At 37.8% G+C, this 131,470-nt stretch overlaps 20 protein-coding genes and 1 long non-coding RNA gene across 40 annotated transcripts; 10 read left to right on the plus strand and 11 right to left on the minus strand.

The window, feature by feature from the left end:
* Positions 1–5,821: 5,821 nt before the first annotated feature.
* Positions 5,822–6,961, minus strand: LOC103440077 (zinc finger protein ZAT9-like). The gene has a single exon (XM_008378759.4). The coding sequence runs from the start codon at positions 6,904–6,906 to the stop codon at positions 5,953–5,955; it is 954 nt and encodes a 317-aa protein (XP_008376981.1). The 5' UTR covers positions 6,907–6,961; the 3' UTR covers positions 5,822–5,952.
* A 1,541-nt stretch (positions 6,962–8,502) lies between these two features.
* On the minus strand, positions 8,503–9,317 carry LOC108173759 (uncharacterized). The gene is made up of 2 exons (XR_001790463.3): positions 9,078–9,317; positions 8,503–8,724 (listed from the first exon to the last, which is right to left on the minus strand). It is a non-coding gene; the product is annotated as an uncharacterized lncRNA (long non-coding RNA).
* A 2,299-nt stretch (positions 9,318–11,616) lies between these two features.
* LOC103439624 (structural maintenance of chromosomes protein 6B-like) lies at positions 11,617–21,862 on the plus strand. Its single transcript, XM_008378188.4, has 28 exons — positions 11,617–12,093; positions 12,267–12,372; positions 12,801–12,934; positions 13,660–13,715; positions 14,007–14,093; positions 14,170–14,490; positions 14,693–14,812; positions 15,361–15,495; positions 16,256–16,332; positions 16,424–16,499; positions 16,662–16,736; positions 16,922–17,026; positions 17,274–17,443; positions 17,531–17,633; positions 17,746–17,858; positions 18,152–18,356; positions 18,560–18,685; positions 18,788–18,902; positions 18,991–19,076; positions 19,187–19,282; positions 19,793–19,929; positions 20,024–20,126; positions 20,610–20,689; positions 20,773–20,851; positions 20,942–20,999; positions 21,141–21,238; positions 21,357–21,451; positions 21,612–21,862. The coding sequence occupies exons 1-28, from the start codon at positions 11,952–11,954 to the stop codon at positions 21,667–21,669; spliced, it is 3,156 nt and encodes a 1,051-aa protein (XP_008376410.3). The 5' UTR covers positions 11,617–11,951; the 3' UTR covers positions 21,670–21,862.
* Positions 21,863–22,822: 960 nt separating this feature from the next.
* Positions 22,823–25,173, plus strand: LOC103439622 (F-box protein At5g07670-like). The gene is made up of 2 exons (XM_008378187.4): positions 22,823–24,323; positions 24,644–25,173. Exons 1-2 carry the CDS (start codon positions 23,101–23,103, stop codon positions 24,966–24,968), a joined length of 1,548 nt encoding a protein of 515 aa, XP_008376409.1. The 5' UTR covers positions 22,823–23,100; the 3' UTR covers positions 24,969–25,173.
* Positions 25,174–25,776: 603 nt separating this feature from the next.
* LOC103439621 (P-loop NTPase domain-containing protein LPA1 homolog 1-like) lies at positions 25,777–30,665 on the plus strand. 2 transcript variants are annotated; one of them, XM_008378186.4, is made up of 16 exons: positions 25,777–26,108; positions 26,211–26,294; positions 26,410–26,483; positions 26,589–26,622; positions 26,712–26,770; positions 26,894–27,008; positions 27,133–27,170; positions 27,347–27,444; positions 27,573–27,628; positions 28,305–28,575; positions 28,723–28,838; positions 29,256–29,312; positions 29,460–29,525; positions 29,648–29,722; positions 29,872–29,962; positions 30,179–30,665. In XM_008378186.4, exons 1-15 carry the CDS (start codon positions 25,893–25,895, stop codon positions 29,932–29,934), a joined length of 1,422 nt encoding a protein of 473 aa, XP_008376408.1. In that variant the 5' UTR covers positions 25,777–25,892; the 3' UTR covers positions 29,935–29,962; positions 30,179–30,665. The 2 variants fall into 2 exon arrangements, 1 of the variants encoding a protein (XP_008376408.1); XR_011582912.1 differs by having other exon boundaries at positions 25,830–26,108; positions 29,460–29,553.
* Positions 30,666–30,866: 201 nt separating this feature from the next.
* On the plus strand, positions 30,867–34,131 carry LOC103439620 (P-loop NTPase domain-containing protein LPA1 homolog 1-like). Its single transcript, XM_008378185.3, has 15 exons — positions 30,867–31,112; positions 31,195–31,278; positions 31,389–31,462; positions 31,562–31,595; positions 31,684–31,742; positions 31,829–31,981; positions 32,100–32,197; positions 32,300–32,355; positions 32,449–32,638; positions 32,736–32,851; positions 32,960–33,013; positions 33,148–33,213; positions 33,294–33,368; positions 33,534–33,620; positions 33,720–34,131. Exons 1-14 carry the CDS (start codon positions 31,065–31,067, stop codon positions 33,594–33,596), a joined length of 1,170 nt encoding a protein of 389 aa, XP_008376407.1. The 5' UTR covers positions 30,867–31,064; the 3' UTR covers positions 33,597–33,620; positions 33,720–34,131.
* LOC103439619 (NADPH-dependent aldo-keto reductase, chloroplastic) lies at positions 33,948–36,678 on the minus strand. The gene is made up of 5 exons (XM_008378184.4): positions 36,544–36,678; positions 36,119–36,294; positions 35,295–35,538; positions 34,790–34,969; positions 33,948–34,347 (listed from the first exon to the last, which is right to left on the minus strand). The coding sequence occupies exons 1-5, from the start codon at positions 36,661–36,663 to the stop codon at positions 34,120–34,122; spliced, it is 948 nt and encodes a 315-aa protein (XP_008376406.1). The 5' UTR covers positions 36,664–36,678; the 3' UTR covers positions 33,948–34,119.
* A 1,729-nt stretch (positions 36,679–38,407) lies between these two features.
* Positions 38,408–45,172, minus strand: LOC103439618 (structural maintenance of chromosomes protein 2-1). Its single transcript, XM_008378183.4, has 21 exons — positions 44,706–45,172; positions 43,578–44,258; positions 43,307–43,450; positions 42,887–43,177; positions 42,620–42,805; positions 42,377–42,541; positions 42,223–42,282; positions 41,927–41,989; positions 41,656–41,747; positions 41,340–41,436; positions 41,055–41,171; positions 40,723–40,941; positions 40,470–40,610; positions 40,231–40,398; positions 39,972–40,156; positions 39,725–39,818; positions 39,564–39,652; positions 39,222–39,447; positions 39,018–39,092; positions 38,653–38,815; positions 38,408–38,531 (listed from the first exon to the last, which is right to left on the minus strand). Exons 1-20 carry the CDS (start codon positions 45,021–45,023, stop codon positions 38,699–38,701), a joined length of 3,528 nt encoding a protein of 1,175 aa, XP_008376405.1. The 5' UTR covers positions 45,024–45,172; the 3' UTR covers positions 38,408–38,531; positions 38,653–38,698.
* Positions 45,173–45,473: 301 nt separating this feature from the next.
* On the minus strand, positions 45,474–49,058 carry LOC103439617 (NO-associated protein 1, chloroplastic/mitochondrial). 3 transcript variants are annotated; one of them, XM_029106082.2, is made up of 13 exons: positions 48,616–49,058; positions 48,234–48,419; positions 48,062–48,148; positions 47,917–47,996; positions 47,609–47,690; positions 47,437–47,457; positions 47,140–47,185; positions 46,878–46,996; positions 46,694–46,807; positions 46,478–46,582; positions 46,285–46,374; positions 46,012–46,121; positions 45,474–45,900 (listed from the first exon to the last, which is right to left on the minus strand). In XM_029106082.2, the coding sequence occupies exons 1-13, from the start codon at positions 49,024–49,026 to the stop codon at positions 45,651–45,653; spliced, it is 1,701 nt and encodes a 566-aa protein (XP_028961915.1). In that variant the 5' UTR covers positions 49,027–49,058; the 3' UTR covers positions 45,474–45,650. The 3 variants fall into 3 exon arrangements, with proteins under 3 accessions (XP_028961915.1, XP_028961914.1, XP_028961913.1); XM_029106081.2 differs by having other exon boundaries at positions 46,478–46,585; XM_029106080.2 differs by having other exon boundaries at positions 46,478–46,585; positions 46,673–46,807.
* A 1,496-nt stretch (positions 49,059–50,554) lies between these two features.
* Positions 50,555–52,062, minus strand: LOC103439616 (probable aquaporin TIP5-1). Its single transcript, XM_008378181.4, has 3 exons — positions 51,826–52,062; positions 51,256–51,506; positions 50,555–51,089 (listed from the first exon to the last, which is right to left on the minus strand). The coding sequence occupies exons 1-3, from the start codon at positions 51,968–51,970 to the stop codon at positions 50,715–50,717; spliced, it is 771 nt and encodes a 256-aa protein (XP_008376403.3). The 5' UTR covers positions 51,971–52,062; the 3' UTR covers positions 50,555–50,714.
* Positions 52,063–57,466: 5,404 nt separating this feature from the next.
* Positions 57,467–60,742, minus strand: LOC103439627 (cell number regulator 6-like). 2 transcript variants are annotated; one of them, XM_008378193.4, is made up of 5 exons: positions 60,311–60,742; positions 59,865–60,184; positions 59,000–59,114; positions 58,149–58,426; positions 57,467–58,084 (listed from the first exon to the last, which is right to left on the minus strand). In XM_008378193.4, exons 2-5 carry the CDS (start codon positions 59,970–59,972, stop codon positions 57,854–57,856), a joined length of 732 nt encoding a protein of 243 aa, XP_008376415.1. In that variant the 5' UTR covers positions 59,973–60,184; positions 60,311–60,742; the 3' UTR covers positions 57,467–57,853. The 2 variants fall into 2 exon arrangements, with proteins under 2 accessions (XP_008376415.1, XP_028961916.1); XM_029106083.2 differs by lacking the exon at positions 60,311–60,742 and having other exon boundaries at positions 58,149–58,303; positions 59,865–60,231.
* A 790-nt stretch (positions 60,743–61,532) lies between these two features.
* LOC103439628 (cell number regulator 6-like) lies at positions 61,533–63,966 on the minus strand. The gene is made up of 4 exons (XM_008378196.4): positions 63,599–63,966; positions 62,906–63,020; positions 62,061–62,326; positions 61,533–61,966 (listed from the first exon to the last, which is right to left on the minus strand). Exons 1-4 carry the CDS (start codon positions 63,704–63,706, stop codon positions 61,736–61,738), a joined length of 720 nt encoding a protein of 239 aa, XP_008376418.1. The 5' UTR covers positions 63,707–63,966; the 3' UTR covers positions 61,533–61,735.
* An 8,744-nt stretch (positions 63,967–72,710) lies between these two features.
* LOC103439626 (peroxisomal membrane protein 11B) lies at positions 72,711–73,634 on the minus strand. The gene is given in 2 exon segments (XM_008378190.4): positions 72,711–72,963; positions 72,966–73,634. Coding segments are annotated over 2 exon segments (681 nt in total). The 5' UTR covers positions 73,497–73,634; the 3' UTR covers positions 72,711–72,813.
* A 12,477-nt stretch (positions 73,635–86,111) lies between these two features.
* On the plus strand, positions 86,112–90,420 carry LOC103439630 (uncharacterized). Of its 9 annotated transcripts, none has more exons than XR_011583154.1 (11): positions 86,112–86,358; positions 86,536–86,664; positions 86,849–86,888; positions 87,911–87,986; positions 88,073–88,273; positions 88,518–88,727; positions 88,816–89,220; positions 89,296–89,372; positions 89,481–89,553; positions 89,682–89,766; positions 89,887–90,420. XR_011583154.1 is itself a non-coding variant. In XM_017333389.3 (7 exons), the coding sequence occupies exons 1-7, from the start codon at positions 86,316–86,318 to the stop codon at positions 89,149–89,151; spliced, it is 1,035 nt and encodes a 344-aa protein (XP_017188878.1). In that variant the 5' UTR covers positions 86,112–86,315; the 3' UTR covers positions 89,152–89,436. The 9 variants fall into 9 exon arrangements, 1 of the variants encoding a protein (XP_017188878.1); XR_011583153.1 differs by having other exon boundaries at positions 89,314–89,372; XR_011583155.1 differs by having other exon boundaries at positions 89,314–89,372; positions 90,002–90,420.
* Positions 90,421–90,740: 320 nt separating this feature from the next.
* On the minus strand, positions 90,741–93,748 carry LOC103439632 (conserved oligomeric Golgi complex subunit 7). The gene is given in 7 exon segments (XM_008378203.4): positions 90,741–91,141; positions 91,256–91,588; positions 91,684–92,359; positions 92,506–92,762; positions 92,765–92,875; positions 93,008–93,217; positions 93,342–93,748. Coding segments are annotated over 7 exon segments (1,947 nt in total). The 5' UTR covers positions 93,609–93,748; the 3' UTR covers positions 90,741–91,048.
* A 25-nt stretch (positions 93,749–93,773) lies between these two features.
* On the plus strand, positions 93,774–94,988 carry LOC103439629 (23.6 kDa heat shock protein, mitochondrial-like). Its single transcript, XM_008378197.4, has one exon. It carries the CDS (start codon positions 94,114–94,116, stop codon positions 94,771–94,773), a length of 660 nt encoding a protein of 219 aa, XP_008376419.1. The 5' UTR covers positions 93,774–94,113; the 3' UTR covers positions 94,774–94,988.
* A 7,177-nt stretch (positions 94,989–102,165) lies between these two features.
* On the plus strand, positions 102,166–105,094 carry LOC103410269 (putative glycerol-3-phosphate transporter 1). Its single transcript, XM_008348998.4, has 3 exons — positions 102,166–102,391; positions 103,090–104,144; positions 104,270–105,094. The coding sequence occupies exons 2-3, from the start codon at positions 103,142–103,144 to the stop codon at positions 104,830–104,832; spliced, it is 1,566 nt and encodes a 521-aa protein (XP_008347220.1). The 5' UTR covers positions 102,166–102,391; positions 103,090–103,141; the 3' UTR covers positions 104,833–105,094.
* A 3,116-nt stretch (positions 105,095–108,210) lies between these two features.
* On the minus strand, positions 108,211–108,750 carry LOC103410268 (uncharacterized). Its single transcript, XM_008348997.4, has one exon. It carries the CDS (start codon positions 108,615–108,617, stop codon positions 108,447–108,449), a length of 171 nt encoding a protein of 56 aa, XP_008347219.1. The 5' UTR covers positions 108,618–108,750; the 3' UTR covers positions 108,211–108,446.
* Positions 108,751–111,030: 2,280 nt separating this feature from the next.
* On the plus strand, positions 111,031–116,351 carry LOC103439637 (E3 ubiquitin protein ligase RIN2). Of its 6 annotated transcripts, none has more exons than XM_070825455.1 (14): positions 111,121–111,235; positions 111,403–111,462; positions 111,687–112,127; positions 112,487–112,564; positions 112,740–112,826; positions 112,925–113,046; positions 113,480–113,576; positions 113,680–113,785; positions 113,970–114,127; positions 114,238–114,375; positions 114,457–114,524; positions 114,631–114,861; positions 115,499–115,880; positions 115,972–116,351. In XM_070825455.1, exons 3-14 carry the CDS (start codon positions 111,888–111,890, stop codon positions 116,026–116,028), a joined length of 1,764 nt encoding a protein of 587 aa, XP_070681556.1. In that variant the 5' UTR covers positions 111,121–111,235; positions 111,403–111,462; positions 111,687–111,887; the 3' UTR covers positions 116,029–116,351. The 6 variants fall into 6 exon arrangements, with proteins under 6 accessions (XP_008376431.3, XP_017188917.3, XP_070681556.1 ...); XM_017333429.3 differs by having other exon boundaries at positions 111,133–111,235; positions 111,377–111,462; positions 113,970–114,139; XM_070825454.1 differs by having other exon boundaries at positions 111,133–111,235; positions 111,377–111,462.
* Positions 116,352–118,755: 2,404 nt separating this feature from the next.
* Positions 118,756–120,809, plus strand: LOC103439636 (uncharacterized). 3 transcript variants are annotated; one of them, XM_070824921.1, is made up of 5 exons: positions 118,756–119,094; positions 119,407–119,569; positions 119,911–119,960; positions 120,059–120,222; positions 120,461–120,809. In XM_070824921.1, the coding sequence occupies exons 1-4, from the start codon at positions 118,969–118,971 to the stop codon at positions 120,191–120,193; spliced, it is 474 nt and encodes a 157-aa protein (XP_070681022.1). In that variant the 5' UTR covers positions 118,756–118,968; the 3' UTR covers positions 120,194–120,222; positions 120,461–120,809. The 3 variants fall into 3 exon arrangements, 2 of the variants coding, with proteins under 2 accessions (XP_070681022.1, XP_028961917.1); XR_003775043.2 differs by having other exon boundaries at positions 118,765–119,094; positions 120,055–120,222; XM_029106084.2 differs by lacking the exon at positions 120,059–120,222 and having other exon boundaries at positions 118,797–119,094; positions 119,911–119,999.
* A 7,528-nt stretch (positions 120,810–128,337) lies between these two features.
* On the plus strand, positions 128,338–131,202 carry LOC139197610 (BAG family molecular chaperone regulator 7-like). Its single transcript, XM_070825456.1, has 3 exons — positions 128,338–129,289; positions 129,701–129,991; positions 130,716–131,202. Exons 1-3 carry the CDS (start codon positions 128,615–128,617, stop codon positions 130,938–130,940), a joined length of 1,191 nt encoding a protein of 396 aa, XP_070681557.1. The 5' UTR covers positions 128,338–128,614; the 3' UTR covers positions 130,941–131,202.
* The last annotated feature ends 268 nt before the right edge of the window (positions 131,203–131,470 follow it).

Genomic DNA, 131,470 nt, shown 5'->3' on the forward strand with positions numbered 1-131,470 from the left:
TTATTCGAAGATGTGACCCTTATAAACTAGAAATATACCAACTGATGGATTGCTTTATGAAAAATTGGTAGAAGGAGACATAAAGATAAAGCCATCTAACTTGTAAGGCAACTTTCTTGACATAGTATTTTACGTCAATATATAATTTTGAACCTCATGGGAACTCTATATGGTACTGAGTCACTAATGTATCTTATCATGCAATGTATAAAGTGTAAAATATTGTACTAAATCATTATATATAAATGATTATGGTGTGTTTAAACTTATTTCATTAATTACTACATATTTTCTACACTCACAATGTTTGCCAGCTCACTATATAATCAACTTAAATAAGTTAAATTCATCATGCAATGCATTTCCTTCTAATTTTTTGTGATAAACTAATAGATAATTGACTAAATAAACATCCTGCAAAGTTTCAATAAAAATTTCCAAGTTTTTCTTACAATTTCCGTGATTTCCATGTAATTTTTATCGATATCGATATTATCCCGATATTTCCATCGATATTACCGATATTACCGATATTTAATACCTTTGTCAACGCTTTAGAAAAAAATAAATATATATAACAACTATGCATGATTCTATCGTTTGACCAAAAAATAACAACTATGCATGTATGGATGTGCATGGAAATTTTCAATTAATCTTGAATTTATGATTACGAATTTACAATTGGGTAACAAGGGGATTTTTACAATGTGATATCCACACTTATTTTTACCTTCCACACACTGCTCATTAATTTTTGTTCTTTAATTTTTCTTAAATTTATTCGATTATATGGCCAGAAATTAAGAGGATTGTGTGGGACGTAAAAATGTGTGTGTGAATAGAACCACCCAAAAATAAAAACTATGCATTATAATGAACTTTGCACAAAATTGTAAAATCAACTAAAAATCGTGTGTGTTAACATAATTTTTAGGAAAAATGCAATTTTTTATTTTCACGAAATATTTTTCGTATAAGTTAAGGAAAATTTTATAAGGCACTTGGAATTGGTTTTACCATTTATTGAGCCTCAAATGTATTTTTAATAGAATATTTAAGACGAAAACTAAACAATAAGCGGAATAAATAGTAGCCAGGTCCAAAACATTGCCAAAATAAGGTTGACTCATTTTGGAAGGGCAAGGGTGATAAGAACATTCTTTAGACGTTACCAAACACGTAGGACCCTCACTTCGTCAATGGCGTTAAACATTCTCACCACAGTGGAAGGTTCACGGCGGTGTGCTGAAGTAGAAAGAGGCAAAGTAAGCGCCGAAGCAGATATGTGGTGGGTAACGTGGGTTATGTGCACGTAAAACGAAGTAGGCTCTGCCCATAAAAAATGAGGTGGGCGCCATCACAAAAAACAAGGCAGAATAAAGTTGTGCACAAAACGAGGTGGGCGACGTGTGGAAAATGAGGCAGGCAAAAAGAGGCAGGCTCGGAGCACTGGTCAACTATGGTTGGTCGAACGAAGCATTGGTACTGGGGTGGGGCATTTATAAGTCGCTATCAACCATGATAGAATTCACAGTAAAGTCCCCACTTTTAACATTGTAACTTCTTCATTAAAAAAAAATTTATCCGCCGCGCCATGGCAAAGAAAAAAAATTTGAGTGCGCTAGACACTAAATCGCACCGAACTCATAATGTTATTTTTATGGCCCACTACTATTCACACGCTCCTAAACTCTAAAACATCAATTTTATTTATTTTATGTTTTTTTTTAATTTTTGTTAAAATTTTTCTTTTTTCCCTTACCATAATACCAAACTATCATCTTCATGTTTTACAAAATGTATTTTTAGTGAACTTTTTTTAATAATCCATGTGAGAACACTCAAAAAACAAGAATATAAATATAAATCTAAAGTTATTTGATTCTAAATAAAGTAACATAGGAAGAAAAAAAATATTTGATGGGAAAAGAAAAAAGTACAAAATAAATCAATAAAATATAAAATGTTACGATCGGTACTTCGTTACCGCTTTTAAATGGTGAATGTCGCTAGTGTAGTAGTTACAATTCAGCACAACAATCGCTAAATTCATACCGATTCTTCCCTTTTAATTTTTTTTTTGTTTTTTATTAATTTGTTTTTTATTGCTTTTACTATTATAACAAATTACCACATTCATGTTCTTCAAAATATACTTTTCTGTACAAAATCTGTTATATTCATATTTAAAAACTTGAAACCAATGATTTAAAATATAAATTTAAAGATATTTCAATTTAATAGCGGTTACTCAAATAAAGTAACGTATGAAGAAAAAACAAAAAAGCAAAATAAATAGATAAATTGGAATAGGGAAAGATCTTTACCACGCTATTGATCCTCGTCCAGTCGTCCGGGGCGACATCTGGTGGTGGCGGGCATCAACTACCGGCTTGTCATTTCCATCTTACATGAATTCTCAAAATCTCACGATGCAGCGAAGGTGAAAGCAAATGGATATTATGATGAACTTTGGACAAAATTGTAAAACCAACTAAAAACTGTAGAGTTAACACACACGCTTTTTTTGGGAAAAATTGAAATTATTTATTTTCATGAAATATTTTGCTATAGCATTAAAGGACACTTTATAAGACACTTGGAATTGGTTTTAACGTTTACGGAGTCTCAAATGTATTTTTAATAGAATATTTAAGTCGAAAACTAAACAATAAGTAGAATAAATAATAGCGATGCCCATCACACTCGAGAATATCAATGAAAAGTCTTACATGAATTCTCAGAACCTCATGGCGAAGAGGAGATGAAAAGCAAATGGATTTTATAACGAACTTTGTACAAAATTGTAAAATCAACTAAAAACCATGAGTGTACATGAAAATGGTTAATTATAATCTTAAATTTGTGATTACGTATTTACAAGGGATTGGTTTTGAATTTCATATTTAATGGAAGCAGATCCACATGAATCGTTCAAATATAAGCATATTGAGATGAAGATCCACCGAATCTACATTTTTTATCGGCGAGATTGAATCTGATTCACGTATTGTTATATGAGTAAATGTCACACGAAAAAGTGACTTTGCGTACTCCAACTGAGGGAAGAAATTCACCAAGAATCTTCAACCTCGTAGTTAAGTTTGCCACTTAATTATAAATTTACAAGCATCCTATGGGTAATTTAACCACTAAGCTGTCATCTGTTTCAGGAATACAAACTTAGCAATTTACGATCGAGTTCTTTTTTTGTTTGGTCAAATTCTACAACGAAGTTCATGACCTTTTGATTCAATGAATGTACACCAATTTACACTGAAACTCCAACAATTAATCTCTACTGTAGTATCCACGTTAAGGGGTAAAATAGTGAGCTAAGTCTCACAATGGACTAGCATGTGGTTCAAATTCGTTTTTGGGGAAAATCAAACATAAGACCTCTCACTTACAAGTGAAGATGAATATCACTAGGAACGAAATAGGAGAAAGTATACAGAAAATACAGTTCTTTTCTATTTTCATTAGTATTAGATCAGCATCTACTAAAATTTAACCATAGTCAATATTTTATTATCATACGAAATCCCTAACAAATAGAGAACAACTTACATACATCCTCTGGGACGCTAATGGGGTGGCATCACATGCCAAACAAAATGTCATGTGTTAACTAGAGAAACAGATAAAAATGGAGTATGATTCTCTCTTCTCCAAATTATTGTTTCCTTATGTTCCCTCTTATTTGAGTGGTTGCGATTAAGTTATATCAACATGTTGTGTTGACTTGTTTATAAAGAGAAAAAGAAGAAGAAAGTGAGAGAGAAGAGGAGGGCAAGGAAGGAAATTTGGAGGTAAGAGAATGCTAACATAAAAATAACATGGAACATCTAGGTGAGCAAAAGCTTCTCTGTCAAGTTTCAACTAACCTCTCCGCAGCAAAACAGGCTTTCTGATTGGGATGCTTGTCATCTTCCAACCCACTTTTATCAAGCAAACATGTGTGAAGTTAAAACAAGAAAAAAAATTTCAGTCCAGTATTCTTCTGTGACCCCTTGCTTCTTTGAGTAGAATTGTTCATTGGCATTTCGCTTCCTTGAACTTGTATTTTTGTGAATTTAAAGTTATGATTAATTACTATATTTGATATGACAGTTTCAATTTTTGGCCACGACATTCTTGTAAGGATGATAATTAATGGTCAATATTTTTCTCTACTATATCCTATTTTTCAATTCGAGAATGACTTATATGTAACAAGTTTACAGTCATAGTAGCATACGTCTGTTCTAATAAATCAATAACATGTGTACATTTTTCAACACATGACGTTGTATTATTAAATCTAAACACATAACTCGTTTCATGTAAATTGTTCTCCTCCAATTTGTACATTCATCTTGATAATTCTTTTAAATCATAAAAAACATGAAAATGTATATAAAACAATATAAATATATAATAACAATGAGATTTGAGATTCTAAAGATTCAAAACTAGGAGTGTTTATAAGAGTAAACAAGTTAAGAATGGGAGGAACAACACGGATAATGTTCTAGCACATTAGAGGCAACAAGACCTAATTTGACAAAAGTTAAAAATAAAAAATGCCATCTCTATTTTAAAGTGCCATAAGGTGTTGGGTTAGGCCATGCAGAGAGTGCAACCCTCGAGTTGAGTTGTCGTTGAGTTTAGAATTCTGAACAGGTTGTCGGTGCTTAACCAAAGGAAGCTAAAGATGACATCACGTCATCATGCCCCTTGTGCCTTAGGTTATGTCGGAACTAACTTAAATTCTGCTAGTAGACACGACATTTATCAATTGAAGTAGAAGTGACACCGTGAGTTAACTCTTGCAACTAATTTTTTATACATACTGATTTATCCAACTTAGCTACAGTCGAGAAGGTATAAAACCCTTATTTAATTAAATGCAAAATGGCATTATTTGACTGGTTATGTCATACTTTTCACCTCATAAAATTACCACATTACACCAGAAATAAAAGAAGAATCCAGAAGAAGATAAGAAGGGGGAGAGAGAGAGAGGTTCAGCTGCATGAGTGGGCTCTTTCTCTCTCTTGACTTGTTCACCAACTGTGCAAACTATGAAGGAGGAGATGACAGGTAGAAACTTAAATCATTTTACATTCAAAAAATAAAGCACAAACTTTTTTGCATTTTTGGACTTTAATTCTCTCTCCAAACTTATATTTTTGTCCTCATCTTATTCAAAATTTTAATTAATTTGTTTTCCTAAAGAGAAAAATGAGGGAAACAGTTTCGATCGATAAGCCTTTTAAAAACAAGTGGCTGCACAAGCAAAAACAAGGGCAGCTTCATGCAACTTCTTAATTTTTTTGGAATGAGGATCCTCTCTGGATTCTCAAATCGTGTCTGTTTATCGTATATCGTACGGTTGGTTTTTATTAAGTACTGTTTATGTTTAATTTTAAATAAAAATATTTAAAATAATTTATGACTGCATTATAAACGATGAACGGACATGATTTGAGAATTCCCAAAATCCTTACAAAGAGGATTCGAAAATCGAGTTTAGCAATTTTGACACTCCCGGTTTAACTTCTGAATACCAAAATCGAGTTTAGCCATTTTGACCCTCGTAATTTAGCTTAAGAGAGCCAAAGTCGAGTTTAACTTCTAATGACAAGAAGCTATATACTGATACTGCCAAAATCGCTACCTTAATTCGTTCCATGCAGTACAAAGTGTAAACTATTAAAATATTCAAAAAAAAAAAAAAACTCCATTAAAATATCCAAAAAAAACCACTGTATAACATCCTCAACAGAGAAATGAGAAATTTCTAGTTCATGTTCATCAGTATATACACAGAAAGAAAACCATGTTTGGAAAACAAAACAACAGGATGAACACTTTTTAACTTTTACCTCTCCAACTTGTCAATGATCAAAGATTTCAACTTTCAAATAAGCACTTGTAGTTCAAAAGCACTGTTTTTTTACTGCATTAATCGGAAACTGTTGAGAATTCAACCTGGCTAACCTCCTCTTCTTCCTCCTCTGGTGCAGGGAGATTGAGGTCAATGACCAAATTGTCCACAAAATTAGTAGAAGACGATGGCAAATTAACATTCCTAGTAGGGGCATTGGTGGTCAAATTGTTGTAGTAGTGTACTTTTTTGTGCCCACCAAGTGCTTGACCAGAATCGAACTGTTTGAAACAAACAGAGCACTCAAATGTCCTGTGATTCTCCACCACCGCCAAATTACCATTCTGCCCATCATCTTCCTCAAAATCTTCATCTTCTTCCTCTTCATAGTCATCAAACACTTGGGTTTTCAGGATTTTCTTGTGACTCGCTCTGTGCCCTCCGAGCGCTTGATAAGATATAAACACTTTGTCACAAGTCTCACACTTGTACTTCCCCCGAGTCCGAACCCGAGCATGTGACCGAAAACCAAAACCGCCTCGGTCGTCGGATTCATCCTCTTCCTCCTCATCCGCGGATTCATCCACCCCATTTTTTACTTTTACTTTTTCCCATTTATCCATCGAGAGCATGATAAGACACATAGCCACATCTTCAGTTGAAAAAGCATCGGTAACAGAACTCACCTGCTCTGCCTCGAACGGCATTGTCAGCGACGATTTCCCAATCACTTTGCGGCGCCGCTTGGATCTTCTATGAGTTGGGTTTCGCGGGTGGGACTCGCTGTCGCTGTCTCCGCCATCGTGGACCACGGCTGAATCCAGAGAAGAATGCATGGCCCTGTTCGAAGTCGAAAATGGAGGGGACGACGACTCGGGCGAGTCACTGAGTTGCTGATGCTGCTGCTGCGGCGGCGACTGCGGCTTTGGAGGGAGAGGAAGCTTGGCGAGGTGGGATCTCATGTGACCCCCCATCGCTTTTCCATTGGAGAACCGCTTGTTGCAGATCTTGCAGATTCTCTGCTTCTCCATGGAAGATGAAGAGCACCAAATCTCTGTTTTCTCTCTCTAAAAACTGTGCGTTTGATGTGGGGAGAGAGAGAGAGAGGGGAGAGTGTGAAACTTAATAGGGCACTTAATATGGTGAGTAGGTGACAAGCATTTCTTTACGCAAAAGGAACAAAACCAGAAATATATGTCCTTCGGAGGCCGTGGCCATATGGGACATGGTACTTTGTATTTTTTGGTTAGTGCTTGAGCGCTCCTGTTATATATGTTTTCGGTTTTTTTTCTTTGTATATATGGTGCAATTATGATAGTATCCGACTCGCATCGGTGTAAATCTGAACGCATTAAGTAGTAAATTCAAATGCATTCTCAAAAGAAAAATAAAAGTTCATTTTTTTCTGGACGTGGTTTGTATTTTCATATGTTTTTGCTCCTTTTTGGGTTGAATGTGCCTTTATTTTAGTGCTTATTTTCTGGTCAAATAATCTCCCAATGTGGATTACTTGCCTTTTATTCATAAATGATGAAATATGAAGTTTTATCTTGATTATAAGTGACCTTTAGGTTTCAAAATTATCCAAATGTGACTTTAGGTGACTGGTGATCAGTTATAAATAAAATCAAATGACACAAAACAACTTTCCTAATTTGAAGGATATACTTATAATAATAGCTTTTACAAACGATAGTATTCGTAGGTTAAATTGTTGGAGGAGGAGATTGGTGGAGATCGAACCCGCACCAAATTGCATATGCATCGTTACTTTCTGCCACTGCGACAAAGTGGCATTTGCTACATATTACTAACTATTATGTGAACGTTTTTAAGCATGGCCAAGTTTTATACATAATCACAATACGCCGTGTCAGTTGTAATGTGTCACGTAGACTATAGAATTACACGTCAATACTTGAATTTAAGTGACACATGAACGACATTTCTAAGCACTTCCAAGTTTTATACATCGATCACAGTACGCCGCGTTAGTTTTAACGTACTACGTAAACTGCATAACTCCACGTCAATAACTGTGTTTAAGAGACTTGTGAACACGATTTTCTACTTATTTTTTCTTTGGGAGGTACTATTTACCTAGTTAGGCTAGTTTAAACCATATTTTTTTACATTGACAGGAAAAGAAAAAAAAAATTGTGTGTTAAAAGAACACACAACCCTACATGCACATATAATATTACCGGTAATTTGTGTAAAATAATTCTATAAATGTTGGAATCTGAATCTTGATAATCTAGAATTATGCAAAACAACGGCTGTAAATTGGATTTAATCTCTGATTAGTTTGCATGGATTGGAAACAGTCTTCGAGAAAGGAAGCTAATTTGGATTCCTTAAATTACGAGGTGGAGTTTAAGTTGGACTGAATCACGACAGGAGTTGGGTAGGGCTGTCTTGGTACGATATGGGGCCGCGTGACTCGAAAAGTGTGTTTTGCTAAGCAAGTTGGACCCTAATTCGGGTCCAGGTGCGGTGCAAATAAAGCCTCGTATATGATAACGAGTCATGTTGGGATTTACCCATTAGTGTAAACTAGTAAATTTTACCCGCACGTTGTTGCAGGAGCGAAAATATAATTATAGACTATATTTTTAACATATAAATAACCAAAGACTAAGATAAACATGTAGAAAATGGAGCAAATATTTTTACAAAGTTGTCTAAGTTTATATGACTTACAGAAAAGACATTGTCAAATGCCTTGTCATTGATATACAAAAATAGCTAGTCAAGTATTCCTCATTGACAGTCATCCCAGTGCTTCATTTGTATAATTACTTGAACATGGAATATCTCATAAGAGCACATTTTCCTTTAAGCGTTCACTGCAAATAAAACAATTTGGATCATCCGGAGGAAAAAAAAAAAGTTACAACTGAAACAAAATGTTAATACAGTTGTAATTAATTAGCAGTAATACTTTTACATGAAGGAATCGGACAGATGATGGCAAACTACGATATCAATAAATGAAAAAAATTTCAACAGCCATCATTCATTTATATATAGGAATAATAAAATCCATTTGCATTAGCTCTGGATCAAGTTCAACTCAAGGCTACAAAAATTTTAAACCCAAGATTCAGATAGCATTATTCAACCCCAAAAACCAAATAGTACATTTAACCGACTTAACATGATTGAAGGCATAAATCAAATCTAGGAAATTATACTCAACCTGCAATGCAGAAACGAACACTGTAGCTTATATACATTTTCAATGTCCTCAGCAAGTCCTCTCTCCAATGGCTCTGCAATCTACAAAAGGTTTTTAGAAGATTATAATTTAAAAACTGAATAACATAAAATTTCTGAAATTAGGTTGCTTCTTATCATAGTTATTTTATTCTTCTTATTGGATGTTTCAACAAAGCATTTGATTGACAAAGGCTACACTGTTTCACAAAATGAAACAACATGATCAACCTACAAACAAAAGCATATCCATCAAGAAAAGAAGAACATAAAATTTTACTTTAAAAAGAAAAAACGTGAAGATCACGAAGATTGTTGGAGACCGATTCCAAAAACAAATACAAACCTAGTAAAATTCAGCTCAAATTCGTGCAATATAATATAAGCCAAACAACCCCAATTTTCTTAGGAAACCAAGAAAACCCAAGAAAAAAAAAACGAAAATGTGAATTCCAAGATCTAATTAAAAGCACAGTGCAAAGATAAATTATATACCTAGCCCATAAAGGGTTTGCAAACCCCCACAACAAAACCCTAAAGTTGGAAGATAAACGTTTCCTGCAACCAAAAACAAAATCAAATAAAAGATCCACACGCAAAATAGGAAAAAATAAAAAAAACACTTAGTAGGAATCGAATTTTACAACAATCAATTAAAAAAATTTCTTACCAACCAAGCACAGAATAACGGCACACAACAACCAACGCACCCAAATCGTTGTGATTCCTCTGCGGAAAACAACGGGAAAAAACAGATCAACCACCCTTCTAAACGATCGGATCGTGATAAAAACAGCGAGTCACACACAGAGAAACGCAAAGAGAGATGGAAAAACAGAGAGAAGAAAAGAAAAGGAAATGAAAAAGTGGAAGATGCTGGAAGTGGAAGTAAATGTGTAATGCTCTTCCAGTATCTTTCCTACAAAACGCAACGTGGCCAAAGCTCAACCAAAAACACCAAAAAGCACCTTTCAAACGGGAGCAACAGGCTGCAAACAAAAATGAAAGAGGGGTAAAACCGGATGGGCACGGTTAATGAACAGTACCCATCTGCTGAGCTTTAGTATATATAGAATAGAATATCATTTTTTATCCTTTTTGTGCCACAATCCTGTGGTCGGGTTGAATATCTGATATTTTTTAATCAGTTTTTCGTCCTACAACCGATTTTTTTATCATTTGTTTATCTTTTTCTGTACCACATATCATGTGTGTGGGTTTAAAAAACCAAGAACAGGTTAAAAGAAAAAAAAAACTTATGAAAAGACCTTGAAAACTTTGAGTTTTAATGATAAGGACAAAATAAAGGTAAAGTGAATATTATCAAGTTTGACTTTTTAATGTAAAAATGTGATTTTTTTGTTAAAGTGAACAGTACTGTGAGTTTTTCGTTAAACTTTCCAAAAAAGGAAAGGCTTCACGATCACGGATGGTGGACACGTGGTGTAGAAGAGCACCAAACCGGCCTCACCATTTTTAATCATTTTCTTTCCCTGCTCTAATTTTTTTTATAAATTTTTATAGTTTGTCCTGCCACACAACATGTGGCCGGATTTAATTCACATTTTTTAATATATTTTTTGCCTGCCATCAGTTGCTTTAAACACGATGACAGAAGAATGGCCTAGGAGGGCAAGGAAGTCATTTTACTGTAGAAAAGATGGCAAAAAAGTGGCTTAACAAAGGAATTGAGGGGCATTTTGGTCCGCGCACTGTCCGTGAACAGTACAACGTCGTTGGGGTTTTAGTATAGGTATAATGTGTATCCGTGTTAACTCATGATTTGGAACAATATTTATAATAAACAAAATTTTAAAAGACGTTTACGTAGAGTTTTTTCTTGAAAAAAGATATGTACGTCTCTTGTTTCATTAATATGTTCTCATATGAGAATAGGAACTTATCAAGAGTTTTAGTGTATCTGCCACAATTTAAAAGGGCGACATTAAGTTAATAAAGCTCCTTGTTTTGTGATGGCCGGGGGAATAACGTCTATTGTACACAACCTTACCCTTATTTTACAAATAAGTTGTTCCCACAACATGAACTTGTGATATTTTGGTCAAAAAGGAGCAACCTTCCCATTGCGCCAAAGCTAATCGTTTGCAACAATTTTAAGTGAAAAATCAGCTTAGACACTCTTGTCGATTTTGGGTTGGAACATGGATCCCCAATGGATACTTATCAGCCCTCACGATATCAGGTAATGTTTTACGAAAGATTATGTTCCGATTTTCGGACTTACTGCAACAATTCCTCGAAAACGTCAGATAAACAAAGCAATGCCAGAAGCTGGTAATGCTTGATCATGTGGGGGATTATATAGAATGTTTTAGGCTATTGCGAAAATTGTAATGTGCTCGGATGTTTTTTACATGTCAGAGAATACTACAAAGTCCTAAACTCTTTGATTAGTTGTTGGTGGGCACTCCAAAGCTTCGTTTGTTATGTTTTCTTAGGAGAGACTGTTTTAGCTGGGATTACAATCCTATATTTAATGTTGTCTGAACTAACAAATAAATGTGATCAAATTGTGCACTCTTAAGTACATTTTCATGTTTATGACGAGAATTGAACTTAAAAGTATCTTATTTACGAACCCAAAAAAAAAAAAAAAAAAAACCCCGGACTCCACTTCCAACTTCCCCTAGAACGTCAAAGCCCGTCAAATTTCTCCTCTTTGAGGGAAAAAGAACGCGTCACTCCCACGCCCTACTTCTCTCTTCCCGCCTAAATCCTCCAGAGTCCCATCAATCAAGTCCCACCCTCTCTACCTTCCCGAAATACTCCGTCAATCTAGTCTCCTAGGGTTTTGTCTCCGACCTTCGCGAGAACGCCATCGCACTCCGACGCAGCCATGGGTGACCCTATCTCCGGCCTCCGCCAGCGTTCCGGGTCCGGCATCGTCCAGAGAGTCAGATTGGAGAACTTCATGTGCCACAGTAGCTTGCAGATTGAGCTCGGCGACTGGGTCAATTTCATCACCGGCCAAAATGGAAGTAAGCCCTCCTCTCTCTCTCTCTCTCTACCTCTGTCTACTCTCTCTCTATAAATGCGTCTGTTTGAATTGGGTTTATGAATTGTATGTGAAATTGATCGAATTTATGATTTTTTTGGTAAATTGGGGGTTTGAAATTGTGTATATATGAGTTGATTGTTTGTGTTTCTGTAGGTGGTAAAAGTGCAATACTGACAGCTCTGTGTGTGGCCTTTGGGTCTCGAGCTAAAGGCACTCAAAGGGCGTCGACATTGAAGGATTTCATAAAAACTGGTTGCAGGTTCGTGCCTTCTGCCCTTTTTCCAGTTTTCCTTTTTTCTTAGGTATGTGTGGCATGTTTTGGTTTGTGTGTGCACGGTATGGCAAATCATTGAATTTTGAAAGTGATATGTTATAGAAAAGAACTGTTTGCGTAGAGGGTTGTTCCACATTTGGTTCCAACTCATGTGAATAGTAACAGATAGAGGGTCGTGGTCTACATTTGATTTCAAGTGAAAATCCAAAGATTAAACACCTGGGACTTTCAAAAGCTTTCTTCTTTCTCTTAAGAAAATTTCACCGTAAAATTTTCTGGTGGTTGAGTTTCACTTCCAAATCCTAATGCATGATGGAACGCCTTAAGTGGTTTTGACTTCTCCTGTTTTTAAGTATCTGTTCTTAAACTGCTTTTTGGTGTCTCACATTTTTATGTGCTGTGTTATATTGCAGTAATGCTGTTGTCCAAGTGGAACTCAAAAATCAAGGGGAGGATGCTTTTAAGCCTGAAATATATGGGGACATCATAACGGTAGAGCGCAGGATTTCTGGAACCACAAGCGCCACTGTTTTGAAGGATAAACAAGGTTTAAACTTTAAATTCCTTTGCTTATGTAATTTTGTTTTGCTCTCTCTGATGAGTCAGGAACGTAGTTACGTAAACACGGAGTATATAGAGTTGATTCAAATTTTATGGTATTGACTTTGAGGTATCGAGTGAATAATTTTCTTACAGTATTGCTTGTTTGTATTTCTACCTACATAAAACGTTGATTAAACTATTGACTTTAAACTTTTAAACTGATATTAATATACTTTCACATCTTGTTTGTACTTGTTTTTGGTGAATCAGCTAGAAATATTGTTGGTTGGCATATTTGTCCTTATGGCAGTTTCATTCTTTTGTCCCATGTTAAAGGTTGGCATGCACCACAAGGTTGCCTATGTATTAAAAATCTTTACAAAACATGGTTGTTACATTTTTCTTTATCCATCTTTCTTTTACTAAACATTTGTAAACTTGTTATAGGAAAACCGTTTCTTCTCCAAAAAAAAAAAAAAAAATATTTTAGGAAAACTTCTTCTGACATGTATCAATCTTTTGCTTCAATTTTGTTTTCCATCCTTATATCATTGAAATAATGAAAGACCTGTGAGATGGAACTGTTGTTCATTATGTTTTTCTTTTCTAATAATATTGATATGATTTTTTCCCTTCATAATCTTTTCTGCTGTACTATAGTGCCAGATCATTGATTCATGACGTTGTAGTTTTCATTTGACCATGTTCTCCATCTGAGGAGTTTGGCAGGAAGAAGGGTTGCTGCTCGAAAAGAGGATCTTCGAGAGCTAGTAGAACATTTTAATGTGAGTGTTTTTCCTAGTACCAGCTTAATCTGCTTTGCATCAATTATTTTTTAGAAATTATCTGTTTGCATTAAGTTAGCATGGTAGACTAAGACTAACAAGATTGTTCACTGCTATTTTGTTGTTTCATGAAGATGATATGTTTAAATTGAGTGATAATTTATATTTGACCGCATTTAGTAATGTTTAATTGTTAGAGGTTTGTATCATGTCATGTGCATTTCAACACTTACCTTCATCAAAGTTAGACTCCTGCAAAGGATATTCATGATTCAATGTTTTACACTGCAGATTGATGTGGAGAATCCTTGTGTTGTCATGAGTCAAGACAAAAGCAGAGAGTTTTTGCATTCTGGGAATGACAAAGATAAATTCAAGGTGATTATTTATGTTGCGTGTTATCTGAGAAGAACAGAGTTCAATGGTTGTGCTGTACTGACACATGATTGTTCAGTTCTTTTACAAGGCCACACTTCTTCAGCAAGTTGAAGATCTTTTGCAAAACATTGAAAAACAGTTGGAGAAGGCAGGTGTTGTTGTTGATGAATTAGAGGGCTCAATAAGACCTATTGAAAGGGAACTTAATGAGTTGCAAGAAAAGATTAAAAGCATGGAGCATGTTGAAGAAATATCTCAAAAAGCAAAACAGTTAAAAAAGAAGCTTGCTTGGTCATGGGTATATGATGTGGACAAGCAACTCCAGGAACAGAATTTGAGAATTGTCAAGCTGAAAGATCGTGTGCCTCGATGTCAAGCTAAAATTGATGAAAAAATAGTGAGTTGACAGAGATATCTTTCTATATTTTCCTCATCGACTGTTGTCTTTCCGATTTCTTAAGAAATATTAAGTGGAAGTAAGTCTTCAGCTTTGAAAAGAATCCAGAGAATACAAACAGAAGAGATTCTTGAAGGAAAAATAGTTGTGTTTGTTTTATCTATTGTACAGGGTTCTGATAAAAAATATATCTATTTTACAGGGTCAAGTGGTGAAACTGAGAGAATGCTTCACCTTGAAGAAATCTGAAATTGATCAGATGATGGCAAAGACATCAGAAATTAGGAGAATGAAGGACGAATTACAGCAGACACTAACATTGGTACGTTGAAAGCTTGTTCTTTTTAGAAGTATCCTGAGTGAAGGATACATATTTTCTTGGGAGGTGATTTTCACACTCTTAAGCTTCTCACATACACCCTCTTATTTGTAGCCATTGGATTGAATTAATCAAATGAAACAATGGACATGATTAAACAGGGGTGCGAGAGAGGCTAAAAAGGGTGTGTGTTTATCATTTGACTTCCCCTTCCTCAGTTTCTTTATCCTAAAATAAAAAAATAAAAAAGAATGCAAGTAACTTCTGCAAATGTTTTTTTCACCAGCAAGTCATCTCAAAAGAAACTGCTGTTTAGTGATACATACTTCATTTTTATTTACAATTGAATTCTGAAAAAATTGTAACGTTGAAATTGCTAAGTATGTGTTACCTTTCTGAATATGCTTGCCTATTTGGTAATTAGCTGTTGAATTCCTTTTTCTTTGTATCTCTGTTAATTAGTTCTTGTATGGTCATCTGTTAATTAGTTCTTGTATGGTCATGAAAATGTTACATCCTTTCAAGATAATGGGTGCCAAATCCTTTTTTAGGCCACGAAAGAGAAGATTGGGATTGGAGAAGAATATAGCCGCAAAGCTAACCATATCCAGAAGTTGATGAATGCTGTTAGGTCTCTTCAGCAACAGATTGAGGATACACAGGAGCAACATGCCAAACATACACAGGTTTTTTCTGTTTCCTGTTGTGTACAACCATATATCAGCATTACTTCTTTGAGAGCATGCTAGTTTGTTCCTTCTTCATTTTGTTTTTCCTTCACAGAACTTACTGTGAATACTATTCTCATTGAAGGGATGCTTTTGTTGATGTAAAGATTAGATGGTTTGCATGAAAATCTCAAGTAGTGGTTCAATATGGTTTCAGGTGATTAGTTCAATCAATAGGCCATGGAAATAGTAGGGGTTATTAGTGGCTACTGAAATAGTACAGGCTTCGAACTTGCCCTTGTAATATGTGAGGCTGAGCTGCTGAAGTTAGGATTACCTGGTTTTTAATAGTTGCAATTATAGAGAAAAGGGCCTGGGGTTCTAAGGAATACTGAAAAAAAAAGTTTGGGTGATACCTTGGTGGTTAAAAGATCCCATAAATTTGTTAACCTGTAATTGCAAATTCTGGCTCACAGTTTCTTGAAGTATTGAAAGTTGTATACAACTTTGGCTTTATACTCAAAGTCAACATTCCATCATCAAATTTAATATCTTTAGTTATAATGAAAACAAAATATTAACTCTTGGTTGTAATATCTCAAATCAGAAATGTATTCTTCCTTTGCTTAATTCCAATAAAGGATTTATAATGAAAAATAGCCAGGGAATACAAAAATTGATTTTGTGCCTAATTAGATTACATGCAAATGGATGGGTTAATCTTCTTAAGCATCTTTAAAATATCAGCTTTTACACCACTAATTTGATATTGTTGCAGGCAGAAGAATCTGCAATAGAGGAAAAGCTGAAAGAACTCCAAAATGAGGTTTCTACTGTTGAATCAATGCTTACCAGGTTGAAAGTCATAAATTTTGTCAATTTATGTTTTGCGTTGCAGTCAAGGAAGATTTAACCAAATCCCAGTTGCATCTAATGATATTTTCAGGTTGAAGGAAGAGGAGAGTGCCTTATCAGAATGCATACAACAGATAAATAATGAAATCAGAGAGATAAATCAAATGGTATGAAATGTTTGGCTTGATTTAATAACTTGAAATTGTTTATCGCAAATTTTTGCACATTTTGTGTAGTTAATTTCATAACTTGAAAATGCATAATTTGTTTGTCAAACTTAGATAGCTGTGATTCTTGAATGTATATATTATGACATGTTGATCTTTCAGATTCAAAATATTGACAAGAATCGCCGAGAGATCTCAAGTGTTATTCGTGAGCTTCGTCAAAACCAAACCAACAAGGTGAGGCTCTCTCTATATTGTGGTCTTAGAAGCATGTGAAATCACTAGTCTTTTCTATGTGGGATATTTCAAACGAAGTCCATTTGTACCCATCCCTTCTAAAATGCATATGCAATAGTTCACGTGCTGGCATTTTACTTGAAATAACTGTAATGCTCAGTAGGAAAAATGTTATTGTTATACAGGTGACAGCATTTGGTGGACAGCAGGTGATATACCTCCTACAATCGATTGAGAGACATCATCAAAGATTCACAAGTCCTCCTATTGGTCCAATTGGTGCCCACCTGGTAAGTGTGGAACAACTGTATTACATTCTACATAATTTGGACTTCTGTATTTCACCATACCAAATTAAATGTTTTGAATAAGAATTGTTTTTTCTGTGATGCACTTCATAATTTCTACTGAACTTACACAGTTAATACTTAGTGTTACTTTACTCTTCAATTTACTTGTTCTTTCTAGCAAGATTCTTTTTTTACTGCCGCTTGCAACTACATGCTAAGTGATGCATCTTTATGGTTGTTTCTGCAGACTTTGAATAATGGAGATGTCTGGGGCCCTGCTGTTGAACATGCCATTGGAAGGTTGCTCAATGCTTTCATTGTAACGAATCATAAAGACTCTCTTCTTCTGAGAGCATGTGCAAAAGAAGCGAAGTACAACAACGTTCAGATTATCATATATGACTTTTCATTACCAAGGTAGATATTAATTCTCAGTTTGCTGTCTCATACAGTGCATGTTTTCTTTCTGTGATTGCATAATTCCCCTCTTTTTTTCTGGACTAGGTTGCATATACCTCCTCACATGCTTCCACAAACAGAGCACCCAACTACTCTTTCCCGTGTTCATTCTGAAAATCATACTGTTCTAAATGTTTTGGTAGATAGGGTAAGTTACAGGCTTCTTTTGCTCATACCATGATTTATGGTATATTATGTTACGTGTTGATCTTGCTAGACATGACATTTACTTTATTATTTTCTGAACTAATCTCTTCCAGGGAGATATTGAAAGGCAAGTTCTTGTACGAGATTATGACGTGGGAAAAACAGTTGCTTTTGACCAGAGGATCTCAAATTTAAAGGAGGTTGTCACTTTAGATGGTAGTAGGATGTAAGCAAAAGATAGATCTGATTCCTGTTACATATTCTTCAATTTTCACATTTACATCTGGATTGGAAAGTTTGTTTTGCTTTTAATGTCATAAATCTATGTACTGAAGTTTTGTCTAACCTTCTAGTATAATTTTCTATTCCTCATAAAATTTGATTTTTACTGAGCAAGGTTCTATACTGTTGATGGCGAGTTTGGAAACTGATTATTGTCTCTCAATCTTCTACCACATTCATCGGGTTCAGACGCAGTTTTGGTTTACAAATAAGCTCATATTTCTGTCTTATTTCTAGGTTTTCTCGTGGCTCTGTCCAGACAGTACTCCCTCCCAATAAGAGAGTTAGAACTGGTCGTCTTTGTAGTTCTTACGATGATCAAATTAGTGATCTTGAAAGGCAAGCGAAAAGTGTAGAAGAAGAAGATAAGCAGTGCATGAGGAGAAAAAGAAATGCAGAGCAAAACCTTCAGGATCTTCAAGAGAAGCTCCGAAATGTGAAGGTTATATTTGTTTACCTTCTCTTCTTTGATTATGAGCCTATGCTTTTGAATGCAAAATTAATATAGTTGTCCTATTGTATTTTAGTTTGAAATGTGACACTAAACTTAAGATCTCCTCGTCTAATTCATTGCTATTGATTAGTGGTCTAAATATTTCATTCACGCTGTTTGCTAATCATACTTTGGTTCTTTCCTTTGTGTAGAGGAGGCGTGCGCATGCGGACCGTGATTTGGCATCTAAGAGAATAGCGCTTCAAGACAGTGCGTATGCTGCCGAAGCTAGTACATCACCTGCATCAACTGTTGATGAGCTTCACCAAGAAATCTCAGTCTGTTGCATGATACTTTATGTTTTGATTTACTCCATTATGTGTATCTTTTAAGATAAAGTTTTCTTATTTTGATGAGCTTTATCAACTGTTGATTATCAGAAAATGCAAGAGGAGATTCAAGAAAAGAAAATGTTGCTGCAAAAGTTTCGAGAGAGAACTGATGAAGCTGAAGCAAAGACCCATGATCTTAAAGTATCATATGAGAAACTATGTGGTATGGTAACTCATTTTAAGTATTAAGTATTTGGTTCCATACACGTTCTTCCCATCTTACTTTTTCTTTGTGTTCAATAAACCAATAGAGTCAGCAAAAGGAGATATTGATGCCTTTGAGAAAGCAGAGAGAGAACTGATGGAGACTGAAGAAAATCTGGCTTCTGCAGAAGATGTCTCCTCTGCTTTCCTTAAACTTACACGCACACATATACGTGTTTTTTCAATGCCTTGTAACTCTTGTTGTTCTCTTTCTGTAAATCTAACAATTCAACGTTATCTCAGGAGAAAGCTCATTATGAAGGTGTAATGAGGAACAAGGTACTTCGCGATATCCAAGAAGCAGAAAAAGAATTTCAGCAGCTTGAGCATCATCGTGAGGTATTATCATCTACAGCCTATGGTTTCATTATGTCTTAATTCCTGGCAAGCAACAGCTTCATGTACTTTGCTGATTTTGTGTGTACCTTTGACACTCCTGCTTTTGTTTTATTTTTTATTAATTTGTAAATTTCCAGGTATGTGATTGTGCAAAGATAATATAGCGTACATTGGAATTCAATTTTCTCTGCCCTTTATTTTAGGGTTGATGTCTGTACTTGTGTCTCTGAATTGTTCTTGAGAATTTGAATATTTGTGTACGAAAGATATTGTTTTAGGCCTCATTCGGAAAGTGCTTTTAAAATGACTGAAAATGCTTTCTGCAAGAAGTGCCGGTTATGTGCTTCTTGTAGGAAGCACTTCAAGTTCTTTTCCATGATTCACTTACAGTTTTACTAAGGATTGGTTTCAAAACGCACTTTCATCAAAAGTGTTTTCAGTCATTCTAAAAACACATCCAAACAAGTAGTATCAACTAGTTGCTGAAGTTATCCACTGGCTGAACTGCAGGAGAATTGTAGAAAGGCTTCTATCCTTTGTCCTGAGAGTGAAATTATAGCTATGGGTGATTGGGATGGTAGCACCCCGGAACAGCTCAGTGCCCTATTAACCAGGCTGAATCAGAGGCTTGAGCGAGAGAGCCAGAGGTATGTAAATTATTCTCTTTATTGCTTCTGTTGGACAACAATTCCAAACTAAAGCTTGTAAATAAGATCTTTTTTCTTATTTGATCTGTTGCAGATTCACTGAATCCATTGATGACCTTCGATTGTCATATAAGAAAAAAGAACGTAAGATATTAGAAAGACAGAAAAAGTACAGAGCTTACCGAGAAAAGTTACATGTAAGGTCCTGCATGTGTAATGCTATCTTGGTGCTCTAACTGCAAATTTTGGATAATTATATAGCCTCCAGTTTTGCTTTCTATCTCTGCCTTCTACAGAAATTGCATATGCTTTGTAAACTTCTATGTGGAGAAATAATTTCTTTGATTTTGATTGAAACTATGTACTCAATTAATACCTGTGAGCATGTGGAGTTTGTGGATGTGGATTATTGAAGGCATATGGCCTGGGTTATCCCTTGCTTAAAGTTGCCTTCTTAATTAGGCATTGCCCATGAAATGTTACTGCACAGCAGTGATTTTGGAGAAACGATGTTTTATGGTAGTTTATATGTCTAAGATGTGCCCTTTGTTCCCTGTATTCGATATGGTCTGATAACCGTCTATTCTATATCTTCTGTGGAGCGCGGTCCCCAAATGGATGAATCTTGCTGCTCAGAGTCGAATTGATGTATTTTTCCTTGTCCAATCATTTAATTGCAGGCATGCCAGAAAGCCCTAAATTTGCGACGTAGCAAGTTTGAAAGAAACGCAAATCTTTTAAAGCGCCAGTTGACATGGCAGTATGTTGTCTCTTCTCAATAACAAATCACACCGCTTTACTTTTTCAATTCTAGGTACCTTCTAATTTTTATTCTGTTCTTAGTTTTAATACCCATCTGGGAAGGAAAGGGATGAGTGGGAAAATTAAGATAGATGACAGGGAGAGGACCCTTGCTATTGAGGTAAGCTTGGTATTTCTGGACGGCTTGGTATTTCTTTTGCTAATCCTATTTTTCCTTCCAAAACTTGATGCCATGTACTCCTTTGCTCAGGTAAAGATGCCCCAGGATGCATCAAGCAGCACTGTTCGCGACACTAGAGGGCTTTCAGGTTTCCTTCTTAAATACTCTGACTGGTTGTCCATTTATTTCTGTTTTCGTGAAATCTTAGCTCAACGATTTCATTGTTTGCAGTCTGTAATATAAGTACCTAAAAAGAAATAACGTTTATGTTAATTTGATTGTTAATCAGGTGGAGAGCGCTCCTTTTCAACATTGTGCTTTACATTGTCTCTTCATGAAATGACGGAAGCCCCGTTTAGAGCAATGGACGAGTTTGATGTTTTCATGGTATGGTTTAAGTATTCCCTTTACGCCAGGAATGACGATTGTGTTCATACTTTATGTTTTGTTAAGCGTGAAAGAATGATTTCATCAACTATGTTTCTGGAATTCATTTGATCTCCAGGATGCCGTAAGCCGGAAAATCAGCCTAGACACTCTTGTCGATTTTGCATTGGTGCAAGGATCCCAATGGATACTCATCACCCCTCACGATATCAGGTAATGCCGTAAGAAAGATTATGATCTCGAGTTTCAGACGTTTTGCAATTGAATTTTCTTTCCGTGGATATCAGTCTGCAAATCCTTTTTTTCCTTGACCAAATCCAAACATTGCGCTTGATCATGACATGATTCTCTGAATCCGGTTCTTTCGATGCAGTATGGTGAAGAACGGGGAGAGGATAAAGAAGCAGCAAATGGCAGCTCCTCGCTCTTGAATTGTTTCCCTGTCTAGTTTTAATTATTTAGTCATAATAATTACCCGGTAATGCTTGATTAGATGATGGTAGATATGTATTTATCAACTGACCTTTATTATCTTAATTAACTGAGTGGGAGATTATATGGAATGATTGTAATTAATTATACCCATGGGTTTTTTTTATACATATTTTCAACACTTTTGGGACATTTTTATTCGCTCATTTTTCTGCATTTTTATTCCCAGGCAAGTTTTAACCAAATTAAATCGTCTTGTGCGTTAAAAATATAATCTACCGTTCATTTTTTTAATAAACAATAAGATTAGTACAACGGAGCTTATGGTGCACTTATAAAAAAGGAAAAGTAATGAAAATGGTTTAAAATTTTTGAATTTTAACAAAATGACAAAATAAATGGTAAAGTGAATAGGATTGATTTTTTAGTGTAAAAATATGGTTTTTCGTTAAAATGAACTGTATCGGGAGTTTTTCGTTAAAGTTCTTCTTATAAGAAAGCTACGTTATCAAGATTAGTCATAACCGCGTTTCGAGCATATCAGAAATATAAGACTTGTTTGGATGTCTTTTTGAAATGATTAAAAGCGTTTCTAACTAAAATATTTTTTAAGTGTTTTTTTGCAAGAAACATCAGTTATATGCTTCTTTCAGGAAAAACTATAAGTGTTAAGGATTGGTTCCAAAAACATTTTCACCAAAAACGTTTTTAGTCATTTTAAAAGCAATTCCAAACAAGCCCATATGGTGTGTTTGACAATTGCTTTTTATGGAAGCGTGTTTTTTGTGAAAATGCTTTTGGAATCAGTTCCTAGTAAAATGCAAGTGAATTATGAAAAAACATTTGACGTGTTTTATGCAAAAGCATATAACTTGTGCTTTTTCTAAAAAACATTTTTTTTCACTTAAAAGTGATTTACTAAAAACTCTTTCAATTATTTTAGAAACCAAAAAATATTTTTTTTTATCAAAAACATTTTAAATTATTTTAAAAATATTTTCAAATGAATTCATATATCGTTTTTGTCGTTCACAAGAGACCACCTCTAAACAAGCAGACACAGATTACAATTTTACCAAATATTAGTATGCGAAAAATATCAAACGATAAAAAGAAGAGTAGAAAGTCAATCATTATCGTTTGTTTTTTCTCCCTTTTTCTGGGTCCTGCATCTGAAAAGAAATTTGAATTATAACGGCTATCTAACGATCATATTTGATGAGTGGACATTGTTTGTTGTGTTTCTGGTCTAATCACATCACCAAATGAAATGGCTTTGTAATTTGTTTGGATGTGTGAAAACAAAAAGCGCCGCACACCCAGCCCTTTCATTCAAAACTCGCAAGAAGTTTAGAGAGAGAAAATCTAGCGGTTGATAGAATACTGAGAAAATCTAGAGAGAGAGAGCTGAAACAAGAAGAAAGACAAAAATGGGATACAGAGAAACAGCAGAAGAAGACGACCATGAAACGATGTCGTTGCGGTGCGAGAAACCAAACCCAAAGACCAGCCCTTTACCGCCATCGAAGCGGCGGACGGCGAGGTGGTCAGACATCTGGCTCAAGAACACCACCCCTCTCAAGAACATGATATTCGCTATGCAGCTGGCCTCGCCCAATCCGAAGTCCACCCACAGAACCCTGATCCCCAATTGGGCAAACATTGACCGGACTTCCGTATTGTCCGACGAAATCCTCCTCAAGATCCTCGCCAAGCTCCCGGAATCGCAGCGGAAGCCTAGCTCCGTCGTCTGCAAGCGGTGGCTCAACCTCCACGGCCGCCTTGTACGGTCAATCAAGATCTTGGACTGGAACTTTCTCCAATCGGGTCGGTTAATTTCGCGGTTCCCCAACCTGAATCAGGTGGATCTTCTATCTGGGTCGTTGATTCCGGACCAAAATTCGGGCATTTCGTTGAGTTGTAGGATGTTATCGGTGCACACCGGCTCCGGGTTTTCGCCGAATCAGCGAGTTTTGGAATCGAATTTGCTTCCAGCTGAAGTTGTTGACAGGGGGCTTGATGGGCTGGCGAGTGGATGCCCCAACTTGCGGAAGCTTGTGGTGATTGGCGCTAGTGAATTGGGCCTGCTGAGTGTGGCGGAGGAGTGCCCCACATTGCAAGAACTGGAACTGCACAAGTGCAGTGACAATGTGCTGCGTGGGATTGCGGCGTGTGAGAATTTGCAGGTGCTGAAGCTGGTTGCAAATGTGGATGTACTTTACAGTTCAGTGGTTTCGGATATTGGGTTGACGATTTTAGCTCAAGGATGTACTAGACTGGTAAAGCTTGAGCTTTGGGGATGTGAGGGAAGCTATGATGGGATTAAGGCAATTGGGCAGTGTTGCCAAATGTTGGAGGAGCTGACTTTCTGTGATCACAGGATGGATGGTGGCTGGCTGGCCGCGCTTCCCTATTGCGAAAATTTGAAGACTTTGAGGTTTCAGTCGTGTAAGAGGATTGAAACTGTTCCAGTGCCAGACGAGTACTTGAGTGCTTGTCCGGCTCTGGAAAGGTTGCATTTGGAGAAATGTCAGCTGAGGGACAAGAAGATTGTGAGAGCTTTGTTTATGGTGTGTAGACCTGCGAAGGAGATTGTTTTTAAGAACTGTTGGGGATTGGAGAATGATATGTTCAGGCTAGCAAGCACTTGCAGGTACATTGGTTCTTTTCTCTATGTTATGCCTTCCGTTGCCTGAGATTTATGTTGGCACGTTATACGCCGATTAGTTATCTGGTATCAATCTACGAATGCTCTTAACGTTACGAGTAGGTTTGCTAGAACAAAAGCCACAAACTTTTCGAAGATTATTGACGATGTACTGTTGGATTTGTTATATTGCAATTGTAATGAACTGTAGATACTTCGATTTGCTTGAATTGTCGAAAGTTCACAGCTTTTACTGGTTGAGTTGCTAAGATTTTTGGTCACTGAATTCTACTTGGGAATTTTATGGGTGTTTGGTGTTGTCGCAGGAGAGTGAAATTGCTATCACTAGAGGGATGCTCAGTGCTAACAACAGAGGGTCTGGAGTCTGTAATTCTTGCCTGGAAGGGGCTCGAATGTCTTCGAGTTGCATCGTGCAAGAACTTAAAGGACAAGGAGATATCTCCTGCACTCTCAACCTTGTTTTCTACTCTCAAAGAGCTGCAATGGAGGCCGGATACCAAATCTCTTCTCCCATCGAGAATTAATGGAACCACCATAGGAAAGAAAGGCAGTAGATTTTTCAGGAAGACGCGCGATTTGAAGATGCTGTTCGATGATCAGAATCCGCTCCTTGAATTTATCCACAGATGAGATGATCATCAATGATCTCTTGTATGAAGAATGTACGAGGATACAGAGGAAGATTGTTGTTAGTTTTAATCTTCCACAATGAGGAAACAGCCCAGATTGTACAATTATATTACAGTTTGCCCAACCCACCTCTCCCCTAGTGAATGTTGGGCAAACCCTTTTCTCCATAACCTTAATTTTATGGTACAAATGTTTTACTTCTTCATTCTTGATGGTAATTTTGTCAGTTGCTCCGTTAAATTTAGGGTAACTTTTATCCATCCATAGGACATTGCAAATAAAATAGGGACATGTAACAAAAATTTACATGTTTTTCTCATTGAATCGAAACGTCACAGTAACAATGTATTAGTGTCATATAACTTTTTTTTTTCTTCTATCATCGACAAGAATAACGTGGCAGAAACATAGAGGTTAGAGAAAAGAAAAGGAAAAAAGAGCAGTAATTTTTTTTTGGTCAAACTATAGAAGAGCATTGTATGCATAGGGTAATGCTCCGTAAATTAAATGATATGTCACTAATAAGAAATAAGTACGTTAATCAACATTCAATTAATAATTCAATCATCAATAACCACACCATTTGGTTTAAAAATTTGATCTCCTTACCATTACCAATACGTACAACATTTTTGACATAGCTGTTGACACTTGGAAAAGTTGTCTTTTTTTAATATGTGCAGAACACAAATGAAACACCATATGTATCATTATTTAATAAAAAAAGACACTAACAAATATTTTTTGTTTTTTTACTAAATAATAAATTTTGTTAGATTATATATTAAATTAACTAGCGACAAAGTTCGAACCTATCCCTCATGGAGGGCTTTAACACTTCTTCTAATTTTATATAATAAAATGTGACGTGGCGTGACACGCCATGTCCCGGCGCACTGAAAGATCTCACCCTCTGCAGCAACAATGGGATTCCACCCGGACACACAGACGATGAACAACAAAGGCAAAGCAGTCGCCGTCTCAAGCCCCAACATCAACGACATCGACGACGACAACGTTAACATCGGCGTAGACGACTTGGATTTGGACGACGACAACAACCACAGAAGTAGTGGCGTCTCTTCGACTTCCATCAGATTCTCGTCCCGCAACACTTCCTCCAAATACGACTTTGTCAAGGTTCTTCATTTTCCATTTTTTTCGATTTTTTCTCTCGATTTTCTGTTTGGGTCCCAAGAAAATGAATCAGAAATCGAATATCATTTCTGTTTTGCTCATCAGGTGAAGGTCTGGCTGGGTGATAATGCAGATCACTACTATGTTCTTTCCAGATTTTTGCTCAGTCGAATGTTGACTGTCACTAAGGTATCGATTTCGTCGACCCAATTCAGTATTTTGATTCAACTGTTCGTTTGTTTTGGTAAATTGTAATGATTTGATCATGTTATTTAGTGTGAATTTTTGGTCTGGTGATTTGCAGATCCCGAATTATGTAGCGATTAAAATCGCGCTGGAGCTCAAGAAGCTGCTGATTGACAACAGCCTGCTAGATGTGTATGCTGTCTCCACATTGATTCTTTTTTGTTATTCTGATTTTTCTTGTTGTTGTTTGGATTTGTATAAATGGTTTCGCTTTTGGGTTCACCTGATGCGTTGCAGTTCGCAGTCCGATTTGGAAGTGAATTTGTTTAAGGTAATGTCATATGCTTGTGTAGTAGTTGGATAAGTAGTGCACTTTGCAAACTTTCTAGATGCTGATTTGGGTTCATTCTGTATTTGTAGCTTATGGAACGAAGGGGTTATGGGGAAGAGTACATAAATCGGTACAAGATGATGACCAGGTCAGTCTAAAATCTATATACTCTTAGGAAGTGCCTTGAAACCGAATAAACAAAAGATGGTAAAATTTTACTGAATTCTATGGTAATACCAGTTTTTTTCTTTGTTGAGACAAATTTGTACAGATTTCACCATCAACGAGTACCATTGGTTATTCTTGTATGTGGAACTGCCTGTGTTGGAAAGTCGACCATTGCTACCCAACTTGCACAAAGACTAAATTTGCCTAATGTCTTGCAGGTTCTAATATTTGTCATCTGTCATGCTCTCTCTCTCTCTCTCTCTCCCTCCCTCCCTCTCCCTACTGTTTTCAAGGTGCATAGAGATGTCTTTGACATTTATTTTTCCTGTGTAATTGTTACAGACAGATATGGTATATGAATTGTTGCGCACGTCAACAGAGTATGTCCCAATTTCATACATTTCCTTTGTTTTTCATTTGAATGTGCACTAAAACATAGTTTGCAAAAGACTAGTGTGTCCTATGTTAAGCTGATTAGTTAGTGTTGCGTGTGTTGAAGTCCTTTGTTTTGATGAACAATATTGGAATGCTTATTCTCTCCTTTTATCCAATTCAGTGCACCATTGACATCTACTCCTGTATGGGAACGAGACTTCAGCTCCTCCGAGGAGTTAATTACTGAATTTTGTAGGGAATGCAGGATTGTCCGTAAAGGTAATATCTTTATTAATCCATCTGCTGAGATGTGTCAGATGACTACTTTTGAATTTATAACCTTGAGAAATCAGAAATCTCTTTTTGGCTAGTATATTGATCAAAGTTCTGAAACATGTGTTTATCAGGATTGGCTGGTGATTTGAAGAAAGCTATGAAAGATGGAAAGCCAATAATAATAGAGGTGTGTTTATTTATGAAATCTGTGGATGTCAATCACATTGTGACAAACTTTTGTCCTTTCAAAGTTTTTCCTCTTTCTATCTGTTCCTTTTCATTTCTTTTTTATTATGGAAAGGAGCTGTTTCAAATATTAAGCTTGAAAAAGCTCATATAGATTCACTACAATATTTTTGTTCCCTCCGTGCTTAGTTTTCTGGAGATTCTGCTCAAGTCTCAATTATCTGGTTATGTACCTGAACCTTGTCTTGAAGTGAGAACCAAACAGATGAACTTTTATTGCTCTATTTGCTTAGGTTGGTAATTTTATATTGACTACTTTTAACAAAGGATTGGGTGTGTGTGTTATATCGTATGGCTTAAGAATCTTTCCTCAAGATGTTCCAGTTTGGGTGCTAAGTTCGTGCTTATGTTAAAAAATCCATGATGTTCGCTGCAATACATTTTACGGATGTGACTTTCTAGTTTCCTGGAGGGAGAGAGAGAGAGAGAGAGAATGCTTACCACGGCACTGCATGGACTATTGAGTTTTTTAATGCAGAAAAATAAAAAGGGACTTTTTTTAAGGTCGTATATGTGAATTATTTGGATGAACAATTTATCGATGACAATGTCATAAGCATTAGCATGCTTCTGTTCACTTAGTTTGGATGATTTCATTTGTTTGATGATAATGGCAGGGAATACATTTGGATCCAAGCATTTATTTAATGGAAGATGATAATAAAACACAAGCACAAGAGAAAACTCAGGAGGCAGACCCAGTTGCAGTAGATGGTACCAAAACACAGATGGAAAACAGTTCTCCAATTATAAGCGGAAGTTCTTCTGAAGTTTTCAACAGTGCTGCACATGTCAGCTGCGAAGAAGGGACACCAACTAACAAGGTGGACAAAGTCTTGGACCACCTGGAAGCTATTGACCTAGCCGGAAATGTTTCTGAGGAAAAAGGTTGATCCCCACTGTGGATAATTCTCAGATTGTTTATGTTCTGTTCCAACACACTTAATTTTGGTCAGAAACATAATTAATCAGAAGGCACAGGGCAGACTTGAACATTTAAGATGTCAGTTCTCTGACTACTTTTGTGCGATCCAGGTGAAAGTGTTACTGATCCAGAGTTGAGTAAACGTACTTCTGTTAAGAAAGAGAAGTCTGGTACCGAACCAATTATTATACCTCTAGTTTTGAAGATGGCTGAGTTTGATCATAAGGTGCGGTCACATTCTCTTTCACTTATATAGTTTATTTTAGTACAAACTCTTTTTCCCACTGTCCTTGTTTTCTGTGTGAGTACAGTTGGCCTTGATTGGTTTTGGTTTTCTTTCACAATTAACTCGGCATTTATGCCCAGAAGTAGTTGTGACTGCTGTTTTTGTGCATACATATTTATTAGTGCCGTCCCCGCTCTCCTCTCTTAATCATAGGCCTCTAAATCCTGAATTGGTATCATTTAGAAAACGTATAGTTCTCGTAGAAAAATGAATACAGATTCTCATGCTTTTATTCTTGGCTCTTGGTAAAGAATTTCTTGAGTTTTCATGTTGGTGATGTGAGTTTTTCGTTGTTTCTGTTCTTCTCTGAATCTTTCCCTTGTTTTGTAATTTGTGTACCTGTACTTCTCATTGCAGGCATTACTAGAAGAGGTGATCTCGACTCGTACATTTAGTGATAAATCTATAATCCAGGTATCAAATATTTTTTGTTATCCATGAAGAATGCTTAAATGTTTGTTAAATGAAGAGTTTCCAATCGGATTTTCATTTTTCACTTTTTTTCAAGATAGCTTATAAGTTGGAAAAATCCCCTCAAACCTTCGTATTTATCATTTCCAGGATAAAGATAAGCTAATACGCAACTTAAAGACCATCCAGGATTATCTTTGTTCATTCAATTCGCAGGTAAGTTGTTGTTGTATTCAATTCGCAGGTAAGTTCTTTCATGTGTTGTAACTCCTTTAATCTTTGATTTGGCCGATTGTTTATTATTGGTTGTCTTATTCTATCATCCTTGATTCAAACAGGGATTGACAGTCGTCAATATATCATCAACCACATTTCCGCAAACACTGGATTGGCTGCATGGGTATCTTCTTGAGGTACTTATGGTGAACTCTTTTAAATTTGTGCTGCCCTGGCCTCTTTAATGCTGCTGAAACCTGGAAATTTTGGATGTTTAATGCCTAACTGGTGGCCCCAAATGAATATGAGAAAGATACATTAACTGGTTCCTTGTTTCTTTATACAGTGTATAGAGCATGGTATTTCATCAGTGTCCAATGGAAATAGTAGGCGGCCTGCGGAAAGTTAGACTGCATTCCGATGTTAGCTGAAGGCTGGTATGATTTGGACTTCCATTGTTTTGATCTATTTTTCTCTCTATATCCGTATGGTACATGGATTAAGTATTTTTTAAACAAAATAATTACATGGTAAGTTCAAATGAAAAGGGGAAGGTAAAACAAACACGAAAAATATTATGCTCATGACCAGCTTTACATTCATTCCCTTGAGCTAAAATTCATTCCTTGGTATCTGTTTTGTGGTTCACGTAGAGCTGGGGAAAAGAACCAGTAACGGTTATGAAACAGTGATCGGCTGGACGATAAAGATCAGCCGATAAAGATCAAATGTCGGGAAACAAAACGGAGAACAAATACTTATAAGCACCTTTGCAGCAGCAGCAGCTTGCAGAGCAAATTTCTACTTGCATTACTTGTTCTTTGATACGAGACGCCAGATTTCAACCAAATGCAGCCTCTTTAATGCATCCAAGACTTCACCAAAATTCAATTTTTCGATACGAGATACCAAGTTTCGGATAAGTTGTTGTCTTCGTATTGTACGTATGTAAAATCAGTCATTAAGTTGTTGTCTTAGTAGTGTTCGTATGTATAACTTAAGGGATACTGTATTTAACATGATGTTCTTAACCACTTTTTCGACGATCGACCTTTGGACAGCGACAGTTATATGTGCATCTTCTTCGCCTTTTCTGTGTATATATCAACAAAGAGACGCAATAAATTGTCCATCGAGTAATGCTAGGGTTACCATATATTTATAGCACATTTTGATACCGCGTGACGTGGCATGATGTATTCAAAGGAATGCTAAAGGTCACCTCGTATTTATACCACATGATATGGTATGTGATATATTCAAATCAATATCCCGTGACTCGATCGACGTGACTATACATTCCATCTCACGAGCAATTTTTCGGTGCACTCTCTTCTATAACACATGAAATGAAATATCATCGGTGTTATCATCTCAAAATCAATATCAACAAAAACCATTAAGTTGGTTACATCCAAAAATAAAATAAAAAAATCAACCAGCTGCATGGATCATCAAAATCTTAGGACGCAACGGCATTAAATCCAAGAATCCAAAGTACATGCAATCTGCATTCTGTAATTTACTAATCTGCAGGAGATGGGTCCTAGAACCATAACTGCTTCCTCCAAATACGACTTTGTCAAGGTTAGTTTTCTTTTCCTTGATCATTCTTTCTGTTTGGTTCCTGAGAAAATTGGAGTGGTAATGTTTGTTGTTTCGCAACCAGGTGAAGGTGTGGTTGGGTGATCATGCCGAGCACTACTACGTGTTTTCGAGGTTTTTGCTCAGCCAAATGTTAACCGTCACCAAGGTGGAATCCAATCTGCATTTCCTTCGTCATGCTTCGTTTGGCTGGTCACAATTCGATCATTTATTTCTTCCTGCGAAATCTGATGACGAAATTATAATTCTGTTTATTAGATCCCAAATCATGCAGCTATCAGAATCGCTCTTGAGCTCAAGAAGCTGCTTGTGGACAACAGCCTTCTAGATGTGTATGTCGCGTCGCGTCCTTCATCCACATTGCTTTGTTCATTTCTTGTTTAGATTTCCACAAATGGCTTAGCTTTGTGCATTTTGTTGTTGTATCGCAGGTCGCAGTCCGATTTGGAAGCTAATATGTTCAAGGTAATGGCCACACAAGTTGAAGTTGTGAACTTTGCGAAATTTCAACATGTCGAATTTGATCAGCTTCACAGTTCTATATAATTTGCAGCTTATGGAGCAGAGGGGCTATGGGGAAGAGTACGCAAATCGTTACAAGATGATGACGAGGTCAGTCCATGGAAAAAATTTCGCTGCGTTATATGGCGGTTCATGATTTTGAAGAAACAATTTGGTGGGGGTTACGTTTCTTTCAGATTTCACCATCAAAGAGTACCATTGATCATTCTTTTATGCGGAACTGCCTGCGTTGGAAAGTCGACGATTGCAACACAAATTTCACAGAGGTTGAATTTGCCTAATGTCATGCAGACAGATGTGGTGTACGAATTGCTGCGCACATCAACGGAGTAGGTCCTGATTTTATTTAGTTTCTTACATTTGAAGAGAGGAATGTTTCTTGTTTCTCAAGTTAAAGTTTTTCTGTTCTACATCGAAGTTTTTATACTCTCGTTTGATCCAATTCAGTGCACCATTGGCATCTACTCCTGTATGGGCGCGAGACTTCAGCTCCGCGGAGGAGTTAATTACCGAGTTTTGTAGGGAATGCAGGATTGTACGTAAAGGTAGTCGCTATATTATATAACAGGAACAGTTTTAAGTCTGTTAGAGAATGTTTGGAAGATTATGTCTCTTTATTTCTACGTTTCATCTGCTTTGTTCGGTAGGATTGGCGGGTGATTTGAAGAAAGCAGTGAAAGATGGGAAGCCAATAATAATAGAAGTATGATAACTGTAAACATCTCACTGCAATTAGTTCAGTTTCCTGTCTCTCTCAGCATATATGATCTCCTTCGTCTTTTAATGGTAATGATAGGGAATGCATATCGATCCAAACATCTATCTGATGGCGGATGAAAATAAAACACCAGACGAATCCAGAACACACTTGGAAAATGTGCTTGTCAGCTCAGAAGAAGGGACACCAACAGCTAACAACGCGAACAACGTAGATTACCTGGAAGCTATTGGCCTAGCAGGAAGTGTCATTGAGATTAGTAACGAAGGTTAACCCCTAATGTGGAAATGATTGCAAAGTTTATGTTGAAGAGTTGAACCATTTAAGATGTTAGTTCTCTAACTCCTTTCATGGCAATGGTGTAGGTGAAAGCGTGAAAGGTTCGGAGGAGGTTAAAAGTACTTCTGTTTCGAAAGAGAAGTGTGGTCCTGGACCGATTATTATACCTCTAGTTCTGAAGATGGCTGAATTCGATCACAATGTGTGGTCACGTCCTCTGACATATTACATAGTTTTAAGATTACAGCATTTCTCGAGTTTTAATTCTTCAAATTTCACCTCATTGCTCCTGTTCTTTTGCAATCTGCAGGCATTACTAGAGGAATGGTTCTCAACTTTTGCATTCAATGACAAACTAGTCCAGGTATTCACTATTAACCATCTTATATTTTCTGTAAATAATGATGAATTATAAGCTTATCGTTCGTTGATTAATCGAAAACTAAACAGTCTGTTTGTTAGAACATTCTCGTGATCTTTTTTTTTACACTTTTCTAGGACAAAGATAAGCTAGCAAGCAACTTAAAGATCATTCAGGACTATCTTTGTTCATTCAACTCCAAGGTAAGCGCGTTTCTTGTGAATCACGGTTCATATTTTTACGTTGGCAGATGGTTTATCTTTAGCTAATCTGATTCAAACAGGGATTGAAAGTACTCAACCTGTCAACAAACACATTCAACCCGACGTTGGACTGGCTGCACGGATATCTTCTCGAGGTACATCTTCTGAGTTATGATAAAACATGTTCGAATTCAAGCAATCCTGCGTGCTTCTTAAATCTGCAAAACTTGGATGTCGATGTCCAACTCAATATGTTATTCCTTGTCTACGTACACTGCGAACTGGTAGTAATCTTACTCAACTAGCTCATCGTTATATAGCGTATTGAGCAAGGAATTTCGCCGAAGTCCAACGAAAACAGTAGGCAGCTTCAGGAAAATTAGACTGCGTTCGTATGTTAGCTCAAGGTATGACTTGGGCTATCATGATGTAATTTTTTTTTTCTTTCAACAGTGTACGTCACATAGTTACCTGTTTAACGAATTTGGTTCAATTTTCGGGTTTAGGGTTCAGAATCGGAGAAAAGATTCGGCAATCTAAGGGTTCTAAAGCAGCAAACCGATTTGGATGGCGAAGATCAAGTGACAGGATTTGGAGAAATTGCCCTGGCACTCAAAATCTGTTGATAAAATTTTACAAATCTTTCAGAGTTTTTGTATGGATAGATATTTATGCATTTTTGTGGTGAAATTTATGATTCATTGAAGACTAAAGGTTGAGGGCGAGTCTTGGCGTAACGAAAATGTTATTCTTTTCAGTCATAGAAACAGTCTCTTTGCAAAGGTGTGTACAATAGAGACATCCCCAACCCGACCCTTGCAAATGAAGTTCTTTGTTGGCTTGAGGTCGCCCTTTATTGAAGACAAAAGGTTAAATTACATACAAACTACAACAATGTGAAATAATTTAAATTTCATCATCCCATAAATCTTGAATTGTTTTGTATGGGCTTGTGGTTTCATTGACTAGAAACTCTCCCCTCATGATCTTCCTTTCCTCCAACTTGTCTATCTCCATGAAATCTTGACCGTCCAATTTCAGATCAATGGCTCCAAAGTTCTCCTTAATCCTTTCTGGACTAAAGCTTTTCACAATCATGCTTGATCCCTTTGATAATCCCCACCTTAGAGCAACCTACATCAAGTAAAAGAATTTAATTAGCATTTAACAGTTACAGATATTAGTCACATTGGTTAGAATAAACGTGGTTTCCTTATACATATGCGTTAAAATTTTCCGACTTACAATTTTGTGTAATTTAAAATAGAATATAGCTTACATTAATAAAATAAGCATATATATTATTTTAATTTTTTAATAAAAAATGTAAATAAGAATTCGTTTGGAAGAACTTTTAAAAGGGATAAAGCATTTTTGGTGAAAATGTTTTTGGAACCAATCATTAGTAAAAATACAAGTAAATCTTGAAAAAACACTTCAAGTGCTTCTTGCATAAAACCTTAAAATGCTTTTGAACCTAAAAACAATTTTTCTAAAAATACTTAAGTCATTTTAAATGTAATTTCAAACGAGTCATAAATTTGCTATGGTTTTGTTTGTTATTTGATGGGTTTACCTGGGCTGGAGTTGCTTTACGCTTGTTGGCAATGGCCCGGATGATTGGATTGTTCACCACAAGTGTTGATCCCCATGAATTCCCAGGCCCACCAAGTGGTGAGTAAGCACTTACATGGATATTGTGGTCCCTACAAAAATCTCGAAGCTTTCTTTGCCTCCACAGCGGGTGCATTTCGACCTGTGCGTATAAATAATCCCATGTCAAATAACGATTGATGATAACGGAATGAGATTCATTCCGAATTTCTGTGTTTGAAGTCGATACACTGAGAAATTCAAACCTAATCTAAAAGGCAATCTTAAATCAATAAATCTTTCTATTTTGCAAGGATTAGAGGAAATGAGGAGGAATAATATTTATTGTACACAATCTTATTTTCACTTTACAAAAATATTATTTCTACAACTTAAACCAGTAATTTTTTGATAAAAAAATATAACCTTTTAGTTACATAATTCAAACATAACCTCGTAAATTTAATTATTTAAATGGTAAATTTTACCTGATTGACAGCTGGGGGAACAGAGGCAAAATCCAGAAGCTGTTCAATCTTTTTGGTGGAGAAATTGCTGACACCAATGCACCTGCAAAATCCCAAGTCCAGGCACTTCTGCATTCCAGACCAAGTGGTCTCCAAATCCAACGGCTCAAATTCATCTTCATCTGGAATGGGATTGCATGCCCATGGCTTCAACTTCACTGGCCAGTGCACTAGGTACATGTCCAAATATTCCATTCCCATGTTCCTGCAACACCAATATTAATCGTCTCATTGCAATTTAATCTAAAAACAACTTCGCGCATATTTCACCTGGAATTGTTATTGACGTCGCAAAATATCATCAGACCGTCATCCATAGTGTTATCGCAGTTATATTTTTTAGGGCTAGTCGTGGTGTAACGGAAAAATTGTTTCTTTATGATCGAAAGGTCACAGGTTTGAATCATGCAAACAGCCTCTTTGCAAAGTAAAAATAAGGCTATATACGATAGACATTCTCTCCCCGACCATTATAAAGTGAAGAACCTTATTGACTGGAGTCGGCCTATGTTTTTTTTTTTTTTTAAAGATTTTGAATGGATAAAAGAACTTGCATGGATTCTCATAATCCTAGGCCATGGATTTTTGTGCCCAGATTTCTCCTCGTGGATATGCTCAATCATTGATCTTTGACCTAAAAGTGTGGGGATCTCCAGAGATCCTGCTGAAAACCCGCAGGCACTGAATTGAAGATGATTTTTCACACTCACATGCAGTTCGAGAGATTGCAGGACAAATATGTGTAAAAAATGCGGATGTTTATATGTTAATGCACAGTTTCTTACTTGAGAGTTTGCTTGAGTCCTGCAACAGGGTCATGGTGATCACTACCCCATAACTTAGATGTCACAAAAATGTCTTCCCTCTCTACTTTTCCGTCATGCATTGCCTCTGTCAAAGCGTTTCCGAGAGCCGGCTCCGAACCATATATCTTCGCTGTGTCGAAATGCCTGTAACCCATCTGCATCACAACCATGCATTAGTTCAAGTAGTTAAGAACAATTACACCCATATCCGAAATCTTGAGTTCAGTTTGTCCCTCCCCGATATCGCTTGTGTAAAAAAAGTTACATAAAAGCAAGCGGATAGAAGATAACTGTAGTGTCACAAGAGTATATCTCCTTGTGACTACCGTACTAAGTATTATAGACATAAGAAGATATATTTCCGGTGGGATGACATAATTCTCTTGTGTGTGTAGGGTTTGTACCTTGAGGGCCATATGGACAGCAAGTTCTGTTGTTTTCCTATCGTTTTGGAAGGAATAAGTGCCTAACCCAATGACAGGCATTGTGATTCCACAATTCAATCGAACCTGGTTGCTTCTCATCTTTCTTTCTCTCTGTGTCTCTCTCACCCTTCTCTCTGCGTGTTTCTCAATGCAAATATGGCTCCTTTTATATAGAGACATGATCAAAAATGTCAAACATCTTAAACTGTTTTCTTAATCCACTTCAACCCCATTAAATATGATTTAAAATTTATTAAACTTGTTTATTAGAGAGCTAATGACTTTGAAATATATACAGAATCAAGGAATGGGAGATCTTCCATGTCTCTAGGGATTATTCATGAAATGGCAAGACTTAGCTGTACATAAAATATAAAAAAATCATATTGTTGTTTGAAAATATTTAGATAAAAGTCAATAGTTAAGATGGTGACACGTGAAACGAAGACCTATAAATATTTTCGGTTAGAAGATGTGACCATGAGACAGATGATTAGGACAAAAGGAGCAGAAGAAGATCTAGGAAGACGGAATAAAACTTTACGAAAAGATATGAAGTACTTGGTACTAACGAAAGACTTGATGCAAAATTAAGCGTAGACATTCTAGGATTCATACAATCAACTTCACTTAGTAAGATAAGACTTCGTCGCTGTTGTATTTATTTAAAAGTCAACTAATATATGCATGTGTGCCACCATCAAAGCAACAGTTGCTTCTAAGAACAACAGGTGTCACCTCCTACCTTCTCTCAATCTCTAGCTCTCTCTCTCTCTCTCTCTCTCTCTCTCTCTCTCTCTCTCTCTCTCTCTCTCTCGCTAAGAATTGAAGAAATGGAAAATGCTAGAGCATGCAAAAAATTAATATTTTCTAGTTGGATTTGTTGACTCTAAACCATAATTAAATAAATTAATCAAGTAATTAGGTATTTGACATGCAAATTTGTCAATGCAGAGAGCCAATCGAGATTTGAAACTTTACTAGTTTATATTAGCATTAATCTTCCTTAGTCTTGCACAATGCACTCTCTTAGTTGACATTGCTCCAAAGTCAAACACAAGTACATTTGGAGGGTTCTATTTTTTAGCTTTTTAGAAGATTGGACGGTTTTAAGTACCAATCTGTTGCTTAATCTCGTGGCTTATACAGCCTAATTTGCAATTCTACACTCTTTAAGCAACAACCCTAAACATAAAATGGTGGTCCAAGAAAACAGTTTTCACACCCCACTCTAGGGCTGGCAAATTTTTCGTACCGTTTCGTATTAGGATAGTGGTTCGTGCAAATCATTGTCAGACCTACCTCACTCTACTAGATTTATTATACATGATATGGATATTTAGGAATCATATATTCAAATCCCTTTTCGAAGAAAATCAAGATCAGATGGGGTGTTGAATAACGTGGAATTTAAGTCACTTCCCAAGATATATTCTCACACATTTTGTTAATTATAACTTGGATTTTGAGACATCCACTACAAAGGAAGACAATGTTTGTATAGGTGTTTTTGAGCACCACCACGACGCGTTTGGGATCCTAGAAAATCCTGCCATGTGAAGTACGGATTTTCTCATGTTCTTATGATATCATCTTATTTTTGGATAAATTTTTCAATGTGCTGAGAACACCATCCGATGAAGTAAATGTAATAACACATCTGGTTCAAAACTTAAAAAAAAAAAAGATTTCAACTAATTATATTATGATATTTGATGTACACCGTATTTTTGGCACATTGAAAATTTCTCGTTCTTATGAGGCCAAACAAATGATTTTTGTTTATATTTTTACCAAACGTGTATTTTCATGAATCCAAAAAACAGGTAACAAAATGTGGGGCTGCTGGAAGTAGTTTAAATTTACAGTTTTACAGTTTTACACGTGCAGTCAAACAAGAAGTTTCCGTACACATGTTTTAGGTAAATAACCTTCATCGGCAGAGCTCCCGAACTGGAAGACACCATCTGAACCAAAACAAAAGGTTTAACTACCGAAACGCAGCGTTTTAGTCGTCTTTCACAAGGTAGAAAATACAGTAGAAGAGACTGGTTAGAAGGGTTGGTGGAGAGGTGGGTGGAGAGGTACCTTGGTTTGCAAGTCTTCAAAAGCAACCAACCAAAAGCAACCAAAATCACTTGTGCTTAGCTGCAACAGTCCTTTGAACAGTCGAAACTCCGTCCACGAATTTCGTTCGGAACAGAACGTTAGCATTGTTGAACATGCCTTCTTTCAGCGAAACCACGATAAACTGCAATATGTGAAAACCAAGAGAAAGATGAAGTTTCAGAGGATGTTTATCTATAAGAAAGTGATGAAATAGCCTGCAATTGATACTTTTACAATTTAGATTCATGACAAATATGTGTAAGTTGCGAAAATAAGCTGTATTAAAGAACAAGCAGATTCCGACAAGGTGAAACATCGAATAAACACAAGAGAAACCACCAAACCTGGGAGTGGGGGAAATGCGTTTTGATCATTCTTCCAATGTTCTGCGTGTGGCTTAGATCAAGAGCCGCATCAACCTGTAAGTGAAATGACATGCCGACAGCCACTTCATGTAAGCAGAATAGCAAATAGAGAACAACAAAACATTGAAGGAATTTAGTAAAAGTCGAGAAGCTGGTTTTTGATACAGGAAAAGTTAGGCATACCTCATCCAGTATATAAAGTGGGGCAGGTTTGAAGAGAAGCAATGCCAAGATCAGGGAAAGTGCAAGCAGAGATCGCTGACCTCCACTCAGTTCTGATAAGGACTGTTTCCAAACACCCCCAAATGCAACACGAACCTCAAGTCCATCTAAGAAGCTGCACCCTTCAGGAGGTTCAAGCTTTCCCATTGTGCCAGGCAAAAGGGTAGAAAAGATAGATCCAAAGTCACTGAAGAAAGAAAATATGAAAATTGTAATTGTGGAATAAAGAACGAGGAACAGCACAAACATAGAGAACTAATAGCTGATTGTAAAGCCGCTTATCGATTTGAGAAGAAGACTCACTTATTAACTTTTACCCAAGTAACTTTCAGTGTTTCCTTCTTTTTCTCATCCAGCTCTTCAATCACCTTCTTGATCTTAGACTTATCATTCTACGGAAGGCAAACAAAGAGTAAGCAAAAGAAAGTAATAACAGGCATGTGGACAGACGAAAAGTAAACAACCTCAATGATGTCCTTCTTAGACATTAGATCGTTGTACTCATCTTCTGCTTTCTCAAACATTGCCATAACTTTCTTATTCACCCTTTTCTCGAGGCTGCAAAAGAAGGGGAAAAGTCACCCTCCTGGCACCATGCAAGATACTAATAGCATAACTTCAGAAGTTTAGAGCATATCAAATTGAAATTTCTCGTCTTAGAAGCAGGTGATCAAAACCAAAAATGCAGAGAGAGAATTCCAAGTCACGAACCCAGACTGTTGGGCCTGCAGTCTCTCAAGTTCTTCCCTTGCATTATGAGGATCCCGCAAGGAAAAATCATAATCAGTCCCACTTTTACCAAATAACTGTTTCTCAGATACAATCCAGGCATGCTTCTCTATCAATTTATCAACTTTGGTAGAGCAATCTTTCTGCTCCGTTTCCATTCGTTTTACCTAGAAAAAATTGAAAAGGAGGTTGGTTAGTATGTAATGATATAGAGAACTTTACAAATATGGAGGATAATTACCTCATTTTCCATTTTCTTCCTTTCAAGATTTGTCTCACTAAGTTTACGCTGAAGTGTTTGTTGCTCCTTAAGAATGCCACTAATTTGGGAATCACAATCTTTCATCTTCATGCGAATTGAGTTAAGCTCAGATTGGGCACTATCATGAATATTTCTTGTAGAAGCTACCTGCAAAGGAGATGCATGCACCATGAAACTTGTATCCAAAAGATCTAGCCAAATCAAATATCAGTGCTTACCTTTGCTCTCTGTTCTTCGACTTCTGAAGTTAGGTTGTCAATTTGTGTTCTCAAAGAAGCTAATTGAGTTTCTGAAGATGCAAGTTCCTTTATAGCAGCTTCTTTTTCCATAATAAGCTTCTCTTTTTCATTCTCATGCCCCTAGCAGCGAATAAAATCATGTCACAAAAGTTAACAGGCTAATGCAGAATCAGGCAGCTACTTCTAAATCCAGCAACTAAGATAAAACCATGCAAAGCTAATCATAACCTACCTTTAGATTCCTTGAAGCTGATTGCATTTGAGCTTTTGTTTCTTTAATCTTCTTTTCAAAATCTTTGAGCCTTCCCTCCCGACTATTATCATTCTCTTTGATTGATTTCTCAAGTAATGTAACTTTATTCACACACTCTTCGTACAAAAGCTGCTTTTCTTTTGCTGCAGATTGTGCTTCTTGAAGTTCCTGCTCGATCCTTTTTACTAATTCACCAAGCTAGTCACACCAAGAAATCATTATGAACCATGTCATTATATGAACCAGTAAAGGAAGTTGCAACATAAAGCGTGTGGTAGGTATGCCAAGAGAAAGTGAGGACTGGACAAAACCTTATGATGCTCATTTTGCTCAGCCCTGCCCTGGAATAATGAAAGGTCATAGGATTTAAGTTCTAACTGTGCTTTAAGGTCCATGAACTTCTTCTGAAGAGGCAGAAGCTCTGTAATCTGCAATTTAAGAAGTTGACAAATATATAACGCGTTTAAATGATTCCAATTCACAAGGAAATGCAAAAACATCCCCAGGAATACAGTATTTAAGGTATGTAAACAAGAGGGGTCCTAAAATCACAAAATTCATCTCATTTAGAGAGAGAATAAGATTCTTATGGTAACCCTGGCTTCAATTTCGGTCAATCTTCTCTGATGCATGGAAAGTTTTTGTTCAGACTCTGCCAGCTCGTGAAGTTGCTTTAACAAATCACCCCCACCCCTGTAACAGAGTAAATGGTTTCTTTAGAAGGCTAACTAGCTAGATGTAGACAAAAGCAATTGAAAAAATCTTTTTGAGATATGTTAGCTTTTAGTTACTCAGTGTAGCACGCATATTACAAAGAAGACAAGGACTAGTTTGGAGCATTAGCCAGGAAAATTTTAACAACAATAATATTTATATTCCAATTTGAACTAAGGAGAACAAAACAACACTTACTTGCGGCTTCCACCAGTCAAGAGGCCACTAGGCTGAAAGATATCACCTTCAAGAGTGACACTAGGGCTGCGAATTTCCCTGTTAAAAGCAACCTAGAAACATTCAAGGAGATGGAGATTGTGTTATGCACCCTTCTAAATATACATTTGATTTTCATAAAAGTACAATATTACAGAATCAGGCTACATCAAATCAAACATAAACAAGATGAGTAGCATGTGCACTGTTCAAGAAATATTATACATGAACAAAATAGCAAAGTTTGGCCTACCTCCTTTGCAGCATCTACGGTTTTGCAAACAAAGGTTGAACCAAAAACAAATTCCATAGCATTCTGCAATAAATTTTGAAATTCAAAAAGAGCACAATATAAACTTCCAAAATCCACTATTTGTGTCTGCATTATATACCACAGAAGAAAGAAAGAAGCCAACAACAAACTTCAAGCATTATTAATTGTCTCAAGTTAAGTATAGAAAACCAATATCAAAGAACTCTACACTCTACAGTATATGGATTAAAAATAATAGCAGGATTAAGTTTTATATGGGGCTGCTCGATGCATACCTTCAATTCATTATCATACCCAACCAAAGAAAGTGCAAGCTCTGCATTCTCCTTGCCAACCTGAAATTGCAAGGTTTTCGGCGAATAAGCTACACAACCGAGGGAAGAAGGGTAGCGCAGAAGGGGGATAGGTTCTATTGATAGAGAAACTGACCAATTTAGAAGCAGCTTGTTGAACCCTAGGATGAACAGTATGCGGTTGTATTTTGTTCAGAGGTATAATTGTTACTCTTCTCCGAAGGTTGCCATTCTGAAGAAGTTGTTTTCCAGTACTTTCCGTGTCTACAACAACATTAAACAACTTTCCACCAGCAGTAACCTGTGAAATGAGTCAATGTGATAATTGATACATTATCTAACTCATAATATACATTTTCAGATATAAATTCATCCTGACCTCTAAGGCAGTCATCGTCGAGCTATCCTTTACTTTGATAAGTTTTGCAACTACACCCTTGACCTTAGACCTATCAAAGTTATTCACGGGATCCCGATAGTTGAACTCAACATTTGATAATTGAGCTGAAAGATTTCGCATTTCATCCCTCAGCTTCTGCACCTCCCCTAACTCAGAAGCACGATCCTGGAGTAATATTCATAGAGCTAATGAGACTGATAAACTATTTACGTGCACAGAAAATGATCAAACATAAATCATGTTTACCTTTTGTAATGCTTCCATCTGGCCCTCTTTATATGGAATAGACTTCAGTGCATTTTCAAGATTTTCCAAATCTCGTTGTCTAACAGTAAGTTCACTCTTTACCGCATCAGCTTCTTCACGCTTTGACATTAGCTGCTTATTTTTCTCTTTTAACTCCCTTTGACAATGGCTTATTTTTGTGTTCAGCTGTTTTAGTTCTGTTTCAGCACTCCCAACAGCTACTTTCGCATCACCCAGTTGATCTTCGAGGCATTTCTCCTCATTTCCACTGCTCTTGCCAGCTAGTACACCCTAAACATAGTTTATTTTTAAAATATTAGTCGCCTCAGTCATAGTGATTGTAACAAATAACTTGTTTTGCATGCACATGGATCATTGACAATATAAAGTAGAAAACCAACATCAAAGATACACATTTACCTGGTAATCCTTTTCATACTCATTCAGTGTCTGAGAAAGTTCCTCTGCTCTCTTTTTCAAATCAGCTGCTCCTTCTTCAGCCTTTCTTATAGCGAAGTCCATCTCTTTTACAGACTGCTTCATGTCTTCAATATTGTTAACAATCTGCCAACATCAAGGATGTGATAATCCAATCGTTAAACTAAGGAATATAACGAATAACAAAAGAACAAACTTGAAAGCACCTGACAGCATTAGAAGAATCTAGTGAGTCATAGACTACAACATTTACCTTTTCCGCATTTTCATTTTCAATACCAAGATTATCCTCTTTATTGCTCAGCACAGACACTTCCCTCACAAGATCTTGGGAAAGAGCATCTACCTTGTCAGACAAAGTTTTTACTTCCCCACCCATTCTAGCCTCCTTGTCAGCAGTCAACTTCAACACTTGTGTCTCCATTTCCTGTATTTCTCCCTTCATCTTTCTCATATCATCATCAACCTCGGAAATCCTGGCCTTAACTTGTTCCAACTCAGATGCTGCACCGTCTCTAATTCTTTCTGCTTGAACATATTCAAGCGCAATGCAAAACCTTTTCAGGTGATCCAAGTCAGCGTTTCCATTAGCCCATTGCATATATTGCGTCCTTTCTCTCCTTAACTTGTCCAAGGCAGGCAGTATCTCCTGGTCAAGAAGCTTATCGATCTCATCAACTTTACTCTGCTTCTTCTCAAGTGTCTTCAAAGCGGCCTCTTTCTTGGTCTCATACATTCTCGTCCCAGCAGCCTCTTCAAGCATAGACAGAATCTCGGGTGGTTTCATATTCAAAACCTTGGTAATGCGCCCTTGCATTATCAGAAAATGCGGGTTGTTAACATTGAGCTGCACGGAATGAAAAAGGTTCTGGACCTGACTAGGCTGTGCAAGTTTCCCATTGATCAAATACTTGTTCCTTCCACCAACCACAATCTGTAAAGCAAACAAATAGCTTCTCAACAACCACTTAGCACTCGCTTCGCTTGCACCCAACAACCAAAAGTTTCAGATGTAATTCAATAATTTAGTCCATGGAAATTATTAGCTCTCCATCAAATTATCACCAAAACAAAGATATTTTAAGAAATTTAAAAATAAAAAACAAAATTGAAATAAAAAAGGAACAGCAATTCTCATCACACACTTAACAATTACTTCATTTCTACCCAAAATTCAAAATTTTGGAAACAAGTCGACGATTCAATTAAATGGGACTTACAAGCAATCCGACATTTTATCACTAAATTGAACTTAATTTAAGCAATCAAAAGAAAATTGTACACCAAAACCCGACCCATTTACCAAAATCCAGCAAAATTCAAGAATTAGTAAGCAAAATTGAACAGTAAAACGAGACCCAATTGTGAAAACCCGAAATACCTGACGGGTGACGGTGATTTCAGAATGGGCCTCGTATCCGAGGGGACTACGGGCGCGGTCAGAATTGTCGAAGACTATGGAGACGGTGGCCTTGGTGATTCCAGCCTGGCCCTGCTTGTAGACGAGCTCCTGGAGGTTGGCGGCGCGAACCTGCTGCAAATTGGTAATTCCCAAGACGAAGCAGATGGAGTCGAGGATGTTGGACTTGCCCGACCCGTTCAGACCCGTTATGGCGTTGAAAAACGGGTCGAACCCGGGCACCACCGTCCTCGTCGCGTAGGACTTGAAGCCCTCCAGGCATACCTCCTTGATGTACATTTTCTGCCGACAGCCGAGGGGTTTTCGATTTCAATGGACGGCGTACGGACAGTGAGCGATTTGAAAAGCTCTGCCTGCTTCTGCTTCTCTTTCCTCTCTGATAGTCGAAAGCTTTCGAATTTTCTATTTCATCACGCAGCACGTGCAAGGCGGGAACTTTTCTCTCGATTAAAGAACCGAACGACGTCGTTTTGGAGTTTTATTGGACGGTTACAAGTAGTCAGGATTGGGCCTTAAACCATCCCTACAAAAATGGCCCATGTCAATTGGACTCTAAATAACTATGGGTAAGACAATAACCGTCCGAACCATTCAAACTACGGTTTCAGGTTCGATGCTATTTTCCATAGTCTCTCCGGACCCGGAAAAGTGGATAACCGTGATTTGTCATCACTTGTTTCCTTTTTAAAGAAGAAAATAGTAAGAAATTTTCTCAACTATTGTTCAACGTAACAACAATGCATTTGTATTAATAATTCAAAAGAATAAAAAACGTTTCGATATGTTGGTATTAACAATTCTTACCAATTTGTTACAATGATACAAAAATTCACCTTTGTTCTTTTCTTACAACAATAACTGATTTTCGTGTATGTAAATGTCTTGGACATGAAAAATTACCAATCCTCAAAAATGCAATTTTGGTCTGTCTTCCTCCTCCTTCTCTGTCAATTCCCTATATTGATAGCACTCTGCACCAGACTTGCCCACGGGCAATGGGGACCGAACAAATATTTCGACTGGCTTGGGGACATGGACAGCCAAGTGCACTTCTCCGGCAGCTCCTTTGGCACTGGTATCAGAACTTGTCAATACTCGGCTTACAGGTTCAACAGTAATCCATCCTAAACCTGATATAGCCACATCACAAGCCGGCCTGCGCAAATATAGGATAATTATAATGGAATTCACCATTTACAGAGGACCAGAATCAAATAAGAAAACGTTGAAAGGGGTAAAGTTAACAATCACATTATGAATAACGCACCTTTCTACATCTTCAACTTTTATTTGCAACTGGCGCTCAGTTTCGAGCCCTCTCCATTCATCTGCTCTTTGTTTTCCAGTTGGAGGTGTTAATAGAACTCCAACTTCTTTCTGCAACATGTTAACAAAAATCCCACTACATTCATACTGTATTTATGTAAGAGAAAATATGCATGTTGCACCGCCTAGACAGTAGGAAGGAGAAATGATCACATTGTAACATCTCAAAAGTATATTTTTCAGAATATTTTCTAATATAGTTACAAAGACTTACCTGGTAAAACTCATCTGCCATATCAGTAGGTACCATATGAATCTGAAGACTCTTTGGCCCGTAAAACGTCAATCGTGTTTCAGGGAGAGCCTGAAATTATAAAAAATAATGGTTCAGGAAAAGACCATTCATAATCAGCATGGTTAACCCCGGAACATACCCAACATATATGAAACTACAACAAGTTCAAGACCTTCAAGATATCTACTCTGACAAGGCCTCCCCAGAATATTGAATAGCCAGTCAAACCATTGGAATTGTCCTTCTCCCCTGTTCCATTTCCAGAGGAAACCTGAGACTTCTGGAAAGGAATAACACCATAAGTTACCAACTAGAAGATAACAATGGAAAAACTACAAACAGAACACAAATGGAGGGAAAGAAGGACCTCTGAACCGAATAAATATACCGGAAAAGATTGACCCCTAAGCCGACTTTGAGGAGCAAGGGCAGGCAGATCTTCTGAATGAACCACAGCTGCTTGCCTATGGTGGAGATGAACTCCTGGAGTGTCGTATAATTTCTGCATGTCACAGAGGGTTACTCTGCTAAACTTGGAATGCCATTGATAAAATAAGGGTACCACACCATACCTCTCCTCCTAGGAAAGCATTAATTTGAATTGGACCCAAGGTAGTTCCCGGAACTGCAGATTGTATTGGTTTGTATTTTTGCGCCGATGCAGCAACTGGATCCTTGTCTGCCATCATTTCTGGTGTCACAAAAAAAGATATAAGTCAAGAAAAGGGAAGAAAACTCATTTAGTAAATGAAAACCGATCAATTATATTGCTGAAATAGAAATCTACATATCTACCAAAGGCAACAAAACACATAATGAATGTCATTAACTTACTCAGAAAAGCACTGATGAATGCTGATTTCCCAACATTTGCTGAGCCCTATATCAAAATGGTAATGTAAGTTTATAACTACTTATGTACTGTGAATAACGAAAATTGCAGAAGAATAAAAGACTTGTCCTACTTCAAACTGAATATGCACCAATCAATCGGTAAGAAAAAAGAATGACTAGTCTTATGTTTTTTCTCTTGTTACATGCATTATATGGGTGTCAAAATGTGTTAGAATCGGTTGACAAAAGCACATACTGGGCATATGCATTAAATAAACTTCCAGTTAAGAGACTAACCATAACATAAACGTCGCGCCCCTGCACCAAACAAGTGCCAAAGAATTCAGGTTTAGTAAAATATGAAATGATATACAAGTATGTTTTGCTTAACAGCAATAAAATAGCTTCAGTCAGGTAACAAGGTCAACACATGCACAAAAACACAAGCATAAATAGAGAAGTACAAAACCTTCTTCTCCTTTTGAATCTCTGATGCAACTCCGGCTACTCCAACCAAAGATTTCGCACTCGTCAGATGAACACTTAAAACGCTGCGATGAATAGCACTGTATTAGATGCATGATCCAAGCTTTCAGGTTTAGATCATAAAATCAACCATGTCCTATATTAAACACCATCTCAAATGACTCAAACTTGATCAATCGAGCCCTAATCCCAACTACATGCACACGAATTCCTTGTTCATCGAATGTTCCAGGAAACTCTTTTTAGATTGACTGTATAAATAAAAAGTCAAAGCCAAGAAACAACTCTTACTTAAGCTTCTTCTTTGCAGTGGCCTCTATAACCCAATCACCAATACAATTGAAATCAGTTCCTTTTGGGAGTAAGTCAACCTGACATTCCAAACTGATCAGAAAAGTCGCTTACATCAAATAAGAAGCAAAGGGCAGTTTAATACCTTAGTAACCACTAATATGATAGGATTTGCACCGGCCAAATCACGCACACGAGCTAAAAAGCTACCATTGAAATCCACAATATCAACCTATAAGCAAGCAACCAAATTAAAATTCTTCAAGGCAACTCAATCACTCAATTCATCGCAATACAAACATTAAAAAGTAGATTACCAATTTAACTATCAACGCTTTCTCGTGGCGCAAGTGGGACAACTTCTCCCGAAGCTCTTCGGCCATGATGAACTGTTTCCCGCCAGAATATCCCCCATTTCCACCAACAGCAGTTATCATGTGCCCATGAGAAAGAAGCTTGCACCTTCCACATATAACGCTTCTAAGCTGGTGGTGCTTCTTCTTCTGCACATTCAAATTTTGTAACAAAAAGCACAAATTTTTTACATCTATGGAGAATCAACAAAAGCACTTTAGACTCAAAAGTACTTTTCTATCTTCCAAAATCAGACATTCCAAACAAATACAGAACCAAATGAGAACCCAAATACCCAATTATCCAAAAGGAACAAAATTTAAGATAAAATCACATAATCCATACCAATGCGTACGTCTCAGGGTCCGAATAACCCGGAGCATCCGGCTCCGAAGTCTGCAACGGAGCTCCGCATCCATAACAGCAAGCGACGGTCGTCGTAACCTTGGGCTTCTCCTTCTTCTTCTTCTTTTTCTCCTTGAGCAACACCTTCGCAGCTTCAACCGAACGGTGCCGCTCCAAAAACCGATCGCCGGGGGTCGGCGCGGCGGCTCCGGTGCCGGCGGGTTCGGGCGGAGAATTCGGGTACTGGGTCTGGGAAACGGATGATTTCCGGTGGGTATTTTGCGGGTGAGAATATCTGCAGAGTGTGAGAGTGGGTTTCGAGTGAAGAGTGAGAATTTTGGGGGTGGGGATTGTGAGGGTGTAGGGGAGAGTGAAAGGACAGAGGAAGGATGAGAGGGTTTTAGGCGCCATTGATGCTTAATGGGTTTTTGGAGTTCGATGATATTGCGCTTGGTGTAGGTGAGAGTTTAGTGATCGTGGACCGTTGAGATTGCAGGTGAAAGGAATCGACACCGTTCGTTTCTCTAATTTACGGTTGTTGGTCGTTAAGTTAGGAGAAGATTATGTTAACGAATCTATCTGATTTTTTTTTTTTCTGACTTATCGATTCTACTCTTCTCTTCCTTTGTTCAGACTTTCAACTTTAGTAATTTTTTATGTTAAAAATTGTCGTCGATGAAATTTGAGCTTCTAAATTGTGTGCTTAATTATTTTCAAAAGACAAAAAGTAAGTTTACTAAAGATTACGGGTCAAATTAATATTTTGTTTCCCTCATTGTGGTTTGCCGATGAGTCTACCACAAACAAATTTTGTTCTTATTTCGTCGTGGTACATTTTTTTCAAAAAATGCAAAAATTTGAAGTCATTAATCTAATTAATCATGTGATTTAGACTGAACGAAGTACGAGTTAATTAAAACAGAGAGTAATCTCGGTTAACTACAAATGCTACACCACAAACAACTAAAAAATGTTTACAAAACAAACAATGCCTAATGCAAATATCTAAGAAACATTAATTAATTTAAACCCCAACTCAACCAGAAATTCTCGTAAGAGAAATCCCCGTAAGAGGATCCGGATAAGATTGGGTCTCGGAAACGGATGATTTCCGGTGGGTATTTTGCGGGTGAGAATATTTGCAGAGTATGAGAGTGGGTTTCGAGTGAAGAGTGAGAATTTTGGTGGTGGGGATTGTGAGGGTGTAGGGGAGAATGAAGGGAGAGAGGAAGGACGACAGGGTTTTAGGCGCCATTGATGCTTAATGGGTCTTTGGAGTCTGATGATATTGTGCTTGTTGGTGTAGGCGGGAGTGAACTGATCTGGGTCGTTAAGTTTTACATGATGCAACATTTAACGTATACATGAGCCTTATGAGAGAGATTATGTTAAACATGAGGGTTGCATTAATGATTTTATGCTTCCCTCGTTTGTTGATACTTTCAATTCTAGTTATTTTTCATTTTAAAAATTGTCGTCGATGAAATTTAAACTTTCAAATTGTGTGCTAGTTATTTTCAAAGAACACATAGTAAAGTATATGATGACGGTCGTATGGCTGACCGACAATTATTAGCGATTTCAGCTTCACGTAGGCAAGTTGCAACCTACAATTCAAAATGATAACATATTTTTGGAGTTAGCTCACCCTCATAGAATCACGGGCATTGTCCCGACCATTGTAGTACGTGTGTCGTCCAAGGCATAAGGGGACGTGGTCAAATTAATAGTTCAACAAAACCAAGAAACAAGTGTATGGATTAAGTGACCTTGTTACCCACATTGTGGTTTGCCACCGTCTCTACTACAACAAATTTTGTTTCAAATTTGTGGTGTGGTTATACCAATTGATCATACGTTTCACTATGAATTGCTCTTATTATTTAGTGTTTAAATATAAAAAATTAAGATAAATATTACTCCCCTACAAATAACAAAGTACATGAATTAACAAATACTAATTAAACATTAAAATAGAAAGAGTAGTCTTGGTTAACTACAAATGCTACACCACAAACAACTAAAAAATGTTACAAAACAAACAAAGATTAATGCCTAATGCAAATATCTAAGAAACATTAATTAATTTAAACCCCAACTCAACCAGAAATTCCCGTAAGAGGATCCGGAGAAGATTGGGCAGGGTACACTACATTATCATACAGTAGTCCAGCAACTGCCCCACCAATCAGAGGCCCCACCCAGTAAACCGCCTGGTTCCTGAAACTGCCGGCAACGACTGCCGACCCGAATGCACAAGCCGGGTTCATGGACCCACCGGAGAACGGCCCAGTTGCTAAAACATTGGCTCCTGCCATGAACCCAACTGCCAGGGGTCCAATGCCCCCAAGTGCACCATTCCTTGGGTCACCGGCGGCATAAACAGTGTACACCAGCCCAAATGTCAGCACGCCCTCCAAAACCGACGCCCCGAAACCCGTCATCTCTTCCGTGATTCCGTACGTCGGAACATGCTGCGCAATCCCAAGAAAAAGTTTGTCGAATTTTCGACGTGAGACTTTACATTATAAACAAAGTAGGGTGCGGGATTAGGGTTAGTTAGTATCGGTTCAGGTTAAACTATTTTATAAAAAGTACGATATTCATTGAAAATAGTTACGTGGAGAAAAGGGTTTTGACCTGTCCCACAATAGTGACTCTCAAGAGAAGGCAAGCCATGACAGAGGCCACCATCTGGGAAATCCAGTAGCAGATGGCATTGGGGACGCTAATGTGTCCTCCGACCGCCATGCCGAAGGTGACAGCCGGGTTGATGTGGCCGCCGGAGATGTTGGCCGCAATGTACACTGCCGAGGACAATGCGAAGGTGTTGGCGACGGCAACCATCACCAGACTAGCTGGGTCTGATGCTGCATCCGGCATCAACTTCCCTGCCACGTTACAACAAAACCAAAGAGTTAAAGTGACTACAATTATATATGTTGGGAAATTATGTGACATGTAACTTCTGTAACTGATTATTTCATGCTTCTGTTAATGCTTCTTAAACCCAACAAACACATGAAATTAAATTTCGTTTTCAAAACTGACATTACGCTTAAACTAGAACAAAAACTTAAATTTAATTTAACGATTTTGTTCCTTTCTCACATGTCGCGTGGGATGCGTGAGAAAGGAATGTATACGTTTCGGGACAGGAAAGTATTTCCGCTGGCATGCAAAGTGAAAACTAATGAAAGAAAGACTCACTTGACGACATCATGGAGCCAACAACAGCGAACACAAAGAAGAAGGTTGAGATGAACTCTGCAAGATAAGATCGGAGGGCGTTGGGAGTGATAGCTTGCTGGAATCGAGCGGTCAGTGCAATTCTAGCCATTGATCCAAATAACATGAAAAAATCAAACCACAACGTTGAAGAACGAATGAATCTCAAGGTAATTTTCGAGGAGAGTTTGTTGTAAATGAGAGTGAAAAAACAGTAGGGAAATCGAGCAGTTAATGCAACATTTGTTCTGCGTAGGAGTTACTTATATATTTGAGCAAGTGAAAAACGGCGACGTTTTGGTGAAGGGTTGTGAAGGTTGACGGAGTTTCGTAAAATGGTTAACCGCCAAGCCACACGGCCATGCACACGTTGGCATGATTGGGAGGACATGGGTGATTGGCGGTTTATAATTATACCGGTCTATGAATTTTTCTTTATTAATGTAGTTCCAACGGGTGGAGACGATGGGGTCGGTCTATGAATTTTTCTTCTTTTTACTACACTTCGCTTAAAGGTTTGAAGGTGGATAGTGCAGCAAGTTGTTCGTAAGGGCTAACTTGATTTTCTTTCCCGGTGATTCCAGATAAGGGAACCCAAGGAGAGTCGCCGACTCCAACTACTGTTCATGTACGATCCATACTAGATATGACTAACTGCCCCTCCTACCTCCTTTATGTTCATGGCAACCCATCTTTGTCTTAATAGAGCCTTTTTAAGTGGCATGTTTCGGTCCTCTTCCCCAATTGCAAGAGTGGAACTCAACCAACTTGAGCTATATCCCCTCGAGCCAAGTGTATTAATTCTTTTCCTTGGCGCAGCTGAGCCATTATGGAAATCTTATAATTACGTAGACGGAAGTTTGTTGTAGTGGGTTAATGGGAGCCGTAGAATTTAAAAGGAGTGATCAGCTGGATGCTCGGTCCATCGGCTATAACTGCGAGATCCGAAGAGAATCTCGATTCAATCTCATGATGAAAGTTCGTTGTATTGTCCAGTCATAAAATGTGACAAAGAACCCAAATATATCAAGGAAATTAAAAACATTAATCTCATTGCACTTTCACTTTCAACTTGATCAAGAATATTTACAAAAACAAAACATAAATAAAATAATAAATAAAAAAAACCAAAATAACGCTGTAAATCTAACTCAAGATCTTAAAATTTGAGGCAGCAAATAATCTTCAAGAACTCCAAACAACCAGCAAACGACGCATGTCTCTTTGTTTCAGCGCTACATATTACTTCCCTCCTCATGTCCTGCTCCAGATCATCTTCTTTGTACATAAAATCCCCCACGTAGTCTTCACCATAAAGGACATCTTCCGCCCCAGTCTCCGCAGCCGCGTCACCGGATTCTGTAGAAGCAGCAGGGGTAGTCAATGGCAACGTAGAAAGTTCAGAACAAGGTGGTGGGTTCTCCGCCACGTGCTTTTGCTCGGCGTACCCACCGCCACGGTGAGAAAATTCTCTGGCTATCGAAGAAACGAGAAAACATAGGTTCCTGTGGGGATTTAATATACTAAAGAGTCCAGATATATAGTTTTTTTTTTTTTTCCTAATCCTGTTAGAACTTGGCTACTAAAATGAAATTAGTCTTTTATGTTTATACTTGTTGTTTGGCAATTGCCAGCTAAAAGAGAGATTAATCTAACGCGGCAAATTAAACACACTTATAATTAGAATTAATTAATACGTGATTATCCACTTTGTTATGAATCATATGCCATGTTCTTTTTCAGTAGAGATTTTGATACCAAATTACCATTAGAGATAAAAATCCAAAAAAATATGACCTAATTATTATGTGGAAGATGGAGAAACACATGGAACGTTGTCAACTTAATTAGGGTAGTGCTATCCATACACCTTCACATGCCTGATCTTGATATCCTCCAAACACTAGGGTAGGCACGTGCTGGCCGACACCCGAATGTGACAAAACCATACTAATATGCATGAGAACAATGAATAAAAATAAAACTTATAGACATTTAAATATAATTAAAAATGCAAATGAGGAACGTGTTCAAAGTATACAACTAAACCAAGACACTAGAAATGAAATAATTTAAAATTGAATGAGCAAAGGGATGAGTCCTACACCGAGAAAACTCGAATATGCCGATGCAGGAATACCTTGACACCGGAATTGTACGCCTCGATTCTAAGTCATGAGGGGACGCAAAACAAAACATGAGTGGACCAAGTTGATATACAAGTAGTACTAAAACAGTTAATCACAAAGTACTAACCCTCAAAGTTTATGAAAACTCAATAGCGTAGTAAGTAATAGGTTTTCCGAAACCCCTAGCATGCCATAAAACCTTTCATAAAACATATATTATATAGAGTGTGCTAAATAGTGGTATCAATATCGCCCAAAGGCAGTATCATTCGCCCGTAGGCAGGACATTCACACGTAGGCAGATCATTCACCCGTAGGTAGGATCTTCCGCCCGTAAGCACTACATCTCATGGCCGAAGCCAATAAAATATCTTCCAACCGAAGCCATCTACCAACGCTCGGTCTTAGCCATAAATAAGTATCTTTCTGCCAAAGCCATCTACAAATGCCCGGTCGTAGCCAGTATAAGTATCATTCATCCATAGGCTCCTACATCACCCACCCGAAGGCAATATAAATATCATTCGCCTGTAGGGTCCTACAACACCCACCCGAAGGCAATATATAATATCTTTGTCCGTACGCAGAACAGTGACCACTAGATAAGCACAAAAATCATTGAATATAATATTTCCAATATATATCTCAACAGAGCTCAGTAGCTCAAATACCATATAATAAAACATCTTCATAGTATATAGTCATCAATCATATATACTACAAAGAATGTAAAATCGATAAAGCATGGAATTCCAAAATATTCTCAGTAAAGCATGATATCTCATAAAGTGTAAATCTAATTTACTCAAAAAACATAACCATTAAATCATGTTTTTCATGTATGCATTTCTAGTAGTAAAATATGCATTTTAGAAGGGGTCTACTCATAGATACTTCACTGTCGAAGAGCCATGCAAACTAGTGAAGACTGAAATGCCCCAAACAATTGCACCTAAGCACATAAAGGGTCCAATTAATAAAACTCTACTCAAACAATTGAATTTGGGAAAACGGACATTGGAAACGGATTCAGGACGTCGAAAAACATAAAGGGGAACCTCGGGTACCCCCACGCGTCGTCGCAAGGTGGCGGCCCCGACGGCCACGCTCCAAGATGGGTCGTCGGAAACTTGGCCGAAAAAGTCATTGGCGCTGTTGTGGACAGCAAAGCACAGTACCTCCGGTGGAGGCGCATGTGCTCCACGCGCTGGCCAGGACAAACGCTCACTCGCGCCCACGCGAGGCTAAGGGTCTGGGATCCAACTGGGTTTGGGCCTGATCCGGGTCGGGTCTAGTTATGGGTTATGGGTTCTCTGGGTTAGGCCTCACGATTGGGCTGGATTCAAATGGTTTGGGCCTGGGTTGAACCGAGGCAACTGGGCCTGGCCAGGGGTTTCCATGGCCCAAGGGCCTAGGTTTGGGTTCATAGCTTAAAGGGTTGGGCTTCGGGTTATAAAGTTTAGGGTTTGGGCCGAAGTCCATGGCCCAAAAACTTGGGCCGGTTTAGTTGGGTCTAAGTTTGACCCATTTTCAGGTCGGGTTGGCCAAACTCGACGGAGAAGGAAGCTGGAGCTTCCCGAGCTCCGTTCAACTCCGATTATCCACCCTAGGACTCGATCCACCCACCAAAATGAAGTTTAAAGAACGTAGATTAGGATTTTAGTTTTTGTTTCCCAAGTAGTGGCAGGGGTTGGCTGAAAATCGACTCGAAGCCGTTAGGACTTGCCGGGTTCTCCAAGCTCTTGCACCGGTTTCCATGGTGCTACCCTCTTGATCTCGGGTTCGAAGGTTGGTGTCTGGGTCTTGGGTTCGAAGGTTGGTGTCTGGGTCTTGGGTTCGAAGGTTGGTGTGTGTGGGTCGTCGGAGAGGGGAGAGCACAAAGAGAGAGAGCTCGGGGGAGAAAGGTCCGAGAGTGAGACAGGGTTAGGAGTTTCAGAGAGAGGGAGAGAGTAGGGAGAGAGTGGGGAGAGAATGAGAGGTGAAGAGAGATTGGGGCTGGGGGAACAAACCCAAAAGCAGTGGGCCCCCTTAGGCGCACATAATAAGACCCAAAAGCAACAAATTAAAATATCTAGCCCAAACAAGGTGAACTTACCAAAATATCATTCCGTTCCGTAAATTCATAGACGGGTTGTTACACACCTATTTTTACTTTTCATACACCTCAAATTTCGGCCATCGGATCAATGAATTTAAGAAGATCAATTGCAAAAAATTAACAAGAATGTGAAAAGATAAAAATGGGTGTGAATAGCACTATCCTTTAATTTTTGCCGAAATAAAAGCAAGAATCAATAATAATTTATTTATTCAAAGAAATCAATCATATAATTTAAGGAAAATTGTCACTAGTGCTACGGTCTAGTGGTATTTCTCTTCACTAATTAGTGAGAGGTCTTAGGTTCAACTCTCGCCAAAGGCGAATTTTGAACCAATTTATTAGCCCATTGTGAGGCTAAGCCCACCTCCTCCTCTTAGTGTAGTAAATATCGATTGTTCAAAAAAAGAAAATTAGCAATGCCTTGTAAATTTAGTGCCTCCTGATTTGCCTTATCTATGTTCAATTGGGTTGTGACCCTCTTAATTTTTAAAAACGTATCAATTTGCTTTCATCGTCAATTTTCCCATCAAATCAGGGGTTAATGTTAGTTCATTCAAGAGGTTATTGCTGATCTCTTCTTCGAGCTTGCTCCGCTCAAGACAAACTTACGTACAATGAGAACAACTACGGTGATATCTCAAAGTAATCATGCACAAACGCGTGTTTTAAGTGCAATGCATGATTGATTTGACATACAATTGCGTAAAGTCCTTCGCATGACCCTCACATCATTTGAAAAAAAAAATTAAATAGAAAGGAAATAAAAGGGAAAGCCTTCCATCGCCTGCATATCGAAGCCACAAACTTTTTAAATTAACGTCTCCAAGCCAATCCTCACTACAAGTCTGCAATGGAAAAAAATAGGGCGCGTTTACTAATCCGTAATCAAATTGAGAGGAATTGGATTGAGGAGGAATTGAAATGAGGTGGAATCAGAATTAGATTCTTGTTGAAGTTGTTTACTAAAACTGTCTGGAATCGGAGTAGAAATGATGTTGAGTCCATATAAGTTGTTTACTAATTCACTTCAATCGGAATGAAAACTAGGTTGATTACTATATTACCCTTACATGAATAAATAATTTTCATACTAATTAATTAAATTAAATTCTTAATTAAATTTATATAATAAAATTCATTTATATAAAAATATATAAATAGGTTTTATTTATTTATTAAAAGATGGCAAGAATAATATTGAGTCCATAAAAGTTGTTTACTAATCCACTTCAATCGGAATGAAAACTAAGTTGATTATTAAATTACCCTTACATAAATAAATTATTTTCATACTAATTAATTAAATTAAATTCTTAATTAAATTTATATAATAAAATTCATCTATATAAAAATATATAAATAGATTTTATTTATTTATTAAAATATGGCATAATGAATGTCAAATGAAGGGTAATATTGAGATTATAAGAAACAAGTGAGTGCATCATTGGTAGAAAAAATCCATTCCAGATTCCTCAAGTCTCAAGGAATTGAAATACCTCCGTCATGTAGGGAGTCTAATTCCTCCAAAATTAGGAGTTGGATTCCTTAATGCGCGTGGACCCCACATGTATTTTGATTACCCAAGATTACTTAAACAAAGGTGTATCCCGTAATCGGAATCCAATTCCGTAAATTGATTCCGATTACAGCTACGTGCTATATATATAGACTGAGGTTTATATAGATCAATATTAAGCAACTGTATAGGCGACGTCCCGTGTATGCGGCGATAGCTCACACACATAAAATCCTAGTGAAATGATGCTTTGCTTAGATCCTACAACGCCTGCATCTGGAGATCGGTGTGGCCACTATTGTTGGTAGAGGATGGTGAAGCAGAGTCCTGGTTGTCGTCAGCAGACTTCATCTCTTGAACTTGAGGTGGGTTGACGACGGTCATTGGCATCACAGAATTGTCCGAGAGGCGTCCCTTCATCTCCCTGTGCTCTTGGCACAAGGCGCACCAGTGCAAGCAGGAGTGTGTCAAGCATGGGTGACACGGTGAGTTCTGCAGTCAACAACGCAATTCAGCATTTAGCAGCTTCAGCAGCATACAGATAACAAAAAATTACCTGTAGATGATACTTCTTCTGCAAGGCTTGCCGGACAAGACCTGCAAATACCACACGCATCCACCAAGAACATAACAGACCCTCGCAAATAGTAATTGAAATCCATGGGTCAACACCATGGAAGATTGCAGTTAATGCTGCCAGAGCCAAACCACCTTCAATACAAACACAAGCAGCATGAGAAATGCATGGTCTGTGCCAAGGGGTCTCATTGCTTACGCTTTGGCTCATAACATTGCGCCCAAACAGAACACATGGACAAAATAACCCTGTCAAGCCTGAAGAGGTAACAAAAGGCACGGGCACGGTGTTATCAGTAGACTGTGTTTTTATATTGCAGAAAACGAATCACTGGAACTAGAGTCTAGATACACCGTAGCAAGGGCAAAGACGTTCATGCTTATCAATCACAAGACTATGGTCAATCAATTGGATGGGCAGAAACATCTTACTTGATAAAATCAGAGGCGGCATTCAATGAAGAGAGCAATGCTAGAGTTAAATTTCAAATTTTAAAAAGCAAGCATGAAAGCTTGTTCTGAGCATTCCATATTCCAGTGACAAACTCCGAGAGACGCAAAATCACCCAGAAAAATCGAAAGGAAGAAGGTATCTTATCAAATATAGACATAAGCCTCATAGAATTAACACATGCATTGCTAGAGTTGCATATATGTGAGAAAAACCCTAAAGTGAGGGCTTTGGGCTTTGTTTATGAGGCAAGCTCAGCGGGACTCCAAATCCCCCGAAAAAAAAAGTATCTAACTTAATGGAAACCAAAGGTAGTTCCCATAAACTCAATACCATATCGCTGTACGAGAATCAAAAAGATATTTCCCGTATCAACTTACAACTTTCTCTATCTTCAGCACAGCCAAAAATTCCGGTTGTCCAAGGCTCATCTCTAGGGGGCAGATAGCTCTCGGGTAAAGGCTGTCCGCATTGGTGACACCTGTGAACATTCGACTGGCCCATAACACACAAGATCAGTTGCCAAATCACATCCTCATCCGATCCGACGACTTAAAATTACAATCCTCCAACGGAAACAACGTCACATGTAAAATTCACAAATTCATTACCATCTACCCCAATAAACCTACACTACAAATGTAATTTATCAACCACATCCAAGTTGTAGCCAAAACCATGTACTCATTTTTGTTCGAAAGCTACGAAAATCTTAGATCTGAACAATGCTTTGATGTACCAAAAACGGTTTAATCGTGACTTCAAAAATCTGATTGCCTCTTATTCCAGAAATGGCATTATACAAAAAAAATAAAATAAACTAATGAAAAGGGCTTGAAAACTTTGAGTTTTAATGATAAGGACAAAATAAAGGGTAAAGTGAATAGTACCATAATTGATTTTTTAGTGTAAAAATGTGGTTTTTCGTTAAAATAAACAGTACCAGATACTTTTCGCTAAAGTTTCAAAAAAAAAATCCCTGAAAATTCCACAACATAAGAAAAAAATACAAATCAACTAATTTCCTCAAATCCCAAAGACCTCTAATCAGAAATATATAAAAAAAAGGTAAAATTAAACAATCCAAACCAAATCCCACCAACACAAGTTTGAACCGAAATGCAATTCATACAAAATCATACAGGAAAACAAATGGGATATTAGCTGCGGAGCTTTCAGAGCAAACCCATGTCAAATTAATAGATATTTCAGCGAATCCGACTAGAGAGAGGGAGAGAGAGAAACCTGGGGAACTTCGATGGGCTGATTGAGCTCGCCGGGCTTAATGTCCTCGGCCGGCGCTTGATCCTTCGTCAGCTTCACATACCGCGAGTGCGCAGTTCCGTCCGCCATCCGATCTGGTCTAGTCTCTCCGGCACCGCTTTCTCTCTGTTTGGTTGGGGGGAAAACCCGGACTGGCCGAGAGTAGACTTACGCGGGTCAACTTTTTTTTCTTGTAACTCTTATTTAGGCCCTTCCGATGTAAGACTTTCGTAGCTTTCGAACGCTTATACAGGTCCTGCCGAGAGTAGACTCTCGCTCACTCCGCTTCGGCCTTCAGATTTCTTTGGATTTGCCGACCCGGAAATTTGAGAAAATAATTAAAAAAATTAAAATTTGGACTTTTACAGAATATGCCTATATTTAACTTTCTAAGGAAAGGGGGCCGGCGGCAAGGAGAGAGATTGTACATAAAATCCCCCACGTAGTCTTCACCATAAAGGACATCTTCCGCCCCAGTCTTCGCCGCCGCGTCGCCGGATTCTGTAGAAGCAGCAGGGGTAGTCGATGGCAACGTAGAAAGTTCAGAACAAGGTGGTGGGTTCTCCGTCGCGTGCTTTTGCTCGGCGTACCCACCACCACCGTGAGAAAATTCTCTGGCCATCGAAGAAACGAAACACAAAGGTCCCTGTGGGGATTTAATTTGGATATGATATCCACAAATCTCTTTTTACTTCTCACACATCCTTTTAATTTTTGGCTGTCGGATCGGATAAAATGAAAAAGATGTAACAGATAGCAATTAACAAGGGTGTGAGAAATAAAAAGGATGTGTGGATAGCACACCCCTTTACTATATAGTCCAGATATATAGTTTTTTTTTTTCCTAAACCTTGTAGAACTTGGCTACCAAAATGAAATTCTTTTATGTTTATACTACTTGTTTGGCAATTGCCAGCTAAAAGAGAGATTAATCTAACGCGGCAAATTAAACACACTTAATTAGAATTAATTAATACGTGATTATCCACTTTGTTACGAATCATATGGCATGTTCTTTTTTAGTAGAGATTTTGATACCAAATTACCATTAGGAGATAAAAATACAAAAAAGATGGCCTAATTATTATGTGGAAGAAGGAGAAACACGTAGAAAGTTGCCAATTTAATTAGGGTAGTGCTATCTATACGCCAATTTTTATTTTTCACATATCTTTCTAATTTGGGCCTTCAAACCAATGATAAATTGCAAAAATTAATAAGGGTGGTATGTAAAAGATAAAAATGGATGTGAATAGCACTATCCTTTAATTATTGCCGAAATAAAAGCAAGAATCAATAATAATTATTTATTCAAAGAAATCAATCATGTAATTAAGGAAAATTAGCGATTGGGTTGTGACCCTCTTAATTTTAAAACGTATTAATTTGCTTTCATCGTCAATTTCCCCATCAAATCGGGGGTTAATGTTAGTTCATTCAAGAGGTTATTGCTGATCTCTTCTTCGAGCTTGCTCCGCTCAAGACAAACTTACGTACAATCGGAACAACTACGATGATATCTCAAAACATGCATGAACACGTGTTTTAAGTGCAATGCATGATTGATTTGAGATACAATTGTGTCCCCTGTTGCATAAAAGTCCTTCGAAGGACCATCACATCGTTTGAAAAAATTGAATAGAAAGGAAATAAAAGGGAAAGCCTTTCATCGCTTGCATATTGAAGCCATAAACTTTAAAAATTAACGATCTCTCCAATGGAAAAGAATTAAGACTATATATAGACTGAGGTTTATATAGATTAATATTAAGCAACTGTATAGACGACCTCCCGTGTATGCGGCGACAGCTCACACACATAAAACCCTAGTGAAATGATGCTTTGCGTAAATCTTACAATGCCTGCATCTCCATATCTGTGTGGCCATTGTTGTTGGTAGAGGAGGGTGAAGCGGAGTCCTGGTTGTCGTCAGCAGACTTCATCTGTTGAACTTGGGGTGGGTTGACGACGGTCATTGGCATCACAGCATTGTCCGAGAGGCGTCCCTTCATCTCCCTGTGCTCTTGGCACAAGGCGCACCAGTGCAAGCAGCAGTGTGTCAAGCATGGGTCACACGGCGAGTTCTGCAGTCAACAATGCAATTAAGCATTCTGCAGCTTCAGTTAAGAAAATATATTCAACATGACATAAACTTGAGATGCAGATGACAAAAATTACCTGTAGATGATACTTCTTCTGCAAGGATTGCCGGACAAGACCTGTATATACCCCACACATCCACCAAGAAAATAACAGACCCTCGCAAATAAGAAATGAAGTCCTTGGGTCAATGCCATGGAAGATTGCAGTTAATGCTGCCAGAGCCATACCACCTTCAATACAAACGGCATGACAAATGCATGGTCTGTTCCAAGGGGTATCGTCTCTTAGGCTCTCAACATTGCGCCCAAACAGAACACATGGACAAAATAACCCTGTCAAGCCTGAAGAGAGGTAACAAAAGGCATGGGCATGGTGTTATCAGTAGACCATGTTTTTATATTGCAGAAAACGAATTACTGGAACTAGAGTCTAGATACACGGTAGCAATGGCAAAGACGTTCATGCTTATCAATCACAAGGCTATGGTCAATCAATTGAATGGGCAGAAACATCCTACTTCATAAAATCAGAGGCGGCATTCATGGAAGAGAGCAATGCTAGAGTTAAATTTCAAAATTTTAAGAAGCAAGCATCAAAGCTTGTTCTGAGCATTCCATATTCCAGCGAAAAACTCCAAGAGACGCAAAATCCCCCAGAAAAATCGAAAGGAAGAAGGTATCTTATCGAATATAGACATAAACCTCATAGAATTAACACATGCATTGCTAGAGTTGCATATTTGTGAGAAAAACCCTAAAGTGAGGGCTTTGGGCTTTTGCCTATGAGGCAAGCTCAGCGGGACGCCAAATCCCCCGACAAAGAAAAAGAATCTAACTTAATGGAAACCAAAGGTAGTTCCCATAAACTCAATACCATATCGCTGTACGAGAATCGAAAAGATATTTCCCATATCAACTTACAACTTTCTCTATCTTCAGCACAGCCAAAAATTCCGGTTGTCCAAGGCTCATCTCCAGGGGGCTGATAGCTCTCGGGTAAAGGCTGTCCACATTCGTGACACCTGTGAACATTCAACTGGCCCATAACACACAAGATCAGTTGCCAAATCACATCCTCATCCGATCCAACGATTAAAATTACAATCCTCCAACGGAAACAACGCCACATGTAAAATTCACAAATTCATCATATCTACCCCATAAACCTACTCTACAAATGTAATTTATCAACCACATTCAAGTTGTAGCCAAAACCATGTACTCCTTTTTGTTCGAAAGCTACAAAAATCTTAGATCTTTGATGTACCAAAGAGGGTTTAATCATGACTTCAAAAATCTGATTGCCTCTTATCGCAGAAATGGCATTATACAAAAAAAAAATCCCTGAAAATTCCACACCATAAGAAAAAAATTACAAATCAACTAATTTCCTCAATCCCTCAAAGACCTTCTAATCAGAAATACATAAAAAAAATGGTAAAATTCAACTATCCAAACCAAATCCCACCAACACAAGTTTGAACCGAAATGCAATTCATACAAAATTATACAGGAAAACAAATGGGATATTAGCTGCGGAGTTTTCAGAGCAAACCCATGTCAAATTAATAGATATTTCAACGAATCCGACTAGAGAGAGGGAGAGAGAGAAACCTGGGGAACTTCGATGGGCTGATTGAGCTCGCCGGGCTTAATGTCCTCGGCCGGCGCTTGATCCTTCGTCAGCTTCACATACCGCGAGTGCGCAGTTCCGTCCGCCATCCGATCTGGTCTGGTCTCACCGGCACCGCTTTCTCTCTGTTTGGTCGGGGGGAAAACCCGGACTGGCCGAGGGTAGACTTACGCGGGTCAAATTTTTTTCTTGTAACGCTTATTTAGGCCCTTCCGATGTAAGAACTCGTCCCTGCCGAGTCTCCCTTTAGTCGTCTCTCGCTCACTTCCGCTTCGGCCTTCAGATTTGTTTGGATTGCTGCCGACCCGGAGATTTGAGAAACTAATTAAAATTTGGACTTCTACATAATGTATCACCTTTTAAATTTGACTTATTATATTAACATCCCACAAATTATTGAAATAAAACTCACGTACTTAATACATTTCACATTTACTTTTTCACTTAAAAATTATCTTAATACACCTCACATATTTTCCCATAATACTCCACACCGCACATTCTCAATATACCCCTTATATTCTATACATGCACCCCACATTTTATATACACCCCCACATTTCTCAAATCTTATAATATTCATTTTTAATTTTCAAAAACTGAATCTAACTATTTAAACGTTTAGTTTGCCGAAAGATTTCAAATCAGCTGAAAGTGGCAAGGCCTAGAGTCGTGGGAGGGGTTTCATTTTGTATCCGCATTGGGCACTCAAAGTACATGTGTTGACCTTCCACTCCGCAGTATCTTCATGACATGTTAAAAGCATGCAACCTGTCATGGCCGCAAAACAAACAAACCAATCGAAAGCCCCCACCAACAATAGTTACGTTTTTCGGGACAAACCTCATGTATGGGCAAAGTCCACGAGGATGGCGACCCTAGTAGCATAATGGACAAACATTATAATCATGGCTGTGGATGCAAATTTCTTCCTCCTTGATCTTGGACAATTTTGCACCTACAAAACAATTAACACCTTAGGTTAAGACCAAGAGCCTCACGCGCCCACGATGAATGGGGGGGGCTTTGGCCGAAGAACCTCCGATGCCAAAGTTAGAATTTAGAGAGAAAGAGTGTTTAGAGAATTTTGGGATTTTTGCCAAAGTGTTGGAATTGGCTTTTTTGGTGAGAATGAGAGTATATTTATAGGGATAGGAGGTGGCTAGGGTTTTTGTGTTTGATTTAGGTTTAATTAGCCAATTTATTTGGCTATTAAACATAAAATGAATGTTTTGGTGGTTTTTGGAATTAATTGGCCAGTTAATTAGGGTAAATAAAAAGGGAAAATAGTGGAAAAGGTGGAGAATAAGATGGTTTACTTTTCTTGATGGGATTGGCCGGATATTTTAGTAGTTTTAGGTTTGGATGGGTGTTTCAATTGATAATTAAGGGATTGATTAGGTAATTAATCCCTTAATTAGTCAATTATTATGATTTTAGGAAATATGAAAGAAATAAGTATATTATTTAGCTAATTGATAAGCTAAATAATGAAATGAGAAATATATGAATAAATTAGGTTTTAAGTTGATACCTATTTTGGGCACTTTTGACTTGGTTGAGGGATAATTGTCTGCTGCTTGCGCGTAGGAATCCCGGTATACCTCAAGGGTAGTTTTGTCTTTTTTTGTCAAAAATCCACGTGTCGCCTTGTGATTATTTTTTGCTCCACAAATGCCCCCACACCTATTGGGCTGCTTGTAGGAAAAGGCAACAGGTGTAGAGATTTTCTTGCTTTAAGAAACTTAAAACTGCTTCCTATTTTGATGTTGATTCTCTCTTTAAATGGAAATTAGATCCTTCTAGGAAAGGGAAATAAATTTCTCTCAAAGCCTATTTAAGTCCACCTTAAGTGAGTTATTAAATCAACTTTGGAGAGCGATTTATTCTACCCAACAAGAGAGAGAAAGTTAGAGGATATTTGTTCCCCCTTCTCTAGCAATCTTCTACATCTTGCCCGTGCAAATGACCTTTCGTTGATTTCTTCGTCTTCTCCGTGCCGCACTGAGGTAAGAAAAAATTAATTTTCCTTGTCTTCTTCTTGGATGGTGCTACCTCGGGGCAGCCGTCGAGGTGATGCGGCACGTCGGCTGGCATGGGCCAGGAGTCGGCTCGGCATGGGCCGATGAGGTATTGTGGCAGGGACAACTGCTTTAAGCTGCTCGACTTGGCTAAAACCAAGGGCAGCTTGTATGGCTGGGGCCACGGGCACTGTGGCGCAGTGCTAGGCGAGTCACATGGCTCATGTCTTTTTGAGCTTTTGGACATGACGCGAGCTAGGTAGGTGATTGAGAGAAATGAAGAGGTTGCGGGCCTCATGAGCTGCTGGAATGTTGGGTTGAACTCCCCTGCTGGGAACCACGAATAACATTGGTTACTTTAACTCTCTTTGTCAGGAGAAACGTGGGCTGCTCCCAAAATAAGAGGTGAATAGGATCAATGCGGATGCATTAGCTCGTCCAATCACCATTGTGGATCCTGCTGCAAGTGAAGGGGGAAAAAGGGATATTCCCTGCCTGCTCAAGAGATGCTGGCTGAGAAAAAACCAAAGACTTATTTCGCTACTTATGCAAAGGATGAAAAGTTGATTGCTGTTTATAATCAAGTGATCCACTTCAAGAGAATCGTCGATAGGCTTGAGCCCCAAGTGTTGGAACTTCAAGGTGTACTGAAGATCAACGAAAGTTTGAAGAAAGAAGTGGATGAGCTGCAGTGCGTCCATGTTGGTATTAGTGAAGTAGTTGGAGAAGCTGGTGCCCAAGCTGGAGCAATCGAGGGTGATGCTGCTGCTAAGAGCTTCGCGGCTACTGAAGGTGTGGCGACCGAATAGTCGTGGGATGTCCAGGCTGCTAAAGTGTAGTCATTTAGGTAGCCTTTAAGATTTTCTTTGTTTTTTCCTTATAGCTTTTGTTTTGCTTGAACTCTTTCAGCCTTTGCTAGTTGTTTATAAACATGTTTTCCTTAGCTTTTCTTCATTTTTGCTTCTTTTGTTCATGCCCTAACCTTTAGACTTGATAGACCAGTGGCAAGCATGCTACTTTTTTATAAGCAGACAAGCTCGCGTAGCCTATGCAGCCGTATGTGTTGGTATATAACTTTTGCAAAGTTGTTAGCCATTGGGTTGGCAGCCGGATGCCTTACTTAGTCTCACGGATCTCCGCAATCCCATTTCTTGAACATTAGAATTTTCTAAATTTCTAGCCATTATATTTTACTTATACGTTTTATCAAAGAACCTTTGCAAGTAAAAAATTCTAATAATAAGAACGTATGAAAAATATTCAAATGGACTAGAAAATAAAGAAAAAACATTTTTGTGCGAGAGTCTTCTACGAGTATGGATTTCAACTCTCAATGAAAGCACCAATTTATGGATGCAAATTTCTTCCTCCTTGATCTTGGACAATTTTGCACCTACAAAACTATTAATACCTTAGGTTAAGGCCAAGAGCCTCACGCACCCACGATGAATGGGGGGGCTTTGGCTGAAGAACCTCCGATGCCAAAGTTAAAATTTAGAGAGAAAGAGTGTTTAGAGAATTTTGGGATTTTTGCCAAAGTGTTGGAATTGGCTTTTTTGGTGAGAATGAGAGTATATTTATAGGGATAGGAGGTGGCTAGGGTTTTTGTGTTTAATTTAGGTTTAATTAGCCAATTTATTTGGCTATTAAACATAAAATGAATGTTTTGGTGGTTTTTGGAATTAATTGGCTAGTTAATTAGGGTAATTGGAAAGGGAAAATAATGGAAAAGGTGGAGAATAAGATGGTTTACTTTTCTTGATGGGATTGGCCGGATATTTTAGTAGTTTTAGGTTTGGATGGGTGTTTCAATTGATAATTAAGGGATTGATTAGGTAATTAATCCCTTAATTAGCCAATTATTATGATTTTAGGAAATATGAAAGAAATAAGTATATTATTTAGCTAATTGATTAGCTAAATAATGAAATGGGAAATATATGAATAAATTAGGTTTTAAGTTGATACCTATTTTGGGCACTTTTGACTTGGTTGAGGGATAATTGTCTGCTGCTTGCGCGTAGGAATCCCGGTATACCTCAAGGGTAGTTTTGTCTTTTTTTGTCAAAAATCCACGTGTCGCCTTGTGATTATTTTTGGCTCCACAATGGCCGCATTTCTCAGTCCCACAAAAAATGCAATTATACTTGTAGGTGAAAGTTGGAAAGTCCTCAACAACCTTTTTCTTCTTCTTCAAGTTGGAGTTGAATCAAAGTGTCTTTAACAACCCTTGTTTTTTCTTTTTCTTCTTCTTCAAGTCGGGATCGAGTCAGAGAGTCTTCAACAGTCCATTCATCAAAAGCAATTTTTCTCAATCAATATGTTTGTAGTTTCATTGGTTAGAGTTTTGTTCAACGATGGAGGGTGGGAGAGTTTTGATAGTTAAGAACGTGAATAATACACTAAAAGTGATTTTGGGTGTATTTAAATTTTTTAAAATTTTTTAAACCTAATAAGGTCAAAATTGTCATTCATAGTGGGGTAAATAAGTCATTTAATATTAAATTTTAATGTGGGGGTGCATTCAACATTTTGTGGGATGCTAATATAAAAAGCCTTAAATTTTACGATAATTATAATCAAAAGTTGATATGAAAGTATAGTATATTTTTATAGTAAGGTTTTTCCAAAAAATAAATAAATAAAATAAGGATCGAATGTCTTTTTACTGCCATTTACAACCATCTTTGTCCTTTCAACTTCGTCAATCCACACCCCACGTCGTGAACAGCCGTCCGAAACAGAAGGCGGATAAACTCGATTGGGTTCAACGACCACAAGACAAAGGTTAACTTGCAAAAAAATGGAGGGGCAGAGGCGGACGAGGAGGCTATCTTCACTATTTTTATAGTGCTTAGTCCAAGTAAAACTAATCCAACGTAGTCATGAAGCTGATTCAATTCTAATTAGGAGCTTCACGGTTAAGAGTAAAAGAGGAGGATTTTAGTCATTAAGGGTATATTAGTACTATCATATCAACTTTTGATTATAATTATCATAAACTTAAAAGAGTAATTACATTCTATATCCATAGTTTTGTTATTTTCCAAATTTCCCCATCACTATTCCCATCATTCGATGTAAGACGACTTTTCGATTTCCCCCGAAAACTATGGCTGCATACGATGTCGTTTCAAGAGACGTACTTGGTTTTTTTACGTCATGTCGTTCTTTTGACAACTATTTAGATTGGATACAACATGTCGCTCATTTTTAGAGTAAAATAAGTTCGAATAAATCTGAACAAACATAGTTCTAACAATTTTTTTTGTTACAAATGATAGCGTTAGTGTGTTAAATTGTTTATTCTTAGGGGAGAGAGAGGTCGGTCCAAAACGTTTGAGTAAGGGTCATCTCCAATGCAAATTCCTCTAAATTTTTGGTCGAATGTAGATGACCATTTTATGAGAATTTAGAATTTGAGTCTAAGAAACTTCTTGAAGATGGTATATAGTAGAACCGAATAGCCATGGTTTTGGGTATTTGCCAGACTAAGATGGAGGATCTAAATTCCGGGAATAGTGATGTTTCGAAAGCTTTTCAATGATTAAAAAAATGTTTCAGTTCATTGGAATGAATATTCAAGTGGAAAGTAATAGACTTTTATTAGGATATTTGGTAAGTTTGTTAGGGCTTCCGGCTGCCCATCATTCCAGTTGTAGCTGTAATCTTCTTCAATGATAGGAGTATATTACGCAACGTTTGTTTTTTTAATTTATCTATAAATACGTTCACTAAAAGAAATATATAGAAGTAACTAATTAACTAACTAGATTTGATGAAACACAGCATTAGTGAGAGGCTGCAGACAACTAAACCCCCAAACAGAATAAACAAACTGTTGACATTTGAAAAACCTACAACAAATATGAGAAAGCTACTAGTACTGCAGTACACTAATTAGTGTGTGTGTGTGTGTGTGTGTGTATATATATATATATACTCATTACATGACAGTTTTTTCACGCCACTCAATACGACTGGTACATGCTTGATCATCAATGGTGCTAGTACTGCCTCCAAATGATTCTACTGCAGGATGAATGGCGGGGTTAGGATACTTAAAACCATGAGTTTTGTAATATTTATTGAAGTGAAGATTGCAGAGAACTACAAAGAGGAAGGTGACGACGTAGATAGACAAGGCAGCACATTTGAACCATAAAGGAAATGGGATGGAGATGGATATGAAGAAGGCTGTGACCCCAAAGAAGAGGCCAAGTTGATGGAAAATCGGGGCAATTGTTATCCCAGCGGGACAGTAGTTGAAATGAATAAACTTGCTTACAAAGATACAAGTGAAGACAAGTAAGACTGAGAATCCAAGAAAGTAAAAGATTACAGGGAGATGGAGCTGGCCGGGGGGACCTTGGAATGGGAGAAATGCTATTCCAATCGCCGCTGTAAAGCAAAACACTACGATTATTGTTGTCCAATCTAAGTTGTTGTTGTCGTACTTATTGTTAGTCCTCCCGTCTTCAACTTCTTGCCTTGCGGCATCTAGGTCACGATCGGAATCGCGATCTCGATTGATGGGACCAATTGTCAGAAGTTTGAGCCTTTGGATTGGCGTTACTGTAACTGCAAGGAGAAAAGGCTTAAAGTACTGATCCCAAGCAGTATTAACAACATAACTCATTTTATTCTGCACAAAGGTAGGTAGAGATGGAGATATATCGAGACGTAGAGGTACTTGATGATGATATGGTTTGTGAGATTTGATGGTTTGAATGGAAGTGGTATTTGAATACTCAGGAAATGGTTTGCATGCAGATATATAGACAGGCAAAGAGAGAGAAATGACAGATGTCGTGGTAGAGAGAATGGTACAGAAGGAGAGAGAGATGTCTCGGAGATATAGAGAGAGGAGAGAGAAATGGGAGATAAATGGTCGTAGAGAGGGGAGAGAGGACAGAGGAGAGAGAGATGTCTCGGAGATATAGAGAGAGGAGAGAGAAATGGGAGATAAATGGTAGTAGAGAGAGGAGAGAGGACTGAGAAGAGAGAGATGTCTCGGAGATACAGAGAGAGGAGAGAGAAATGGGAGAATCGGGAGATGTCTTGGAGAGAGGAGAGAGAAGAGACCTTACCTAGTAATTTGAAAAAAAAGCAAATTCTATATTTAATTAATAAGGGTCACTTTGATGCATGGCATTGGCATGTCTTGGAATCTTGACACTGGATATTGTTGTGAGTAGGAGTGGGTGCGGTTTTATTTCGTGTGGTTTTAAGTGAAACTAAAATTAAAATTGTAAGTTTTGACGATTTGGTGTGATGCGGTTTTGAAATTAAAATCGAAATGAAATCAAATCATATGGTTCGGTTCAGTTTGGTTTTAAAGGGTTTTGGTGCTGTTTCATTGTTTGAAAAAACTATTATGATTACTTAGTTATATCTCATTTCATTTCCTTTGATATACACTTCAATTCTCTCCTATGAGCAATATTTACTATTTGTTTTTCATTTTTGCATGTCTTCTAAGTTTGTCGGATTCTTCAAATCTTGACTGAAACATAAAATAAAAGTAAGCAACAACAACAATTAATAACAGTTAAAAAAAAATATTTGCATATCCTGGCTGTGTTGCCTTCTACATCGTGTCATCTGATAAATTTTCTTATTCTTTTCTTTACTTTTTCTTTGCTTTTCAAGACACACATTTTTGGCAATTTGGAGCTTAGATTAAACACAAGCATGTGTGTCCCATGTTGGGAATACCCGACACCCCTTTCTCTCCGATCTGGTCTGGTCTCACCGGCACCCCTTTCTCTCTGTTTGGTTGGTGGGAAAACCTGGACTGGCCGATAGTAGACTTAGGCGGCTCAACTTGTTTGGTCAACATGTTTTTCTTGTAACGCTTATTTAGGTCCTTCCAATGTATGAACTCGTGGCTGCCGAGTCTACCATTAGTCGTTCTCGCTCACTTCCGCTTCGGCCTTCAGATTTGTTTGGATTGCTGCCGACCCGGAGATTTGAGAAAATAATTAAAATTTGGATTTGGACATTTACGGAATGTATCACCTTTTAATTTTTATGATAATTATAATCAAAAGTTTATATGAAAGTATAGTGTATTTTTATAATAAGGTTTTTCCAATAAATAAATAAATAAAATAAGGATCGAATGTCTTTTTACTGCCATTTACAACCATCTTTGTCCTTTCAACTTCGTTAGCAAAAAAATGAAGAGGTGGAAGAAGACAGGGAGGCTAGCTTCACTATTTTTATAGTGCTTAGTACAAGTAAAGCTAATCCAACTTAGTCATGAAGCTAATTCAATCCTAATTAGGAAGATGAAAGAAACGAAGCTTCACGGTTAAGAGTAAAAGAAGAATTTTAGTCATTAAGGGTATATTAATACTTTGATATCAACTTTTGATTATAATTATCATAAACTTAAAAGGGTAATCATATTCTATGTAGGGTCCATAGTTTTGTTATTTTTCAAATTTCCCCATTACTATTCCCATCATTCGATGTAATATGACTTTTGATTTCCCATTAAAACTGTGGCTCCTTTCAAGAGATGTACTTAGTTTTGTTATTTTTCAAATTTCCCTATCACTATTCCCATCATTCGATGTAATATGACTTTTTGATTTCCCACAAAAACTGTGGCTCGTTTCAAGAGACGTACTTTGTTTTTTTACGTCATGTCATCCTTTTGACAATCATTTAGATTGGATACAACATGTCGCTTATTTTCAAATTAAAATAAGTCCGAATAAATCTAAACAAACATAGTTATGACTAATTTTTTTTTATTACAAATGATAACGTTAATAAGTTAAATAGTTTATTCTTAGGGGAAGAGGGGTCAGTCCAAAACCTTTTAGTAAAGGTCATCTCGAATGCAAATTCTTCTAAATTTTTGGTCGAATGTAGATGACCAATATATGAGAGTTTAGAATTTGAGTCTAAGAAACTTTTTTATTTTTTTAATTAAAAGATGACTAGTTATTAGCTTCGCCACGGCAGTCCACTTTTTTAGGGGCCTAAGAAACTCCTTAAATATGGTATATGGTAGAAGAGAAGGGTTGTTGATTTTAAACATCTGATTAAACACCATCCATGAACATAATTAATCTTTTATATAACGATGCAGTATGCAGTAGAGTTACTGAATTAACAAACTTGAACTCCAAACACAATTAACAAGAGCTTAATCACTTCACTTATGAAGGCCAGTTTCTACACCAACCAGACCACGCAGACACCAAACCACTAATCCCAAGAGTGACTGCATGATTACAGAACGGATTAGGCTCGATATCCGCGATTCCGATGACCAAATCCGCAATGTTAGCCGCCACTGCCATTAATCTCTCATCACTCTGTCACCCCTAATCTTCCTCAAACTCTCGCTCTTCATCTCCGCAGACTTGTCTTCCAAGGCAGCAACCTTCTTCTCCGCCTCCACACCCTCTTTCAGCGCAATGAAATCCAAAACGATGAAGAACACGTACCCGAACGACTCACCAAACGCCGATATAAAGCTCATCTTTTGCGCCAGATTCGGGCTCAGAGTCCCAATTCTGGACAGCCAGAGAAAATGGTCGAAAAAGAAGTAGACCATCTCCCCTGCATTAGCAAGAACAGCTAGGAACCGAATCGTAGGGGTTGATCCAGGGCTTCTTCTCAACGCATTGAATCCTGTGAGAAACCGGCCCGTTCGAAAGGCCTTCCGGCTAAGCCCGGATGCAACTTCCCACTGCTTGGCTCGCTGTGCGGTTTCGGGGTTTTTGGCCTCGGCGTGCCAGTGCGCAATCTTGGAGATGTATTGGAAGGTTTTGACAAGCTTGTCAATGCCGTCTCTCTTTGCCAGGAAGATAACAAGTTTGTCAACTGTGTCGTTCATGATTGAAAATCTGTGTTGCGCACAGATGGTTTGGTTGTGGTTGGCGATGAAGAACTAAGAATCGCGCCAGCTCGATCGGAGAATTTGGCGAGGAAGATCTAACAAGTTTGTCAACTGTGTCGTCTCCCGCTCACTTCCGCTTCGGCCTTCAGATTTGTTTGGATTGCTGCCGACCCGGAGATTGAGAAAATAATTAAAATTTGAACTTTTACAGAATGTATCACCTTTTAAATTTGGCTTATTATATTAACATTCTACAAATTGTTGAATAAACTCACATACTTAATACACCCTACATTTTCTTTTTCATTTAAAAATTATCTTAATACGAGACATTCTCAATATACACCTTATATTTTGTACATACACCCTACATTTTCTATATACCTCACATTTTTCAAATCTTATAACACTCATTTTTAATTTTCAATAACTGAATCTAACCATTTGAACGTTTAGTTTGCTGAAAGATTTCAAATCATCTAAAAGTGGCAAGGCCTAGAGTCATGGGAGGGGTTTCATTTTGTATCCGCACTAGGTACTCAATGTACATGTATTGACCTTCCACTCCACAATATCTACATGACATGTTAAAAGCATGCAATCTATCATGGCCGCAAAACGAACAAACCAATCGAAAGCCCCAACCAACACTAATTACGTTTCTCAATCCCGCAAAAAGTGCAATATACTTGTAGAGGTTGGAGAGTCTTCAACAACCTTTTTTTCTTCTTCAAGTTGGATTTGACTCAAAGTATCTTTAAAAACCCTTGTTTTTCTTTTTCTTTTTCTTTTTCTTTTTCTTTTTCTTCTTCTTCTTCAAGTCGAGATCGACTCAGAGAGTCTTCAACAGCCCATTCGTCAAAAACAATTTTTCTGAATCAACATGTTTATAGTTTCATTGGTTAGAGTTTTGTTCAACAATTGAGGGTGGGAGGGTTTTGATAGTTGAGAAGATAAATAATACGCTAAAAGTGATTTTGGGTGTATTTAGAATTATTAAAAAAAAACCTAATAAGGTCAAAATTGTCATTGCATAGTGGGATAAATAAGTCATTTAATATTAAATTTTAATGTGGGGTGCTAATATAAAAAGCCTTCATTTTTATGATAATTATAATCAAAAGTTGATATGAAAGTATAATGTATTTTTATAGTAAGGTTTTTCCAAAAAATAAATAAATAAAATAAGGATTGAATGTCTTTTTACTGCATTTACAACCATCTTTGTCCTTTCAACTTCGTCAGTCCACGCCCCACGTTGTGAACAGCCGTCTGAAACAGAAGGCGGATAAACTCGATTGGGTTCAACGACTACAAGACAAAAGTCGACTCGCAAAAAAATGGAGCGGCAGAAGCAGACAGAGAGGCTAGCTTCACTATTTTTATAGTGCTGAGTCCAAGTAAAGCTAATCCAACTTAGTCAGGAAGCTGATTCAATTCTAATTAAGAAGATGAAAGAAACAGGGCTTCACGGTTAAGAGTAAAAGAGGAAGAACTTAGTCATTAAGGGTATATATGTACTTTTATATCAAATTTTGATTATAATTATCATAAACTTAAAAGGGTAATTATATTCTATATAGGGTCCATAGTTTTGTTATTTTCCAAATTTCCCTCTGATCACTATTCCCATCATTCGATGTAACACGACTTTTCGATTCCCTCTGAAACTGTGGCTGCATATGATGTCATTTCAAGAGACGTACATGGTTTTTTTACGTCATGTCGTCCTTTTGACAACTATTTAGATTGAATACAACATGTATCGCTCATTTTCAGAGTAAAATAAGTCCAAATAAATATGAACAAACATAGTTATGATTATTTTATTTTTTTGTTACAAATGATAGCATTAGTGTGTTAAATTATTTATTCTTAGGGGAGAGAGAGTGGTCCAAAACCTTTTAGTAAGGGTCATCTCCAATGCAAATTCCTCTAAATTTTTGGTCGAATGTAGATGACCAATATATGAGAATTTAGAATTTGAGTCTAAGAAACTTCTTGAAGATGGCATATAGTAGAACCGAATAGCCATGGTTTTGGGTATTTGCCAGACTAAGATGGAGGATCTAAATTCCGGGAATAGTGATGTTTCGAAAGCTTTTCAATGATTGAAAAAATGTTTCAGTTCATTGGAATGAATATTCAAGTGGAAAGTAATAGACTTTTATTAGGACAATTGGTAAGTTTGTTGAAGGGCTTCCGGCTGCCCATCATTCCAGTTGTAGCTGTAATCTTCTTCAATGATAGGAGTATATTATGCAACGTTTGTTCTTTAATTTATCTATAAATACGTTCACTAAAAGAAATATATAGAAGTAACTAATTAACTAACTAGATTTGATGAAACATAGCATTAGTGAGAGGTTGCAGACAACTAAACCCCAAACAGAATAAACAACTGTTTTTTTTTAAACAAGTACGATATTCAATTCAAGGTGGAACAACGTACAAGCAAATTGAAAGGGTGCTAACAATGGGTCTCGATAAAAACCTTCCCGCGACATAAAATCCGAATGAAGGGAAAAAGAGCGTCTCGCACCAACAAAATTAAGAATTCAAATTATGTTTCAAAAGTAAATCAACAATTACATCAAGGGGCGAATGAGGGGCGTGTGCAATAGTTTTCTTTCTTTCTCTCGCTTCAAACCATGAAACTGATTGCTCCAAAATTAAACCTCTGCGAGCTAGCCGATGAGCCACAATATTAGCATCTCGTCGCACAAAGTGTGCCTTCCACTATTGGAACGGTTGTAAAAGCAAATGTATATCAGACAAGATATGCCCAGAGAGGTCCATGATTTACATCCAAATCATTCTGAATGGCAGCAATTACCAACAGGGCATCACCTTCCAATATGACTTTTTGCAACCTCCATTGTTGTACAAACAAGGCAGCTTCACGAGCTGCAATAGTTTCAGCCAACAAAGGTGATGAAATTCCTTCCACTTTAAATGCCGTTGCAGCAACAAACTCCCCAGCACCATCGCGGAGAACAATTCCCACTGCTCCTACAGCTCCATGTTCATCCCACGCGCCATCAAAATTACATTTTAGCCAACCTTCGTCCGGCTTCCTCCATTTCTGTACATCTAGAGACTTAGGTTTAGGCTGCGATACGTTCCACTTTTTCAATTCATTCAGCCAAGTATGTGACTTTATCGGAATATCCTGCGGTGGCAACACCGAACCCTTCCAAAACAGATCATTACGAGCTTTCCAAATATTCCATAGCATAACAAGCACTAAGTCAAATCTCTCCTTTGATATATTAGAAGACACACGAGCCAACCAACCTTTTAACCCCATATCTCCATGTTGCATAGATTGTGATCCCAAGGGGCTAGAGGACCATATCGCCTTAGCATGGAAACACCTCAACATTATATGTTCAATCGTTTCCAGTTCATTACCACAGAAAACACAACAATCATCCATAAGTACCTTTTTAATCCGCAAGTTAACTCGAGTCGGCAAAGCATCCAAGCAACTCCTCCAAATACAGATTTTGACTTTCCCGGGTACTTTAGCACGCCATAATGCCTTGCATAATAATTTAATCTCTATTGAAATCTCAGAATGGCCTGGAATATCTCCACAAATTTCACTACAAGTCCGAGCAACAAAGTATGCACTCTTTGTTGTAAAATTCCCTCGAGGTTCTTTTATCCAAATTAACTTATCAGGTGGATTAAAAAAACTCAAAGGAATACTGAGAATTAGATTGGCTTCTTCAGGAAAGAACATTTGTGATACCACCTGCATATTCCATCGTAGCCTATCTGTTTCCACCATTAAAGATCTAACCGTGAGGTAATGATGGACTCCTACAGGTACCGGACTCAACACTTTAGCATAATTATCCCTCGACAACCAGTTATCCCCCCAAATCTTAGGGCTGGTTTGGTATTGCTGTGCTTTGAAAAAAAACTGCTGTGAGAATAAGCGGCTGTGCTGTAAGAATAAGTGGTTGTGAAAAAAATCAGCAGAGTGTTTGGTAAACTTTTTTGTAAAAGTGCTTTTGGAAAAAAAAGCAGTCTAATAGTGGGTCTTTTCATTAAAGGAGCATTGTAGCTCTGTGTGCTTTGAAAAAAAGCCAGTTTTCCAAAGCTGCAAATAGCAGCTTCAGCTTTTTCCTTTGATTTCAGCTTATTCTCGCAGCAGCTTCCAAAATAAGCCTTTTTTTTTTCAGTTTACCAAACACCTAAAACCCTCACAGCTTTTTTTCATGGGTGCTTTTTTTTAAGCACCTCACTCCCAAACCCCTCCCTTAATCTGCAATCCGTCACCTACCCTCCATCTAGCCCCACGTTGAACCAGCACTCTAGCTGCTACAATGCTTCTCCAACATAATGAGGAATTTGATTTTATTGGAGCTATTAAAAATTCCCTATCAGGGAAATACCGAGCTTTAAACACTTGGGCCACAAGAGAATTCGGTTGTTGAATGATCCGCCAACCTTGCTTAGCTAGCAAAGCAAGATTAAAAGCATACAAATCTTTAAATCCCAACCCTCCTTCACTTTTAGGCTTGCACATCTTCTTCCAACTCACCCAATGAATATGTCGCTTTCCAACCTCTTTCCCCCACCAAAATTGGGCAGCCATCTAATTCAACTCATCACAGAACGTCTTTGGAAGCAAGAAAGTCTGCATGGTATACAACGGAACCGCATGTGCGACAATTTTAATCAAGATCTCCTTACCAACATTGCTTAACAAACTCCCACACCATCCATTCAATTTTTTCCAAAGGCGATCTTTGATATAAGCAAGTGTTTGTTTCTTTGACTTACCGGTGTACACCTGTAATCCAAGATAACGATCATGGTAATTAACTTTACTCATACCCAGGCAACCAGCAATCATCTGGGCATCCACATCATTCACGTTTGCACTAAACAACACATAACTCCTGGACAAATTAACAGCTTGCCCCGAGGCCAATTCATAAGTATGTAGGACATTATTCAGTTCACAACAATCCTGTAATGTACTCCTTGCAAAAATAAAACTATCATCCACAAAGAGAAGATGATTAATACTTGGCGCATCATTACATACCTTTATACCTTTAATCCGGCCTTGGGACTCCCCCGCATCCAACAATGCCGATAAACCTTATGCACAAATCACAAACAAGAACGGGGATAATGGATCCCCTTGCCTTATACCACGTTTAGGTTGGACAAAACCTACAGGCTCCCCATTAAGCTTGAAGGAATAGGAGACCGTCATGACACACCGCATGATCCATGTAATCCATTCATCGGTGAAACCCAACCTTTGCATAATTTGTTCAAGGAAAGACCATTTGATGCGGTCATAAGCTTTACTAATGTCCAATTTCAGCGCCATCACACCATTCCAGCCACTATTCTTCCGCTTCATAAAATGTGCAATTTCCGAAGCCACCAAACAATTATCAGAAATTAATCTTCCAACAATAAAAGCACTTTGGAAGGGTGAAATGATATTCGGCAATACCACTTTCAGTCTATTTGTAAGCACTTTGGAACAGATTTTGTAAATCACATTGCACAAACTAATTGGTCTTAGTTGAATCATAGAAGTTGGATCTACTTTCTTTGGTATAAGGGTGAAATTCGTATAGTTAACTTGCCGAAGCATACTCCCCATTGAAAGGAGATGGCGCACACCGTTGCATACATATATATATATTATACATATACTAAAACCCAGTTCGGCTGGTACTGTTTTTCACTGTTTGTGAACAGTGAAATGGTGGTAATGCTCTTATTTGCTCTTCTCTTCACCGTTTTTTCTCAAGAAAACTAATGAAAATGACTTTAAAATTTTGAGTTTTAATGATAAGGACAAACTAAAGAGTAAAATAAATAGTACCAAGATTGAATTTTTAATGTAAAAATATAGTTTTTCGTTAAAATGAACAGTACCATAAGTTTTTCGTTAAAATAATTTTTTTTTTTTCTTCCCTCCTTGCACAGTAGATTTACTCTTTAGAGTAAACTGCCGATTTGCCCCCTGAACTATCACCCAACTTTCGATTTGCCCCCTGAACTTTTTGATTGGAAAATTAAGGACTTAAACTATTTTTTTTGGCCGATTTCCCCCCTACCATTAGTTTTTCATAGATTTCATCCAAATTAACGTTAACTCTTATCGTGTGCAAACCACGTAACTCTCATTTGTGGACAAAAGCATCATTTCACTAGACATTCAGACAAAAAAGCTATAGAATCACACATATTTGCATAGGTTTATATTTTAGAAATCTAAGATTTTCAATTATTTTAAAGAATGAAACGACCGAACTACCTACACATGTTGTGCATATGCTTCCATTTAACAGAAATTTTGATGGAATGAATGAAAAATTAACAGCAGGGGGCAAATCGGCCAAAAAAATTAGTTTAAGTCCTTAATTTTCCAATTAAAAAGTTCAGGGGGCAAATCGAAAGTTGGGTGATAGTTCAGGGGGCAAATCGGCAGTTTACTCTTTACTTATTTGTCCATGCTGCCCACGCGTCAATCATCATCGACTGCCCCGCTTCCACTACATCTCGAATTTTCCTTCCGTTTCCACTTCTTTCTCTCACAAAGCTGGGCTTTTCATTTGCTTCCGGTAGTTCTCCATTTGCTACACGAACTCTCGTTCTGATTCGAAGAAATTCCTCAAGGGGCTTAGATTTCGTGGTAAGTCCTCTGTCTCTCTCTAGAATTTTGTTTGGATTGGGTTGTTCATGTTGTTCTCCTCACAACAAAACTAAAATTCCTTGAATTCGCCTCATCCAAGTCCAATTCCACTCCGCCATACTCAGGAAAACTTGGCTCCCGTTCTGATTTGAAGAAATTTTAAACCCAGAAAGCTTGGGTTTCCTGGTGAGTTCTCGGACATATTTGTTTTGGGTTTGGTTTTTGGGTTCTCTTTTCTTTGATCAAAATAATTTTAAAAATTTGGGTTTTTTTGTTCAATGGTTTGGTCCATCTTATTAGCTTTCTCACCAGAGATGTCTGCCATCACTGTTCCACCAAACTCGAGCGTCCGTTCTTTCGAACCAGGTACGACTTCTTTCACTTTGTGTTTGTTTCCGGGAAAATTTAGGGCTTGAAAGTTTGTAGAGTTGTAGAAGTTAAAAAAAAAAAAAAAAGTCTCAATCTTTATGTTGTCCTGTACACGAAGTATTTGAATTTTTTATTGTGTTTCGGCATACCCATGCTGGAATTTTGTGATTTGGAAATTATAGAAGTTAGTACCCGAATAAAATTTCAGATTGGGGTTTTGAATATTGTTCTAGGTTATGGATTAGAACTAAAAGTTACCTTCTAGAAGAGACGTGAAGTTATGTAGTTTTCACTTTTCAGTGTATAAATTGGCTTTTAAACATTGTTCTGGGTTATGGGTTATTACAAAGATTTACCTTCAAGCAAAATTATATTTGATTTACAAGAGGAGATCTTTGAAAAATGAGGTCTCAGCTGACCATGATTCATTGTTATCTTAGAAGATTGGACGCACTAACATATTTCTTTAACAATAATGCGTGACTTTTAAGTGGACAATTTCACGACAATTTCACTTTTTGTTTTCATGTCAAACCAACTTGCCTCACATATATGGTTCCGTTGTTAACATATTTTCTTCCATTGTTTCTCAACAATGCTTTTATGTTGCACCAGGGAAAATCTATTTGACGATGGGAATCATCTGAATCAGTTCTTGGATGATGATCCAACAATATCTCATTCGTGGTTTGGATAGTTATTAAGAATACGATGGGATAACCGAGTTGAGTTCATGAATTAAACTAGGTCGGGTTAATTGCACTTTAGCAGATGCCTTTTTAACTTAATGTCAATTACTTGACGTTTATCATAGCCTCTATGTCCACTGATGCTTTTTATTTCTTAAATTGATGCTTTAGCAGTTCCCGTTGTCTACTCTATTGATGTATAAATTGTATCTATAATTTGAAAATACATGTTTTTCATGACAATGTATGATATTTATAAAATACTTTATGTTAGAGTCTAATTCTTTTTCCCTTCCCTTCACTGCAGTCCCGGCAAAAGTACTTGGAGACTTGCAGCAGATGCAAACTCTGTACATAACTGAAACTGTTTACTATCAGGTCTTTCTTGGTTAGTGATTCTGGTATAGCTGATTAATGTGAATATCAATTGTGTGTTTTGTGCTCCCGGGTTTGTGCTTGGAGCATTGTATTTTCTTTTTATAAATTTTCTCCTTCAGTTCTATATGCATGCAGTTTTTCCCTTTTTTGTCTCAAATATTTGTTTGGTTTTATTTAGCAATTTTTTTCGAATATAGAGAATCTTTGCACCAATATATTATTCTTGGATTTCTTGACAATTTGAAAATGAAATGTTTGCCAACAGTGTCACATGGGTATCATGGATTGCTCAAAAAAGTCTCAAAGATGTGGAGAGATTTGTTACATAGCTCCGACAATGCGAACTACGAAGCTAGAAAACAATGGTGCAGAAATTGTTGTTTGTTCTTGCTAAGGTTTGTAATCCGATGACTAATAAGTATGTTCCCATATTCAGCACTTAAAATATGTCTAGAAATAATGTTATTTTTACATAAGTTAGGTTTTCAATTTTTTACTTCTTGCTATGTTATTTCTTTTTGAGCAAACGACTTTAATCAACCTTCCAAGTTTGGAAATTCTTAAGTTGTGCCAATTGTACATTAGAGGGGATCCCTTGATATATATTAGTTAGTTCTTACTAAAATTCGTGCAAAATGTTTTCGTTAAGTTCAAGTAAAAACCTTTTTAAGGTTGCAATTAGTTTTTCACGTGTGTAAATAATGTTTATCATGTATATACATCATAACTTTCTACATGTTTTATACGGTTTAAAAACCCGCAGCAATGCGGGGGTACTAATAGCTAGTATATATCTATACACACACTAATTACATGACAGTTTTTTCACGTCACTCAATACGACTGGTACATGCTTGATCATCAATGGTGGGGTTAGGATACTTAAAACCATGAGTTTTGTAATATTTATTGAAGTGAAGATTGCAGAGAACTACAAGGATGAAGGTTACGACGTAGATAGACAAGGCAACACATTTGAACCACAAAGGAAATGGGATGGAGATGGATATGAAGAAGGCTGTGACTCCAAAGAAAAGGCCAAGTTGATGGAAAATCGGGGCAATTGTTATTCCGGCGGGACAGTAGCTGAAGTGAATAAACTTGCTTACCAAGATACAAGTGAAGGCAAGTAAGACTGAGAGTCCAAGAAAGTAAAAGATTACAGGGAGATGGAGCCGGCCGGAGGGACCTTGGAAGGGGAGAACTGCTATTCCAATCGCCGCTGTCAAGCAAAACACTACGATTATTGTTGCCCAGTCTAAGTTGTTGTTGTCGTACTTATTGTTAGTCCTCCCGTCTGCAACTTCTTGCCTTGCGGCTTCTAGGTCACGATCGGAATCGCGATCTCGATCGATGAGACCAATTATCAGAAGTTTGAGCCGTTGGGTTGGCGTTACTGTAACTGCAAGGAGAAAAGGCTTTAAGTACTGATCCCAAGCAGTATTAACAACACAACTCATTTTATTCTGCACAAAGGTAGGTAGAGATGGAGATATATCGGGAGGTAGAGGTACTTGATGATGATATGGTTTGTGAGATTTGATGGTTTGAATGGAAGTGGTATTTGAATGCTCAGGAAATGGTTTGCATGCAGATATATAGACAGGCAAAGAGAGAGAAATGGCAGATGTCGTAGTAGAGAGAAATGGTGGTAGAGAGAGATAAATGGCGGTAGAGAGAGAGAGAAGTGGGAGTGGAGAGAGAGGTAGAGAGAAAAGGGAGTGGAGAGAGAGGTAGAGAGAGAAATGGGAGTGGAGAGAGCATTTCAGACTCTATCTAATTTGAAAAAAGCAAATGGGAGAGGAGAGATAAATGGTAGTAGAGAGAGCGGTTCAGGCTCTATCTAATTTGAAAAAGGCAAATGGGAGAGGAGAGAGAAATAGTAGTAGAGAGAGGAGGAGGAGGCGAGAAAAATAATAGAAGAGAGGAGAGAGCATTTCAGATATCTAATTTGACAATAGCAAATGGGAGATGTCTGGGAACTTACCTAGTAATTTGAAAATAGCAAATTTTATATTTAATTAATAAGGGTCACTTTGATGCATGGCATTGGCATGTCTTGGAACCTTGACACTGGATATTGTTGTGAGTCGGCCATTTAGTTTCGACGATTTAGTCAATTTTACAATAAATGAAAGGGCAATCGGATTCGAAGGAAGTAATTTTAAACTCAAGTAATTCCCCATTCAAAGGCAGATGGGACACGGTTCCAGTTTTAAGGTAAATTATGTGTGTGAAGGACTTTTTCCAGATGTGTTGTTGGTCCTGGGTGCCTAGATCGGCCAACATGGTTGCTGATCGCTTCTTCCAATAATTCGAAGATGAGCGATTATACTTGGGTTGAGAGACCTTCATCTATGATTGTTCATATCAGAAGATGAGCAATTTTTCTCATAACGCCTCTCCTAAAGAGACGAGGTCGCACTTGGTGCGATGACAAGTGCCTTCGTCCATGAGCGGTAGGTCTCGAGTTCAAGACTTGGGAGCAGCCTCTCCATAAATGGGGGTAAGGTTAGCCGACATTCACCTCTCCCAGACCCTGCGTAAAGCGGGAGCCTTGTGCACTGGGTACGACCTTTTACGACCTCTCCTAAAGAGACATTTTACCCCTCCTTTATTGAAATTAAAATTGCATCTTCGCTCAATTAACTAAAAACAAAAGAGTTATTTGGGATAGTTTGCCAAAAAAAAAAAAGAGTTATTTGGGATAAGTTGATTGCAATGCAGCTTAACTGCTTCATATATTGATTATATTAGTTATTACTTCTCTTACACTTACAAAATTTACGCGGGACTGAAACTCAACTTGCGTTTACGCGAAAGAGTTTACCATTGTTGCTTGATTGAACAAGAATCTTTACTGTGATCGGGTAAGTGCACTAAAATACTTATTGCAATGGGCTTGAGTTTAGCAAAATTAACTAATCAGTGTGGTCATTTAGGGAGTGTAGTCAAATTTGGATTTGAAATGATTTTAAAAGATTTTAAAATCCTAGTGTAGACAACCAATGGATTTTAATGAATTTTTAGAATCCATGTAAATCTAGGTGTAGTCAATGGAGATTTTAATAGTCAGTTTTAAAGTCCATCCAAATCTAGATATATTAAAAAATTAAAGATTTTGAAGGAGTTCATTAAGGGCTGGTTTGGTATTGCTGTGTTTTGAAAAAAAACTGCTATGAGAATAAGTGGCTGTGCTGTAAGAATAAGCGGCTGTGAAATAAATCAGCAGAGTGTTTGGTAAACTTTTTTGTAAAAGTGCTTTTGGAAAAAAAAAAAAGCAGTCTGATAATGGGTCTTTTCATTAAAGGAGCACTGTTGCTCCGTGTGCTTTGAAAAAAAAAGCCAGTTTTCCAAAGCTTCAAATATCAGCTTCAGCTTTTTCCTTTGATTTCAGCTTATTCTCACAGCAGCTTCCAAAATAAACCTTTTTTTTTCAATTTACCAAACACCTAAAATGCTCACGGTTTTTTTTCATGGGTGCTTTTTTTTTAAGCACCTCACTCTCAAACCACCCATAAGTTGTGGATTTTGTAGGATTTAAGAGGAAGAAATATATATAAACAAGACCATAGATGAACAACTCCTTTTCTTCTCACTGCCAGCCACTTTCTTTGCTTTATCTTCTTCCTTCATTTTTGCAATTTTTTCTTCAATTTTTGTTGTTGGGTTGCATCATTTTATGCGCTTTTTTCGTCAATTTTTTGTTGTTGGGTCGCAATCTTTCTTCATGTTTGCAATGTTTCTGTTGCTGCTTGGCCCTCCTGCTAATTGCTGCTATTTGTGCGGCATGGGTTCATGTGTTGAGAGCATGTCTGCTTATTTATGTTTTTTTTTATTTTTATCATGAATAAATTCGTTTCATTAATAAATATTAAGAATAAATAAGGTGACAACGAGAGGGATAAGAATAAAGTGAGGGAGGAAGTAGGATTGGAAATGGGTGCACTGGGGATCCTTGAGGAGTTGGGTATATGTGATAAACTTCTATTTTTTTCGGCTCCAAGGGATGCAGCTCCAGAGCATGAAGAGCTTCATTTGATTAGATTTATGACCTAGATACATTTATCACCATTTGATTTATTTGATGGTTAAGATTCAACGCTACAAAATCTTTCAAAATCTATAGAAATGTGTTATATGAATCTTCTCAAATCTTCCAAAATTTATAGGATTTTGTAGAAGTCTATATAATCCTATGAAATCCATCATGTATCAAAATCTATTAAAATCCTCACAAATCCAAGTTTGACTACACCCCTTAGTACTACAATTTAATCGTATTCTATCTTCATGTATAATTGAGAAATATTAAATCATAAAAACGAATTCGAATCAAATTATTATAATTAATTCATTATGATTCTTAGTTTATACAGGAAAAACTAATTGCAGCGTGCTCAGCCACATATTTTTTTAATTTAAATAAATTTAATATAATTATTGTATATTTGTTTTAAAAAAATAAATTAAATTAAATCTGGTGACCAAGAGCACTTGGCACACGTATAAAAACAACACTAGGCCCAGCTCGCCCTTTCTCTCTTCTTCTCGAACGTCTCTCTCAGATTCTGGTCCTTGGAGAACAAAACCCTAGAAGCCATTGACGTGTTATTCCGCTGCTCAATCCTCACTGATTCCTCTGCTACAAGCCCTTCTGATTTTCTTCTCTCTCAATTCCGATAATCACTTGACAGAGCCATGGATGCTCAGAGAGCTCTGCTGGACGAACTTATGGGCTCAGGTATAAACCCTAATTGATCGACGCTCTGTTTGGAAACGATAATTGTTAATTGTTATTGGGCGAATTTGGATTTGTTTAGAAAAGAAATGGGTTTTAATTTATTTGATGTTTTGCTTGGTTGTTTTTGGTTTGAATTAGTTTTAATTTGATAAAATACTGATTTGTGGTGAATTCCAGCTCGTAATTTGACGGAGGAGGAGAGAAGGGGGTACAAGGAAATTACTTGGGATGATAAGGAGGTTTGTGGAGCCTATATGGTTCGATTTTGTCCCCACGATCTCTTCGTTAACACTCGAAGCGATCTAGGTGAGTTGCGATTGGAATTCGTATTGATGCTCACTTGTTTAACACTTTTTTTTTTTTTTTTTTGCGGAGGAATAAGATCAAATGCTTTGATCATGTTAGGATTTTCAGTTTTCAAATCATGTACTTGAATTTAATTTTGTGGGGTGCACGGTTTCACTGACTAAATTTTTGGTTTTTGTATCAGGACCTTGCCCTAAACTACATGACCCAAAGTTGAAAGAAAGGTGATAACGTCTTATAGAGTTTTTTATTTTGGCAATGCTATATGGTGTTTTCATATTCTGCTATTTATGGAGTTTCTGAATGCATTCAACAGAGGTTCCTTTGTGCTTGTTTGTGAATTGTTTTGTCATGAATTCTATTGAAAGACCGACATGATTTTTTAAAAAGTGTAGCTTGCTTAAGCTTGCTTAACCCTTAAGACTTTTTTATCATTTGCATGCTTCTGTTGTAAGAATGTTGTTTCTCTTGTCTTCCTACAAATAAGTTAGCTGCTTCCTATGTGTGGTGTAGGGTGTAGGATGAAACTTTGACATGCCTTACAGGGTATTCTAAGCGGTAGCTGGGTTTTTCTTTTTTGAGGTAACTTACTTAAGCATTTTGAACAGATCTTTCCGAGAAGGGAAGAATCGTTTATCAATTCCATGTCAGCAGTAGCTAAATGGTTGCTCATAATATAGAGTAAAATATTCATTTAGTGATGCTCTGCTGCATGAGACATCCAAGAAAATGTCTGCTGCATGAATTGTTTATCAATAATTTGTTTTTCCAGATAAATATGCATGGTCTACTCTCTTTTGTATTCAGCAGGGCTTGGATTCTAGGTTATTGCCCTTTTGTAGATTAAATATTTAATTTTTCTTACCTATGTATTGTTGATATATATTGGACTAATTATCAGGGAGATGATATATAATTGCTACATTAATGTTTATGAGTATCTAGAAGGGTTTGAAAAACACGAAGTTTTATTTTTGATCTTGGGTGATGACCAGAGGTCACTTAGTACGCTCTCCCTTTTCATAAGTACCCGGGCATAGTATAGTTTTGATATCACAATTCAGTGCACGAGACCAAACCAAAATTTTTCCATATCAATCTTTTTTGTTTCACTCTTCTGGTTTTGTTCTCCAGCTCAAAACACGCTGGTTTTTGCTTTTGTTTTAATATTTCTATTGTTTCCTGTTCCAAAGTTGTGATTATTTTATATTGGTCCAGTTTAAATTCTTTATGTTTTTTATTTTAGTTTTGAAGAGTCCCCGCGGCATGATGCTTATGTGCCCAAGTTTGAAGCTGAACTTGCTCACTTTTGTGAGAAGTTGGTATGTCTTGAACATGTCCTCATTTCTCTTTGTGATGTATGGGTTTTCACCTATATTTCTTTATCTTATTATAATTTGCATTGCAGGTGATGGATTTAGATAGAAGAGTAAAGCGTGGGCGAGAACGCCTTGCTCAGGAGGTGGAACCTGCACCAGCACCTCCACTGTCAGCTGAAAAGTCCGAACAGCTCTCTGTTCTGGAGGAAAAGATAAAGAACTTACTGGAACAAGCAGAGGCTCTAGGTGAAGCTGGAAAGGTGGATGAAGCTGAAGCACTGATGAGAAAGGTGCTGCTGTTATTTTCCGAGAAATTTCTATTGAAATTCCTCTAGTTTCTTGTATCACAGAGGATTTTTCCAGGAAGTCTACACACCGCACCACCCATGTTTTATTATTGTGCATTCCTTTGATAGATTCCTTATCATACAAAGATTTCATGTTATATGCAGTTGAGGATTTTTAATTATTACCGTGAAATATACTGCTACATGAAATTTGACTACTTTATTTGTTTATCCTTTCTTTTGGAAGGTGGATATGCTCAATTCTGAGAAGACAGCATTGGCTCAGCCCCAGAATGATAAAGTGTTGATGCTGGCACAGGAGAAAAAAATGGCACTTTGTGAGATCTGTGGTTCATTTCTAGTGGCCAATGATGCTGTAGAGAGAACTCAGTCGCATGTTACGGGGAAGCAGCATATTGGTTATGGCATGGTTCGTGATTTTATCGCTGAGTTCAAGGTGACCTCTTTTGAATATTGAAGTATTAAAGTTAAGGAAAAACATGATTTCTTCTCAGGGACTGAAAAACGTGGACTTTATTTTTCAGGAATCCAAGGAGAAGGCAAGGGAAGAAGAAAGGTTAGCGAGGGAGAAAGAGGCAGAAGAACGGAGGAAACAGAGGGAGAAGGAAGAGGAGAATAGAAGGAGAAGTAATTCAAGTGATAGGGACAGGTACCGTGATAGAGATCGTGACAGGGAGCGGGACAGATATCGAGAACGAGACTTGGATCGTGAAAGGTCGAGGGAGTGGAATGGCAGAAGTAGTAGGGATGGAGGGAGAGGGGTGGACAGGAGGTCCAGGAATGGAAGAGATGGAGGCAGGGATAGGTACCATGATCGAAGCAGGTCACGTTCCCCTGTTAGGCACAGTCACAGGAGGTGACCTAGAAGTCCCGTTCGCCCGTATTAATGAATTGTGTAGGGTGATGTCTGAGCTTTGAAATTTAATGAGGTAGTTTCCATATCTCTAAGGTTTTTATAAACACGTGCATTTGGAGTCTTACTTGAATTTTCATCATGGGTGAAGCTTTTTCCTATCTCACAGCTTTTGTTGAGACTACCATCTCCCATTCATCAGTATTATTAGCGGAGAAAATGGTTGAGGTAGGTATAATTTTATTATTGTATCTCATTTTTACATTTCAATTTAGACTTGGGATGAGGCAAATTTCCTTTTTCTGTGTGAAACTTCTGTGCTTACACATATGTAAGACATCAGGCCCGAAAATGTGTGCATGATTGACACCGCAGTTGGCGACATGATGGTTTTTTAATCACTTTTGAGGTAACACGTTTATCGTCTATTTACCAGCACCAACCCATACAATATTTCCTTCTTTCCATAGGCACACTTTTCCCTTTCTTTTCAGTCCTCATGCATCTGGTTTTCAGTTTTAACCGCTCTGTTTCTAGTGCTGCTTGTTTAACTGGGATGGGGATCCGAAGAAACCAATCGTGAAATGCGCGGATTGTGTGCTACATTTTCATTCTTCTTGAGGTATTTAGGTCACTCTCCATGCATTCTAGAAATAGTTGGTCTGGCATCACCCTTTAATGATTTTTCAAATGGCTCATTTGTCTGCCCTCTCCTCTCCTCTCCTCTTCATTCCCCCTTTAGCTTATCGAACTTTAATGGTTAGATCGGTGCAAGCATTCCTTTCGGTGAGAGAATAATGACAGACCAGTCATAGAAGTGAAGTTAATCTGTAAAGATTACATTATCATGTGAATAGGTAGATTTGGAGTTCAAATTTCTGTCTTGATCACAATTCGGTCCCTGAGAAGCCGTGTATTGTTTCAACGGGGCACGGGCATCTGCTTCACCACACTGGGTTGCTGTATAAGATTTGCCGTTATCGGTGAACGGAGGTAACTGCCAAATCATATTCTGCAGATTAGTGCATTTCTTTTAAAGTTTTGCAGGAAGAGAACCATGATGATTAGGTTGGGTCGAATATCTGTCATGGCTTAGCAATGGTTTGTGGAGGCGTCCCTATTTTTGCTGCTGAACTAGTTGCTTTAAATCGAGTTACCAAATGGAACCGAAATGATTGATTTATGAGTCGTAATTGAATATGTTTTGTATCACTTTTGACACACTATTCTTCACTGTTGAATTTATTGTGGAGCACATATTAGAATTCCTTCTTTATTTTTTCTTCCTAAATTGTGATGCGTTGATATGGCCTAATCGTGATGCGGCTAATTCAAACACAAAAGCCACCTGACCTTTTGTATAAACTCAAGAAGGCCTTTTAGCCAAAATGGTTTATAAGATTTGCATAACACATCACTTTAGTCCTTGAAATTTGAAATTAATAGGAATGGTCTCTGTGATTGTCTATCATCACTCATTTTGGTCATTCAATGCAAAATTATGTTGAATAAGGATCCAAATAACAAATATATCCTTAATTTAATTTACAATGGAACAAAATGATATGACTAAAATTAAGGGTATGATCAAAATGATTGATGGTGGATAAACTGAGAGACCAATTTTATTGATTTCAAATCTCAAGGATCAAAGTGAGGAGTTATGCAAATCTCAGGATCATTTTGGATAAAGAAAAACCATTCAAGAATGTGTTGCACATCTTTTAAAAGACTCAAACGCCGCATCTTACATACAAGGTTTGCGGTTGGAAGGTCGAGATTTCCTGCGTCCGACTTCACAAGGTCCTTGAGCTGATCTCTTGAGGTAGAAAGACAGGTGTGGAATGTCGCAAGGACGGGCGGAATTGGCATTGATAAGGCAGATAGCACATTACTCAGATACTCTATGTCAACAGATAGCTGCTGCGCTGCACGATCCGTGATATACTGAATCCCTCGCAGTTGCTCCGTGTAAAGAGCGGTGGCCCCTCCGCAACCTTCATTGCAGAAACACAGCGTCGTCAAAAAGGAAGAGTGTTGTCGAATCATTTATGCGATTTTGATAAGATTCAACGAAGTTCGTACAAAATATTGCAGATGTAAGTCGGTACCTTGAACATCCATTCTGTTGCAAAAATCTGGGCTTCGTCATTGTTGGTGTCGCTGTTTGAAACGCCCTCCGTAAGTGGCTCTAACTGCTGAGGTAAAGTAAGAATATATTCACCGATGCTAGTCACATAGGCCTGAGGATATGCGCTGAAGGTTGGGAGATTATAGGCACTTTGTTCTTCGACCGAGGACCATATTGGTAATCGAGAAACATCGCTGAAGCATTGCCGTACTTTAGAGATGAGAACATCGTATACAAGTTCATTAACTGTGTCAGCAAATGCTGCAACTCTCTGAGATGCGAGGGGAAGTGCATGAAACCGAGGATCTTTAGACTGCATCGCACCAATGGGTGGTGTCAATTTTATATTTCAACCCCCACAAATATGGAAGAGAGAACAGCAAGGCTGAAACATTAATCTAAACATACCTGACTTAAAAGGTTAAAGAGTTTTCGAGCCTTCTCAGGAACATCTATGAGCCACACAGCCGCCACATCCAGGGCAGCCCTTCCACCCAAAGATGGGAAACCATTTCCATCATCACTAGCGAGATGAGATGGGTTTTGGTCCACACTTGAACCAAACACGGAAACTGAGAGCGTAGTGCTCAATCTCGCAAGAGTAGCTCTCAAGGAAGCTTCAAACACAGAGGACCTGCTAGTTAGACAATCTGCAACCGTGAGAATTTGTAAAGCACCTTGCACGATGGACCACTCCTCATTTGAAATCGAATCAACCTTTCGCGCGCTTTGGATGTCCTTATCCAACCCAATCTCCTTCTTTGAACCAACAGTGTCACCACCATGATCCACTCCACAGACAACTCTTAACGATTTCAAGGTTTCTTGCAAGGTAGAAATATACTGTAGCATTATGTCATCAATTGCTACAATTAACTCATCTGCCTCAGAACCTCCAGTGAAGCTGATGCATCTTTCAACAGCTGCTTCAAGAAGTACAATAACTTGGGGAATCAATTCCTCCATTCTGCGAACTGCTTCACTAAGCTCAATTCCTTGAGCTCCCACACCACGAGTAACAGCTCCTCTTAGATCCACTCCAGCAATCTCGGCAGAAAGTATAGCACGCTCCATATGTCCATACCTAGACCACATGTTTCATCATCAATCAACCAGTAGAAAAAAAACGCACAAAAAGAAGGAAATCAAATGTCGCTCCGAACTGAATCAAATGCAAGGAAGAAAAGAAAACCAGGCCTGGATGACAATTCAAACCCTGATCTTTCTTACCCTTGTTTAAATGATTCATATGGAAGATAGACTGCCTTTAGCGTATCCATTAAAACACGTAGATCAGATTCCGAAAACAAATGCTAAATGTTCCTTGCAAAGGTCTGGGTCATACTATGTAACTCAATCAAAGCCTCCAGATGCTTCGTCTGGATCTTGATACCCTTTGGCATGTCACCAGAAAGAATATCTAATGTCACCAAAAAGTGTCGTCGGAATCTAATAGAAAGGGAGCAATTGATCAAGAAAAAAGTTATGAAAATGTGACCTTGCGATTGGATATTGCATCAGTTAGCCGTGGTTGCACCATTGAATCAAGCCTATCCTCTAAGACCTCAAGTTGCTTCCTCAGATTAGCAAATTCAGCAACCTAAAATCACAGGTTTGATAAAAAAAAAATACGTTTACATCTCGACCAAATATATACGAAAACTGTACTATATGGTACTGAATCAACTACAAAAATGCAAATCTTTAAATGCATAAATGCAGCTTCCATTACCTCCCCAACAGCAGACAAGCAATGCCTCATGTTGGCTAAAGTTTCAGCCGCAAGAGGCAGATCACCGCTTGCAAAAACATCCTCCACCGTCGCACTCAGCTGAGTTAACCCAGCAGCATCCTGCAATGTCTCGTATGCAGCTTCCATTCTCTGCTTCACAATATCGACTTTTGCAAGCGCCGCCATGGATTCAGCTGAGGATCCCTCTGCCTGCACAATGCACGTTATTGATTGATTGTTCAATTCCCAAATAAATCCCAATTCAACTTTCCCACATTTTCGCAGCAACCAAACAGAGCATAACACACACTGGAGGCTGGTAACGGTAACATACCTTCTTGAACTTGTCGAGAATGGAGGATACGGCGTCGTCGCGGATGCGGACGACATCACGTGTGGCACGCGGGACGCGGAGGAGGGCGGAGGCGCTCTGCTCCTCGAGCGAAGCTGCGATCTCCTCCTAGACCATCTGGAGCTTCATCTCGAGATCCACCGTGTGCTTGTCCACCGAATCCTGCGTGTGCCGGGTCTGACACGCCGAGTTCACCCACTTCCTCGGGTCGAAGTTCCGGTCCGAGAACGGACCCAAATCCAGCATCATTGCTTCCCGCGCTTACTGACTCGGTTACAAATCGGACGGGTCGACTCGCTTTTATGACTCGGTTTCCGAAATGACAGCTGCCGAGTTTCAAGCTTTGGGTGTTACTTCTCTACTGATATGAATCTTCCGATGAGGAAGAAAGAAGAAGAAGAAGGACCAATTGGCAAATTGGCAATACTTTCCATTACGACACCAGAATTTTGGGGTCAATTCGTGAATAAGGATAAATATGTAGTGTCAACTTTGCCCTACTATATTCCGGAAACAGAATGGGTATTATTTTGCGAAAAATAAGCCCAAACAATTCGGCCTCAGAGCCCAACTCAAGGCCCAAGACAATAAAATATCTCTCGGGTGCTTCCAGAAACTTCTGATTGGATCCTTCCACACTGTTCCATTCACCGGTACAAATACCACCTCCAATCCCAATAAGCCACGTTACCAGTCTACAGTCACCCAGCCAATTTCCTTGCTCTCCAAGCGTAAAACCTTGCAATCGTCTTCAATGGCTTCCTCACTTGCCCTCCGCCGCCTCCTCTCCGCGAACCGCTTCCCCAAGTCCTTCGCCATCTCCACTATCCGCCCACTCGCCATTACCCGCTCCCCCGCTTCCAAGCTCTTCAACACCAACGCTCTCCGCAGCTCCGACGATGACAACAATGAAAGCGACCTCAACTTCGACCGCCGCTCCGGCCGCCATTTCTCTCGTCGAGGCGACGATTTCTTCTCAGATGTGTTCGTCCCGTTCTCGCCGAGGCCCAACCTGAGCCACGTGCTGAACCTGATGGACCAGATCTCGGAGAATCCCATCCTCTCGGCGACACGTGGCGTCGGGGAGGCGGGGCTTCGCCTAGGCTGGGGTACGCGGGAGACGGAGGACGCTCTGCATCTCCGATTCGACATGCCTGGGCTCGGGAAGGAGGACGTGAAGATCTCGGTGGAGCACAACAACATCCTGAGCATCAAGGGAGAAGGCGGGAAGGAAGACAACGTCGGAGAGGAAGAGGCGCCGCCGCGGAGGTACAACACCGGGATCGGGCTGCCGGAGAAGATGTTCAAGACCGACAGCATCAAGGCGGAGATGAAGAACGGCGTGCTGAAGGTGGTTGTTCCGAAGTTGAAGGAAGAGGAGAAGGCCGACGTCTTCCACGTGAAGGTCGAGTAGTGGTGCCGTACTGGTCTCGCCGGAGTTTTTTGTGAATAGGAATCGCTGACTGCTGAGAATAGTTTGAGCTCTAATGGTGTTTTTGTTAATCTGACCGAGGCCTTGAATTTTAATTTCCGTTTTCCATCTTCCATGTCGCTTTTGTGATGAAAGTGAAGAAATGTTGTACGAATTTCGCATCTCAAAAAACTGGTTCGACTGTTTTTGTGATGAAATGATTGATGGACTGTGCTCTGCAAATTTCGTATTCCACTGTTCAAAATCTGAGTTTCGAAATTTCTTAATGAAATAATGCAACTCAATTAATTAAAAAAAAAAAGGGAAAGAATTCTTAATTTGGATAATATTTACAAATATAAGTTTTAACGAATCATTTCGATATTTTTACTTTAAAAAATTATTTCCGATACCATTCATTTACGAAACATTTCGACATTGAAGAAATGGTCATGCTGTGTGGAGGTTGCAATTTCAAAACCGACTGAAAACTCTTTTTTTTTTTTTTTTTTTTTATCAAAGATGATAATCTTTATTAATTAATGAAATTTTTTTTGTTAACCAAAAGATTACTTAGTCTTCTATCACACAAAAAAAAAAAGCAATAATGTGATTTCACATGTTTAAATTTTACTATTTTTATTGGAGTCTCACATATTCACTCTTTTCAGAGGTCGAAATGATTTACAGAGGCATTTTAGCCTTTCCTGATCACAAGTCTGACTTCCACACTAATAATGTGTTTCGAGCTCAAAACCTCTAATTTTTAGTTTTAAGAAAATCTTGTAATCCGTCTTTTACCACTAAATTGATCTCTGACGAAAGATAAATTCAGACTTCATTCTCCTTTTTCATATCTTTCATTTTCTAATCTCATGAAAATATTAATCGTATTAAAGAAATTTCAAACGGAAGTGGGAACGAATTAGGCCTGGTATTTTGGACCCAACCCGTTAACCCGACCCGACCTAACCCGTTAATATTTGTATTTGGGTGGATGCTTAACGGGTTGGGTCGTTAACGGGTGAACCCGTTAACAACCCGTTAAATAACGGGTCACTTTGGGTCAACCCGTTAGACCCGTTAACACCCGTTATCACCCGTTAGTTGAGGATATTTTAGTAATTTTAGTAAAATCTTAATGACAAAAAATAAACTTTATGCAAAAAATAAAAATAAAAATAATTGTTAACGGGTGTTAACGGGTGACCCGTTAGTTTAACAGGTCGGGTTCGGATGACCCGTTAGCTTAACGGGTTGGGTTCGGATGACTCGTTAACTTAAAGGGTCGGATTCAACCCGACCCAAACCCAATAAATCCGACCCGTTTACAGGTCTAGAACGAATCATGAATTTGTAAAATGTCTTAGGCTTGGGAATCTGATCAGACAAATACGACAATGCATTGTGTTTTTCTACCAAATCGGCCCAGCACGTCTACAACGTGATTTCTGTTGGATTGGGCTTTTTTTAAAACGCTATGGGCTTGATCCTGCTAATATGCATCATATAAGGGGCAAGTGATCCAAATCTATGTATTACGGATGACCCACATCACAAAATAAGTTAAACCACCCTAACAAAAAGTTGCAGTAACAACTAGACGAAGGTGTTTCGAGACCCAACAATTTTTACACTAAAAAGTCAATTCAGGTACTATTCATTTTATCCTTTATTTTGTCATTTTCATTAGTTTTCTAAAAAAAAATAGTCACTGGGGACCCTCCAATCTATTATTTTTGGGAACAAAAAAATGTTGTGAAATTTAAGCAAAATTTTCTCGTTTCTTACATTCGATTTTGAACAATGATTGGCCGCATTCTTTATGGACATGATTTTTTTTTTTTGGACATGATTGACCATGTTGAATTTTCAAAGCTTGCAATTAACAACTTCATGTTTGTGAGTCTAATATATATTTTTTTAGTAGTTCACTATAAGTTTTTCAAACGAACAAGACATATATTTAACTAGCCAAAATTTAAGGATTTGTATTCATGAGAAGCAAAGAACTTGTGAATAAGAGGTTAAAAGTCCGAAATAACACTGATCACAAGTCAACATGACTTATTTTAGATGAAAAAAATAAAATTAAAAAATTGAATAAATTAACAAATTAATGATTTTAAAAACTTGATATAACAAATCACTAAATTCATATGCTATTTCAAGAAATTTCTCTAAAATTATTACGCAACTCTTCTGCGTCGGTATGTACATAAATAACATTTATGAACCAAAGTTAAATGTTCCCCTCATTGTCCAACACAACACCAATAATAACACACAATAATTCCCCAAAATTAAGAAGAAACAAAAAAATAATAATTTGTGAACAGAAATTGCTAACAAAAGAAGACTGCGAAAGAGCAGTGGGCCGCCGCCTAGAATAGCTGGGCCCCGGATTACCCGATCCGAAACACTTTCGAAACGTCGATACAAAAAAACGAAACTTCGATGTGCGTTCCCCTCGAATGTCGTATTAAGAATCGCATTCTGATGCAGACGAGCGTTCCAGTAGGGGCCAAGCGCGACGCGTCGCGTGTCGCCAAAAGAGTGCAGAGTTTTTTAGCGGCTCGAACGCCATCCACTAACCATCGACTTGGCCATCCCATCTGCACCTTTGCTGCCGACGTGGAATAGCTTTTAAGATAATTCTTTCATCCACTAAATTATAGATAAAGATTTTTTGCCCTCTCATTTTCGATGTCCTCCCATGCCCTCCCATACCCTTTTGTTTGTATGGTCACGATTAAACCACGTTAATAGTTTATATTACTATTCATTTTTGTCTTATTATCTTTATAAAAAAACAATATAAAATGTTGATGTGGCTTACAAAACAGGAGGACACAAGAGGGCACCGGAAGTGGGAGGGCAGACAATCTTTGTCCCTAAATTATAATTACAATTCTTGAATGTAACATATTTTTGATTGACTCTTAGCTCAAAGAAGACACAAGTAATGCCAATCTTAACTAAACTGCATTAACAAGCTTTTCCTGTACCACGAATCCATGTAGATCCATAATGACACCAAACCAATCTCAAAGAAGCAACAACTATGACCGCAAACGCCAACTCACTTCTTATTATTTCATATAAATAGGTGACTAAATGATCACCAATTCAAATAAATATAAGGATGGCAAGTGATCATTTATTATAGTGATGAAAATGTGTTGAATCGTTGCATGACGGGGTGGATTTAAATCCTGTTAGTGGCTAATCTAACATTTAATTTAATAAAATCAATTGTTTGAAAAAAAAGAAAGAATGTAAGGATGATTTTCAAGCTACGATTAAGAAATTGAAAGATGTAATTATCATCCATAAGTTATGTAATGTACTATTTCACATGTTGGCTTAATTCGATATGAATAAGAAATAAATTTATGGGATGTGCTATATGTACATCATTTTTTACTTCTTACATACCCTCTTAATTTGGTGCCGTCAAATCAAATGAGTTAAAAAAAATCAAATGACATAAATTAAAAAAGTGTGTGTGAGAAAAGTAAAAAAAGATGTGTGGATATCAAACCCATAAATTTATTTGTTATACATTATGTGAAATTGTAACATCAAGTAACTGTGTTTAAAGCTCTCCAATAGATTCTCTAAATATGACTCTTTAAATACAAAGTGACCCACATAGCAATGTAAAAACTAAAAAATGTTGATTCGCAACAGACTTCGCAAATCTTAATTTATTATTATTAATATTTTTCATCGAGTGAACTTTGTTATTATTTCATTTTTTGAAAAATAAAATTAACAAAAATACATCATTATAATAAAAATAATTTTTGAAGAGAGCCTCTAAATCTACAAGTGTAGCATTTTTTAGATTGAAAATTTCATTTGACAACTCTTTTGGGGCATAAAAATCCTAAATTACACTTCAAATTTAATTTTGTGAAACTTTTATGTTTTTAGTATAAGTAATATTGTTTGTTAAAAAAAATTAATTTAAAAAAAAAAAAAAAGAAGCTTTGGCCCGGAACTTCGGCGAGGGTATATACGCAGCATGTTAGGAATAATGCCATTTGGATATGCGAATATTCCTTTTCATGATTCGCTTGGTGCAGCTCTATTTGTACTGTAGTAGGACACTGGGTTTGTTGGAATGACGCTTTTGCCAATCCGTTTGAGGTGGTGGTTTTTAACCAATTTAACGAATTTGCCCTTGGTCGATGAATGTCGGCTAAGGGTTTTTATTTTCTCCGTTTTAGGCAATGATTGGTTGCGTTCTCGAGGATATGAAAAATGCCACAGACGTCATGCGATATGTCTTTATATCTTCTTCGAAAGTTACGTTTTTTTAAAGGGGGTGAGTTGGTAATTTTGTCAAGACAGTTCATTATTTTGAATGCCAGGAAGGTTTCATAAAGGCATTTCAAGTTTCTTATGATTACCACCGTGTGATTCATCAGGGTTAAAAATTAAATCTAGGACTTGTTGTATAGAATACGGATTTGAAATTCATATATAACCACTGAACGATTCGTGGTAATTTCTTCAAAAGTTAATTGGTTTTAATGTTTTGGGGATAAAATAGTTACAATTATGTGACTATAGATTATGAAATAGTTTACTTGTTTTGGGTTAATAGGTCAGGACAAAAGTTCAGTTCATATAAAAAAAGTTATAATGCAGTAATCAACGTGACAAGAATGAAAATGAAATCGAACACTCACTTTGTTTTATTTGTTTTTGCATATTGGATATGTAAACTACAATCTAATAAAGAATTCCTAAGTAATAATAACATTTTTTTTAAATATACTTTTGCAAAAATGCAATGAATGCTTTTAAGAATTCATGCCAAACTATAATTTGAATTGATGTGTGTATATATTATAATATAAAAATTGTTGAATATCCGACTTAAATTCAATATTTAGTTTGATAAAATAACGACCATAACTAATTATCACGGAATCAATAACTGTAATTTCTTTCTTTACAAGCCTTTGCTTTAAGCAAAGTAATTCCTCTAAATCTATCAAGCTAAACCCCACCATAAGAATAAGGCATAAAGAAAAGGAAGGGAAGATAAAATGTTCAAGATGCATTTTGTTCAATTTGTACCACTCAAAATTCTATCATGTTTCGAATATGACATGTATACAGTGGATGATCGAGGACTGGAACCTTAAAAGGGTCCCAGCATTAAAATGTTCAAGTTTTTTAGATAAAAACAGAGGGCGAAGTGTTAAAAAAATTCAATTTATTCACTGAAGCATTTTGTCAAACACTTGGTAAGCTTGTTGTTATCAGTCAAATCATGATGCGCACATATCAACTTACGACGAAGCAATTAGATAAGTGATATCGAGAGAAATTATGGAGTATTGTTGACACTAAGGTTCTAAAAGACGCTAGGCACTAATCAAATGGCGGGCTAGGGTATAGTGCCTAGGCGGATTAGACGAATTTAAGTATATCTATTATATTTTATGTAAATAAGTATCTGTTTATACTTTAAATATATATAATTTCATCGTAAACTACAAAATAGAATGACATATATATTATAAAGTATTTGACATAATGAAAACATGGGGAACAAACATATAATATGTGTTCATTTAAGTATTCAACAAGTCTTTACAATTTATTGAAAAAAATTAAAATGCAAAATGAAAGCTATCTATTTTATGTCTAAGTGAGTCGCAACTTAGTTGGTGCCTAGGCGAGTATGGGCGGGTTAGGTGGGTTAGACAGCCTCAGCAGGTCTAGACATCATTTCTTAATTTTCAAACGCCCATGCATTAATCGGGGTGGTGGCCAGCCGCCTAATGCCTAGGTGGGGCCTAGGCTGCGCTTGGCGGGTATTTTTAGAACAGTGGTCAACACAACATGTTGAGATATGCCTGACACTTGACAATTACAAAGCGATGCATATAAAATATTTGGAGAGTCTTCGAAAGACATTCATATGTATATTTTTCGAACTTCGATGGTCCTAAAACCATCTTGATCCTATTGTGCATCCGATGTGTACGGGCAATGAAACGTCAAAATTTTTCTTCATTTATTCGGTCTATAAGAGCTAGTTTGGAGTTGTTGTGTTGTGGAAAAAAAAAAAACTATTTTCAGAAGTAGGTGGAGAGCTGCTTTCACTTTCTGCTCATGATTTTGACAAAAAATATATATTTTTTCATTTACCGAACACAATTTTAGCTCCAATATTTTAAAAAAACTACTTTTAAAATAATTTCAACAATACCAAACCAGCTGTAAATCAACGAATTCGACAATGTAAAACTCCATTACATTCCATGCTCCATGGTAGAAAACCCCGTAAGGAATCCAGCCTGTGTCATCGTTGAGTATACCAAGATTATGTTTATAACGTTCTGGCTTGGTGGGTAAGCTTTTAAGAGCCCAGTGACTTGCAATAAATGTCTTCAAGGTCTTTGCATGTATACATGGCAGGAGAAGAGATCCGGCACCGTCACCAAGGTCATCAAATTAAGCGATTCAAATTTTTGAAATTTTATCTAACAGTAAAAAAATTATTATAACTTTTAAAAAATAATGAAATTTCAAAAGTTCGGATCATTTAATCCGATAATATTGATAAAAAAATCTGAAAAAAATCTCTTCTCGCATGGCCGAGGGAGCCAAATGTTGAAGAACCAGTTTCCCCAGAGCATAACGGTGTCGTTCGTTCGATGAGCCACCTATCGCACCAGTCCGGGACACGTAAACAGCTGCTTTAGTTATAGATGTGTTGCTGCCGTATGCATGTGTGTACGTGTCGTTTATATAATTAAGGGATTAAATTTAAAAAGACAAATCCCGAAACTGCTTCTGTGTTATCGTTTCCCGAAGCCAATTAAGCGCCTATTAAAACGCATCCTGTTTTGTGGCGTGGATTTCAACAGGCTTGGACTCCACAAAAAACTTTGTAAAAACGACACTGACTTTGTCTTTTATTTGCAGCACCAATAAGCAACTAGTTGAAATAATCGAGATTGGATCTCAAACTTTTCGTAACTGTATGGTATATGATTTTCTCTCATTCAAATATTCTGCATTTATAAAGTTATGTACGTCGAAAGTACAAGAGTACAACGTCACTTGGTTCGTTGGAATTTTTTCCAAAACTATAAGAGATAACGGAGGTATTAACAATGTTAAGCATAGTAGGATGGTCACGTATCATATTTTTAGAGGGGCCACTCTTCTAATCTTTTTCTCTCTTTATAAAGATATTGATGTGATTTAATCATGAACCTTTAAATAGAAAAAGATCGGAGAGAAGTAAAATCTGAAGAAAAGAATCCTACTCATTAACCACAAAGGGGTATTTTCGTCATCACGAATTCCCACGTCGGTTTGAAAAACCGAGAATCCAAATCCATTGAAAAGGAGCAAGAAGAAAAACCGAGGGCAAAACCGAGATTTCAACATCATAAAGTAGCACTACCACCAAGCTCACGTTGCTTGCTTCCCTTGCGCGTTTTATTTAAAGAGCTCAAACGGAAGCAATCGTTAAGCGAATTTCCATCCAAGAAGATAGAAAAAGACAGAGCATTTGAAGGAGGAGAGAAAATCTGCAAATTAAAGTACACGAAGCATTCCCGTCAGTGCTCGGATAAGCTGATAGGTATGTTCCTCAGCTGTATATTTTCATGTAATTTTCACCTGGGTGCTGTTGTTCTTCAAAATTTCTGACCGTTTTCTTCTTCGCAGTTATGTATTGATACCTTTATTATTCTGGATTGTTTTAAAATTTTGGGTTTCAGAATATTGATTCTAATTGTATCTAGGGAAGAATTTTGAGATATGGGTTGAATATCCAATTTTGTTGGGGGGCTTTGACCGTTTCGTTTCTCTTCTGTTCTTGTTGGTCAAAAGGTGGACGGTTTTCGATTTTCCAGGAAATCTCTTTGAAAAGAGAGATTAATTAATTGGTTTTGTTTAAATTTTAAAATTTTATTCTGGGTTTAGTTCTGATTGTTGAAAAGATTATTACTTTACTTTTTTTATGATTACGTTTAAATTTTCACTCCCCCCCCTGTAATTCTGGGTAGTTTGAGGTGCAGATTGTTTTAGAACAGCTACCTCTTCAAGTTGGATTTATTTGAATTTTCCTCAGGATTATAATTTTAAATCTGTGGAAGTTGGAAATCAGGGAGTTGATAGTAAATATGGATCTGTAGTTTATTAATTCATAGCAATTGGTAAATTTCATTGGTCAAATCCTTAATCTGAATATATTACTGGATTTTAGCATACTAATAGTTCATAGTTTGCCTACAACTCTGTATGCTGCTTGACTTACTCGTCTTGCTTTGTGTTTAGCTTGAAGAATTCGGACTATAAGCGGGGAGGCAGAGCTTCTCGTTTTAATTACATGGGTTCAATATCGGAGCCAGAACCTAAGGTAAGTTACTCCAAGCCCCCGGGGATTCGGTTAGTAGAGCAGATCAAGAAATCACCCATTTCATACAAAACCCACCAAGCCATTGTTCTGGTTGTTACATTTCTTGCATATGCTAGCTACCACGCCGCTCGAAAAACCACGAGCGTGGTCAAGAGTACTCTTGATCCCCAATCCTCGATTACAAGCTTAAATTCTTGGCCATGGAGGATGAGTTACTTGAGTGAACCAGCTGAAAGCAGAAGACTTTCTAGGGTTCTTGGAGATGGTTGGGCCCCATTTAATGGATCAGATGGCACAGCCTTGCTTGGTGAGGTCGACCTTGCTTTCCTGGCTGTGTATGCTATAGGAATGTACTTCTCCGGACACTTGGGTGATAGGACGAATTTACGAATCTTTCTAACAATCGGAATGGTGGGAGCAGGGGCGTTTACTGCAGCATTTGGAGTTGGATATTGGGCAAACGTTCACACTTTCTATTACTTTCTCGGCGCTCAAGTGCTTGCTGGTTTGTTTCAATCGACGGGATGGCCTTCGGTAGTTGCAGTTGTTGGTAATTGGTTTGGGAAGAAGAAGAGAGGGCTGATTATGGGTATATGGAATGCTCACACTTCTGTTGGGAACATTACAGGGTCTTTGGTTGCTTCCGCCCTGTTGCGATACGGGTGGGGTTGGTCCTTTGTAGTCCCAGGTCTCATAATCGCTACCGTTGGTGTGGTGGTTTTTCTGTTCTTGCCTGTTAGTCCTGAGGATGTTGGAGCCAGTGAAGAAGATGAATTGCCATCTCCCAAGAAAATTGGGGCAGGAGTAACGGAACCATTGTTGGAACCAGAGGTGAAAGGGAAGGAGAGTGCCGTCGGGTTCCTAGAAGCTTGGAAAATTCCCGGAGTTGCTCCTTTCGCTCTGTGCCTATTCTTTTCGAAATTGGTTGCCTACACGTTTCTCTATTGGCTTCCTTTCTACATTAGTCACACAGGTACTTACTTCAACTTCCTTGCTGCTTTGAATTCTTAGTTAACAGAATTTCTCGATGTGCTGTTATGCGAAATATGATAATTTCTTCATATCAAGACTCACATTTCGTGTCAACTCATGTTGCAGCTATCGACGGAAAGTACTTATCCAGTGAGTCAGCTGGTAACTTATCCACATTGTTCGATGTTGGAGGTGTTCTTGGAGGAATCCTTGCCGGCTTTATTTCAGACCGCTTGGGTGCCAGAGCGATAACAGCTGCAAGTTTCATGTACTGTGCTATCCCTGCACTCTATGTCTACCGAAGCTATGGACACGTATCCATGACTGTGAACATTGCACTCATGTTCATCACCGGCATGTTTGTGAACGGGCCATACGCTCTAATAACAACAGCCGTCTCGGCTGATCTTGGAACACACAGCTCATTGCGTGGGAACTCGAGGGCATTGGCGACAGTAACAGCGATCATAGATGGAACAGGCTCCATCGGGGCAGCCATCGGACCTTTGCTGACCGGCTACATTTCAGCCAAAAGCTGGAGTGCAGTCTTCACAATGTTGATGGGAGCAGCTCTGATTGCAGGGCTGCTTCTGACTAGGCTTGTTGTGGCGGAAGTTGCTGCGAAGATTGAAGAATCGAGATCGCGAGTGTCAGCATCTCGGCCTCAACCTGCAGTACTCGATGTGTGATAATCATAGAGGAGATGAACCTGGTTATTTAATGAAGAGGAGAAGGTCCTCTGTTGTAGTCATAGGAAGTAGAGGATTTTTGTTAAACCTTCTCCCCAGTTGTACCTCAAAAAATGAAGGGGGAAGTGGAAGAAGGAAAGGGGTGGTGTGTCTTTGTAATTTATGTGTAATTTATGTGTGTACATTATCTGTACGTTTTCATGAAATTATTTACATCATGATTGGGGAGGATGACAAATTAAGTCATCTCGGAGACCGAAAATTCCTCTTACACCGGGAAATAACGCAATTTATTCACCTTTTTCACATGATGGTGTGTAATGGGTTTAAGATATCACCATAGTAATTGTGCCCGTTGCCTGTTCTTCTCCTCCTTTTAAGTCTCTCATCTTTTTTTATGGAGTATTCATGAAAGGATAATATTTCCTCTTGCCTCACCGGTCTCTTAATCGAATGAATTTTTTTACAAATGATCTTTAGATGATGATAAAATAAATTAATAATGTCAGTCTCATTTAGGAGGAGAGAAGTGTTATCCTTTAAGAAAATATCATTCATAACCAGTGTTTAAAATATTAGTATCAGTAAAAATATTTATATGCAAATTTGTGGATATGTTAATGAATATATCAATATCGATATCGGTTGCCTTGATGGAAATGATAGAAATTTGCTAATAAAATGTTGATATTTAATATGAAACTTTAAGGAATGTCATATGCAGCTTGTCGATATTTAACCGGATATATCGAAAATATTGACTAAATATGTCGATTTTAGCCAAAATTTAAAAGTTTCTCCGATACCTTGTGAAATTTAAACTTCACTCCCTCTTTCCATGTCTTTCTCTGATTTTTCCTATACACAGAAATATTGACTATCAAAATAATTTCAAACATTTCGTAACAAAAAACTGCCGCCACTAAAAGTTCATAGTACGAAAAGGAGCCTTAGATCCCGAGAGGCTTTTGGCATATAGCTAAATCAGTGTGGATGTGGGGGGACCAAGGATGCTTTTGGCATTAGACAAAACTTCACCACAACCACAAGAACATGAAATCCTATGGCTTTTGGGAAAGTAAATGGTAGGCAGGTATCGATTTGCCACGGCAGCTGCGACAACGGTTGGTGGGAAATATATGCCTCCCAGACCAGATTACTGGTGGTGCTCCTTAAAAGTCAGTCTATGACAATGACTGAAGAAAAAAAATTTCATCTACCTTGAGTGTCACTATTTTCGGATTCAAACACGGCCCCTTATTTGTTTGGTGGTAAAAGACTGATATCGAGAAATTTTTGTGGATATCGAAAACAATGTTCTATAGTGTAATCATTTCACGTTTTATAATCTGAATAGACGATATAATTATTGTCTTATTTTTAAAATTTAATAATAAATCAATATATTTACACGTGTAGTGGAATATATGATAGTGTTTTGGGTATACGAATAAAATATAATGTTTCACAACCCTCCTAGCTAGTAATAAACTAATCTGAAGCGGGTTGTTCGGAAGTTCTTCTAAGAAAAGCACGCATGCTCACAAGTGTTTTGTACAAAGCACTTACATTAGAAACACATTAAAATTTCTATAGAAAGTCCAATTGTTCATGTGGAACTCACATCTGCTCAATAGCATTTGAAGACGAACTTAGCAAACGCTTATGCACAAAGCGCTTCTTATGTGAAAAGCGCTTTAGCACTTGTTATGGTGTTGTGTTTTGCTACGTTTTCTCTAACATGTTTGTTGCCTCACCTAAAAGCCACTAGAAACACATTATTAATTCGATTAATTATTCAAGCACTAAGATTAAATTAATAGCATCTTTAAGTATTACTAATCCGATTCATAATAACCACAAACTTAGCTGCATGATTCATGTCGTAATTCAAGTACTATGATTAAATTAATACCATCTTAAAGTAATGCCAATGATTCCAATTGAATACTAACCGATCATTTTATAGGTGTTTTCTCCGTCGGAGAGTAATTTTCACACATCCCTTTTGTCCGTTTGCAAGAATCAAGTAGACAAAATAAATACGCGATCGAGACCTTTCAGATAAATCCATCAACGGGCTGGGCTAACAAGGGTCATGTTGTTTTGGATGTTATCCAGCCCATTCAGGGTAAATTACAATGAAAGTCCCCAGACATCAGGAGCAACAGAAGAGAACCACACCAGCTGATCAAAACTGCACCAGCAGCGAAAAAAAAAAAAAAAACAGTAGCAGGAAGGATAAGAACAAGCAGAGAAACAGAGTCAAACGAGCCAGGAAAACATCTTGGCTAGAAGGAGGAATTGACATAAGGAATTTAATCTGGTCCGACTCCTTTTATGATACAATTCTATTCAACACCGTCGAAGGCAGGAAAGATTCATTCCTGATGATTCTATAACTCGAACCAAATTCAGTAAACCACAACTGCAAAATGAAACCTTCCTGACAGTAGTAGACAGCCAAAGTGTGACAAAGTCTTGCATTCCCTATTGTTTCCTTCCCTAGCAAAATGTTACAACTCTAATATGCAGTGCTGCTACTATTTGCGTTAAGTGTCATTAAGACATTATAACACAACCAATAGACCACAACACACAGTTATTTTCCATCAGCCAATCTGATCCTAGACAAAGCTAAACACCTAAAATGAACAAATGCAGCCAACGACACCGCTACATTGAAGGAGACTTCATACCAAATACAAGCGTGAAAAGGAAGTACCTTCTCAACAGAATGCGAGACCAATAAAAGAAATGTCATAGGCAGATAATAAATCCTACAGGCCATTTGGGTGATCAGAAGGAAAAATTACAATGAAATCAGAAAGATGTCTTGACATTCATCAGTCAAGGAAGCATGTTACGAATTGAATTCAAAAAATCAAAACCAAGTTACGGGTAGAAAATAAGTCTACTCTATGATGGCACTTTGTATGACCTCAAATCATTATATATCCATCACCTCAAGCTCTGTCCATATCATGACCCGGAATTGTGATTCGAAAACATCAACTTAATGATGGATCACGCTGAAGTTTACTAATTATGTTTCAAAAGATTGGATACCACCTCACCTCATACTCCAATACTCCCATATCATCCACTACATACACATGTCTAAGCTGTTAAACTGAGCTGCTAAAAGGGTCGAATTCTAGCAGCTGTCTACGTGCAATAAGTGAACCTGCACACTCCCACTCTGCACCCTGCACTAAACGCGTACTATCAACTATCGAGCGAAATCTCTGATTCTTCGCAAAAATCATAATTCCCAAAAATAATCGTAGCTCAACAGCGACTATTGAGTCGAAAAGGCTCACATTTAGTAACGTTTACACAAATGCAGGCACATGAATTAAAAAAAAAAGCATGAAATTATAAAATTTTCTCAAGGCTTTTCATTCACTATAACAAAAAGAGTATACAATTTGCATTTGAATCGAAATCCGAAGCCCGAAAGCAACGAGCTCATCACAAAATACCTATAACATAATTTCCAGTAAAAATTTCTTAAGCGAGTAGTGATCACGTTAAGATGAAAATTAAAGCAGAAGAATTTCCCGAAACGAGACCTGGGTCCAAAACGGCGTCGTTGAGGAAGAGACAACCCCCTAGTCGTCGTCTCGCTTTTTGGGCTTCCGGTACTTCTCCTCGTATTGCTTGGCGATGAAGACGGCAGTGTCGCCGAGCTTCTTGATGTTCGGAACGTCGTAGTTTTGGGCTATGTAGATCCCGGCGACCGTGCCCATAAGGAAAGAGAAGCTGCTCTTGATTATCCCCATCTGAATTTGCAGAACAAAAATCGAATTCGATTTCTAGGGTTTTCGATTTGAATGCGCGGGTATTTATGGGGACGAAGACTTTGGGATCTCCATATTCTGGAATGGACGATGTGGTTCTACTTGTGCCCGGTCATCAACCTCCAACTGTCCAATTAGCCACTTCATCTTATTTATTTATTGTTCATTTTTAACGAAAAATCATATTTTTACATTAAAAAATTAATCTTGATATTATTTACTTCATCATTTATTTTGTCCTTATCATTAAAACTCAAAATTTTCAAACTATTTTGATTAGTTTTCCTTTTTAATAAGGTCTGATTCTAGTACCCTATAGATAATATCGTTTGTTATAAAAAAATTAAAATAAAACCGATTGAAAATCGAAACGAAACTAAAAACCGAATTGAACAAAAAATTATCAGTTCAGTTTCGGCTTTGCTAGTTCAAAAATCGAACCGAATGAAAATAAATTAATGTTATTTTATTTATTTTATGTTAGTTGTTCATTTTCCAGGCTTGATTCTAAATCAATTAATAGCTTAATTTCAATTCAAAGTTAGGTAAACTTAACTTTAAGCCTAAATATGTTGAAAGCCTTATTGTTTAATGAGAAATTTTATTTGAACTCATATAATCTCTTTCTACACTCAACTTACTCTTTTCATCCATATTGTTTTTTATTAAAGAATCAATATCCCTTTAAACCCAAATTTATTATCTAAACTATCATCTCAAGCCCAATTCAAAATGTAAAGTTATCTTTACACTCATTCCCTTTATAAAATAACATCTCTAATTAAATGCTTTTTTCTTCAAAGAGATGTCGTTTGCCCCTGTATAATTGCATATGACTAGCATTTCCATGGCTGTTTTTTTTTTCTGCTACCAAACCCATCCATTGACTTATGATCCAAGAGATCATTCCATAGATTTAAACTTGCCAGAGAATGCAATGCAAGCCCCAGTTCAGTCCATCACTTTGCCCTAAACATTTGACCTTGATGCTTTGAATTTGTATGGAGACATGCCACCCTCTAGTTAGTGGTCAAGGTTTATGAGGTTGGGCAATCTTTATATGCACCAAAAATCAAGTTATATGTCTTTGCACTATAATCAAAAGTCCTTATAATGGTGTTTTGGGGCGCAAACAAACGGCATAGAAAAGCAAATCAATATAATATAATAAGTATGAAATTTAATCTAAAGAAGAAGCAAACAAGCAAACAAAATATTCATAAATCGAGTCATATCAGGAGGATTCAAAACTTCAAAATCACTATCTATCAATAGAAAAACTTGTTTTTCTTTATCAAAACTATTAGGGTTTTAGTTGGAATGGACGTAGGATAAATGAAGGGTGATGCTAGGGTTTAATTATAATGTATGAGTTTATTGAGAAATTTGAGTTTTATTATTAATTTCATTTTGTACTTAATAGTAATTATGTAATAGGGTAAAATAGATAATTAACATTTAAAATTTAAGTTAGGTGTAGAAATAGGTTACTTGGGTTTAAATAAAATTTTCCTCGTCTAATTCTTTTTCTTTGTTTTTTTTTTCAAATTTTAATTTATAGGCTAGAAAAAAAATTGAAAAAAAGGGAAACTGTACCAAAAATCAAACTGATCCGAAGTATAAATTACAAAATCAAATGGAACCGCATAGTAATCTCGGGTTGCTTTTTATTTAAGCCATCTTAATTGTTTCGATATTGTTTGTACCATACTTGATCAATTCTGAAACTACCGAGCACCGATCAACGTTATACCTTCAAGGACCCAAAAGAGTTTCCTACTAGGAGGCCAATCACAGAGCGACACGTGTTGACATCAGAAGCCAATCATAGCGCGACACATGTCAACATCGGAAGCCAATCACAACACGATACGTGTCAATGTCAGAACAAGGCTAGAAACTATCTTCTATAAAATGAGATCATTTTCTCACAATATTGGCTAATGTTATTTGTACTAAATCATTCATTTGTACTCACTAAATGAGAGCTTGAACTATGTACTTGTGTAAACCCTTCACAATTAATGAGAACTCCTATACTCCATAGACGTAGCCAATCTGGGTGAACCATGTACATCTTTTGTTTGCTTCCATGTCTCTATTCATTTACATACTTATCCACACTAATGACCGGAGCAATCTAGCGAATGTCACAAACTTAACACTTTCTGTTGTACCAAAGTTCTTACTGATTTTGTGAATCAACAGATATTATATTTAATTTTCAACATTTTATATCTAATATACTTTTTGTCGTGATACATGATGAATTATTTTTAACAATGATACAGAATAAATATGTTTTTCTTTATTTCCACGTAATCAAAATAGTTTATCTTTTTATTTTTGTTTTAATGAAAGAATTTTTATTTATTGTCAAATTTGGGGAGCTTGCTTTTTATTTTCTTTTATTTTCTATTGCTTTCCACTCCCGCAAAATTTGACCCAGCCTATAAACTGTCTTTTAGTCAAAAATATAAAAACAAAAAAAAATCAAAATTAATAAAATTAAAATCCATCTCTCTCTCTCCCTGACGCGGCTGAAATTTGCAGAAACTCCCCACCGACGCAGCGGTCAGCGACGTCTCAGCTCAAATCAGGTCCTTGATTCTGCCAATATTTTCTGATTTATCATTTAATTACTTCCAAATTTCGAACATTTCTGCTTGATTTCGCTCAATCACCTTTGATTTCAAGTTTTTTTACGGTTTTACCCGTGTTTTCATGGCTTCGAATGATAGGGCTTCTCAATTTTATGCTTTGGCAGTTCCTAATAGCATTTAGAGGAGAAAGCCGATTCCTTTTGATTGATTTTGTATTTTGTAAGGTATTTATGCAACTTGATCATTCGGTGACTTCCAATTTGTCACGTTTTGTTGGTATTTATAGTTTCGATTGCGAAAATTTTACTAAAATTATTGAAAAGATCACTAATTTTCTAGTTTTTAAGAGTTATTCGTTCATTAATAATGGTTGTTTAGCATCCTAACAGCCGGTTCTAGCCGTTGTTGTTCTGAGAAAATGCTCATCAGTGTTGCTTTTTCGTGGCAGGTTATACGGTTTCAATCTGAGAATTTTCGATCGTTTGTTGACAGTTAATGCTCCGTCGTGTTTGAAGCTAACTTGAGGTCTATGCCCCGATTTTTTACTTCAATGACAAGATATGGTCAAAATGAGCAAGGGATCTTGCTAATTCAGTGGTGATGAGAATTTTGGAGTTGGGGTTTGGTAAGGAGGTTGAATTTGTTACCAATGGGTTTGAGGTATATAGCCATCTCCGCTGCATGTACAGCGATAAGCTTTGCAGGCCTCCAGTTGTGGACGGAAACTTCTTTAGTTAAACTAAAATCGGATGGACTAATTGCGGAGAATTTGATTAATGCTGCCAATTTTGGCCATGTATTTGATCTGCTTTTGGGTTCTTATACTACCGTTGGACTGCTGGCAAATTTTGTACTCAATGCATTTATTTTACTCGTTTTATGTCTCAAGGTAATTTTCTAACTCTTCTGGAAACTTCCGTTGTTGCACAATTGTAAGTTTGATGGATGCATGAACTAGTGCAGTGGGTTTATATTACAGTGAACGGGTGATTTACTATTTTGTTGCTAACGGTTCTAGTATTACTTTCATTTGTTGTGCCACTTTGATGAATTTTGGCAAGAAACAAATTTTCTACTGTCTGCTAGAGATGGTCAGTTTGTTTTAAGATACCAGATGCCATTATTCAAACATGCAATAACAATCTTGGAGCTAGTAAACTACTCCATTGTCTGTTTTCTTTGTATGTATGTGAAATTTGTCTGAGAAAGGTTGATTTGATCATTGTGATGTCTGTTTCTAATTTGCAGACTATATTCTTTGTGGAGTTGTATTCTTCTGAAACTCACAAATTAATCGAACGCCTTATCAATTATGTTATTTACAAGGTGAATATTTTAATTTGCTGTCAGTTTAATTGACTTGCTACCAGGAGAATCACTACTTTAACTTGATAAACTTTCCGTTTTGGTTGTTTTATAATACTTATTGTTTAATAACTACGTCATGTACTAATATGTATTATTTAATGATTTCTTATGAACATCGATGAATGTCAAACAGGGCACTTTTCTACCCCTGGTCATTCCTCCTACAATATATCATGCGGGCCTGTGGTCAGTCTGGTTGATTGTTCTTTGTTCTTTAAAGGTATATGACATAATATTTATGAAAAACGTGATGTATATGGAAGTATAAAAGCAAGTGTATACCTTCTTACCTATATTTTCCATGTTGTACTTGTATAGATGTTTCAAGCTTTGGCTCGAGATCGACTTGAACGGTTGAATGCATCCCCTTCTGCCACACCATTGACATATTTTCGTGTGTATTCAGTGTTATTGCTGGTGCTGACTGTTGATATTTTCTGGTATTGCTTTATCACTTTTCTTGGAGTACGAATTAGGTCTCTTGCATGTCACTTGATGATAATATATTTTTTTTTCTGTCTGAACATCATAATAGTTTATTTTGTCCATTTTGGTGCTTAACAGATAACACCACAGGATGCAGGGTGGAATACTCTTTTATTTATCTTTTTACCTGTGTTTGTCTAGCAGTCTTAAACCACTACAATCCACCTTTCTAGGTCAAGTTTTTAATTTGCTAGGACCAGATCATCAATCTGCTTTGGTTTTTGATTCCCAAAACCTGCTGATTAAAAACTTATAGTGGATCAGTTGTTAAATATTCTGAAATTATTAATTGATTCATGAAGATTCTGTGTTTTGCACCCTCTGTTGTTGCATGAGTTCGTATTACTGAGAAATGCCTCATATTTATATTTTGTTTGGTGCTTGCAGGATAAGGCTGTGTGTGGTGATATATAAAACACTGGGTTTATCTATGTTTCTCTTGTTATTATTTGAGCCTTTCAGTATTGCATTTGAGACATTGCAGGTAATGTCCTGGGAACTTTGTCCATGAAACCTTATCATGTTTTCTGTCAAATTTTGGAAAGCTTGTTGACAGTGTTGGTTGGCTTGCCACAATATTTTTGTAGGCTATTTTGGTGCATGGATTTCAGTTACTTGATATATGGATCCATCATTCAGCATGGAACAGTTCAAATTGCGAGAGTTCCAAATTATTTGATACATCAGCAGTTGGTAGGTCTCCAAATTTACTTTTACGATCTCATATTGTAACTGGGGTTGTTGAGGGTGTTCCTATAAGTACGTTGTTCTTTCTGCTCCTGTAAATGGGTAAAGGCTTACTTGAGTTTGCGGGTGTAAATTGGGTGCTATGTGTACACTCAGATTGTCGTTACTATATTCATTTGGCTGAATGCAGGTTTATTGTTGGAATGGAAAGGCGGTCTTACTCGGAATTTGAGCTTTGTTCTTGATATGGCCACATTGTTAATGGCCCTTGGTCACTACGTGCATATTTGGTGGTTTCATGGCATGGCATTCCATCTGGTGGATGCAATCCTTTTTCTAAACATACGTGTAAGTATTTGTGTAATGTTCATTCTACTTTCTATTGGAACATCCATTCTCCTTTTTACTTGATTCCCCAATACTATCTTCTTTCTAATTAAGGATCCATTATTGAGCAGGCCTTGCTAAGTTCAATTGTAAAACGTATAAAAGGGTTCATCAAACTGAAGAAAGCCTTAGGTGCTCTTCATGCAGCACTTCCAGATGCAACATCTGAAGAACTACGGGCATATGATGATGAATGTGCAATTTGTAGGGTATGCCTAGTTTTCTTCCCCCTTAATTGGTTACAATTTCAGTTTCCCCTTGATTCCTCGAACTTACTGGGAAAATGGCAGGAACCTATGGCTAAGGCCAAAAGACTACACTGCAGTCACCTTTTTCATCTTGCATGCTTGAGATCTTGGTATGGTGCATGTGTTGTTAAACCCTTCCTTTTTCTTTTTTATTTTATTTTTCTTTTTAGAGCATGCGATGCCCAAGAAAATGATGAAAATAATTAATGATTCCAGGTTGGATCAAGGTTTGAATGAGATCTATTCATGTCCGACTTGTCGCAAGCCACTTTTTGTAGGTAGACCTGAAAATGAAGTACATCCCCGCAGTGAAGAAACTTCGAGTGATGAGCAGCTTGCTCGTCAAATAAGTTTAGGACTTGGTCGACAAAATACTCCTGGACATGCAATACCTGCTGGTGTGTTTCCCAATCAGACTCAGAACCCTGCGGAAGGCGATCCATGGAGGTACACTTCCTTATTTAGGAAGTATTGTAGTTTCTCTTTCCTGTCTTTTGCTTCTTGCTGCTGTGTTGTCTTTACAAAATGAATCTGGGATTAACATTTTCACTTTAGACTTGGTAAATTTCTATTCAGTTTTTGCCGGGTGTACTAAATTTTATTGGGTGATTAGATTCCAGCACATAAACGAGAAGACATAATAATACTTTCTGTATGGTTGCATAATCCTTATAGATGCATGCAAAACCAGGCACTCCTCGTAGCTTTTTCCTTAAAACTGTTTGATTGCAATGTAATAACAAGTAAACAACTTGTCTTCCTATACTGATATTCCTGAATCTGCTCAGATGATATACGAGAAATTAAATATGTGAGAAAATATACACATTTTCACTTTAGAGGTCGCACTTGGTGCGATGGCAAGTGCCTTCGCCCATGAGCGGTAGGTCTCGGGTTCGAGACTTGGGAGCAGCCTCTCCATAAATGGGGGTAAGGCTAGCCGACATTCACCTCTCCCAGGCCCTGCGTAAAGCGGGAGCCTTGTGCACTGGGTACGACCTTTTTTAAAGCACTTTCGTTAAAAAAACATATGATAATATTTATTATACATGATGTATATCATGCTTCTCCTTATGTCGTGTAGAGGTACCGGACTGGATTCAGATTGGTTGCATACTTGGTCAAGCCAGGGAGTTGACGGGGCAGGTCCTTCTACGGCTGTAGGATCTGTTGGACTGGGGAGAGTTCAGATGATGATGAGGCGTCTTGCATCTGTAGGGGAGACGTATGCGCACACGGCCCTTGAAGATGGTGCGTGGAGCCTCTGGCCTATGAATGCCCCTCAGGTTGCTGCAACTGGTCCACCGATTCCTCCTGCAGACGATGGAAGATACCAAGGAGGAGCACGGAATTTACATATGAGGACCCCCGCACGTACTGTGAATGACAACCTAGCAAACATACTTGCTATGGCTGAGACGGTGAGGGAAGTTCTGCCTCATATGTCAGATGACCTAATTTTCCAGGTACACTTTGCTTCTAAGACAAATTATGGTTGCCATTGAAGCTCGTTTTTAAACTTTCATTTTACATTCCGTAATGTATTACGTGCCACAGGATTTGCAGCGAACAAATTCAGTTACCGTTACTGTGAATAATCTTCTCCAAATGTGACGAGGCGTTGTATCTTCTTTTGTTGTAACGTGTTCCCCAAGTCCTCGAAAACCAGTTGATGTTTTCTAAACACCACAGATCGTCCTCTGTGAGACTGCTTCCCCACCCACATTGTACATAAAGGCAGCTCACCGGATCACTTTTACCGGAGGAAAGAAGGAAAAGAGGCACAAGTATAGTTTCTTTTTTTTTGGTACTTCCCCTGTGAAAAATAAATTTTCGATGTTGTGTATGGTTTACAGATGAACATATTGTTGTTTCCTACGTGGTTTTGAATTGGCCATTCGGTTGGCACGGCCACACGAATTGGTGCGTAGACGAAATCTCCCTTGTGGTTCATAACTTATAGAGAAAATATGCACAAATGGAACCAGATACGAATTTTTAATCAAAAATGGAAATGGAGAGACATCAAACAAATAATAAACGCGCGGTAAATCGTGATTCATATATGACTTATTCAAAGGTTAGATGCATGGTTCGATTTTATTTTGCAATGAAATTTTGTGTGTATGTGGGTGGAACGACAGGAGGTGAAAGTAGTCAAAAGAGCACAACGCTGGCTAAACGACATGGGCGGCGAGACGACCCAAGAAATGCTGGGTTTGGAGACGACATGAGTTGGGCTGTCTCGTCAAAGCACAAACACCAGTGGTTATTTTGTCTAACGCCGTTAACAAAACAACAGACGGGTAGTTCTCCCAACGTCAAAGTCAACAGGCCATTGTCGCTGCACGTGTCGAATTTTGGTTGAACCGACCCAAATTTCTGATTTTCTTCTGCTTTGACCTTCCTCCCTAATTCTGTTCTTCGATTTTCATTAGCCAAACAATGAAGAAAAGAAGTATACCATACGATTCTAATTAAAAGTAGACTCGGTGCGATTTGTCAGGCAACTTATTATAACTCAAGTGGTTAACAGCATCGAAAGTCTAATTTTATTTATTAATAATATCTTTAATGACAAGACTTCTTATAAAAATTAAATTTCTTCCTAATTATCTTTTTATTATTTCTTCTTATTCATTTTGTTTTTTTGTTATTTCTTGTTCTTGTTCTTCCTGTTCAAAGCCCCATTCATAGATTTTATTTTAATTTTTATAATTAACCATTATCACGCATTAATTTGTAATTATCTACTTATATGACCAATTCTTCTTTATATATAATCAATTTGTATCACAGATTAACGTATCTTGCTTGTAGGTATATTACTTTTTTGTACCTTTTAGTTAAGTTTCATATCTCGCTTATAAATATAATATTCATTGATGTATTTGTTACTTGAGTTAGGGTCACAAGTTGCTTGTAGGTATATTAGTTTTTTGTTAGAAGACATTACGTAGATTGTTTGGAATTAGAGGATGCATGAAATTAGAAGATTTTAATTTATCTCCAGTGTTCAAAAAATGTAAAATGATTATAAAAAATAAGTGGAGAAAAGATAATTCTGAACTTAACCTAATAGCCATGTTGATTTATTGGACCCAAATCTAATTAATTTGGATTCCTCACTAATCAATTTATAAACTTTGTCTTTTAATGGTCTTTATCTAACCTGAATTTTGATTTTCACTTCACTTTGAGGGTCCTTTTCAAATTTCAGTGGAGTTGTTAATGTTGTCTATGTTCTTATTGACAATTGCAGCTGTTCATTTTACTGTTGTTCAACCATTTTTATGTCCCGTTGTGCCTCTTTTTCTACTCAAAACAGTGCCTTCTGTCTCTCACCAGCTCTCCTCCTTCGGCAGCCCCGAGGAGTTGGTCGTAGGCTGAGTTTCCATATGTCATGGTAAATAATAATACATCCAATTTCCACGAGGTTAATGTATTAAACTACGTTAAATAGAAGCTTAAAACTAAATTAACCCTGACGTTATGTTAATGTTTTAGGCTAAAGTTTCTGTGCAGGTAGGAAAGTTGGAGTAAAAAAGCATGCATGCATGCAACAGACACGGAGCGACAAACATGAAAATCTGACGGAAAAAATCGAGAACGTTTTCGATGGAAACAAATCAACATGTGTATTTTCTTTTGTGCCTTCCCAGTTTTTGCCTCAACTTATTTACTTTTGTCCTCAACACATTCCCCTTGGTTCTGTAATTTTATATGAACCCCCATCGAGGACCATGCTTCGAAGTTCGAATAACTACAAAACTCCAAAGGTTTAATTGTATTTTACTGATCATATCGTGCTGATTACTTGGGACCAAGACACTTTTTCTTGACGGGAAAGCAAGATCTTAGTTCGATGTGAATTCGGGCGAACACTATCATGTGCTCGGGATTTTGAGGCGTGACAGAAAAACAAGTGATACAGTGCAACTAATTTTTAAGTGCAGAAGATAACACAGGATTTGACTAATACCAGCTGCAACAAACCTACTTTTCTCTTTTTGCACAAAGTACTATATGTTGTACTGTTAATTAATTCATGAGAAGTTCGATATTTTATAAAGGATCTCTGTCCAAATCATCCTGCACAAACTGAAGGAAGTATGCATGCATCTTTGCCTAATTATTTTTTAAAATTCTACATTGGTCATAATACCGATTAAACTAGTTAACTAATGGTTTTAACATTAAACCGATTCAGTTGTGGCTTAATTTTCTCATACATGTCCGGAGTCCACAAACATATATATACGTTTGTTTGAAAGCTTCAAAATATAGCATATCTAATATATCTAGGAGCTTAATATATCTAGGAGCTACGATCTCAGTTTTCTTGGCGAGGGTTTAGGGTTAGGTCTTTATCTTGGGGCCCTTGTTTTAATTTCCAGAATTAGACAAGTGATGCAAGCCACCACAGCCTTCTTTTTTGTTCCCGCATAAGTCTCGTCATCACTCACTGTCTCTCCAACTTCTCACAAGCAATTGAATGATCCTTATATAATTGCTTTGCTGCTGCTATTGATTCTCCATCTCAAGATCATCGTCATGTCTAGTATCCTATCTTCTCTTTTCTCGATCTTTTTTCTGTTTCTTTCGATGCATGCATGCGAGGCTCGCTATATCGGGCTTGGCCCTAAGGGTTTTGGAGCACCATTCCTACCTTTCGGCAAGGTTTGTTAATTTTGTGTTTCAATTTCTTACCAGCCGTTTGATAATCATTTCATTTTTAATTTTACTATTTTTTTTTAAAACGAAAAACTTGTTTGGTAATGAAAACCAAAAACTAGAATTTTGGAAGATGTTCAAATTTTGGTTTGATTTCGTTTTTTTGTTTTCAAATATTTGAAAACTAAAAAATTGTTTGCTGCAGTGCAGTCACTAAATTAAAACTAAATGATTATTAAACGAGCCTTTTACGCTAAACTAATCTATGAACGTTCACAAACTAATGCATGTAGGTATTTGAAACTGTTAAAATTTCAGGGTCTGTTACTTTTGGAGAAGTTTAAAACACTTGGAATGGATTCAAGTAAAGGATTCGTTATGAAGGAATATGACGCAGCTGAAAAGGGTCATGGTGGTGCAATCACTAGTACTACGACTCCTGTAAAGGAAGTGAAGTGCACTAGCAGAGGACACAAATCAGGTGTTGTACCAGCTACTAAGCCTCTTGTTTCAGTTTCTTGGTCTGTGCCACGCAAGATTAATCGCGTCAAGAACCATGAAAAAACTAGTGCTGGGATTTACTCAGATTATTCGAGATCAAGAACACGTCCTCCATCCCATAACTGAGCTTAAATTATTTATGTAGTAGCATCTTTTATCCTCCTCCATTTATAAATACGAGTATATACATCTCCAAGGATCACTTTCTATTCCTGTGTATCTATACCTTGCTGAGATCTCCAGTTTTGATCATAAACCTTAGATATTAACCAATCGATATATTATATGTGATCGGTCTTCTTCTTGTCATTTCATTGATAGGGATGGAACCAGCCGGAAGTGAGATTGTAGAGTCTTCTGATCATCACATGGTGGGTTTGCTTAAAACAACAAGTCCTACTACTAAAAAGGTAATCAAATTCAACATGTAGGAGTCTTACTACTTAATTGGTTTTATTTTTCTAGCTAGATGTGGTGGATCGAGGAGCATATGGGACCTCATCAGGATCAATCTTTTTCTTTATGTCGAATCGTGGAGGGTGACAATGGAAGATATGTTGTCTGTATGCTTGAATTGTCGAATGTGCGAGTTGCAATTAATTAATTGGGTGTCAGGATCAGAAATTGAAAAAAGTTGAGTTTCCAACCTAACATCAATTGGTTATATGAGGAGTGGTCCGCATCCTTATAAACACATGCAAAGTCTCTTAATTCTCCGATTTATGAAATTCACACTCTCAACAATCATCTTATGCATGTAACCACAAGAAAAATGAACGGAATAAGTAATGAGTCAGAAGAGAGAAAGATCAAAGTTATTTATATGTAGATTAACGCGTTTTGTATGCATATGTTGTATTTGTATATGTAGGAAGCAAGGAGGAGAGCTCTATCTGGTAAAGAAGCCGTAAATTACAACAGTGATGACAAAGTAGAAGATAATGTGGTGCATACAGATTACAACCCGCCACATTCGACACCACCCATTCACAACAGAAAAAGTTAATTACCAAGTGTAAAGCTATAGACAATCAAGATCAATCCAGCGATAAAAAAGATGCCACTTGTTAGATGCTACTTGTCAAGAGATTAGCTTATAAGAGTTGTTAGTTGGTTAAGAATCAGTTTGCTTACTGTGTAAGGAATGTAACTAGTCTAAATAGGAAATCCATGTATCCATTGAGTGTGTGAAGAAATAATATCAGTGAAATACTCTCTCATTCCCTTCGATCTCCCTTTCTCTCTCTGGATTATGGGCTTACAACTTCTCTCTTTAAAACACCATTGTTGATCTTCAAGCTCCAGACTGCTCAATTCAACATGGTATCCTCACTGGGAAAGGTTTCTTCTCTCCGAACCTGATCGTCTCTGCTTCCGAGTTCATCCTTGTAATCACTATGGTATGCGATTCATCATCTCCATTGATAAGAAAAATTGTATGAAATTTAATTGATCTCGACTTTTGATCTTTGCGCATCAGATGTTTTTTGAAATATATGTGCCAATTCTTATGTGATAATCTTCTCTGCAAAGTTGTGTTCGTTCTTTTCTTCAAGAACAAGAATCAAGAAAGTTCTTCAAAACCCTAATTTCTACAAGAAATCTTCTCTGATCTTCTTTTCTGCTTACAAAATTTGAGTCAACATGGTGACTGCTGCACAACTACAAATTGTGCAATCTCCAATCACGAGCTTAATTCCTAATGTATCTACTTTTGTGACTGTCAAACTAGATGATATGAATTACTTAGTCTGGCATTACCAAATGCAATTACTTCTTGAAAGCCATGGAATTCCTAGTTTTGTGGATGGTTCTCAAAAATGTCCATCTCGTTTTGTTGATAATTATGATGTTGAGGGTATAGAAACTGAAGCATATCAAATCTGGAAAATGCATGATCGTGCTGTAATGCAACTTATTATTACAACTCTATCTGTTGCTAGTATGTCTGGTATCATTGGCTGCACCAATGCACGTGAAATGTGGATGAATCTTAAAGATCGTTTTTCAACTGTTACAAAAACCAGTATCTTTCAACTGAAAACTGAGCTGCAGAATATTAAAAAAGGGTCTGAATCAATCTCTCAGTATCTGCAAAGGGTTAAGGATGCCCGTGATCATTTGGTTGCTCCTGGAGTTCCATTTGATGATGATGATGATATTGTCATTATAGCTTTTAAGGGTCTGCCATCGGAGCACAATACTTTCAGAACATTAATTAGAGGGATAGACAATGTTATTTCTCTTAAAGACTTTCGAGCTCAGTTACTTGCAAAGGAAGCCACACTTGAAAATTCTCAGTTGACTGGTTTTTTTTGTGCCTGCTATGCTAGCTCAAGGCAATAATTCCAAAGGAAAGGGTCTGTTACTTGCAGATAGTTCGTCAAATTTGACTGATTCTCACAATTCATCATCTCAGTACCACACTGGTAGTTCATCATATTCCAATGGTAATTTTGGAGGCTTTAATAATGGTGGTCCTACTTTCAACTTTGAAGGATACAGTAATGAGGGCAATGCTTACAATTCTAGAGGATATAGGGGTTCTAATTTCAGAGGAAGAAATAGGGGCAGCAACAACTATGGCAGTTCAATGTTCTCTGGTAATAACTTCAATACCAGTCCTGGTATTCTTGTACCTGCAAGACCCCATGTCTCTACATGCTTTGAGCATGACAATGATGTGCCAACCTGTCAAATTTGCAACAAGAGATGTCATATTGCTTCTGATTGTTTTCAGAGACACTCTTCCACCACAATTTCTTCTTATCCTATGCAATGCCAAATTTGTTGGAAATTTGGGCATTATGCCATACAATGCTATCATAGGGCAAATTTCTCATATCAAGGCAGGTCACCCTCATCAACTCTCTCTGCCATGCATGTACCAACCTTCTGCTCCACATGAGCAATTCTGGGTAGCTGATACTAGTGCAACTTCCCATATGACATCAGACTTGGCAAATCTAAATCTGGCAACTTCTTTCACAGGCAATGACACTATAACCACAACTAGTGGTTTAGGTTTGCCAATATCTCATATTGGTTCTTCAATTTTAAAAGCTCCTAAATGTGCTTTTGAATTGAAAGAAATATTGCATATTCCCAAGTTATCTCAACACTTATTAGTCTATCAGCTATGCAAAGACAATCATTGTAGGTTTATATGTGATGAGTTTTGTTTTTGGATTCAGGACAATATCACAGGGATAATACTTCTCCAAGGACTATGTAGAGCTGGATTGTACCCAATTCCATTCCAAATACCTCCATACTTTGTAAAGCAAGCATATAAAACATCTCACTTACCTTCACAACATCACTGCTTTATTAGTCATCAAGTCAATTCATCTCTGTGACACAACAGATTAGGCCATCATTCTAATGCTGTTGCTGCAAGAATATTAAACCAATCTCAGGTTCATTTGTCAATAGATCAATCTAGGCATGTATGTGTTTCTTGTTTAGAAGGAAAAATCACAAAATTACCATTTTCTTTTCCTGCCAATAAGACGGTAAAACCCCTAGAAGTCATTCACAGTGATGTGTGGGGACCTTCTCTTACATTGTCAATTGAGGGTTACAAATTCTATGTTACTTTCATAGATGAATGTACCAGGTTTACTTCGATATTTCCATTAAGGTGTTTCAAACATTTGTGCAGTTTCATGCTTTCTTACTTACTCAATTTTCAACTACAATTAAAATTTTCCAAAGTGATGGTGGTGGTGAGTATTACAGCAATAACTTCAAACAGTTTTTACTTAACCAAGGCATCATACATCATAAATCTTGCCCTCATACTCTTGAACAAAATGGCCTTGCTGAGAGAAAGCATAGGCACATTATTGAACCTGCTTTAACACTTTTGCATACTTCCAAACTACCTTCAAAGTTCTAGTTTCACGTTTGTGCTACTTCATTATACTTAATCAATAGAATGCCATGCACTACCTTGTCCATGAAATCTTCATATACTTGTCTGTTTGGCACAACTCCTATTTTAACACATTTAAAAACCTTTGGTTGCAACTGCTTTCCTTTGTTAAAACCATACATTACAAACAAACTTCAACAAAAACACTGCACAATGTATTTTCTTGGGACATGCAAGACAATACAAAGGCTACATTTGTTTCTAACCACACACATGGAGATTTTATGTGTCTAGACATGTTCTCTTTGATGAGAATACCTTTTCTTACATAAATTTAGTCTCCAAACCAGTACTATCACCATCTATGTCACAACACACTCATACTCCAGTTATTCATTTAGTTACACACACTAATATTGTTGTTTCACAACCTCAATCATCTCCATCACTATCATTGTCACAGATACTTTATTCATCATCATCATCTGTGTCATCAAAATCATCAACCCCTAGAGCCTTAGAGTATTTCAGTGAACCCACTAGAGCTTCAAAGTCTTTGAATGTCCCAACTTCAGCTCTAGAGTTGTTCAATAACATGCCAATCCCCACTTCCTCATCTAGTGCTTCAGAGTTTTTGTCTACATCTCCAAAATCTACAACAACTACACAGTCCCACATCCCTGTGGATCCTGATTTTCAACCAGAAAATCTCACAGTTGTTCTTCTAGTACCTACAATTAGTCTTCATCCAATTCAGACTAGATTTAAAAGTGAGATTGTTAAGAAGAAAGCTTTTTCAACCACTGTACATACTTCTGAAAGTTCAACTATTAAGCCAACTACCTGCAAAGTTGCTAGTAAAGTTCCAGAATGGCAAGCAGCAATGCAAGATGACATCAGTGCTCTACATACTAAACAAACTTGGGATCTTGTTCCTCTTCCAAGTGGTAAAAATCTAGTTGGTTGTAAGTGGTGTATAAAGTCAAGAAGAATCTAGATGGATCCATTTCTAGGTACAAGGAAGATTAGTTGCCAAGAGATATAGTCAAGAAGAGGGGATTGATTATAATGAGACTTTTAGACCAGTGGTCAAACCAACCACAGTGAGGTTTATTCTTGCATTTACAGCTCAGTGTAATTGGAGTTTGAGACAATTGGATGACACAAAATGCATTCTTGCATGGAGAGTTGAACGAAGAAGTATATATGGCTCAACCTCTAGGTTTTTTCAGTCTTATTCATCCTTCTCACTTTGTTTGCAAGCTAAAAAAGTCATTGTATGATTTAAAACAGGCTTCAAGAGTTTGGAATGAGAAGTTTACTAATTTTTTTACCAGGTTTGGGGTTTAAACAATCACTTGCATATCCTTCTTTAGTTGTCAAACACACTGATCTTGGTATTGTAGTGTTGTTATTATATGTTGATGATATAATCTTAATTGGAAGCAGTTCTAGTGATATATCTGCAGTGATCTTGGCTTTAACTCAATAATTCGATATGAAGGACTTGGGACATCTTAATTACTTTCTGGGATTACAGATTCAATATCAATCTTTTGGTTTGTTTGTTTTTCAGACAAAGTATATCAAGGATTTATTGGCCAAAGTTGATATGCAAAATGCAAAAGCATGTGCTACTCCTTGTCTTCCATCTCACAGATTACTCAAGGAAGAAGGCAAACTGTATCACAGTCCAAAACAATACAGAAGTATAGTGGGTGCATTGCAGTATTTGACATTCACTAAACTAGATATTGCTTTTGTAGTAAATTAGTGCTGTCAATTCATGCATTCTCCTATGGATTCACATGTAATTGCAGTCAAACGAATTCTTCGATATCGTAGTGGTACTATTGACTATGGCATAAATTTTCAGCCTGGAAAGTTGTCTTTACAAGCATATAGTGATGCTGATTAGGCAGGAGATCCCAATGATAAGAGATCCACTTCTGGTTATATTGTTGATCTAGGCTCTAGTCCCATTTCATGGCTTCCAAGAAACAATACACATTTTCTCGGTCTTCCACTGAAGCAAAATATAAGGCTTTGGCTATAACTGCTACATAATTGGCATGGATAAGACAACTTCTATGTGACTTACAAGTTCCCTTATATACTCCTCCATTGATGTACTGTGATAATATATCTGCTATAGTCTTGTCTTCTAATCTAGTTTTTCATTCGAGGGTTAAGCACATTGAAATATACTATCACTTTGTCCGAAAACGAGTGATTCAAGGAGATTTGGCAGTGCAGCATGTGTCTTCCAAAGAATAATTTGCTAATATTCTCACCAAAGGTCTTTCGATTTCCTTGTTTCAGCATCATTGTTCCAATCTCATGCTTGGTTATACAAAATATGTGATTGAGGGGGGATCTAAAGCTATAGACAGTCAAGATCAATCCAGCGATCAAGAAGAAGCCACTTGTCAAGAGATTAGCTGATAAGAGTTGTTGGTTTGTTAAGAATCAGTTAGTTTTGTTAAGAATCAGTTTGCTTACTGTGTAAGGAATGTAACTAGTATAAATAGGAAATCCTTGTATCCATTGAGTGTGTGAAGAAATAATATCAGTGAAATACTGTCTCATTCTCTTCGATCTCCCTTTCTCTCTCTAGATTATGTGCTTACAACTTCTCTCTCTAAAACACCATTGTTGATCTTCAAGCTCCAGCTGCTCAATTCAACACCAAGGACGTGATCTAGGGTTTATACCAGCTATGGCTAGATGAATATATAGTGGAAACATATACTATATATATATATATATATATAGATCGAGACGGGGACTTTTGTAATGTTGCAGTAGTAAACACCAGTTGGTTGCTAATTTGCTATTATGCTTTCTCATACTAAACCAAGGGGTTCATCAGAGACTTCGTTGGTTTTATTATTTGAGACTTTGACATTTGTTTTTGTTATGCTGAAGGAAATCGAATTCTCACTAATTATAATTGTCATGGAAAATGCTTGGGAGATTACATTGTTGTGCCACATTCCACGTAATGTGTACATGTCACGTCAATTAATGAATTTATTTCATTAGATGTTGGTATGTGCATCACTTGTCACGTCATGTGATACGCAAAAATGTGGTTTCCCTAACGTTACTCAATTCTAATTTATAATTTGATTTTTTGAAACAAGAATTTCGTACCAATAAACTAATGAAGGTAAATACTTACAGTTCCAAAAATCCCATGGTTATTGGAGAGATGGTAGCAATTCGATGCAGGAAGAAGATCTCGAAGCAAATTTGACCCGACAAAATCACATGCATGCAGACCTCATTGACATGATCGTATAGAAATATAATTAATCACATAAACACTCAATACATTAAGTAATTACCATCCACAACCCTAATTAAAGGAAGAAACTATTAGTTAATACGGCGTAATTTCAATTGATATCCAGAAGGTAGGTAAATGCACTACCAAAACAGAAATAAAGAAACAAGTGAAAAAGGTTAAGTAGGAGTGAGAAAATTCCCATATTGATGTGATCCACATTGAAACAGGAAACCTCCAGGAGACAACCCCGCCAAGACGGCCGAAACGATCCCAAGGAACCACCCTGTCACCACCGCCCCACATATCATCCCCACCCCAACACCTCCATTACTCCCACCACTCTTCCTCTCTCCTTCTTCCGATGATCTCTTCACACCAACTAACTTAGCAACTACTCCTTCATCTTTCATCGCAGTCTCTTCCTTTTCCTCCACGATCACTTGTCTACAATTCTCACGATCAGCATTAAACAAAACTACCGGCAGTTCCTTGTACTCTTCTTCTTCCTCTTCATAACATCCTTCTAGGTCTTGGTACCGCTGCGGCGATGACAACCCACTTACGCCATCGTCCGCGGCATCGCCGTCGTCATTCAAACACGACTCGGTGCAAGAACACGTCGAGCCGACATCTTCATGATCATCATGCACGTGGTCACAATCAATGGCGGAGGAGGTTAATCCCAAACTGTCCGCCCACTCGAAAAGTATCTTACCGAGTTCCTTGATCCTCCGGGACATGTGCTCCAAGTGCTTGGGCTTCGACGGGCCAGACGCTTTCTCCGCCGACAGCATTTTCTCGAGAAAACTCAGCCTCTGCGCCATGTCTGCGAAGTGTTGAAGTTGGCATTCGGCCGCCGACTCTTCTGGTGGAAGAGATAACACGCTTTCAAGATGCGACTCCAGTTCTTTCAGTTTCTTCCGCAAAGTTCTGTAGTTCTTCGTCATCGTTGATCTGCTGTGTGTTCAGGGACCGGGAGGGTTGTGATTGTGGTGGGAGAAGGTGGCGGTCCACTTAAAAGCGATTGAGGTTTTAGTTGGGAATAGATCGTGGGTTGTGGCGGTTGAGGTTTTGGGCGATGTTTGACGTAGTGATCCAAAAGATTGTTTAGTGTGGAAAAGCCGATTTAATGTGTAATAATATAATTAATTGAAAATTAAAAAAAAAAATTCAATCAATTGTATTATGACATATATTGTACCTGACTGTATTACGGCACATTGAAAAATTTATCTTCAAACCCACGTCCTTATTTGACTACTTTCCTTTTTTAAATGACAGTTATACCCTTTATTGCAGCTGAGGATTTCGGGTAGTGGACAGGACAGGCTTGATTGTTTGGTTAGGCAGCCCAACCCAAGTTTCAGTTACAAAAGCCTGGCCCAATTTTAAACCGGATTCCATAGAGAAGCCTCACGTGCGGCGCCGAAAGCCTCATCACGTGGGGTAAGAAATCGCACGTGCCCACCACCATTATTCCCCTACTGAAAGCGGTCCGCTGAGTCAGCAAATCCCTTATTCTCATGTCCCTGTAAATTCCTCACCCCCGCATGCCCATTTCCGTCCATTCACACCACTCAATTACGCGGCGAATCCTCCTCCGTCTCAATCCGAGTCGCCAACCTCCTCACACCAGCTGGTCCCGCACACATGAATTTCCACTTCTACCCTTCCCATTATCCTCTTTACCTTTTTACTTTTTCACCCATCCCTCGTACTCTTCACAAATTTGTCGCCTTTCCTCTTTTACTCGTCTTTTAATCAGCGGCTCTCAACGTCCACAGATCACATCACAGATTCCACCAACTCGTTCGCTCTGACTCAGTGATTTAGTGCCGAGTTAACTCAATTGAACCATGAGCTGGCTCAGGAGGATAGAGCTCGTCGAGTCCTACTACTGCCCGCCGCCGCCGCTTCTTCTCCGAGAGACCTCCATTTTCGCCGCTCCCAAAACCCTACCTTTCCCTTCGTTTTTCGAAGATGTTGAGGAGGATTGCGAGCTCGGTTACGCGCTGGAGCTGTTGAGTCCGATACCAATCAAAACGCCGTCGCTTCTTTCGTACAGGATGATTCAGCGAGTCGAGAGGCTCGGGGGTGAGTTGTTCCTGCAGAGCCTGAGCGACCGAGTTAGTGAGCTGGAGTCGCGGTTCGATCGGCTGGCGAAGGTGAAATCGGGCGGTGATCGGAAGTACACTCTGACGGCGGAGATCAAGGGGCCGGAGAAGCACGGGCTCGAGCGGAAATACAAGTGGACGACGGAGATCAAGGGAGGAAAGCTTAAGAAGAAGGAGACCGAGGAGAAGACCGAGAAGAAGTACAAATGGACGGCTGAGATTGAGGGGAAGGGAGAGATCTCGCGGAAGTACTCGTTCACGGCGTCGAATGGCGGTGATAGTGACAGTAGCGACGCGAAGGAGAAGAAGGAGAAGAAGAAGAAGACGAAGGTCAAGAAGGGAAAGAAGGAAGAGAGTGACACGCGTCTGGTGGAGATTGAAGAGCTTGTTGATCATGGGGCTGTCGTTCTTAGACAGGTAGGCGTCGAATGGCGGTGATAGTGACAGTAGCGACGCGAAGGAGAAGAAGGAGAAGAAGAAGAAGACGAAGGTCAAGAAGGGAAAGAAGGAAGAGAGTGACACGCGTCTGGTGGAGATTGAAGAGCTTGTTGATCATGGGGCTGTCGTTCTTAGACAGGTAATTTCAAATTACACTTTAAGCTGTTCATCCTTTCCGCTTAAACATAGTTAAGCTGGTGGATTACCAATCGTAATGTGGAATTACATTTTAAACCCTGGGATTAGTTCTTGAGTTGATTCAGTTGAAATTAAATTGATTAGCTTGTTTATCAATGGTAATGCGAAGAGGGCGAGCCTTGGTGCAACGGAAAGGTTGCGCCTTTGTGACCGAAAAGGGCACGATAGTATATTGAGGTCTTGTATTTGTAGGCTTTTGCAAAGAGAGCTGGAGGCAGTGGAAATGCGAGGGGCAAGAGGAAGGAGTTGTCTCCTCAAGATGCAGCAATGATGATACAGATGACATTCAGAGCTTATCTGATCCGCAGATCACAGGTTCTTAGGGCCCTTCGCGATCTCGCTGTTGCCAAGTCCAAGTTGAAAGAGCTCAGAGCATTGTTCAATAACTTCTCTTACCGCCGCCGTGTTGCCCATGATGCAGCAGAGCGTCAGAGGTTCACTGAAAGAATCATCGTCCTGCTTCTCACTGTTGATGCCATTGAGGTAACTTTCCTTACCAGTGTTTTTGAATTTATATTTTTGAAGCTCAAAACTCATTTCCGTATATGATTCAAGTAACTTGAATGTAAAATTGCTTGCCATTGTTGATGCATGTTCTGGTTGTACAAACTCGTAATTTTAAACGATTAGATAAATTTCATTCCTGATTGAAGTTTGAAATTAATGAAACAATATCATTTCGTTTACGTTATTGTTTGATCTTTCTTTACCACCACCTCTGTGAGAAGAACATTCAACAATTGATGGTGGTTCTTTATGAATTTTTGTGTCTTTCTAGCATAAATTGAACTTTCATTTGGTCAAAAGGAGTGTATCAATGTCGTGTCGGTTCCTTAATAGTTAATACTAAATGCTGCCCTGCAATAATCAAGGAAGATATTACCTAACATAAAACTGAGTTCTACAAAATGTTCTCTGAAGGTATGTCAATCGATTTTCTCTCCAAATGTGAGAACATAGTGTTATGAAACATCCTTTGATCGTCTGATGAGAACGGATCACCAATTGCCGGAATAGAGTACTAGTTGACAAACCATGCTTCATGTTATGCACAAATATGCACATTTGCACAGAAAGCTTAGAAATTTCTAATTTCGCTGACGACCGGCACACTAGGTTCCTTGGTTTCCCTTATTTTGCTACCATGTCAAGGGAATCATAAAATTAGTAACTGTAATGGAGTTTTGACAATTTGCATTGTATTTAGGGTGCTGATGTAATGGTGCGCTCAGCAAAGAGGTCGATGGTGGATGAACTTGAAGCGATGCTTGAGGTGGTTGACCCCCAGCCTGCTGGTGCTGGAAAATCACTTTCCATGAGGCGGAGGACCTTTGATATGCCGGATGGTGTCATTCAGAGGGAAATCGCTGAAGGTGTGGCACAAGTTGTCCAAATGCTTGAACGTGAAGAGAGCAGTTCTAATAAACTTTGAGTCACGCTTGTGAGTGTACGGTAGTACCACCGATCACCGCCATTTCGGGGGTTTTCTTGTTGTAGCTCTTACTAGAGAGATGTAACCTAGCTGAGGAATTTGAAGGATTTGCTTCTTCTCATGAGTATTAAGTTAAAAACTGCATGATATTCTCCATTAGCAAGGGTAAGTCTGTTTTCCTGCATTGTGCTTAGACTTGTATCGTCAAACCGCTGCGTTATATATTTGTTTTCGAAATCTTAGATAATTCTTGTTTTGTGAACTACCTTGAATAACATGTTTGGCAGAGCTTTTGACATATCCTGAAAAGCACATTATGTACACGAACTCGCATTCTAGAAGAGTCGAATATAAAGACCTCCTACTTATGAGCGAAGAGGAACGAGATTGGGCTTGAATTGTACGGAAATAAAGTACATGTGCTCCGAAGAATTGTGTAGGGTGCCATGGAATTAGGCCCAGGCTAGGCCTGTGTCTTTGGCCCAATTATTTTTCCTAATTCATGAGGCTGTGTGTATAAACAATCTCAT

The sequence above is a fragment of the Malus domestica genome, chromosome 07 (genome assembly GCF_042453785.1).
Source record: "Malus domestica chromosome 07, GDT2T_hap1".
NCBI classification, from domain to species: Eukaryota; Viridiplantae; Streptophyta; class Magnoliopsida; order Rosales; family Rosaceae; genus Malus; species Malus domestica.

Excerpts from the sequence above, each read along its gene's own strand:
- LOC103439628 (XM_008378196.4), bottom strand. The coding sequence starts at position 63,706 with ATGGCGGACGGAACTGCGCACTCGCGGTATGTGAAGCTGACGAAGGAT. Across the intron at positions 63,021-63,598 it reads AGCCCATCGAAGTTCCCCAG|TTGAATGTTCACAGGTGTCA; the intron begins GTTTCTCTCTCT and ends GTTATGGGCCAG. Across the intron at positions 61,967-62,060 it reads AGAAGAAGTATCATCTACAG|AACTCGCCGTGTGACCCATG; the intron begins GTAATTTTTGTC and ends TGTTGACTGCAG.
- LOC103439621 (XM_008378186.4), top strand. The coding sequence starts at position 25,893 with ATGGGATTCCACCCGGACACACAGACGATGAACAACAAAGGCAAAGCA. Across the intron at positions 26,623-26,711 it reads TGGAAGTGAATTTGTTTAAG|CTTATGGAACGAAGGGGTTA; the intron begins GTAATGTCATAT and ends CTGTATTTGTAG. Across the intron at positions 28,839-29,255 it reads TGGCTGAGTTTGATCATAAG|GCATTACTAGAAGAGGTGAT; the intron begins GTGCGGTCACAT and ends TTCTCATTGCAG.
- LOC103440077 (XM_008378759.4), bottom strand. The coding sequence starts at position 6,906 with ATGGAGAAGCAGAGAATCTGCAAGATCTGCAACAAGCGGTTCTCCAAT.
- LOC103439624 (XM_008378188.4), top strand. The coding sequence starts at position 11,952 with ATGGGTGACCCTATCTCCGGCCTCCGCCAGCGTTCCGGGTCCGGCATC. Across the intron at positions 16,333-16,423 it reads GTTGAATCAATGCTTACCAG|GTTGAAGGAAGAGGAGAGTG; the intron begins GTTGAAAGTCAT and ends TGATATTTTCAG. Across the intron at positions 17,634-17,745 it reads TAAATGTTTTGGTAGATAGG|GGAGATATTGAAAGGCAAGT; the intron begins GTAAGTTACAGG and ends AATCTCTTCCAG.
- LOC139197610 (XM_070825456.1), top strand. The coding sequence starts at position 128,615 with ATGAGCTGGCTCAGGAGGATAGAGCTCGTCGAGTCCTACTACTGCCCG. Across the intron at positions 129,290-129,700 it reads GGGCTGTCGTTCTTAGACAG|GCTTTTGCAAAGAGAGCTGG; the intron begins GTAGGCGTCGAA and ends TTGTATTTGTAG. Across the intron at positions 129,992-130,715 it reads TCACTGTTGATGCCATTGAG|GGTGCTGATGTAATGGTGCG; the intron begins GTAACTTTCCTT and ends CATTGTATTTAG.
- LOC103439620 (XM_008378185.3), top strand. The coding sequence starts at position 31,065 with ATGGGTCCTAGAACCATAACTGCTTCCTCCAAATACGACTTTGTCAAG. Across the intron at positions 31,113-31,194 it reads CCAAATACGACTTTGTCAAG|GTGAAGGTGTGGTTGGGTGA; the intron begins GTTAGTTTTCTT and ends TTTCGCAACCAG. Across the intron at positions 32,356-32,448 it reads GGAAGCCAATAATAATAGAA|GGAATGCATATCGATCCAAA; the intron begins GTATGATAACTG and ends TGGTAATGATAG.
- LOC103410268 (XM_008348997.4), bottom strand. The coding sequence starts at position 108,617 with ATGGGGATAATCAAGAGCAGCTTCTCTTTCCTTATGGGCACGGTCGCC.
- LOC103439637 (XM_017333428.3), top strand. The coding sequence starts at position 111,888 with ATGGGTTTGAGGTATATAGCCATCTCCGCTGCATGTACAGCGATAAGC. Across the intron at positions 112,128-112,486 it reads TACTCGTTTTATGTCTCAAG|ACTATATTCTTTGTGGAGTT; the intron begins GTAATTTTCTAA and ends TCTAATTTGCAG. Across the intron at positions 114,140-114,237 it reads ACATACGTGTAAGTATTTGT|GCCTTGCTAAGTTCAATTGT; the intron begins GTAATGTTCATT and ends ATTATTGAGCAG.
- LOC103439617 (XM_029106080.2), bottom strand. The coding sequence starts at position 49,026 with ATGGCGCCTAAAACCCTCTCATCCTTCCTCTGTCCTTTCACTCTCCCC. Across the intron at positions 48,149-48,233 it reads AAGCGTTGATAGTTAAATTG|GTTGATATTGTGGATTTCAA; the intron begins GTAATCTACTTT and ends GCTTGCTTATAG. Across the intron at positions 47,691-47,916 it reads ACTGCAAAGAAGAAGCTTAA|CGTTTTAAGTGTTCATCTGA; the intron begins GTAAGAGTTGTT and ends TATTCATCGCAG.
- LOC103439636 (XM_029106084.2), top strand. The coding sequence starts at position 118,969 with ATGTCTAGTATCCTATCTTCTCTTTTCTCGATCTTTTTTCTGTTTCTT. Across the intron at positions 119,570-119,910 it reads TAGCAGAGGACACAAATCAG|GGATGGAACCAGCCGGAAGT; the intron begins GTGTTGTACCAG and ends TTTCATTGATAG. Across the intron at positions 120,000-120,460 it reads CAAGTCCTACTACTAAAAAG|GAAGCAAGGAGGAGAGCTCT; the intron begins GTAATCAAATTC and ends TTGTATATGTAG.
- LOC103439619 (XM_008378184.4), bottom strand. The coding sequence starts at position 36,663 with ATGAGAAGCAACCAGGTTCGATTGAATTGTGGAATCACAATGCCTGTC. Across the intron at positions 34,970-35,294 it reads TTCCCCCAGCTGTCAATCAG|GTCGAAATGCACCCGCTGTG; the intron begins GTAAAATTTACC and ends TTATACGCACAG. Across the intron at positions 34,348-34,789 it reads GTAAAGCAACTCCAGCCCAG|GTTGCTCTAAGGTGGGGATT; the intron begins GTAAACCCATCA and ends TACTTGATGTAG.
- LOC103439618 (XM_008378183.4), bottom strand. The coding sequence starts at position 45,023 with ATGTACATCAAGGAGGTATGCCTGGAGGGCTTCAAGTCCTACGCGACG. Across the intron at positions 44,259-44,705 it reads AAATCACCGTCACCCGTCAG|ATTGTGGTTGGTGGAAGGAA; the intron begins GTATTTCGGGTT and ends TTTGCTTTACAG. Across the intron at positions 42,806-42,886 it reads AGATGGAAGCATTACAAAAG|GATCGTGCTTCTGAGTTAGG; the intron begins GTAAACATGATT and ends ATATTACTCCAG.
- LOC103439630 (XM_017333389.3), top strand. The coding sequence starts at position 86,316 with ATGGATGCTCAGAGAGCTCTGCTGGACGAACTTATGGGCTCAG. Across the intron at positions 86,359-86,535 it reads GGACGAACTTATGGGCTCAG|CTCGTAATTTGACGGAGGAG; the intron begins GTATAAACCCTA and ends GGTGAATTCCAG. Across the intron at positions 88,728-88,815 it reads ATTTTATCGCTGAGTTCAAG|GAATCCAAGGAGAAGGCAAG; the intron begins GTGACCTCTTTT and ends TTTATTTTTCAG.
- LOC103439629 (XM_008378197.4), top strand. The coding sequence starts at position 94,114 with ATGGCTTCCTCACTTGCCCTCCGCCGCCTCCTCTCCGCGAACCGCTTC.
- LOC103439622 (XM_008378187.4), top strand. The coding sequence starts at position 23,101 with ATGGGATACAGAGAAACAGCAGAAGAAGACGACCATGAAACGATGTCG. Across the intron at positions 24,324-24,643 it reads AGGCTAGCAAGCACTTGCAG|GAGAGTGAAATTGCTATCAC; the intron begins GTACATTGGTTC and ends GTGTTGTCGCAG.
- LOC103439616 (XM_008378181.4), bottom strand. The coding sequence starts at position 51,970 with ATGTTATTTGGATCAATGGCTAGAATTGCACTGACCGCTCGATTCCAG. Across the intron at positions 51,507-51,825 it reads TGGCTCCATGATGTCGTCAA|GGAAGTTGATGCCGGATGCA; the intron begins GTGAGTCTTTCT and ends GTAACGTGGCAG. Across the intron at positions 51,090-51,255 it reads GAGTCACTATTGTGGGACAG|CATGTTCCGACGTACGGAAT; the intron begins GTCAAAACCCTT and ends GGGATTGCGCAG.
- LOC103410269 (XM_008348998.4), top strand. The coding sequence starts at position 103,142 with ATGGGTTCAATATCGGAGCCAGAACCTAAGGTAAGTTACTCCAAGCCC. Across the intron at positions 104,145-104,269 it reads TTTCTACATTAGTCACACAG|CTATCGACGGAAAGTACTTA; the intron begins GTACTTACTTCA and ends CTCATGTTGCAG.
- LOC103439627 (XM_008378193.4), bottom strand. The coding sequence starts at position 59,972 with ATGGCGGACGGAACTGCGCACTCGCGGTATGTGAAGCTGACGAAGGAT. Across the intron at positions 59,115-59,864 it reads AGCCCATCGAAGTTCCCCAG|TCGAATGTTCACAGGTGTCA; the intron begins GTTTCTCTCTCT and ends GTTATGGGCCAG. Across the intron at positions 58,427-58,999 it reads TGCTGAAGATAGAGAAAGTT|GCTTGACAGGGTTATTTTGT; the intron begins GTAAGTTGATAC and ends TTACCTCTTCAG.